Raw genomic sequence first — 144,179 nt, 5'->3', positions numbered from 1 at the left:
TAGTCCAATACACTTGGTCTTTGACCCGTGAGTAGAAGTAGACGACGCATAAACTCCGTGTCAACTAATGTTGTTGGAAAATCCTACAGTGGAGGCCGACACAGCCAAGGATGCACATCCAGGATCTAGGATGTCAAGAGGGACATGGCAGTAGACTGAGGAACCAGCAGTGAGCCAGTGGAGCTCATTGTCTCTGCAAGGCTTTAGTGTGAAGTGGAAACACACACAAGGTAATGATGTGGTTAGAGTTAATGACCGAGATCGTGATAAATAACCTTTTTGGACTGAGCTGGTGTGGTAGTCTGAAAGTGGACAAGGCTTAAAGGTCTCGGGTTTTGTTTCAGACTCAGACATTTTGACTCAATCTTTGTCTTGGATCCAATTATAGAGGATCCTGTATTTTAAAGCTTTTAAATATAAATAGGCATCTGTTGGCTTCAAACCGTTGTCAAACAAATTCCCACAAATGGTGATTAAGCCCATCAGCTCCACACGACGCTATCAATGTTTAAACGACAGAAGTTCTTTTCTGGAGCTTTAAATCGAGACCTGTCAAGATCACAACTGATTTATTTGTGTGAATCCTTAACTGGAAATCTTCAGATGTCACTGATAACTTCAAAGGGCATCGTTACGTCCATGGAGACAACACACTGAGGAGAAGCTGTGGGAGAAATGACTGTTGAGAACTTTGCTTCCCTCCATAAACCTCAAATAATTCATTTTCATGACAGCATTTAATGGACAACACAAAACAGACACACTACATACTGTCATACTTACTGTGATATGAGAGAGAGAGTACACATTTGATTTAGTTTTAGTCTAACCCTCATCATTTTTAGTCATATTTCAGTCTTCTGAGATGTTTTAATTTTAGTCTAGTTTTTATATTTATCTATTTTAGTCGACTAAAATAGATAAATATAAAAAAATCTAATGAGTATTTTTTTAAACGTGCAAATACAATATTTCTTATTGTTGCATGTTTGTTTAAATTTGAAGACAGTGAAACATTACGCACATTATTAGTTATTATCTTCTTGTTATTGTTATTTAAAAATCCAAAATTAGCACGGCATTATAACCAGATGCAAAACAAGAGTCCAATAAGAGTCCAGATCAGGTCATCAAACCTTTAAAATGGTTTTACAGGAAAAGAAAATACAGATTTAGATGTGAAAATAATAATAAAAAAAACCATTTCAACAGCAAGAGATGATGATGAACAAGAGAATATTGTTTGATTTTATAGGCCTTTTATGTTAAGTACAATTAAAACAAAGCTCAGTGTTACACAGTATAATTAAAGCCAGAGGCTGAGGGCATAATTAGAAATGTAGGAATGCTTGAAAATCACATCAGTAGAAATTGATTAAGATCCGTTATCCTGATGTCTTCATTGGTTTCTGGAAATATAATAATAGTAAAACTGTGAAACATTTTTGTGACAATGCAAATCCAATAGTATAAGTCATTTCTAAGTGTAACATTGTATTATTGATATTTATTATTTACACAATTATTGAAATATATTTTTAAACTTAACCTTACATTTATAGGCCTTAACAAAGCTTAGACGAGTCAGGATCAGTGGATTGGTTTGGAGTCAAAATGCTTTGAGACACAAAAGCTGGGGACACAAAGACATTTCTCAGAGGACAAAAAAACTAAACAAGTAAAGAAAAGTTTGAACCCCAGGTTCAAAAATGACCAAACGAATAAATTAATACTTTTGCATGTGAAGTCCTTAGAAACGCAAAGGGTTTAATCAACAAAATCTATTTTTTGAATATTAAAAAAAAGGTTTGATGTTTGAATGACAACATGAAATGTATAAGCTTTCATGTATAACACACTGGCTCAAAAATAACGCCAACAACAGCCAAATCTATTTAATGGTTCTACTCATTTAAACAACCCGTGCAGATGTATTAGCTTTGTGCTTTGTGCGGAAATCAATTGCCATCTAAATGCTGCTCTTTAATGAATGAAATAAAACAATTACCATCTCAAAATGTTGAGTGTGTAATCTCAATGATGAGATTCAAAAATAGACCCAAACATTTAACATTAAATAGGATTTGAAGGTGGAAAATGATATAAATAATATTCCTCATGTCCTCATCTGCCTCCCTCTGTCTCGCTCTCTCTCTCTCTCTCTCTCGCTCTCTCTCTCCCTCTTTCCCCAATTGCTGTCCTCAGATGCCTTTTGGCCTACTTTTAGCTGCAGAGCGCTCCAAAGTGTGTGAGCCAAATTTCAGCATGGATTTACAGGCAGCGCGGGCGAGAGATGGAGGGATAGAGAGAGTGAGAGAGAGACTCAGCTTTATGCTGTCAAAATGCTCTGCTTTAACATCTTTATTCCAACACCCGCGGGAAACACATCATGAACTACATTTGGAGCCTTTTGTGGTTGATCTAAAAATAAACTGAATATAACACCCATATTTAAAACAAAACGTCAAACATGTACACTACTGCAATACGACCTGTTTAGGTTGTGATTCAGCTTTATTTTCACAGTTCCACAGTGACCACACATAGATAAGTGTTAATGAAGTCATGTTGTAGGTGAGAATGCTGGGAAATCAAACATGCTGAAGTTTAGCTCAGACTCAACTAATGTGGAAAGCCTCTAGATGTATTAATCTATGTCTTCTTTAATCTTTTGTATCCGAGGATGTCCTTGAGCCGTTTGATCTCGATCATAGAATAGTGTACTTGCTTTCAGCTAAACTCAAATAATCCTAAAGAATGCACAAACATTTGTTGGATCTGGATCACCTTGATGTCATTTTAAAACCAAATGAATAGAGTAGATTAATAAGTAGAAGGGTTACATGTGCTTTATGCTTAATGTTAAAAAAAACAGCATATTATTGTTATTATCATTATCATTATTATTACTATTATTATGAGTATATTATTTTAGTTCAAAAACAAAACAAAATAAACCATTTAATTTGTACCACCTTTGACCAAGTTGCTTAAACTCATTTTAACACAATACATTTAATACAGAAAATTTTAATGAACATGTAAACATTTTATTTGATTACACAGTAACATTAACAAACTAACCAGTACACAGAGTGTTTCAGCACCTTTAATAAATTGTATTGGTAAACCCAGTGTGTTAACATATACTTAAATGTCCATTTTAAATAGATTAAATTATTTCCATCCTATTCTTGGTGTATTTCACTTATTATAGTTAAGTTTGACTAACAAATAATAGATGCATAACATGAATTATATTATTAGGTTATGGTAAAACTGAAATCTGAATAAATGAAAAACGTGAATGCAGTTAAAATAAATATGTCTCTATCTATCCATTTTATCATTTCATTTTATTTTATTCGTTAACAGGTACAGTGTACAGCTTTCTGGCTGCCCTGGAATTAGCTATAAGCTAATTTATATATAGCTCCTGTGCAGGAAAACAGAGAGAGATATCTTGGTAAAGAGAATTAACATTTAAATTAAAAGAGAATTTTACATAAAGAAGACATAATTAACAACATGTAAAACATCAATATTAAAAATAACAGGATATCACATAGTTAAAAATCCAACAGCTTTAATCAAAAAAAATCATATTAAGTCATATTATGATAAAAACATTAAGATATATAAGAAACCTCTGCCAAGGTCAGTCTGGTTCTCACAGTTTCAGCATGGATCAAGATCAGGGTTTGGCCCAAGCTACAGCTTCAACATAGACCTACAGTATGTTGATAAGATATTGTTATGTTTTTACATTTTTATTAGAATTATTAATGAAAATGTTCCCTTTCTCACGATGATGACAATTACATACAGACGTCCTGCATTCATGTCCATCCTGTTCTGGATGTTATACGTCTTCAACATGGATATGAGCTCCTTTAAAAAAAGATCACAAGTCAAGCTTTTTCATCTGTAAATGCATTAGCTGTTCTAAACACTCGATTATTATATGCAGCATGTGAAATGTGATATCGGCCTATTATTTTTCACTCCCCTGCACGTAAATGCAGCTCACCTGCAGAGGAGCCACCTCACACTAAAGCCTGCAGAGGTTCCCTCCTGCTGGACTGTTGACAGCACTGTCAGCATGAACACTCAGTCATGGCCGACAGCTGTTGAGAAGGTTGTAACAACATCTGGTTAAAGAGAAACATATTTCATCCTGAATCAAAGAGTGTTGGCGCAAACAACAGGCAACATTTATCTTTTTCAGTCACTGTTATTTTTGTGTTGATGTCCTCCAGAAGTTAATATCCATCAGTGTTTACTTCTTTGCTTTGTGTGCAACCACAAAGTCAAAAAACAAAAAAGATGATGTTTGTCCAGACGAAATTTGAGCTTCGCAAACTATGCTACAAAAGCGTTAACGGTGAATTTCACAACGCAACTAAAATGTTAGCCTGTGCTAAAATATCCTGGAATACTCAAATATTAATAGACTAGAACAAAACATTGTTTAATAGAATTGTATGACGCCTGTGTTGAGCATACTTTGTGCTAATATGTTAACATGTGGTAATATTTCCCAGCATACTAAAATAGTCGACTAGCACATTGTGTTTGCTTGCTTGGGGCAACATTTCCAAGAATATAAAAATAATAGTGAACACATGTTTCGTATAATGCGTAGTTTTAAGCACATTAAGTGCTAAAATGTTAGCATGTAGCAATATTTCCTAGAATACTATTAGCTGACTAGCGCTGCTGAGTATCAAGTACTTTCTCTGCTAAAATGTTAGCCTTGAGCTTTATACTTATGCTAAAGTGGTTAAAAACTATCAACTCTCATTAAGCAGTGTACAGTGTATGTCTACATGTCAAAAAGGCAGTGTTTGCTGGAGCATTAGCATATCATTCAGCCTAATATGACTAATATGCCAAATAGCATACAGCACACTGTTAGCCTGTGTGTTGATCTAAATCAAATCGTCACAGCTACTGGTGTTATGATATTTACAAACACATGTTTTTCATTAACTGTGGATGCCTGTCACATGTATCTGTAGTACAGATGTACGTTTTAGTTGATATGTGTGATAAATGTGTGTGTGTGTGTGTGAGCGAGAGCGGGCAGATGACATGACCACAGTGTGTCGTATCTTTCTCATGTTCTTGGACCATTCTGACATGTCTCAACCTGTTTCATGAAGCTGCAAGTGAGACAAAGACAAAGGTGCTGGAGCAGAATCAGGACACATCTTACATCATAAAGTGCATGAGGAGAGGGGTTAAATGTGCATTTGCTTTTATTTGCTGACAGGGAAAGCATTAATGAATATTTCAATACTTAAAATTAAATGTACATTTGCATAACTAATTCATTATTTACAGTGTTTATGCAGGTAATTACCATGACACACATTAATTAATCATGTAAGTGGGAATAATGCATAGTTGTGGCATTGTTTAACAAATAAACATATAAAATGCTTACATCCATTTATGTGAGCATACTCACTTCTGAGGCGCTGCTTGTCAGCTGTCTTTTTGGATGCCTGTATTTCTGTCCATTTACTGCTTAATGTATATTGTTAGCAGAGGAGAGGTTGTAAAACGTCTTGGCAGTTGTGCAGAAACACACGTCATGCCAAGGAATTAATCTTGTTGAAACAGATTTAAGCTCTTAAAAAGGCATAAAAGATACCTCCAAAGATAAAATGCAAAACACGTCAGACAGCAAAATCTCACCATTCATTTAGAGCCTCTATTAATAAGCACGACTGTGGAAAGAAGTGATAATCATGTGAAATGACAGCAGCAGGACTTTATTTAGATACAACTGTCTCACACTGCACTCACTGTTCGTCTCCCATATCACCGCCACGTTTATCATGAGATATTGGGAAACTGTCATAAATAATCTTTCCTGTTCTTAAAGCACACAAAAAAATCAGTATTTATTAGACATGGTTGTGTTTGATGAGTTTATTTCAGAGTTCCAGTTCCAGTCACATCACAGAGGTTTTACTTAACATTATCTCAAATATAAAACGTACTGTATGAACAAGACTTTACAAAGTATAAACTTTACAGACCGCACATGAAATTCACTGTGACTGAGCTGAACAGTATGTTGTCACTTTAGATGGAATGACACACTAGATGCACGAAACAAAGTTGACAAATAATAATAATAATAATAACATTTGAAACATTCACAGGTCAGACAGACGTAAAATACGAGACACGGGAGCTGAACATAAAGTAAGCAAAGACTGTTGTGAGAGGAAGATGGTGGTGATTTTCCTGACCTTAGGTTATAGACAGGTCACAACAGGGCATGGATAAATGACCACCTATAATACAAAGCACAAAAGCAAATTAGTATGGCTATGTATTTGTTTGTTTGATTTTAATCAGATATCATCCACATCACATAATGAACATAGTGATTTTGTAAGACAGACAAATGCTTAACAAATTATCATTCAATGAGTGGGAGGAGGATTTAATCAAATGTGCAAGTATAAAAATAATAAACTACAAAAAAAAACTTTATTAACCAAGTATGACTGGACACACAACGACACTGACCTGGGAGTCCTGGATTGTACGTTGATAGAAATATAACAGCAGACATAAAAAAACAACAGGATGCTAACAAAGAAACATGTGGCTATACAGAAACTACAAAATAAGGTTAGCAATAATAAATAACTACTTCATTTAATTGAATAGAATTGAACAAGAAGCAGCACATTGGGGAAACTTAATGAGAATTAGATTATCATAACTGGCTAATTATTATTGTTCAGTGATCAGATACGTTTCATGCAGTAAACTACCTGTAGACTATTGTTGATTGTTAAATTGATAGTTTTCTCTATTAATCCAACAAATATTTTGTCATAAAATGTTTAGAAAAAAGCTATAATAAGATAAGATATAACTATATTTTCCATTTTCTTCATCTGACCAGCACTCTTAAATCCATAGTTATGCAGTTTACAGCTGCAGCATCAAGTGTTTGGCATTTTCCTTTAATAAAAATAAGTGTTGCAGCTCTAAACCAGAGACCAGTTTGTCATGAAAAAGTAAATTCCACAAAGATTATTATTTATCTTCCCACAAAAGAAACATTCAAACATCTTGCCATCTCAGTTTAAAAGGACACAAACTGGCACAACTTCCAGGCTGTTCAGGCAAATAAATAACAACAATAATAATAATAATAATAATAATAATAATAATGATAAAAAAAAGAAAATCCAAAATGGTAAAGGCAGCCAACAGGATTAAACCATTCCTTTAAATGCCCAAAACACTGCAGCTATTGGATGAGGCAGCAAAGTGTTATGTTGATTCATCAGGGGATTTCCAGTCTGTCTTTACAACAGTGATACTGAGGCCCGCTGAGGAAGAGGAGTGGACAGGCTCTGCCTTGGCCTCCAGTCATCAATACCTGGCTCTCTGGTTGATAAAGACAAAGAACAGCTTTGTGTGTGTCTGTGCATGTGCGTGTGTGTGTTGCGCCTGCTGACACATTGTCGGTGACATTAGTCTCTCTCAGATTAATGAGGTTAGTGTGTAGTCTGGTTAATCTGCTGGTGTGATGTGCCTGCGCAAAAAGTCCTTTAAACTGGCTTGAGCCAGCGTAAGGAAGGACAGATACACAAGCACACACGGTGTTCTCGTTCGCCACACCAGCACATTTGAAACCGCTCAGACTGCACACGAAACAGCACAGACTTTGGCAGCTAATACACAGACTAAGAAGAAAAAACAAGTAAATATGATGAAAGTACAGGAGCTGCCCCAAATTCTAAATCTGGTAAAGTCGGCCAAGCTACAGTACTGAGAAATGCCTCAGCAATTTCAGCTATGCGGTGAGTAAATAGGCCACAGGTGTGCAACTATTCTAAAAATGACCTCCTCGGCTTTCCTCGACCATACGTAGTGGCTTGTAGCCAGCGTGGGAGGGGGCACAGGCAGTGCTGCAACGCCATCTTCACCGACAGATTGGAAGAAAGGCGTAGTAAACCCCTCTGCAGTGTTCAGCACTGCTACACACACAGCTACTGCTGGAAGAGCACACACACACACACACACATACCCTGACCTGCTCTGATTACTGATGCAAGTGTTTATCTCGCCTGCAGCTGAGAGCAGGCTGTACATTGAAGGGAGTGGCAGAAAAGAAAAGCTGCAGAATGCTTGGTGAAACCAGTCCTGCTGCAGTCTGTCACTCTCTCACTACATTGCATTTCAAAATGTACCGATTGATCTTTTTGATCGATAATTCAACTTCTACTTTGAGCCAACATTGCTACCATTGTCCTGACGTGGTTTGGGGCGTAACCGTGCTCCAAGTCAATACATTTACAGCACCTTTGCCTTCACCTGAACTGCCCTGGTGACCACACTCATCCTCTGCATGCTCACTGCACCTAACGCAGTCTTTCTTAACAAAGGTTCATCCACTAAACAGCTGCCTGCCAGAATATTCAGATTAAACCCATGAACCAGGAAAGGCCAATATTTCAAACCACAAAAGCAGTTTTTACTGACTGTCGTGTTAAAAGCAGCTGCACAAATCCGAATCAAAGACGGAAACATTTCCAACCACGTTTTGGTCAAATACGTTTGAAATGTTAGATCCGCTCAGAGTAACGCTCACAGGTTCTCCAGATACAAACTGCATCATCTGTACTTTGTCAAGAGGACAGTGAACGGCCCATATTCTTTTAATGCAAAGAGAAGAAGAAAATAAATTCAGACTGGTCGCTCTTTCTCGCTCTGTGTGTGTGTGTCTGTCTGTCTGTCTGTCTATCCTCCACGTCTGCCTCTGCCATGGGGACACAGTGTACAGACAGTGCGCAGAGCAGCCAAACAATGGAGAGCAAGCCTGCAGCCCTTTTTGAGCTCACCGGCTAGACACTGAGTTGCTCCAGGTCAGTGTTTGTTCACCAAGTTGAACAAATAAAAACAGAAAAAATTTGAGGCAGAAAGATATGTAGAAAAAGAGTGAGTAAGAGACAGCGAGCGAGGGCTCGAGCTCATAGTGGCATTACATAAGGGAATTGCAAAAGCAGCAGCTTACCAGTGAAAAAAGGGAGAGGGGCTTTGGGGGCGCAGTTCAAGCTTAAATCCATTTAAATTCATTAACAGCTGGATGGATAAAAAACAAACTTTAGGGTCGTACGTCCTCTCCAGCGTCCGTCATTTCAGTGAGGGAAGGAGCATTTTCAGCATAAAGGTCAAACATTGAAATAAAGAAAAAATCACACAAATATATATGAGAACACTGACGGAGACATCAGCAATAATCTTGATTAAATAAAAACAGAGAGAAGCAGTTTTATATGGAAGCAAAGCACATACACAGATCTCAGGCAATTACCCTTTAATATACAACATACTGTAAGAAATCATATAATAAAGAACATTTCAATCCAGCTGAAAGGCCATTAACATGATTAAAGTTTATCACCTAAATCTTCAATATGCAAGAGATTAGTGTCCATTTAAATTAAACTAAACATCCACAAGTGATGAATTATCACATTGCGCCCCATTAAAATCAAATCTCGGCCACTAAATATCGATGAATCTCGCTGTCAGAGCTGTAGCTGCTAAAAAATGACTGCAAATGGCTCTCAGGAGAGCGACGGCCTCCTCGGGCCAAAGTGCAACATGCATGGGAGGATGACATGGCAAACTATCACTGCAACAAGCAGTCGTAGGCGAAAAGAACATCGCGGCTCAGCCAACATGGACGCTTGTCCTAAGGAGCCACCATGTGCAGCTCTGAATAACAATTTGGTCGGTTGTAGTAGCAAAGTCAGCGAGTGGGATTTCTTGTTACTACTGATGACAAAGTGTGCCCTTGCTCTGGCTGCGGCTCTGTCGCGACGCAGTCACAGACGCACCTTCGGTTATGAATCACGGGGCCCACAGCCATGTCACACAGTGGCACAAAGCCACTGCAGGTTATTCTCAGTGGACTCCACTTACCACCACCTTCAGGTTTGTGTCAGCACGCGTGACTGAGCATTAACGTCGCCGAGGGTTCACTGAGGTCAAGCACATAATGTACAGAGCTGTCAACGTCACGCTCAACATTACACTGTGCTGCTCTCAAGCCATAAAGGTGCACACACACACACACACACACACACATGTGTTGGTTGAAACATCACACCAACAGATGCTTCTTTATTGAACTGTGTCCACTGGCGTGTGAAGACTTTATGCTATCACCGCTGCATTAGCATTACCTCCCATGAGCCACTTGTGCTAACCACCTGTTTCTTCACCAGCTAACAAGCAGTTAGAATTCCCACTCGCTACCAGCCAGCCAAATGATTAGCATCGATGCTTAAAACTGCAGGTATTTGGCACTTAGCCCAGATGACCTTAACTCCACCGATGTGTGAAGTCATTTAAACGCAGCATTTAGGGTCTTAGCCTCCATTTGGATCAAAATGCTATGTTAGCATGAGGCTACAAAAAGTGATTTCTATATGGTAAGATGGACAACATCACATTAAAGCTGAACAGTCCTGTCCTGACATATAAGTTATCATCATAGACTAATAATATTAATGGTCACTACAGTCTGGCCTCCATTGCCAAAGGTTGACAGCTTCCTTAAGTCTCCCGCCCGAGATTTTACCACAGACCAGGCCGACTGTAGTTTCTGCTTAATCCACATTCCATCATGTGCACAATGCAGCAGTGATATACAAGAAAGGCCCAGGTGACATGCAGCCACAGCAGCGTGTGAGCCACACATAAAACACAGTGAACGCCTTAGCTCACTGCGCCATGGCCTTCCTCCTCTGATCGCCATTGTTCGAATCAGGAACGTGCGGCAGACAGTGCTGGCCATGCATCCCTCCCAGCTCCCGAGAGCCTAACCCGTGGACATGAAGGCACAACGTCACAAGTTAGGGTCTCAGGGACGGAGAGAGACACATCTTCTGCCTGTGCACAGCTGAACTCAGCCACTTCTGGATGTCTTTGTTTTCTGTTTCAGCGTCACAAGCAATCGTGCTTGTTCCTAAAAAAAAAAAAAAAAAAAAAAAGAAAAGCTCCCGTGTGCTGAACTTGTCTTACGAGGACTCGGATCATCTGAGGATATCTTGCAAGAGCAGAGCAAACCATGCCGGTGACACACATGCAGCAACACACCGAGCACACACTCAGAAATCACATACATTAACTGAGCACGCTCACTGCATCCTCCTCTGCCCTCATGTATAGCTGTGAACATACAAGTGCAAGCCTCAGCCAGACACAACACTGGCCAGGCTCCCCAACTCTCTCTCCCTCTCTCTATCACTCTCTCTTTCTGTTTCTCCCCTGCCCCCTCCCCCATCTTAGCTGAACAATACGGCACTTTGAAAAATGCCTCCTGCTATCAGGTACAGAGCCTGCTGCTGTACAGTGAGCCCAAAGATCTCCCGCCATCTCGGGGAGAAGCTAAATCAGCAGATGATATGTAATTATCATCACGGTGAAAGCCCGCGCGCGGATGCATCGATTACACGTTCAGAATCTGAGGCTGCAGGGACCGCACAGCGTCACACAATCCATCTGACACGATGACTTGCATGCCTTTCTTACTGTCACATCCTGCACCGTTAATGAAATCATGCAGTGCCTGCTCGATTGCTACTAGCGCAGATCCCCATTCAGCGTTGGTTCTGAATCCTCCGGAGAGGCTGCACAGAGAAAAAGACGAGCAAGATAACAAAGCTCTGCAGCTTCTTCGTGCTTCCACGGTGGTCTAAAGATTAGGAAACAGATGGGGAGCTTAGAGGGGAGCAGAGAGGAATAATATTTGCTGGTACCGACTCACCCTCCCCTTTGGATCCGGGATGTTCCCCATGTCGTTCTTCTAGCCCGCTGCCTGCTCAGGAGGAAAAGAAATAGGAGACAGAGAGAGAGAGAGAGAGAGAGAAGCAAAGCTCAGATTTAAACTTACAGCACACCAACAAGGTTTCCAGGAAAGCTTACAACACGAGAATGAGGTTGGCCCGTGTGACGAGCCGCTCAGAGTCAGAGAGTCAGAAATAAATGGCGAGAGAGAGACGGACAGAGAGGAGAAAAAGGCGGCATGAGGATGGGTGGTAGGACCAAGCTGTAATGAAGCATTTGCGTGCTTTCTTTCCCTCTATGTCTTTGCTCTCTCCCTCTCTCTCTCTTTCACACACACACACACACACACACACAGCACAGAGCGGGAGTGAGCAGGCTGGGGAGGAGAGTCGCACAAGAGAGAAAGAAAGTCAGCGAGACGATTCCTCTTCCGAGAAAACGAAATGCCGAGAGGCTGGAGAGAACAGGTAGGTGGCAAGAGAGTGGACGAGAGACATCAGAGAGAGTGCTAAACGAAGAGAGCGAGCATCGCACCACAGAAGCGGTGGCTGCAGCCTGGTCCTCAGTGCCAGAAGCATACCAGTTTGCTGCCATACTGAAAAGAGAGAGAGGGTGTCCAGGAGCTGGAGGAGGGGTGTAAACCCACACACACACACACACACACGCACGCACACGAGCGCACACGCACTCACACGCACACACCTTTCCTTAGCCACTACTTGCATTGTAACCAAACCTACAGGTCCGAAGCAGGTTGGTGTGAGGGGAAAAAATGCACGCACACACAAATCCAAGTTAAAACGAATGCGCCTGCTGATCTCTTGTCTTGCTCCGCTTTCTCTCGTCTTTGCCCTTTTCCCTTTCATTGTTTTCTCCCTCTTTCAATCACATGCAGAGCTGGAAAGGAGGGAATGCAGTTAAAAAAAAAAAAAATCCCCCCTCAACACCCCCCCCACACACACACACACATCCCTTTCTCCCCTCTTCTTCTCACCCCTCTCCTTCTCTCCAATATTAGTACTCTTCCCCTTTTCTTTCAGTCCTTCCTGTACTTTCTTTTCCCCCCTCTGGCTCATTGTCCTTGCCTTGTTGATAGGCAGGAGAAAAAGAAAAAAAAAAAGAAGAGAAAAGAAAAACCAGGAGAAGGGGGGAGAGAAATATCATCCATTAATTTGCCTCACAGCTGTATTCGCTTACAGCCAGAGGCCCTCTCTTCGTCTGTATCAGGCAAGAGAGAAAGAGAGAGTTCGGGGGGGCGGGGGGGTGTCGAGAGAAAGTAGTCCTCCTTGTTTTTTTCCACCTTGCCAGTGTCCGTTTTCCACCATAAAACAAATCCTCTGTTCTCCCTGTGTCTTTCTCCCTCTCGTCGCATGCATGCAAAAACAAAAATCCACTTTTCCAGTCTTTCTTTCTGTCTTTCACCTTATTCTGCGTCTCACACACATACTATCCCTTCAGAAAGACCAGGAGAGACAGACGGCGAGCGGGAGAGGAAGAGGGAGAGAGAGGGAGGCAGAGAGAGAGAGAAGGGCCTATAGAAACATTGCTATATGATGTGATTTGGCTTATAGAGGCTACATTTAATCTCCACCGCTCCCCCAGGCTTTGGTGTGGAGAGACGGAGAGAGCGAGCGAGAGAGAGACTGAGAGACAGGGAGGGAGGAAGGAGAGAAAGAGGAGAGATGATGGGGGGAGGAACAGATGGAGTAGTGAAGGAGAGTGACGACGTACAACCAACTGTAGGCTCAAATCAGCGACGGGCCCCAGAGAGATGGGGAAGAAGGGAAAAAAAGAAAGAGAATTCTATGAGACCACACTGCCCTCTTGCTTTTCTTCTGCTCCCTCCCTCCTTGACTGACTGATCGACCAACTGTGTCTGCAGTCGGGCTAATCTCCAATTCTTTTGGACTGCTGTCTGGCAGACGGAGCATTGTGCTGGGTTTCTATCTGGATACAGCTGCAGTAGCTGGAGAAAACCATGCAGCTGGATCTAAAGCATGCTCCCATGAAAAGCATGTATATGAATATGTACACACACACACACACACACACACATACACCCTCATGTATCACCTGCTTTGTGTGTCCAGATAGAGACAGCCTGCTCTGAGGCGCTAATATTAGCCTGCTTTGCGAGAGTCTGCAGAAGGCAGACAAAGGCTCACACTCGCCTGCACACACGTGTGCGTGCTCTGCACACGCATGAACATGCAGAGACAGGTGCAGCGGCGGGAGTACGACATCCATGCAAATACACGCTAACCTATATCACAGCAGACGAGGGGTTTTATAGGAAATTCAAACACTTTTATTGTTCATTTTAGCACAAATGAGAAGAAACTAAACTCCTCCCACGCGGTGAATGACAAACTTTGTATTATATTAGTTGACGGCTCGTTGCGATTGATTCACTGATTTAATTTCACTCACACTTTGAGTACTATGTGCTGATAATGGCGAGGAATTAGCCCCAGCTTGCTATGCAGTTGATCAGGAGAGACCTAGATCTGTGGATGCTGTGTGTCTGTACACTCAGCAGGGCATGGTGGCGGGCAGTGGGATGCACCCGCCTTGGACGGCTGCAGCAGCTGCACAGGTTGCCTCAGGGAATGACTGGCAGTTAGTCATATCTGATTGATGGTTTACTGAGGTCATTGCCATGGCAACAGTAAAGTGAAAAAAAAAAAAAAGAAAAAGTGATGAGCTTACGTGACAATGAGTATCGGTAATCGTCTGAGTATCGGATGTCCGAAAAAGTCCAACTTAAAAATCCTGATCACATAAATGCTTCACTAAGCACAGACTGAGAAATTAAAATAAATATCAGCAGCAGCATTTTAGCTGAGTCATGCTGTGGGATGTTTATTTCTTCTTCTTTTTAATGGAGCAGCATATTTGTGACAATTGGAGAATTATGTTTTTGAAATGGCTATGATGGCTGGATGGTAATATATCAGCAACATGTGTTGTTGACATATTAGTAGGTTAGAAGATAAAATGACTGCACTTTAATATTTAATATTTTAATATTGGTATTGGACAAAAATTGGTATTGAGCATCCCCAATGCAGCAGTCATTATACATATTATTGTTACTATTAATTTATTACATACTATTGATAATATTCTGCTAAGAGAAGCTGTGACATTTGGATGAGATATCCCAAATTACGAGATAAATCTGAATTGAAATAGCCAAAGAAAAGTGCAGGGAAGAGGCAACAAGACGTCACAAAATCATCGTCAAAGCGTCAAATGCAGAACTTTGAAATCATAATAATTCCACCTCATACAACAAACAATATTTAACAGCAGAAAGACGAGAACACAGACAGCATGAGACCTCACAAAGCTCTTACTCTTCTCCGGTGTGGATTGATTCATTCTGCCACACACACACACACACACACACACACACACACACACACACACACACACACACACACCTCACTTCAAGACAGCCATTTGTTCCCGAAAATCACTGCATTTAATTTTCCACCATTTGCAAAGTCACCAAATCAGTGTCCAACAGCTGGGCACTTCCTCGAGACAACCAACAGGGGGCAGTCTTTTGCTCCTCTATCTATTACCTCCGCTGTACACAAATGCACATACTGGTAAATGTGGAGGCAGACAATTGCCCCGGCCTCACTGTGTTCTTACTATATCATACGCCATGTCAAGGCTAATGTTAGAGGTTACAAATCTCCCTTTTTCTTTCTTTTTTTACTCCTGCTGGAACATGTGCAACAAAACGGTGAAGTCTGGTGCACATTTTGATACTGGAGCGAGTAGAGTGAAGCAGAGGGTTTGCTTTGGTTGTAAAATGTCAGGTGGTAACGGAGGAGAGGCTGCAGAGGGAAGGGACTGAGGTGTCGATGCCCACGAGCAGCAGCGCGAGTACAAACTCGGAGGACAGTTTTTCATTTTCAGTAGAAACCTAATTCCTCACTGGGTTTCTCAGTATGTCTGATATTTTGACAGCAGTCTGCATCTGCTGACTGGAAACATTATGACAATAACTGTTCACTGTGACAGTTGATTTTAAAGCCTGTAAACGGACTGCGATGCTGTTGTCTGAGGCTCAACTCCTGCTTCTTTTTTTTTTCCTTTTTTCTTTTGTGTCTGATATCCTTACAACCTCTATCTGTCATCGCACTCGCAGCACGACTGAAGCAGTGGGACTTCCACCACACAGCCACCAGCATTAATGAGGTTATCACTGAGTGAATCATAAAATGTCACCTCAGAAAGGAAGAAAACTGATGCTTCCAACATGCAGAGTGGTTTCAAAAGCTGCCACGTCATATCCAACCGCTCCTCTATGGCGTTAACGCCCGCTCTACCTGCCTGCTGCATATACACCTACGTTCCTGACCGCAAAACAGCCAAAACACACAAATTACAAAGTCAAATACAAAGAGATGAGTGGGAAGATACTGGGCTTTTAGTAATAATCAGAGGTGGACGTCGTATTAAATTATTCTACTCAAGTTAAAATACTATCACCTTGATTATAGTTTGCCTGAGTTAAAGTAGAATTGCTGCTAAAAAAAAACGAACTCAAGTAAAAAGTTGAAAATAGCTCATTTACAATGTCTACAGAGCAGCAGGAGAAAGGGGCGTCTCCCCTGTGTAGTGCAAAAAGGACGAATGGATACACAACATGATGTTTTTTTAATGTAAGGCCCACTTTTACAAATTAAAGCGCACTAACAAAATGAAACATGTCCATTTAGGGAGGTATAATGTCGGTGCAGAGCATCCCGTCAAACATTTTCAAATAATACAACCGTTCAATGTCACATAAATCGTGGATTGTGTTTTACAAAGAAACACGAAAAACTGCCATATTGCACATCTGTAAATCAAAACAATCATATGTGTCAAAGGTCATAGGCGTTTTCTCTATGTAACAGGGAGATTCAACATGTTTTAAGACAAAATTGCGTGTTTTTTTTCAGCCTGTTGAATAACAACCCATCATCCACTGCAGTAGTTTCCAGGGTGCTGCGCAGTAGATGGGCGGTGGCTATTTTTTTTAACGTGTTTTTTTTTTTTTACACAGTAACGGATGTGATTTAAAATGTAGAAAATTACAGAACACGGTTATGCAAAAGTAAAATTTAAGATTTTTAAAAAAATTACAAGGCCACAAACAAAACGATGATTAAATGTCATTTTTTTTTACTTCCAACTCTGAAAATAATCAAACATAGTTGATACGTGTTGGCACTTGATAAACAACATATTAATTCAAACACAACTTTTACTCAATTTGTCACAAAATAAAAAAAATAACCTCCAGCTCCAGTCAAACTCGTCAAATGTGAATATTGCAGCTTTTTCTTTTCCCAAAACAAATTTTTCAAAGATGTCGCCATGGGTAACAGGGATAGGCATTTTTCATGACCCGGACCAAAACGTACAAATTATTATTGACAAACAATAATCAAAAGGAATGATAATGGCTGTAAGCTGCAGCCAGTAACAATAATAATTATAATAATAAATAAAAAAGGGGCTTTTAAGATCCGAAAGCCAATCTTGAAATGGCATGTAAAAATGTAATTTGTGCCATTCTGCAAGATCCTCACAGATCAATGTTTTACCCTACTTTACAAAAGCACACACACACACACACACGCACATATTCTGGGGTTGCAAACCCAGTAGAAGTAGAAAATGTGGCGTTTCCTCTCCTGCTCCATCACTAAACAGCCTGGAATGTTAATGAGCATGTGGACAGTATGGTATCAAGTAGACAGCTTGATTTTTTTCTTCTTTTGTGTGGTGTAACTTGTACAGCAAACACATTTGGACTGTATTGATCCAGCTGCGTAGAGTGCCATGCATACCTCAGGGAAAGCTAGGAGGTTGTACAGTTATCTCCTGCGGTGTAATTCTCAACTATACAACCTACTACCTCAGCCTGGGAGCAAGCAGACCTGGACACCAGGGCCTCATGGGTCAGAATAAGAACAGAATCAGGCTGCAAACATCTGAACCAGAACACTATACACGACAGAGGTGTTAAAGTTGTGTGTGTGGCAAACTTTAATCCAATCTCCCAGGCGATTGCGACATTTTAAAACAGTGTCTCGCGGATACGGAGCAAATAAACACATCTCACTCGCCCAGATAGATTTTCAATCCCATTTTCTCCATTAATGAAAAGGCTTTCTAACTGTAAAGGCTTCATGTGTGGGAGGCAGTGGCCATTTGTGAGAAAACAGGCGCCACCAAGCGTCATTAGTTCCTTTGCTGTCTCTCGTTGGGTCAATGCCATCAACACTATAGAGGCCAAGTTGTCTACAAACTACACAATGGATGCAGCAACTAAATTGTCAAAAATATTTAGAAAAACAAACTCACTTTGTTCATTTCTGACGTATACCCTATATCTTTATACGTCTTATACACTGTAGGTTTAAAGAGTTTCACACGCTCCACTAGTTGGATTGTGAATCCTTAACTGTAGAATGAAGCCGTACAACTTGTGGCTTTGTATCAGTGGTTGATAAAGTTGGAAGGAGCTGGTGGAGCGGCCCCCTGCTGTATTCTGCTGATGCTGCTCAGGCTGTTAGAGCTGCACAGACGCAGACCTGTAGATACAAGCTTGTGGTGAGTGTTAACACAAGTTCGGATCTACGGGTTCGGGGCTGTGAGCAGATGACATCACACATCCATCAGCATGATGAGATGCAGGAGAAATACGCCTCTTTTTTCAGTCAAGCCTTTTATACTTAAAGTACCTGTCTTTGTATCTTTGTATGTGTGGCTGTGTGCGTGAGTGTTACCAAGGACAACAGGAATCATTTCAAATGCCAGGGAAAAGGGTCATAGTTGTATATCGATATAAATTACTTATATAGACTAAAAACATCATTTTTTTATAGAACAAAATACATTTTAATTATTTAACGTAGTGATAGAAAACATTTTACATTTCAGTAACATATCTGAAAGAAAAGATTGCCGTGTTGCCATTTTGACATATTAAATAAAACCTAAAGAAATAAAAATGAGGTGGAAGGGAAAAAAAATCATACCACGTTATTCACGAAAATAAAATTATATTTTCGCAGTGCGTGGAAAATCGCTTCGTCTTCTTCGCCACAAATAAATAAGACAAGTCCAGCTCCCACAACTCCTCAACTCTTGTTTGTTTCCAGATTTCCTAGTCTTTCAGCGAAATGCAGGCACGAAGATTCAAGGTATTTTTAAAAAAACGAGGCAAATGTTTAAAATAAACCGCAGAAAAGGTGTTACAGTGAAAACCAGGCGAAGGTGTCCGCCTCTTTAAAAATACCTGCAAATATTTAACATGACTTTGTCTGGTCAGAAAAACACTGCAAGAATAATGTTTACTCAAATCAATTATTTTTTTAAAAATTTCAAATTAAATTACAGGCTAAAATAAAAATGGAAATAACATTAACATTTTCGTCAAATTGAAATTGTGCACATTTGTAGAATGGATCTAATATTATAACGTCGTATTACTGAAATGAAGTTCATTCACAAATTCTCATAATGTTAACACATCAATTCAAATCATGACAAAATAGTGCGATTACGTTTTTAATGTCCAAAAGAATAAAGTAAATGTTACAAATTGTGTAGTGAAACAATTCTATATTTGCACCTTTTACATTGCAGGCCTTTCGTTGAGGGTTAAAGTCATCAATCCGCACTATTTATTTATTTTTAAAGATATTTTTCCTAACAAAAAGTTCAAACGTAAATTTCAACACATTCCTGTTTAATATGAATGGAGTTGCTCTGCTCGTACGAAGAAAATAAGTGAGTGGTCCAGTTTCAACTTTCAGACTGCATCTGAACTTCTCTTTCTCCTTCTCTTCTCTCTGCCTGAATTTAAATGAGATGTCTGACTTTGAAGCTGTTGCCAAGTTTCTTTAAGTATGTCAGTGGGTCTTTGCCAGTTAGCTGAAAGACACCTTGAGATGTGCTGAACAAAGAGGTCAGTGGGGTCCACAGCACCCTGCCAGCCAATGCTGCCACCGCTGCACCAGTGTGTGTGTGTGTGTGTGACTGAGTGAGTGTGTGCATGTGTGTGTGTGTGTGTGTCAATGAGGATGACTTAGAAAGCACCGACAAAGCTAAGACCAGCTAAAGGCCACCAGCCTGCATAGTTCGGCACTGAACAGCGCCAGAGGCTAAACCCAGCAGCGTTACCCGCCCTGCTCACCTAAATCTACCCAGCAACAGAGGTAGTGTGTGTGCGTGCGTGCGCGTGTGTGTTTTGGAAAGGAGGAGGGGTTCAACGAGTGTGAAGAAGTGAGAGTTGAGGAAGTGGCATGTCATTAGCACTTCATAATATCACGCAGTGTAAACAGATAGTCACGGCTAGCCAACAGGTAGCGTTAAGTTTAGGCCCCGTCAGCACAGCTAATGCACAGCAGACGTCCGAAAAACTCCACTACAGAGAAACAACAACAACAACAACAACAACAACAACATAACAACCACAACCACAGTGTTGCAAACCAGGAGCCACGAACACAGAGGAGAAGTGGGAGAAATGACGAGAATCTCAGAGCACATTGTTAGTAAGATGACTTACCGATTTTGCCTTTATGTTTAGCTTCCAAATGTTTCTTTGCGCTACTCTGCAGGGCCTACGGAGCTTGGCAGAAGGTACAGCAGTCATGTCCACTGTGGCCCATCGGAAAAAGAAAAAAAAAAACCAGCTCAAACATGCAACTACAGTAACAAAATCACCCCAAAAGGCAGCTGGGGTGGGAAAGAGGGAGACAAAAAGGAAAAGCAAATGGAAGGAGCGAAAGTGGTGAGGGGAAGAGAAGGAGGGGGTAAAAGTAAATGATAACAGAAAAACAGGCTAGTTTTTGTGGTGTTTTTACAATTTCGGTTTACCGCGCGCTACTAGTAACAATAACTATAAAGAAGCGAGAGGTGATCTTTCAGCCTGTAAAACCTCTGCATTCTACAAGCTGCTTCCCTGCACTACGAGCAAATGACAAGCAACATCTGTTTGTAAGACACCCAAAATCCCAGCCTTAAAAAAAAAAAAAAAAAAAAAAAATTGGCTTGAGTTTCTCTCTTTTTCAGTCTTGAACTGCAAACTCTCCTTGTCTGTTTGACTCCCTCACTCGCTCAGCTGAATAAGGCAAAACAGAGAAAAGGAGAGTGAGGAAATTCGGCGAAGAGAAAATGCAGCCATGAAGCCGTCCTCCTGTCACCCCTGAATCTCTACCCCCAACCAACCCCCACTCCCAGCACACTCCCTGTTCCTCCTCTTCCACCCCACCCCCTTGAATGCAACAGGGACAGTCCACTTCAGGTATAGCTACTACTCACTGAGTCCTTCTCTTCCCAAAACGCCCCATTACTCCGACACATAAACACTTGGACCCACGCACTTGTATCCTCGTCTCACAGAGCGTCCCACACAGCCAGAAGCAGACTGACTGGCTTGCACGTACACACTCGTGGATACACTAACAAAAGTGCATATACAGAAATACACACACACACACGCACACATTTCTTGGAAAGCTTCCCTGCACCAAAACAAATACCAATCTTTAGTTAGCCTCAGCTGCGAATAGAAAAGGAGTCAGTTTGGGACTTGGCTTTGGTTTAGCGAGGAACAGATACAGACCATTTCCCCATATGCCTGCCTTTCACAGCTCCGGAGCAGCTCCAGATCTGACTGTATCACAATACAGTGTCATTTATACCTTCTGATAACATTCAAGTTCAACAATTATAACACCGTGACGGTGGCTGATATTAGGCAAACCAGAAATGCTGGGCTGGCATTTCTTTTTTTTTTCTCCTTTTTTTCACGTGCAGAATTGTCACAGACTCGTGTGGTTTTCAAATGCTAGTGACAGGACGGGAGTCCTGTTCCACTACAGGACATAAGTGGGTGCCAAGCGAATCAATAAAGCACTCAGACACAAAGGGACATTTTTAGTGAAAGATGATAGATAAACATACTCCAATAAATTTACCAGGAAGAAGGCAGAGATTGATACCCGACACAGAAAGTTAAAAATCTAAAATGAGCTCTTTAGCATGCTTTGGTAGAGGGATTTTGAAGACTGGCTGGTTTGGGAAACAGGGACATGCTGCATGCTGACATCACTTTGCAGGAATTTTGGGCATTCACGTCTGAGGAATGGATTGCCCGAAAATAAAATGCATCTACAGTACTCATCTGGATAATTATGGATGCCACGCCAGATATAGCTAGTGACCACAGACAAGCCTGCATTCTCAACCTAATTTTAACCTCTTCAAACCTTTACCAAACCATACCCAACATGTCCAACCGTACTATATTCACTTTTATTTTTAAACCTACTTCTATTTTAACCAAACTTTCACTGGAAAATCACAACATTTCTCCTATAATTATTTAATATAATTAAAATGCTATCATTTTCATTATTATAGTATATTTTCTGGAATTTTGATGATACAAATAGATTATATCCTTCAAAAGGTTTTATATTTGTAAATATCTAACGTGGTATAAGCTCAGTTTTGTTAAATCTATCGAGGAAAACAGGTGTGAAAGTGTTTATCCGTTTTGTGGCATTTTTTATTATTATTTTTTTAAATCAGAGTTTGGTCACACTCGGCGACATTTGTCGTATTTAGGAAGAGCTGCTTATCCAGCTGTGAGTGATCATGTGACCACCAGCCTTGAATGATAAACTCAGCTGACACATGGTTTAAACAACAATCAGACAATATTATAATCATCAGGTAATATATTACAAAGACGGGCCAAGTAATAGCAAAAGAAGATGCAACCAGTGGTGTCTGTGACTGTGATACGGGCTTTTTTGAAAGTACTGAGCAGAAGGTAACAGCACAAAAAGCTTCTCCTCCATTTAGTTCCATTCATAAAATTCCCCATGTGTGCTCTTTGTCTTGTGAAGTGCAGAATGTAGCAGCTTCCCATAGGATCCACTGTGTGAATGCATGTACTGTATGCGTTGGTGAGTGTGAATAATTAAGCCTGAATGAGCAAGTGTCAAATTCATGCTTTATGGAGCACAAAAAGGAACCATGAGAAGAAAGTGTGATCATTGCTTTTTGATGGAAGGAAAGGAAAGTTTGCATTTTTGTAAATGCATTACAACATTTTTCTTTTCACTGATGAATGTGTTTGACAACCAGCTGTGCTGTATGTGCTCTATATGGGGCCACTAGTGAAGCTATTGTGGAAGTTCCTCAAACCCGTGTTCTGTTGGATTATACTGGATATGTTCCTTATTTGATTTATGATTTCAGTGAACAAGTTGCTCCAGGTCTCCTTTATCACAGTGTTATGTCTATTAGCCCCAAACGGCTCACTGGTAGTTCATAAATCCAAGTTGTGATTATTTTTATTTATTTGTTTTTAAATCAAACATAGTGGGAATGTATGTATCATAATAACATTTACTGTTTGTTAGAACAATGGCAGTGTATTGTGAATTGTGTTGTGATGGTTTTTCCATCTCATTTAAAAGGTATACAGGAAACACTGAAATAGCGCGTGACATAAAGCGTGACGTACCGGGGCTTGGACACGGTGTGATGGACAGCTAGTACAAGTGTAGGTGGACATGCAGTGGACAAGCTCTCTGTCCCACCAGCCATGTTCCAAATATGGTTTCTTCTTGTTTAAAAAAAAACCGAGACAAATACAACAAGATGTCCACAGACAAAATGCAAACCATCATGTTTTTATGGGTTGACTCTTGGCTGGATGTAACTATACAACCTATGTCTCCACTGAAGGTGGGCAGTCATTTAATGAGGTTAACAGAGGTCTGTTTGTGGTAATCTGTGGTAATCTAATGGTCCTTTGCTTGAGGCACTGTCTACAGGATGACTTCTTGCATGGAATGAAATAACTTAAAGGTCCAGGGTGTCAGATGTGAGTGAAATTATTTTCATTTGCCAAAATTGAGGATAGTGTACAGAATCACCTGCTCGTATGAATGATTGTTTTTATTATCCGGAGCTCCCCTCCCCTCCTTGGAGGTCGTAATTTTGGACGTCTGTGTTTTTACAATAGTCCACAGTGGAAAACTAAATCTCTTTCGAGTTCTGTTGCTAACTGAAGGCTACATAGTTTCCCCAAGGTAGTTGGAGAGGAAGGGTGAGGTCAGGGATATTCAGCAGCCTCACCAATAAATGTTGCTAAACTTTACACTTCCGTACCTTTAAAGTTTCTGTCCGGGAATAAAAAAATGAAAACATGCAATAAAAATTTAGTGTTTGAGATTTTACAGGCAGTCGGGGGTTCTCTGCATATTCACTTTATTGACACAATCAAAGCTTTATCGTGTCATTTCTTAGTTGATGGATTGCAGGTTGTGCCTCAAACACACCTGATGATCCTGAACTTGAGTTTGTTGGACTGCAGGGAAGTCTGCCTGTAGCAGCTCTCTGAAGGCTCCCCACTTTTAATTAGGTGAAATATTATAGAATAATTAATCAAGGCCGCCTCGCCCTGTGTGTTGTCCTCCTACTTTAGGACATGATTAATTTAACTTTTCATTTAAACAACTCCTCAAACAGTTCCCCACAACTCAACGGCGTATTTTGTTGAAGTTTACTAGCACTTTCTCTGCGGGAGCATGAGCCACTTGTCTTTTCGTATCTTCAGGCACAGAATATCACCCCTTTCCAAATTTCAGCCTCTGTACTCTTTCCATCTTCTCTTCTCTTTTCTCTCTCTTCTCCTTCTGTGTGATATTCTGGTCACGCACAACTGCGGCAGCCCTCCTCCAATCGCTGGCATTAATCCACACCTCAGACCCCCCAGACACACAGTCTGGTCTCCTACAATGTACCTCAGCTCCAAAACTTTCCCAGACACATTTGGCCTTCTCTCTATCGCTTACCTCTCCCTCCCTCTTCAGCCCCTTTTCTTTCACTCGGTCTCCCCACCGCTCTTCATCGTCCAGTTTCATTTGCTCTGCCCCTTTCTTTCTCTCTATTCAGCCATGGCCTGTCTGACAAAAGTATCTCCTAATCTTCCTCAGAGCCCATTTGACATAAAATGGCGGCAGCACAACGACCAATGATGGCTGTTCCTCTAACATTAGCGAGGAGAGCGACACTCAAGCAACAGCGCTAAGGTTTTAGTTTAGAATTGCTCCATGTTTCCGAACACCAAGTAGACCCACACTGTAGAAGCCCATGAATTCTAAAAGTCTCTCATTCTGATCATGTTCAGTTTCTGACTCCATTTATTGTTTTCACCTTCTTTTCCTGAAAGATAATTAGTCAAATGTTGACATGATGACATTACTTTAAGAGTTTCTCCGCACAACCGACAGAGTGTTTTTGTTTTGCACGAGCTAACACAGAAATGGCAATTGTTGATGTTTGTATTGTCTTGGAAGGAACAAAGGATTTTTCACTTTGCCCTTTCAAAGTGACACAAAGTAAACAAACCAATCTCTTCACCATAGCTTCAATAGACCAGACTGTGATGCAGCCACAGGACATGTGAGGGTCGTTCTTTTAAAGGTTCATTTGGAAACACTTGATTTCAAGTTAGGGTTTAGTGACCTTGATAAAATTGACAATACACTACAATGCAATTCACAGCATGTAAACACACAAAGTTCCTCATTTATGAACCTGCTAATTCATGCAATTATTCAGTCAAATGCTTCAGGTAATGTTCACATCAGAATGGAGACATGTGATGATTGTTGGTTTACTCACAGTGGTGCCAAAAGCAAGCCTTCGTTAATGACAGATTTGAAGAAACCTTTGATAGACAGACTGTTTTGATAACCACTCCTAAGCATCACAATGTTACACATGCAACCTTGAGGAGGACGGCTGGCTCCAGTCTTGTCAGCCAAGAAGAGGAAAACGAGGCGGTCCATTTCCAGACTGAAGTAACATTCCAAGTTCAATAACATACTACCTGGAATCTCTATAACCGTATGGAGAAGTTACCAGTTGGTCCAGCAAACGGCGCTGTGATCCACTAACGCCCTCTATTGCACCATCAGAAAAAAGAAAACAAGGACACTATATTGTGTATTACTGTGAAATTTGAGGAACCACACAAGCTAAAGAAACACACGCTAAAGCATACCATGATGGATAAGTAACATACAAAATCTACTAGCTTAACTATTAGCTCCAACAAAGGAATATTGTGTCATGTCATTTTAGATTTTTTTGGAAAAAGTGGCACAAACGACGACTTGAGTGACCGCTCCTGTCACCAGAAGCTGTCGAACTTAAACAGTGGTGTGGTGTCCCTAATAAAATGCATTCAATGATGTGTGTCTGCTATGCACTCCTGAGAGTCAAAAGTATTCATAAATCCAAAACAACAACCGTAGACTATCACTATCACTTAAGTTAGTAAGTTCTAAAAGCTGAAGGGCACCTGCTGGGGACCCCCACTTAATGAACATTATCAATTGTTTACCTAATTGTGACTGGGATGCCAAAGCTCTTCTTAACATTCTTCAGAATCAGAATCAGAATCAGAAGAGCTTTATTGCCAAGTACGATTTGCACATACAAGGAATTTGTTCTGGTGTCATTGGCGCATAACAAGCATACAAAATTTTCTAAAGTGAAAGTGCACTGCACTGCACAGTCGCTAATAAATGGCATGCTCGCTAATTTATTCTTTGGCAGCTGCTTCCAACAAAAGAAAGGACCCTCTGCAAAAGCCACTAATCAGTATCTGTTGGCTTGGACTTGTAGTCTCCCCTCTGACAGTGTTTTCCTCATAAGGGTTTTAACGTTTATCTGTGATCTTGTTTGGCTCCGGTCTTGGGAATCTTTCTGTTGTGCTGGGAAAGGACAAAGCTAAGAGGATTGAATTCAGAGCTGCAGGCAGACATGATGGGAAGTGTAGATAGAATGCAGAATGAGAGTCCTTGTGGTAAATAAAAGTTCATCCAGGACACAGTTATTAAAGTGAGAGCTCAGCTTTTTTTTTTTTTTAAGTGGGGAGTTGAGGTACTGACACAGTGTCAGCATTGACTTCTTTGACATTACCCAGAGACACCGAAAACATGGCTGCCAACAGGGACACAAGGAAAAGCAGATTCTAACTGAAGGCTCACAGAATAAGTCTACGATATCTTAAGAACGTTGGTGTTTGAAAGCATTAGTTCACATTTACCTGTGACACAAAAAAACTGTCATTTTCTCTTTGGACTTTGGTGCATAACAGTGACTTATTTATAAATGTACGTTTCCACTCAGAAAAAGAGTCATGTTGAGATAAAGCAGGTGTATTTTTTATTAGATGAACCTTTTTAAGCATCATACCTCATACAACCAAAACTGAACTAGCTCTTTAAGGAATGCTGATGATGATGATGATGATTTTCTTTTAATTGAAATGTGATGAGGGACATGCATCTCCTCACTGTTCATATTTACTTTTCCTCACTATAACTTGCCTTAATTTCATACAGTATATTGTGTTTAAATGCTGGAAGAGGGCCCGTGCATGAATGTTTAAACCACATTAATGTTTTCATCAAGTGTCCACTGTGTTCTTGTTTTGTGATCGGGTTGGAAAAATGTATTAGTGAGCTGTCTTTTTATGTTAATAAAGGTATTAACATTCTACTTTTCCTCAGGCTTCTCGGTCTGGGTAATGAACCTCAATCCTTAAAAGGTCCATATGTCACAATTGTACAGTTATATTACACCAGTGACAGAAAAGTCATTACAGGCAAACAAATCCATCCGTCTGATGCAACGCCCAATCTTTTGTTTGCTTTTCTTGCCATCCTTTTGTTTCTACCACTGGGCAAAAAATGCTCCCTCGTTCTCTCGTCTCCTCCAAAATCCCTCCCCCATCCTTACTCACAATCTCTTTCTGCGTTCCTTTCCTGTCTTTCTCCTCTTTCCATCTCTCTGCACGCCCCACCACTCTCCGCTCGCCTCTCCCCACCACCACAGCCCCCTCCCCCCTGTGTGCGTGTCCTCGTCTGACCCTGCTAAGCCTGAATCACCGTTGGTGCCCATTTGAATCGGGCACAGCTGGTGCTGCTGCTGAAAGCCGAATGCCATTACCGCCGCTGTCTCCTGTCCGCTCTGTCTGCCTGTGTGTCTGAGAGACATGTCTTTATAATGATATTAGTCCTATTTCCAAGATTTTCCCCTCTCTGTATGCTCTATTTTTTTACTTCCCTGTCCCACAGGGATAATTACGAGCTTTATCTTATTTGTGCTACGATTCAGGAAACGGGACGAAATGACACATATAAAATGATAGGATAAATAAACATGTCAGCCATTTCATGAAAGGACAATACAAAGTGAGGACGGTAGGGCAGGGGACATTTGTGTTCTGCACAGTCCAATCACAGGTCAATAAAAGCAGGAAATGGAGAGAGTGTCTCTGCAGTGGACTGGACAGTGCTGCAGCAGCAGCGGCGGCGGCTCACTTTGTGCCCACTGCAGATAAATAAAGGGAAGGCGAAAGGGGCAAATTCAAAGGCTGCAGCGGAGAAGGAACACTCCCATAACACTTGTTCAAAGCAATGCACGATAAGAGCGATAAGTATAGACTAATTGTTATAATCAAATGTGATATTTAATGGGCCACGTGTAGTTAATGACCTTTTTGCACATAGATACTGGTGATTATAATGTAAAACATTAATCTGTGCCTCTAATGGGATTGTAATGTTAGAAGATTGCTTTTATTCTCAAAGGAAGTGGTAAATTTGTGATGAAAATAAAAGCTGCTGCTGAACTAAACCCTCACCAGGCTCCATTTGGTGCTCAGCCATGCCTGTCAGGGAGCATCAATAGCTCCAGCCTGTGGATCTTTTTTATAACGTGTCATAAAAGGATGATTTTAAATCACAATGACTTGCTTTATTATGACAATGAAAGGAGCTGTGGGGCTTGGAGATGTGTGGAGGTGAAAAATTATGATTTTTGCAACACTGCGTGGGGAATAATGATACACTGAGCGCACTGTTTGCACCAAACAGGGATCAAGGCTTTCATATCATAAAATGGATAGCCACATTTTAAATTTGACCCCCTCCACAATGCAGTAACAAAAAGAGAAGAAAACAAAAAGGGAAAAGGAGAAATAGGAATAATTAGAGGGGCGACAGCAGGAAGTTACTTCTATTTTTGTTGCACTAATTTAGCCTTTTCTATCTATCTATCTATCTATCTAATCTACATATACTGTAAATAATAAAGATAAAAAAGTATAAAACATTTGTGTACACTGGTTTTGTAACTTTATTGGCCCACTATCAAGTTTTATGCTGAGTTCCAACTGTGGCATGCAATTAACTTTCCATGTAAAGTGATAACACTGAAGCAATTAATGCTGATTAGATGATTTTCTCATTAAAGCTCCAGTGTGTAACTTCTGTTGCCAAAACACTGCTAGTGTTGCTACCTTCCAAGACTTCCCCCACACCTCTCAAGTCTGCAGCGCTTTGAACATTCATGTTGACATGTTTCAGAGAAGAAGTGAGGATCATTTCTTCACCTAAAGTTTGCCGTCATCTTGCCTTATTAGTCTAACTGTCGCCACAGTTACACTGAGAAACAGAGAGCGTTGTGTGAGCTGATAGACTCAATCAGAATGTAACGTACATTTGTTCATATTGAAAAGACGCACACTACCGCTTTAAGATATTTTGGTGAGTGAAAACCTCTGGAGTTGGTTTTACAACAACGCAGACAGGAATGGGAAAGCCACCAAAAGCTTAAAAGATAAATAGAATCGTTTTCCACTGGTTTTTCACATTTCTGAGCAGATGCGAGGGTTACAACAAAAACGTCGTGCTGCAGCAGAACTGTTCTGTGAAACATGTCATTTCTTTTAAAAATGTTAGTGAACAGCTCAAGGCAGTATGAATCGCCTCATTTCACTAATTAAAAAAACCCTTTTTTTTATGACAGAATTAAGAAAATGAGTCCAGTTGTATGTTTTAGTTTTTATCCCTGCAGAGCTGCAGACTCGTGCAGATGAAAACAGCAAACACAATCTTTTCTAATCAGACACTCGGCCCATATTAGTATGCATAAGGCACACATTTCAGGTAGATTGCAAACTAGTGACTCATAAAAAGTGATATTTTGTTTCATTTTCTGTTTTAGTTACTTTTTTAGACTGTGATTGGCCTGTGCTTTGATTTGTATGTGAGCAGAGTCATGCAGACCCGGTTTTCAGGCAGACGACCGCACATATCCAATCAAATTCGAGGCAGGATGTTCGGCGCTGCCCAATCACACGCAGGGATTTCAATCAAGTTTGGGAGCTTGAAGTACTCTGGGAGGCAGTTTAACACATTGTGGTCCCAAATGCAGCGTAGCAGTGTGCGTGTGATGGATGTGCCGAGCCGTCACAGTCATAGAATGTTCACGTGCTGCTTCACAAAGTCTGACATTTAAATTCCATTCCAAAACTCTGCCCCCTTCCAAATGTTATTTTAACTGAAACTTACACACAAGTCCGACGCTGCTTCATCCACCAAACCCACTGTTGCTATTGTTCACCTGTAACCACAGCCAACAGTGACATCAGACTGTGCTGACCTCCTTCCTCCCAACAACACTTCTACGTCTACTTCAGACATTGGAGCCATTCAATTCACGACTCCATTCACTACTCCCATTTTTTGGACTCATTTTATTTTATTTCATTATACACTACCTCAGTACAGTTATTCAAATTCAAATTATATTATTCTATTCATTTTAACTCTTTTATAATCACACAGCACCTCACTTCCAGAGGTTTATTTTATTTTTTTTAATATATTTTTAAGTTTAAACTGTTGGTTATTTTTTTCTTTTTATTGTTTTGGGCTGACTGGGTTCTGCAGAGACTGAAATTGCATTCGACCTCATATCTTAATGTGTGTTGGAATGACAATAAAGGAATCTTGAATCTTGAATGTTGAATCTTGGAGGTCAGGAGAAATGAGATTTGAGCCAGTGTTTGTTACAATTGAAACTCTTAAACTTTTTTGTTGAGCAGCAACAGTTTTCATCTGTACGTTGTGGCTTAGAATAAACACAATAAGACCTTGTCAGAACTCATGTCACAGTACAATTAAGTAAACGTAAGAATGAATTATAGAAAAAGACCTTTAGAAAAAAGATCAGGGAGAAAAACTGACAACTGATTTTTCCCCAGTGTCTCAACCACCAACATCTCCATCATTTCTTCCCTGAGCAACAACCTACACCCCAGAAAAATTGAAAATCCAAATCTGTCCTTCGCTTTTTGAGTTATGTGGCTCATAGACAAACAACCAGACAGACAGACAGAGAAACTGGAGTGAAAACATGAAAACATAGTGCCTCCTGTTGGCTGTTCTACTAAGCAGCAACATATACACATTTGGTTGCTCTTCTAGCTTTTTAGCTACAACTGACTACATAGAAAATCAACCTGTCTAAAGAGAGTGAGACTATAAACACAGTTTAATGCATGTGAATATGGGCGGAGCCTTCCAGAGACGCCTCGGTTCTGTCTGTTCTCATGAACTGTAGGAGGAGGAGCATATCACTGAGAGCCTTTTTACCAGCTGATTAATTTTCGGAGTAAAAGGGAGCGATTAATCAATTAAAATACCAAGAGTGTCTGTTTGATGATAAAATGACAATTAGGGGCAGCTTCTGTGGTTTGGCCTTGACGTTTGAAAAGAATATGACTTTATGACCAAGTTTCTGGGCTGGGGGCTGTGCAGATGATGAATGAATGAATGACTGAATGAATCATAAGCAACCGTCATGTTGTTGCCACTTAAGCCACAGTGTGCCGAACCTTGTAGTAGACTTGATAAAGCGGCTCAAAAGTCCATTCAGCCAACGATGAACACTTTATTGAATCTTTTTTAAACAAAACTCGGGTCAAAAGTCATCAGTCAAATCCAATTAAAAGTTAACAGAAACAGAGCATTTTCTATAGAAGAAAACACCTTGAAAGCAGTTTGACATTTTGCCTACAAACTTCCAAGGACAAATTAATTTCCATGTATCTGACCTGGTTGCAGGATTGTTTTCCCCCTACACTTGAAGTAACCCTGCCCTTTTGCTGTCCTTCCCTTGCCTCCCCTCTCTCTCTCTCTCTCTGCCTCTCTGTTGTTTTCATGTACCAGTCCCCCCATGAAGGACAGCTGCTGCGAGCTGACAACCTGGCTGTCCGCCATTCATTACTCTGCCAGTCGATTTTTCTGTGCCATCCCCCACACTAGTGCCCATCATGCATTTGTCAGACACTGTCTGGGTGTTGCTGCTGCTGCTGCTGCTGCTGCTGCTGCTGCTGCTGCTGCTGCAGAGCTCTGACGTGAAATCAAGAGAGCGAAAAATGCACTTGTGTTCATTGTTATGTTTTAAGACCAAATTTGTCTCTAGCTTTGTAGCCTTCTGCTAAAGGAACTGCACGGACCTTAAATTAGCTCAAAAGCAGACTTTGGCAATAAATGTGACTTACTGCTACACACAGTAAAAATCATCTTAAATCCATTTCATGGTGGAAAATAGTGTAGAATAAAATATGGTCAACTATCAGTGGCATTCACAGTTCTCTGAAAATACAATGTGACATTTGCCCTACAAGTATATGCTGACAAAAAAAATCCACAGAGCCAGCAGCGAGGGAGTCTGGCATTGACCCACAGACAAAAACACAAAGAGAAATGTCTGATCGTCACTCGGGTTATTTCGAGGTCAGAATAAAGCAAGTCCGAGTGGAGTCTCGCAGAGAAGGAGGCGATTCTTGCATGAAATCACCACAAACAATCAGAATGATGAAGGTCAAGGATCTTTTCCCAGTGTTGAAAATCTTAACTGCTATTCCTCATACCTGGACATGGTTGTGCGTGTGATGGGCAAGTCCTGTGTGTTTCTATGGCCTCTCAGGACTGCTATTTAATATTAAAGAAATACTTCTGCATTAAATTGCTCTAAATTCCAACAGCTATGACTGATCTAGTCCTCAGTGACATAGGTCTCTCGGTTTTTGGGATCTGACAGTAGATCTATAACTCCACAAAGAGGCGTTCCTCTCTGCTGGTGAAGTTAGGCTGTTTGTAGGTGAATAAATGCCCTCTAAACAAACATGTTTATGAGATAATGTAGGTAGGAGGGAGAGGAAGTTAGTCATTAGACGACAACAGTCAGTACATTAACGTGACATTCGAAAAACCAAATTGTGTTAGTCCGACTAAAACCAGACTTTTAAAATACATGTATACATGTTAGTTTAACTGAAATTTTACTATGTCAAGCTAACACACCCAAATTACTATTGCATGTATAGACTTTATTTTGAATGTGGGAATGACTGAGTCTGACTTCCTGTTAATGTGTGGCACTTCCGGTGTTTCCTCCACATACAGTATGTGTGAACGGAGTGAGTCCTATAGTTGTGATGGAACAAAGACACTATAGGGAATGATCAGGATCCAAATGGAGTTAATTAATCAAAAATAAACGCTCTGTGCAGAACATGTGTGAAGGCTCAATTAATAAGTGTTTGGAATGGCCGTTCTTCATGACAGGGTGCAAAACCTGCCGTCACACTGACACAATGTTTTGTTAAAAATGGGAATAACCTCTGGAAAGTTTCCCCCTCTCAGTATTTCATAGTGTATACACAACAGTGGCAGAAGAAGGTCCATGGAGAATTTATACATGGAGATACAATATAAATCATACTTTATGGGAATGAAAATGGTCTTTGTGGTCAGGTGGTTGCTTGATGTGCCCATTGATGTGTGTGAATGGGCCCTTTGCTTAGGAGCCATTTTGACACATTTTAGCAGGAGGCTAAATGGAAGTCAGCTTTCCTTGATGGATTATTTACACCTTGTGGTTTTTTCCTGTGTGACCTTCAAAATGGCTGCTGTGCACAGGGCCCATGGGACGCAAGTAAGATGTAAAGATAAATTAAGCTATTTACCACCCGACTCGCGTAACAATGCATTTGTCAGCTTGGCTTTAAAAATAGCTGACACTGCACACGTTGGTTACGTTGCTGATTTTCTGAAAGTATTTCTGTCTATGGCTTATTTGTTTCTGAAACATTGAGTAAGGATGTGAAGAACTTTAATCTACTGAAAATGTGTTTGAAAATAAATTTGCATGGGCCAGATGAAGATAGGTTTATTGGGGTCATCAAGCAGAATTATTTCTCCGCTTGCTGAGCTAGTAAACCAGCTGGACATTCTGCAGTGTGTCGTGAATTTCACTGACACTAATGTTTGGAAATTCAGATTGCACATATATCTTTAGAACTAGTGAGGCCTCTTTGTTGAGAGGTGAAATGTTTACATCTAAACTCGAGTCCAGATGCCTTCACACTCTTGAAGACGAGTGATACACCTTCACAGGTTGGTGTATCATTTGATCTCAGGTGCTACTCTAGATTGTTTCCCCTACTTTAATTTACTTTGAAGGTGAATGTTGGGGAAATGGGAAAATGCAAGTTCTGAGGAGGTTTAAATGTCGTTCCCTGTGTAAGGGAAGGATTCTGGTGCATTGCAAAGGGCTCTCCAAGTGAAGACATGATCACTGAAGCTGTTAAATCAGATTTTGACTGGTAATGCTGCATAGTTAATGCTGTGGAACCCCTCATAATAAGCGTAGTCTCTGTGAATGGCCTCATTGGTGTAACCAGATCAGGTCTGCTTTGATCTAACAGCTCAATACAGTCAGAGACTTGACTCAAGTCTTGCCAGGGAGCTCAGTTCCTGCAGAAGTGAATGGCAGACGGCCACAGGATGTGCTAGCAAGCTGTCATTACAGCAAAAGGGTGGCCTTTGCTAAACAGAACAAAGTAGGAGCGGAGAAATTAAAATAAATAACACATGAATGGCCGCTATGTAGTATACTTTGCATGTCGGCCTGTGCAGTGTCACTAACTATGGATTACATCTGCGCGGGACAATAAAAGAGATATAGTTGTCCTTTAAAGGTCCGATATGCAACATTCTGCTTTACAAGATGTCAGGAAACAAATGTTATCAGTGTTCAGCAATGATGCACTGATGGTGACAGTAGATATAACTAATGGCTTGAGTAGAGAGTGTACTGTTCTCTTTATGCGTTTTGCTCCCAAGCATCAACATAAATAAACAGCCAAACTCCTATTCAAGAGCCAGGAAGTGAGCGCCATGTTTACGATTATGTTTTCTGAAAACTCAGAGTTCCGAATGTCCTTTAGACAATTTCCAGTCCAAGGCCGTGTCATGTATGGTGTTGTTCAAAAGCCATATTACATAAACTACAATATACTGCTTAGTCTTTACATATTAATGTCATGACACACGACGCAGGGTCCACAGCATTTCATCTTTACAACAACACAAGCACGGGTGAATGCCACAGTGGCTCATGGGAAACATCAGGAATTGTTGCCTGCGAGAGTTTGAGTAAATCCAAACAAAGGACCTCAAACACCATAGTCACAAAATGGCACATTTGAACCTACTGGTGGAGGCAGCAATGGATCAACAATTCCAAAAAACATACTGTAGCACTGCTACATAATATGTGGAGGCTGACAAACAGGGAAGGATTAGCAGTTATATTCAAACAGGCAGAGTTAACGTAGGTGACGACAGAGTTTCAAGGAACAGCTATGTGATGCATTCAAGGAACCCTGTAACTCTCATCATTCTCATCAACAAACTCACATGCACTCCACCAACCAAATGCCGCCACCTTGTGGTAATTGATCTATTGTTTATTAGGTAGTCATCAGCTCAGTGGGAAATGCACATGTGTTTTATTTTCATCTATAAAGCCTTTTTCAGTGTAGCATTTCAATGAAATTATGCACACCATTATTACAAATTTCACTGATATATCATGATAGAATTTGAACCCTATACCTTCCGATCTCACAACTATGAATTCATGACTTCCACTTGCATGCAGCACTAGAAACAGTGAGGAGTGAGCCACTTAATATTGGCAGAGAGTATAGTTCCAAGCTGAAGGCGACCCTCTGGTTTCATTTCCAAGAAAGCCCTTTTCCTCCTGCACTGGCAAGTAATTTGACGCATCCCCTGTGTCCAGTCATGATCATGTTTGTTTTGATCTCAAACTGATCTTTTGCTTTCCACCTTAAATAGAATGTTGCTGGTTATTGTTAAAAAAGTGTGATTATTGTAGAAATACATGTATGATATATCATTTGTCTGCCAAAACCTCTTCAGCTTTCCATTTGCAGTTATAATGTCATACATAAATGGCAGCTGTTCTGGGAAACATGAGGCCATCAGTCCTCCAGCTCCTTATAAACCTGCACTTAACACAATAAAGCTGGCACATCATAAAGTGCTCTTTTTGTTCTTCGTGGAACACAGGGGGAATAGTAAAATGTGGTTTGCAGACTTGACGACGGGAGGAGAAAATAAATGCAGAGCCATTGCAGGGAGGGATTACAGCAGGGATGGAGACTCCCTGGGAAATGTATATTTTTTGAAAGCTTGCAGCAGTGGTTTGGATGTTCTCTATAAGGTATTTTCTGAAAATCTTTACGTCTAATAATTCCAGGAAATGTTTTCCTAAGCAAATCTTGCAATATGGCAAGTTAACCTGGTTAACCTTTCTGCATGGAGTTTGCATCTTCTGTGTGTGTGTGTGTGTTTTCTACAGGTACTTCAGTTTCCTCCCACAGCTCAAAAACATGCAGAGGTTAATTAGACACTCTAAAATATCTGTAGGTTTGAATGTGAGAGTGAATAGTTGTTTGTCTTTGTGTGATGACCCTGTAATGGACTGCCGACCTGTCCAGGATGTGCCCCGCCTTTTGGCCTGTGTCAGCTGGGATTGGCTCCAGCGACATGTGACCATCATGTGGAGGATAAAACAAGAGACAATGATCCTCCTGATTATTCAGTCTATTCTACACATCCATCACACCAGTATAACCTCACTCATCATCATTCACACACTGATTTTCGTGTTCAGCTGAGATTTATGCTCGTTCCACACTTTCTACACTATATTGTTGTGTTTATTTTCTGCCAGCTGTAACTTTCATGCTGTTTCAAAGGCAAACACTCCCTGTTTTCCCATCTGATCACACCCTTGTCTCCGCTTCCTGAATTTGTCCCATCCACATACTGAACATAACTGTTTCTCTCACCATTTTTTGCATCATCTCTGTATGTTCAGCCAAGCTTTTCTATCCCATTCTTCCTGATTTATGACCAAGCTATTTTTCCTCCTCGTTTTGTAACCGTTTTACCTGGTTTGATATCTGCCTCATCACTCACCCACTTGTGCTTTTAGGTCCTGCGATATTCTGAGAAGTGATAATGCAACTACACACAGGAGAGAATATCAGTGCATCAGGTTTGCTTTTCTTGCAAACAAAGAGGTTTCAATAATTTGCTAACACTGTCTCGTTTCATTGGCCAAATCCTCTCAACTCCAGGCCATCTAATTGCCTTACTATATCACAAAATTCAAAAAGCAACAGCTTCTATGGCTTTAGTTTTGGAAACTTAGAGTGCTAAAGAACACCCATAACAGTCCCCAGTTACAAGACGTCAAGACAGTTGGGTGAGAATTCTTTATGCCCCCAATTAAAGCAGCGTGGATTCGAGGCATGCAAAGACCCTTATTATGAAATGTGTTAATATTGGGTGATTTTGCACCTACAGTTAATTCCCTGTGTCAACGTTAAGTGCAGGAAGCAGTATGTAACAATTGTACAGTTAGGCATGCAACTAAAATGAATATGAATGCTCACCTTATGGTATCAATAGTCACTGCATCTACTGACTGAGACTGAAGGTATAGTGCTCTGACATGACTGAGTGTTCTCTCGACGTCATGTGTGGGACAGATTGAACAATGTATGTTTGAATTCCAACAATTTTCTTGTCATTCTGAAATCACCACAGACACAGTGCATAACGAAAACTCAAACCCTGTGTATCCTAGGCAACCAAATATCATACAGAATTGTCATTAGGTGGAAATGTTGGGATGTTACATGTGCCTATCTAATTTTGTTGCTGAAGTTTTTGCCAAATTCATGCACAAGAACAAGCATTTTCACCACATTTAACACAGTCACCCATAATCTTGAATACATTATTTTTTATGTTGCTTTTAATATTTCTAGTTGAAGCCCCTCAGAGATGTTAATAATTTATCTGGAGTTCGAATTGAATTTCAAAAAGATCCTTGCACAGGCCAGTGCTTGGGCCCTAAGTAACAGAACTGATGGCTAGAGTTACAAAAACCAGTGGAAGATTTGATTAAGTTTTCCTCAGCACTTCTCCTGAAACTATTTGAGACATACAGTATATGTTGTCATTCTTGCCGCTGATACTGCCAAAGTATATTCTTGCATATTAGCTTTAACTTTCCTCAAACAACTTGTACGGTTCCTGCCAAAGGTTTTCAATTATACACTGGCAAAATGTTACAGTTCGGTTTTAATTTAATAAAAACCAAACCTTTATTCCTGACAGTCAGTGTCTGTACACAAGCTGCTCGGACTATTGTTTCTACTTACAGCTGCAAAGAGTGTGAGCCAGGGGAAAGTGTGAAAGTATGTAAGCCAAGGGAATCTGGCTGAAATGATGCATCAGCTCGGGCTCAAACAGACAAAACCCAATACATCATTCTGATCTTATAGACAAAGAGTAATCAGTTCTGCAAAACAGCAAATATGTAATCAATGGAGCTGAATCACACCTATCATTTCAAAAAGTGCACTTTTGAGAAAAGGCCCATCTCAGCCCTTTATAACAGAAACCAAATTTATCACTGGAGAGCGCTCTACAACAGCACTTGTTCTCCAACTGTGAATCATTTATCGAGCAGACTGGAGTTCCCTGGTGTATCTGAACATATGGGGACATTGGGATGCACTTATTTCACAGAGAGATGATAACAGTGAGGGAAGAAAGAAGGAGACAGGAAGGAGGGGGAAGAACACCGCTGTCCATGACTTCCTCAAACTCTTTAAGCCCTCAAGAAGAACAATGATTCCTTCCTCTGCAACTGCTGCAGCACACACAGTACCACTGAGCGGTGTTTGGCAAGGAAAGATGGAGGAAGTGTACCCCCAGTGTGTTTCCATTAACATTCAGAGAAAGTGCTGTGCAGAACGACAGCTATCTGCTCCAGCACTTTAGAACCTTCCATTGAAGGATGATAACGGCTAAGACAACGCTGACAATAAGTAACACGTTTAAAAAAATAAATATTGATTACCGGAGCGTGATTTGTTGTGGAATGTTATTGTAAAAGGCAACAGGAACAGTGCTGAGCGTTCAGCAACACTGTACTTGTTCTTTTCAAGACACTTCCTTGGAGACACAAAGTTGGACATAGTTCTCAAATATGGTTTCTGTGAGAGAAGACAGACAAAATAAAGAGTATCAATAATGTATAACACATCTGTCATCCTGTTGCAGCAGCTTCCCTAATTTTCCCTGAAAAATATTAGAGCCACTGTCCTCGGCAGTGTAGATAATGGACTTCTGGACTCGCTTTAGTTTTGTCATTTCTCAAATGTCTTCATGAAAACTCTAAAAGAAGAAAAGAGTAATCTATTGAAGACCATCTGTGGGACCATCTGTCCCAATAACTCATTCATTCAAATGACTTTGTACCTCATTTTCCCCAGTAAATAACAACAAAAGTTCATCCACTCTATAATTTGTTTAAATCAATTCACAATCTACTAAAATAAGACATAATTATAAACTATAACTAAACTTCCACATTTCTCTGGGCACATACATTTGGTCAAGTTTATTCTAAAAAGAACTGTCTGATTAAGTCTGCCCCACTCTAGAGGATAATTGAACAGATTTCTGTCCCGATCTGAACCCTCCAAAAATCATGAGCGTTTTCAGATTTTAGGCTGATTTATCAGATTTACAGATTATCTGGCCAAATGATCCTGTGAGAGATATACGGACACATGTTTGATATTTACGACTGAACAGGGCGTGAGCAGAACCTCGGAATAACCAATGAGAGCGAGCTGACTGGGAAACGGATGTTGCGTACTTTTGTTTAGCACCGTAAATTATACAAACACAACATCGCACACACAACAGCTATTAAGTGACGACGTGTTTATATTCTGAAGTCACGTTAAATCGCACCAGTTTCTGTGAGATCCCAAATCCCTGCAATCTCCTCTGTGAAATTGTTTGATTAAACACCAAATGAGTGTAATCTGTGCTTTATCATGAATAAAACATTGAAAATGGGTTCATTGTGTCTGTGATCTCCCACGTCAGATTTGAAAATCCTCTAGTGTAGGGCAGGCTTGAGTCAATATATGGATTTCTGAATATTGAGATAATTAATCTGGTGTCATGACTCATCTCAAACTGCTATTTCAACAGATCTGATTTCATCTTCATTTTAGAATAATCCTGAACACAAAACTGGCTTAATTTGAAAACTGTTTGCGCTGTACTTGTGCTACATATCTGGTATGAATGACTTAAGATCATATTAACATTTGCACATGTGACACCAATAAGGTTAAAACCAGGTTTATTTTACACATACAAAAGTAATCGGTTAAGGTTTGGCTGTCATTAGGTGAAAAGACACACAATGTTGGTGCCAAATAAGCCGTGGTGTCCCGTGTCAAAGTCACACACTTGTCTGACCTGTCCATTCATTCAGCCTGCACCACAACAATGTCACACTACCTTGCCTTTGTTCCTGCCAGACAAGAGTCATAATTCACATGGCTGCGCCAGGTCCTTGACGGGTAAACACAGACTTTCAAATGGAGGACAAATTTCACTTTCCTGAAAGGACAGTCGAAGCAACCAAACCAAAACTTTGGAGTGAATTAATTATAAACAGGATTGAGACATTAACTGATGCTTAACATATGGTTTTGGTCCAGCAACCCAGGATTAAGACTTCATATTCTCAGATTACTAAATCCATTTGCAATACAGTAATTATATTCTGTGTGTCAAAACCAAAGGAGGAAATCCAGTAGTGATGTTGCTGTGGTGGTGGTGGTGGATTGATTAATGTCCCGTTTCATACAGTAGTTACGCAACATTAAAGGTGGTGTAAGTGATTTTATTCTGACACACTTTTTGTCAAATGTTGTTAATAAAAATCTGGTTTTCATACACATCCCTGGCTCTTTATTTAGGAAACAAAGTAAGCTGTACTACCAGAACACAGGGACCTGGGGCAGTGGGAGCGAGATGAAAGAGATCCCCATGGTAACGGTCATAAATGGTATGTGCAACAGTACTCTAATCCTCTTTCTAGGAGCAATTTATAAATAAAATATGTGGGAGCATCACCTGTTGCATCTCAAATGGGCTAATGTAGTAATTCTTCTCCCTTCTACCATTGACTGACTGACCTGAACATGTGTCCTCATATAACAGAGCCGGGTAATCACAGATAATCGAAAAGGCAGCATGCAGAAAAGTTGTAGTTTATTCATATAAATGAACTAGTGAGGATTGATGTACCCTACTGCTGGGGAAATTATGAATTTAAATGATTGCACAGTAATTTAAACATCTAAATAAGTTATACGAGTACATGATGGTACACTGTAATAAATGACTCTGTGCACATGTAGATTTGAATTAATTTATCAGGTAAAATATATTCAATTTAATTGTGTTTTTGGTTTTGAGGCAAATATTTAATTAAATTTCAAATAAAAATGTTTGGAATAAAATCCACCCATTGTAGTTAATTAAAACATAAGCATTATTTTTACCTAATCCCAAACAGACGGAATATTGAGTGAATTCAAATTAATGTAATCAGGCAAATTTTAAATGAAAAGCACTTCCTGTCAAAGTGTGCCTTTTTTTTTGTGAATGCAGCAGGCTATCATTTAGCCACAAGACATTTGAAGAGAGTACAGAGACTTCTGGAGGATTTTTCTTTAAGATCATTATTAATCCCATTTAGTAGCTTAGTGAGGTGAGAAAGCATGGAAACACATGTTTATGGATACATCATCACTGTGTAAAATGGAATTCATTTTTGTTTTTACAAAAACGTTTGGAGTCAGTATTCTGTCATATTCAAATTTCTGGTTTGAAAATGTAAGATCTTACTTCTGGCCTGAAATGAGACTGTGGTTGCAGTGTACACTGATGTGCTAGTGAATTATTAATAAATATGTTATTTGAGTATTTGTTTTGTTCTGTACTTTCTGGGCCATAGACTAGTTATTCATAAGAAAGAAGAATATTTAGATTTAATTCATTGCATTGAATAAATTAAAATTAATTCACACATAAATGTAGTTGATTATTACTCAGCTATATTTCATTGATATGTAGAATTAAATCAATTTTTATTAGTAGAATTTACACATTAGGGAGTTTATGTTTTTCAAATCAACTCAATATTTTTGTTTATGTTTTAATTAATTCTGTACTGTTTTCTATTCGGATCTACTCATATTAAATGGGTAACTATTAAGGGTCTCATTTAATTAAAATTTACTCACTAACAAACATTGTGAAATTCAATTAATAATATTGCTTGTAATCTGTTGCCTCATTTTTATTGAGTAGATATGGTGTATCTTTTCTTACAGTGTATAAGTTCCTTATTTAACTTGGATATGTGGATTGGAACTACCACACAAAGTCACTGTGCTATCAGCCACATGAGCAGCCTTAGTATTTAAGCATACAAGCCGGATATTTCCCTTTTTTAATGACGAATACAGACTACCACTGTCTGCAGGTAAGGAAAGTAGTTTTTTCTCATGCAGGGGCAGAACGTACATGCTGGTTGCTTGTCATTGCTTGTTATCAGTAGTCGATGCAGTGCATGAGTGCAATTTCTCCTCCCGACAAATGCCAACCGAGGCAGTGTCGCAGCTGGGCGTCTTACTTTGCCGTCAGCCAACTGTTGGTGGGGTTTGTACCAGGGGTTTGTACCAGGCTTTAGTGATAATTGTGTGAAACCGCTCCGGTCCAGTGCAGAGTTTTGTTGGTATAAGTTTGCAAACATTTTTAACCAGGCAGTATTTTGACATACATTATTTGCCTGAGTTTGGCAGGTGGTGATTCTGAGGGAGCAACTGAAGGTCGTTTTGTTGTTGAGTAACAAATATCAATATTATATTATATATATATATATATATTATGCACAAGAAAAGTTTCCCACAGAAAAGTATGAGAAAATATTATGCTGCCTCGCTCCAGCCTCTACGTGGATGGTTTAATCAGTTGAATATGTCTGATGCTCCCAAACAGGGCGTGGGCTCTTAATGCCCTCCACTGTTCACTCCTGCTCCTGTGCTTTCTCTCAGGGAATGCCACTGACATGAGGTAAAAAGAATCTTTGAGCTGTACACCACCAGTGGGCACAAAGACATAAAAACCAGCGCACATAAAGCACATGGCATCAATGTGCTGTGAATATTTTCTACCTCTTGAGAGCAAATTACAGAGGAGAGGAGTTCCACTGGTACACAAAAATTGTAGGGATGTGTCAGAAAGATTACCATACCTTTAATTTAACAAACTGCATATACAAGTTCAGCCAAGTCTTTGACTATTTGTGTCTATGACTAATTTGCTACTAATTCATGCTAAACCGGGAATTTTCGGTGTAAAAATATGGACAAACGAGCTGTAGAGCGGCAGCTGGAACTATGTGCTCTGTGGAAGAGTTTAACATTTACAAGGATGTTTTATTGGGTACATTTTCAGTAACATACTAAAAAAAAGTGCCTACAGTTGTCTCTTTAAAATGTATCCTATTATTGCTTTAAACGCATTTTTAGCAAACCGCAAATTGGGCAGTTTCCTCTGGTGTGTGGAATGTCAGCAGGTGTTACACACTGGGACTCATAAACAGGTTTGACTGTCGAAGTTGGTCATTCATTACCAACCACCTCACATTACGTCGTACTTGAAGCTAAAGTTAAGGCTGGTTTAAACAGATACATTTTGTTGCCCTGTCAGAAAAGCACTGCTCCTTTGTATCGCATAATAATAAGAGAAAAACAAACTAAGACATATAATAGATCAAAATAAACACAAATGGTGTAATTTTACTATTGCCATTACACTGTCATGATCACAGGGGAAGCCAATAAAGTGGACAATTGCAGCTTTAATTGGATAGTTACAGTAAATAGTCTTATATAACTGTGATTGGAAAGATGTGTGGTTGCTTCAACTGAAGTGGAAAAAAAAATACGGTTGTGTGAATACGGTTCTTTCAAAGTTGAACGCCTACATGTTGGTAGATCGTGGGCAAACTATCAAGGCTGTATCTCTGTATCTGACGCGTCACATCTTTATCAAAAGGCAAAGAAAAAAGAAAGAAAGAAAGAAAGAAAGAAAGAGAGAGAGTCACAACTTAGGTGACAGTCATTGCCTTACCTGCTGCATATCACATCATGGGCCTTCAAGACTTCAGCAGCAGTCTTCCATGATCTCTACTGTGAGCATAAAGAAAAGAGTTGTGGTTAGACCTTAATATGACAATTACTACACATGAAACTTCGGAACAAGCAATATTCGATTATCTGTTTTCGCCCTATGGCAGTTGAGATTGGCACAGCCCCCCCCGTGACCCTCCAGTAGAGGATAAAGCGGTAGATAGTGGATGGATGGATGGATGGATGGAAATGAAGTTTCCCTACTGACAGATTGACATCACAGAAGTAGACAGAGATGTTCTGATGGTTACATAGATTCAAAGCCTTTTAAACTGTTAAAAAATACTTGACCTTCATTCTTTCACTCGGCACTGTTGGCTTAATCATTGCTCAACAGATTTAATAGACGTGCAGTTACTCTTTCATCAAAGCTTGGTGCTTCAGCCGCCACCTTTTATGACACCAAAAAACTTCATCGCTTAGAGAACCTGAGAAAGTACGTAAGAAATCTTCTTTTTGCACTTGTACGTGTCAGGCCGCGTGGCCCATTATTAAGAATTGATTGCATTCATGGCGAGTGGAATTGTTGGAACGGGTGACGTGGTAACTCAAAAAGAAGAACTGTTATTGCATTGTGATGCCAAAACTTGACATAGACGGACATCATGTGTAACCCAACCAGTATTGAACAAGTGGTGCTGATACAAAGAGAGTAATATTTTAAAATAAAGTACTCATAAAGTAATGAAATCACGAGGTAAATAATCAATAGTTAATGGATCAATCAAATGTCATCAGTAGGTAATCATTAGTGACTGATTACACTACCATTTTTGTTTCTGCCAATGGTGGAGGAGTGATTTATAGTCAAGCACTTTCTAATGATTAATCATTAGACAACAAATCTAATGATTTCCTTCTTATGACGTTTGATTATTATGTATCAAACATCAATCAATAACATTATCATTCCATAACGATTAGTTCATTATTGGATTATTGGTTAGGCATTAGTAACAAGTCCTCAATGGCTTCTATGTATAATTTGCCTGGGTGTTGTGCCAAAACATGGAAGAAGAAATTGCATTTTGTAAACAAAGAAAAGGGTTGTACAAAACCTTTTAGCAACACCTCGATACCTCGGTTTCATATATGCAGGATAATGGCGAATAAAGGATCAGGTGTGATCAGGTGTGACAAGCAAATAAGTTATTTTAATGTGTGCACCTTAATTATAAAAACATCGGAACTCATTGCACATATTCTGACCATCCATATATTCATCATGGTTCTGCCAAACTTGAACGATTGAATGTGTTGCCAAGTGTTTAAAAATGAAGTTTCACGCCTGTTCTTCTTCTCTAGCTCAGTTCCTCATCATCAAAGTGGATTGAGGGGTTTTATATTATATTATATATTATATTATAAGGAGGAGTTACGGTATTTGTGGCCCTGGTGTGTCATCGAGTCACGTTTTAAACACACCTTAACAATCCTGCATGGTTTTCAGTATATTCTCAGCCACTCTAACATATATAACGTATGAAGAGGACAGCGCTTAAATAACTCACTGGCAAACATAATAACATGTGCACAACTGTCATTATAACCATAATAGTCATAGCATAAGAACAGCAAGAAGAATACTTATAAAAAGCTTCACCCAGTGACCGTCAGTGTTGATTTTGACGCATGAGACTAAATATATTTGTCAACAACCTTTAACTTTCATGACTAAAGCCTGCCCCTCATAAGAGGATTTTAAACTCTGACTTGATTTGAGATTGTAGGGATTTGGGAGGAGGACTGTCGGCGTCATCAGTTAATAAATGTTGTGTTGTGTGTGCGATGTTTTGTACTGAGAAACGGATGAAGTGAGAAGACAACTTGGGCTGTACAAGTTACCGTTCTAATCAAAAGTTACCGTTCTAACAAAACGCTCTCATTGCAGCGATCTGTTTCGCGCCCCAATCACTGTTCAGTTGTAAAAATGTTTAATACTTACGATTTTGAAATCAGGAAGACTCTGATGCATCCGATATGCCGGTAGTAAGAGTTATACCGGTATATTTTTAAAAGAGACATGTAGTTGAGACAATATCGCCATACCGGTATATTATATATTATTTTTATGTTGCCTTGCGAACACTATTTAATAGTTCAGCTGCTCAATCACGCCCCTTATATGTACGTACTACATGGTGTTCAAACCGGCGTGATATTGTAAGGCGCCTACGATTGTCAGAAGGACCAGACTACTACTGACACGAGACGATGACAAGACTGTACCAATGTCCTAAAACACTGACTAAGTCAAAAAAGACGAGGCTAACATGTTGTAAGTGTTGTTGCTTCAACCTGAAACTACATGGAGCAAGAACAGCGGAGATTTCTGGGGAAAGTGTTGGTTCAAAGTAAAATACTAAAGTCAGAACAAGCATTAAAGCATTCAACAAGTGTTACGTTGTGTTATGGGATGGCATTTAATAAACCTTTTGATCAGAATCCAAAATAATCTCAGGAATAATTGAATGTTTTTTGTTATTCAGAGAAGCATTTGAAACGAGACTAAGACGAAATCAAAGCAAAGTAAGTGAAACGTGTTTCTTTATAAATAAACACTTAAATAAAAACAATCTTAAATTAAAAAATCAACGCACGGGCCAGTGGAGACGTTGCTTAAGGCAACTCAGTGACATTATTGCGACAAACACACACAGTACACCTGGAGTTGATTTCTTTTGAATGTTGATTTCTTCATTTGTGACGTCTGAGATCGCCGACCTCGCTGAACAAACTAACATTTAGAAACTTGTTAGCTAACAATTATTTGACACAAGATGATGCTGCTGCCATGACAGCGACGTTATTTTACTTTAGCTCAAGGTTAAAACGAGTCGTATGTGTATTTGTTTGTCTTTGAGTCCTGCTTTACAAATCCCAAGGCTCAAGCACCTACACACAATTCCCTCCCACTTCTCTGTCAGATGCAGTTATGTTGCCTGTTATTCATTCAAAGCCTCACTACTACACGTGACTTCTTCTTTTTTTTTCCCCAATAATTTCTGCCAGACTATTTTGGGGCCAAGTTCTGGACACCACTGTGAGGGTTATGTCCACACTGATTGAAACTGAAAACCCTTATTTTCTGTTTTTCACTGCTAATGCTGCTCAGGGTCACATCACAGCTGGGCATACTTATATTTTGCATTCTTGATGTATTTTTCTCACTGTCATGTCATTTCGAGGCAGTGACTTTCAAGATTTGAAAACCCATGCAAACACAGAGCGGCTGCACTTGGCAGCCACTTTATTGGGTACGCCTGTTCTGCTTGTTAATTCAAATCTAATCAGCCAATCACACAACAGCAGCATGTAGGCACTGGGTTAGACATGTTCAAGATGACCGGCTGAAGTTCAAACCAAGCATTCGAAGGTGGAAGGCATTAGATGTAAGTGACTTGGAATGTGGTCTTAGTGTTTCAGAAACTGATCGACTGAGATGTTCACGCACAACCGTCTCTTTTGTGGGTTTACAGAGAACTTTCTTTGCCTTGTTGATGCCGGAGGTCATAGGAAAAAAGGGGCAGGATAGTTCAAGATAATTAAAGGCAACGGTAACTTCAATGACGATGTGTTCGTTTCAACCAAAGTACGCAGAAGAACTCATCTCTGAACACACAACGCACTGAAAACTGAAAGGTAGAGGGGTTAGAGTAGCAGCGGACCACACTAGGTGCCACGATGACCACTTTATTAGGTATCATGTGTACTTAATAAAGAGGCTGGTGAGTGTATGGCGTATGAATGGCGTTTGTGTTCTAAGGTCAAGGCCTGTAACTGTATGAGAGAGTTACAGCCCAAACCATTCAACAACAATAATATCAGCAAATCTACAAAGCAGTGACGATGATATTAAAGTGGATTTAATGAGGACAAGTTGCAGTGCAAGTCTTTTTTTTTAATAAGCAACAGCAGTATTTTTAGCTGCGATGATAAAAGCACGAACAGGAAACAGTCCTTTTAAGCCTCTCTACAACCTATCATCTATTTTCTATTACAGAAGGACAAAATTAACTTTGCTGACTTTGTATTCTTTAAGACAGAGAAAAAGAAAGGCAAACGAGTGGAGGTCAGCAGTGGTCTGCTTTTTATAGGCCCCGGTCCCTTTAAAGACAATGACCTGACCAACAAGGCACTTTGGCTGGAGATGAGAAAGCAGTTATTTCCAGCACCCTCCTCATTTATTTGTGTACGTGTTTTAAGAGACCTAAAGTAGCAGGCTGGATGCCTGGGAGCCATGCTGATAAAGCAAGAAGGGGACTGTACGCACTTTACCCAGGGCCCCAGAGTGAATTGGGGGGCAGCATGGGGGGCACAGACAGGTGATCAGAGCCAGGCGGATACACTCGGGTGGATAACATGTCTTTAATGCTACTGATGGACTGCCCAACTGGCGCCCTGACCGGCTGGCTGGCTCCGTGCCCAGCGTTCTTCCACTGGCTGTGCGGTGGTATAGCTCGGACGACTGCGAGTCAGAGAGAGAAAGTCAGGGGTGACTGACGGACAGACCGCAGACAGACAGACAGAAAGACAGACAGACAGAGGCAACATGAAACACTGGAGATAAACAGAGGCCGAATGCACACAGCACACTGCAGACAAGAATTGGTGTCACACTAACGGTGTGGAACGTTGATGTAGATACAATAGAGAAGAGAAAGCATACTATACTGTAGCTCAGCCAATTAAAATGAGCCTACTTCTCACTCAATTTATAACATCAGTAAACATTTTTCTGAGGTGTAAATGGTCTCAGTCACTAGTTCCTGGTCTCCTTCAGAAGGAAATGATTTATTTTGTAACTTATATTGCCTTTTAGAGGAAAATAGACAAGAAAGTATGACAAATAAGAGTGAATATGACAGCTGATATCTTCCAAAGGGGGCCTGGTTGCAGGTGACATCTTCAAAACCTCAACATGGTTCCTGGTTAAACTGCGAATCTCACAGTTTTGAAAAGGGAGTCCAGATTCTTATGGGTAACATTATTATTGGTTACCACTTGGTCCTTTCATGAGTGTGTTTTCTAAAGTGTAAATACAAAATAACTGCAGGCTTCGACCAAAACAGAGTGTTTCAACCCAAACTTGACGAATGAAATGAGAGTCACAGTGAACCGTGTCAGGTGTGGGCGGTACACTGTCATTATTATTTTTTCGAGCAGGTGAATTCACTTGTGAAACTTTCCGTGGGCGCTTCTTTGTGTTTTCAGTTTTACTCCAACCTGTTTGCAGTCGCCTCCTTTTATGAGCGTGATGTTGCAGACAAACAGACATTTGTTCATATTTCAAAGATAAGCTCTGAAGCTTGTAGTAAATAAACTACAGTGATATACTGTATCTATGATCAGATGAAATGTGTTGCAGATTGTTTACCACATAATGATTCAGCCTTTGTGAATAAAAGAAAGTTTATATGTCAGAATACAAGTAAAACAAAAAAAAAAAGAGTGTGCAGCAAAAATATGTTGCTTGTTATTCAGAGAATTTAAGTGTTGGTGTGTATTCGTCTTCGTAGCACACCTTCTACTTTACCATTCGACCCAACAGCAAATGAGCTGCAATCTGTTTTCTCGATTTTCAATTAAGATCATGTGAACAACTATTGAAGAAGAGGCTGATGGTTCAGAGAGAAGCTAAAATACTCATTCCCGGGAAGATCTCACTCGAAATGTGTTCCGTGAGCCTTGGGCTGCACTTCAAAAACAAAACGTGTAAGGGAGCTGCACACTCTAGGGCTTATGATGCCATGTATCAATGGGCTCACAAAAAAGGGAGAGCAGAACCAGGACTGTTATGGCTGCAGCAACATCAAGAGCAGTTCACTTCTTGTCTAACACTGACAGGAAGGTTTGCCATCGTCCAGTCAGTCAGTCATCATCATTTACCGCTTTATCCTCCACCAGAGGGTCACTGGGGGTGCTGTGCCAATCTCAGCTACATCGGGCGATAGGCGGGGTACACCCTGGACAGTTCGCCAGTCCATCGCAGGGCCACACACAGATAGAGACAAACAAACATTCACTCTCACACTCAATCCTACGGTCAATTGTGTCCAATTTACCTAATCACAACATTGCATGTTTTTGGACTGTGGGAGGAAGCCAGAGAACCCGGAGAGAACCCACGCACACATGGGGAGAACATGCAAACTCCATGCAGAAAGATGAGAGTGCTAACCACTACCCCACCGTGTGGCCCCCATGGTCCAGTACTTGTGTTAATTAGTAAAAGGTAATCTCTCTCTTTCTCTCTCAGCACTACTTTGTTTAAAATCACCCTGATAGTGTTCAAGTGAGCTTTGTCCATACAGTCAGATATGAAGACACATATTCAATATGATTCAAATGTTCTGAATGAATCTGAACTTTTGTTTTGAAGCCTGATATGTTGAGGTTTTGCAAGGCGTCACCTGCAACCAGGCTCCTATGCTGGATGTTTTATCGTCTATTTTATTCAAAATAGAATCTGAAAATGGTCATTTACAAAATAGACGTAGAGAATTAGGCAAACGTTGTCTGCTAAATGTCGGAGATTAACTCAGCGTTGTTTGCATCGATTCTTGTGTCGGACGTGGCGCTCATATGACTCTTCCAGTGACAACACTCTCTGGCCAATAAGTGGCTGACAGTTTTTCTAAGTCAGATTTTAGTATAAACTAAGCTCGCTTGGAACCTTGCCAAAGCAGGTACCAAAAAAAGCACCAGGTACCAGGTACTATCACTAATGGAAAAGCAAAAAAAAAAGAACTGAGTCGAGAGTTGAGCCGAGTAGTACTAGAACTGTGTAATGGAATAGTGCCATAAGTGAATGTGCTTTGAGTGGTCATCAAAACTAGAGAAGCTCTATACTGTATAAGTACAGACGAGTCAACATCAAGTTGAATATAACACCATCTCTGACTCCTTTCACATCACCACTGATCTGAAGCAGGGCTGCGTTCTGGCCCCCACCCTCTTCTCCCTCTACCTTGGGGCCATAAACCACCTGCTTCCTGACATGGCCTCTGGCATCCAACTTTGCTGCCGAATGGATGGAGGTCTTTTCAAGATTACCAGACGCCTCCACGCCCGCCAACTCACCACCCCGGTCACAATACTGGAGCTGCAGTACGCCAACGACAACGTGACCCCTGTGGACACAGTTGCCGCCCTCGATCTCTTTACTGCCTATTCCCGCTTCAGTCTCACCTCCAACACTGGGAAGACTAAGATCCTTGCGCAGGGGGCCCCAGGGCCATCCCCCTCCAGACACCAGCAACGCACGACTCGGTTGTGAAGTCCTTGAGACTGTGGAAGCTTTCCCCTACCTGGGAAGCTACTTGTCCAGCGAATGCACTGTGCAGAAAGACATTGACAACACGTGCACATGCAGCATTTAAGAGGCTCTCCAAATGTGTCTTCCTAAACCACGACCTCAATCTCCATTCCAAAATCATGGTGTTCTGAGCCATCGTTCTTCCCTTCCTCCTTTACGGCTATGAGGTGTGGGTTCTGTATAGGCATGATGTACCAACAGTAAATCCTGAAGATCAAATGGTTTGACCTTGTCTCCAATGTCTCCAATGAATCAGTCCTCCTCTGAGCCAATCTCAGCAGTATCGAGACCACAATGGCATGACATCGCCTCCGCTGGACAGGACATGTCAGAAGAATGTCTACAACCCAATTCCCTCGCCGAGGACCGCACTGAGTGGAGGTGTACCGTCATTCAGGGGACAGACCGCATGGAGAATGAATGACGTTGCGAGGCGGAGGCCAAGAGACAACAACGCAAAGAGCAGCTTTGGCCTGCACAAAGTGTCCCCGACTCTTCCACTCTGCCCTGGCCTTGAACAGCCACATCAGACACCGTCACCCCCCCGAACAGCAACAATTCAGGCCCAAAGGATCTGATATGGAACTACTGCTCGGACACAAGCGACTGCCTAGATTATACAAAATAGTGTTCAGCGCAGCTTGAGTACAATATGAATAACAGTCTTTGAAAGAAAATGTCTAAAAGGTTATGAACCAGCATTTATTGCTAAGATTTGTCATCAGTCCGTATTATAATAATAATAATAATAATAGCAACAATGTTATTTGTCATCCATATTTTGATACTGAGCAGCTGAATATTGTGGTCAGATTTATTCATGCGTGTGATCCAAGTGAGATGATTGTAGCCACAGCAACACAGAGCTACAATCCAATAACTATCCTTGTCTTCTCTGTGTAAACACAGTGTGCTTACATAACCCTGAATGAATCCTGTCTGACCTGCTGCTAAAAATACCAAGACACAACTTTATTTCCAATCATTTTCTAATGACAGGACACTTGATTTAAAAGTGCACAACTGAAGACAGTGTATACAGTGAGCTCTTGGCAGACAGGCCTGTTTATTTCAAGTTGTGTTTAGATTATCAGACATTTCAACTACTGTGGGGTAGTTAATAAATAAACAAGCACACATTCTGGGTCTCAGATTGTGTTTAGTGTTGACAAATTGTTTAAGTGCTGAGGTCAAGCGTTTAGCGCCTGTTACTATAAACCCTAATTTTGAGAGTCTGCTTACTACAGGAATGCTGCAGTGTGATGTTGCGTTCAACTGCATAGCAGGGGCGTTTACAACCTGGGGGGGGGGTCACTTCTTGATTACGTGATCATGTTATAACATGTGATCATTTGCACAGCATTCTCATGGTTCTGGTGCATAATTTGTGCTTGTACGCGACAATAAAATCTGCCGTCTATTTTCAGACTTGTGAAATTGTTAGTTACCTTGTCATGGTATTTGTCTAGAGTATGGTGAGTATTTCTAATCTGGCCACAGTCACACTAATTGTAATGAAACGTCAGACAACTGCATGACAAAAAAAAAAGATTTCATCCAATTAACTTGAAACGAAACTGCTCCGGAAAATTAGCCACAAATGACAGATTGTATAATTAAGTCTGCAGCAGAGTGAGAGTGTCTGGTCTGGTGTTATAATTTAAGCAAGACAGTCAGATGTGAAGCATGCTCTGATATGCATATCTATTTTTGATCAAATACAATTCAACAAATGAGGTCCCAGATGGATGAAGCATTCTATCTTCACAACAGACTATACTATAAAGATAATCACCATGAGTGACAACAGACAAGGCAGCATTTAGGTGGCAGGGTTCTATATTTATATTATATTATATTATATTATATTATATTATATTATATTATATTATGTTATATTATATTATATTATATCATAGTATATTATATTATACTATATTATATCATATTATATTATATTATATTATATTATATTATATTATAGTATATTATATTATATTATATCATAGTATATTATATTATATTATATTATATTATATTATATTATGTTATATTATATCATAGTATATTATATTATATTATATTATATTATGTTATATTATATTATATCATAGTATATTATATTATATCATATTATATTATATTATATTATATTATATTATATTATATTTTATTATAGTATATTATATTATATTGTATTATATCATAGTATGTTAAATTATATTATATTATATTATATTATGTTATATTATATCATAGCATATTATATTATATGATATTTCTTGTCATTTTGGACATTTACCATGAAAAAGCATGTAATGTTTTTGTAGTGGTCAGTATTTACTGTTTGTAGAGCTTTTCTAACCTTGATGATCACTCAAAGCTGCTTTACACTACATTATTGCCATTCAGCCATTTACATCCACTCACTCACAGTCCATCTATGTGCAGCATATTTTCTGTCACTTACTGTATCAAGAGTGCCAACCACTATATCAAGAGTGTGGCCCACACTCTTGATTTGATGTAGTGGTTGGCACTCTTGCCTTTGCAGCTAGAAGAACTGTGTTCAAGCCCCGGTTGGAACAAGGGCCTTTCTGCGTGGAGTTTGCATGTTCTCCCCGTGTGTGCATGGGTTTTCTCTGGGTTCTCCGGCTTCCTCCCACAATCCGAAAAACATGCAGTTTGGGGATTAGGTAAATTGGTCACTAAATTGACCGTAGGTGTGAATATGAGAGGACTGGTGATCTGTCCAGGGTTTCCCCCGCCTATCGCCCTATGTCAGCTGAGATTGGTACAAAGCGACCCTCCTGTGGAGGATTAAGCAGTAGAAGATGGATGGATGGATATCTATTATGTGCCATCAGTGGTAACCTGGGGTTAAGTATTGCCCTTCAACACATCACATTTAGCTGCTCCTTCATCAAAGTTTTCATTAACAACATTAATGGTGCACAGTGAGGAGAGAAACCAACTAAAACACAGTGAGACATTAAAGCCATTATCTGTAAAATTCAGTGTCAAATTGTCCGGATAATGGGTTTGAAGAAAAATGACCCCGTTAGTGTAGCCTATTTGTGTGTTTGTTTTTCTTATGGACGACACAATGAATTATCAAAGCGATATCCGTCTACACTTTGAAAACTGGAGCGTGAAAAAGATATTTAATCTTTTAAGTCCTGGTATTATATGAATAAAGTTGTAATTATTTTTATGAGAATAAAGTCATAATATTATGAGAATAAAGTCATCATTTTCTGAGAGGAAAGACAAAATTTTATGAAATTCTTGTATGTGTTATTATTAAATAGCAACAGAAGGCAGATGTAACCAGCGGTAGCCTGCAGCTGCACTACCAGCCATTTCCTCCTCCAGTATTTCTTTATTTGTAAAGTTCCACTCAAAATGTAACATCACAAAATGATCTGCGTTTGTCATCTTGACGCAGGTTCCAACTGATCATCTGAGATTTGCTTGAATAATAATGCATTCTCTATTTATTCTTTAGTCTCAAAAGATTCCAACTTTATTCTCATAATACTGTGAATATTCTCGAAAGATTAAAACATTTTTAATTTTTTTTTTATTTCTTCAGATTGGCCCTTATTCTCCGTCGTAATACGGTTCTTGTCAACGATAAAAATCAAAACTCTAGACACAAGAAGCAAACACTAGACTCTCTCAAGAACCGATGAACATCACGTCACATAGTGAACCCTTCGGAATGCTAAACACCATCATCTTGTGAGAAGTGCCAGTACCCAAGTGCTGGTATTCCAAATAGTAAAATTATTGCTGGCTATTTGAAGGTTGAGAGAAATACTCACATTTTAATGTTGTTGGACTTGATTTGCTGCCTAAGGTAGAGCTGCACATTTTTAACAAACCCTCTCCCTTGTGGTTTATCTACTGGAAATATAGTGAGTTCCAAGTGAAATTGTATTATTCAATATTTAAATAAAGAACTGCTACTAATATGTAACATTGGTGTATCATGATGGGAAATCTTCCAGCGAGCATTAATACTCCAGGCTGTACTAATACTCAGATTGCTCCTCCAATTAGAAGTTGTAGGCGACAGATATGACGACAGGGTCATGGTGGGATTCAGATCTGCCGGTCCTGGTGAAGGAGGCCAAAATATGTCTCCCCCAGAGATGAATAAATATGCTACATTTTGGCTGGACTTCAACTGGCTCTCCTCCACCGCGCTAGAGTGACAGCGGCATCTCCTGTAGGGAGAATCATGTGGGCTTAACGGGGCAATTGGGCCGGGATGGAGTTGTAGTTGTTGTTACAGACATGGGTTAATAGCGTGTAGCTGGGGCCAGTGAGCCCGTCTGCTGGTCGGTTAGGACAGTGGAGAGGTGGCCTTGGAGTTGTGGGAGTGGCCCGGCCCAGATGGCCGTCCTATACAGCCCAGGGACTTAATATCTTTTTTTTTTTCCTCCTCTCAAACCAGATGGAGACTATTACAGTGGCCTGAAAGACCTGGGAGAGAGAGAGGGAGGGAGAGAGAGAGAGAGAAGTAGTGGGCGAAGGGTGTGTATGGGGGTATCTAATTACGACAATTGTTTTTTTTTTTCTTTTCAGTCTGCCTTTTCTTGCTTTTGTGACACAAAATGCTCCACTGCGATCCCTCCAGAGAGTTTCTATAAGAGACAAGACTGTGTTACCGAAAACAGAAGGACAGACAGAGAAAAAGAAGAAATGCAGAAAAGGGCAGGAGAGAGGAGGGGAAAAAAAAAGCACATTAAAGATATGCAAATCCAGCTGTCTGGGGTGAGCAGCATTAACTCGTGTTAGCAGGATAGCTTCCTCTATTTTTAGTGTGTGTGTGTGTGTGTGTGTGTCGCTCTTTTCGTCGAGGTGTGTGATGACTTCCTTAAGTCTGTGCTTTCATGTTCTAGTCAGACAGTCTGGGTGTCGAGATATGCCAGCAGAAATATTCTTCCTAATTGAGACACTTCACAAATGAAGCTGTCAAGCTTCAGCTTCAAACAGAATCCACAACAGCAGTCGGAGGGAAATTTCTAGGACAGCAGTGAGAGGCTGTGTCGGCTTTTTTTTCCCCACCATAAATTCCAAACAAGTGCAGTGTGTTAAATCATTACAGGCTGGTTTCAGGACAATCTTCACAACTTACAGTTATATTTAAAGGGAATTTTTCGGAAAGATTCATGACAATTCACTACAGAGAGCTGAAAAGAGTCATGAAGAGCAGCCACGCCGGACGTCTGACAACGAAAAGTCAAGAACTTCATTCTGGTGGTGCACAAAGACAATGTCCCAATCACAATCATCCAACATAGAGAGTAGTAGGTAGGTAGGTGGGCAGGTAGGAATAGGCCGTGTTCACACATGGTATTAACATCCGTCCTGAGCACTAAGTACGTCTGTTCACATCTTGCAGTAAAATGCATCCTGATGTACTCGTCTGTGATCCTGACCTAGTCTCCGGCAAAGACTGATATCTGACAATGAAAACAACTCACATTTAAGAAGCTGCAAACGTCAGGCGTCTGATGATCGACTGGTCACGTACCAAGCACTTTCACTCGTGGATTATTCTATTGTTCTTCTCAAAGATGTCTTTTTTTTTAGAGTCTTTCGCCATCTTCCATTATGTGATTAGAAAAGCGATTAAAAGTGAGCGTAGCATACAGTACGTCAGCAGTCGGCTGACGGAGGAAGGAGGAGGTTAAATGTTGTTCAGTGGCTCAACAGAACCTGGCACCATAGACACTTGAGTGTAGAAGAGCAACGGCACTTCCATGTGTGGAACTATTCCACCTTTAAAAGAGGATGCTGCACAGCAACAGGTATTCTGCCTGGTTACTACTGCTACCACACTATTACCATTAGTGTGTGTGAGAGAGAGTGTTTGTGTGTAAGTGAGTGAGATGGAATATGAAAGTGTGAGTGGGGATAGCCTTGTACCACACAACTCACGTTGTATGAATTCAATTTGATGTGTGTGTTGTTAATATGTTAACGTGTGTGTGTGTTTGTGTCAGTAACAGAACGACAGAGAAAAGCTGAGTAAATCACTGCACTCCTCGTGCTGCTGGAACATGAAATAACATTCCAGGATGAAAGCGTGTTCTGGTCAGTGGTAACATCGTGTCGGTGGCTACAGATAAATCACTCTCTGAGGCCTGATAAGTGCTTTGTCCCCAAATCACCTCCAAATGTGGTTTTTGTAGTCAGCTCTGAAGATGCCGTCACGATGCACTGGCTGTGTTCAGACTCGGTGCAGTCACCTTGAGATCACATTACTCAGGACAGACGTTAATACCAGGTCTAAATGGGTTCATTAATAGATACTCAACGCATTTTAGATGCATTTTGCCCACTTGATCACCCACGATGAGTAATGATGCAAGTTATGAATATAACATGGCCTGAGGCTCGAGCTTTCTTTACTCTGGCAAATGTCCATGAAATATTCAAATAATGCAGTCCTAGTTTTATTAATAAGGGGAAATGCCGCAACAGAGAAGCGTCAGTTCGCGTTTCACGTCTGGACACTTCATTTGACGCTAACCGCCACATTCACGTGTCACGAGTGGCGCGTGAAATGTGTCCATTACAGTCACTCTGGTGTGTATCACGTCTGTCTGACACTGACACTGACACTGACTGCATTCCTTTTATAAAACATAATCAATACACCGACGTGGTATGTGCTGCTGAAAACTGAGCTGCACGCGCACATACCATAGTGTACAGATATGTACACCTACATCCACGCAGTATCAGGGGTGCGCACACACACACACACACACACGCACACAGTATACAGCCTATGTAATCTCATCGTCCCTGTCTGCTCATCCCCGTGTCCCGTGTTTGTTTGTGTTGTATCTAGTTGCCGGTGCCATATGGTATCCGAAGCCATCGGTATCACACTCTGCAGCAGGCCCTAATAGCCTGCTGTTCTCAGGGCTCAGCTCTCCCTGTCTAAACAAAGACTGCACTGACAAACACAGGCAAGTACCGGAGTTCATGATGAAAGTTTCAGAGCGGGGACTCACGTGTTGTTTTACTGGAGCTTTGCACCTCGTGTGTCGTGTGTATAATTAGGAGCATCACTGAGTTCACTGAGTGTGTCCAGCATATTTCCAGCTGCATTGGAGCCTAACGGGAGATGTTGCCATGTTGCTTTTGTATGTATTCATGTCACGCCAGTGATTTACACTTAAAGATCCAGTGTGTAACATTTGGGAAGGTTTATTGGCAGAAATGGAATATACTCAGACTTTTATAGACTTCCCAGTTGAAAAAAGTCACACACACACTTGGATATTTTGTTGGAGTTGGAGCACTTTGTTAAATCTTCTCTAAATCTTCTTTCACAAATTAAGCCCAATGATCAGTGTTGTTTTTGGCAGCAATTGTAGATTTAGTTTAATGCTAGTTCTAATGCTTATTAGTTTTAGTCCCATTTCAGTCATTTCTATATGTGATAGTTTTAGTACAGTTTTAGTCAGTTTTAGTTAAAAAAAGAACTAAAACTAACAAATTCATTTAGGTCAATAAGTATTGGAGATTTCTCTTGGGCAGAAACCTTTAATCTACAGTTTTTCTTTTTCATAAACTGATGCCGACTTCATCATACAAGAGTCTCACACACAAGTTGTGAAAATGACATTTTCTCCGCCGGTGGTCAATTTAGGTTTTAATTGGCAGATTACGCGCACAATAAGTAGAAATGTCATGCATTTTGATGGTCTGACAAACCACCCACTAACATTTACATCAATTTTCGTCTTGTCATGTTTTCATCATCAAAGATCCATGTTCATTGCGTCACCGTCTCGCTATCGTCATGGAAAAAAGGGGCGTCAACGAAATAATATTGTCATTGTTGACGAAAACAACACTGCCAATGACTCTGGGTATTATCATCTTGGATTATGTATGAAAAACTTTTTATATATTATATTATTTATATTATATTATATATTTTGGTAGTCAGCTGAATCTTGTATATATACATTTTAATGTTAAATAAACATCAAACAAACTTCAAACCAAGAAAGAGTCCACTGTTTCTATGGGCCCTTGCTTAGCTTTACCAATATATTATTGTTATACTTTTTTTTGGATGAAAATGTGTGTCGAACCTCTTCTAACGGCATCATATTGTGTGCACTGCTCTAAATTCAGTCCTAGCAGGCAAATCATCAGCCTCATCTCCCGTACAGTTCACCCGCGTGTTAACTTGGTTATCTTCAGTAAAACTGTTGAGGTCACTCGCTTGTCTGACACATTCAAATCTCCAGAGTCACTTTTCCAAATCCTGGGGCTTACTGATGTCAAAGGTCACCAGAGGTTTAATTATGAACACCATCACTGGATGTGCAGCACTTTACTGCCAGAATGCCTCAGGTCTCGTCGGTAAACTATCAGTACTCGCACTTCTTTTTCGTCTTTTCTGCAATCAAAGCGCTTATTCTGGCACCATATCGCATTTTACTTGATTCAGGTTCCTGCACAAGGAAACACAGAGACGCGCTAAGCACTGTTCTTATGTCTGGACGTGTTTTTGTGTACAGTAACAGCACTGTAACGCCTGCCAGAAGAAGAAGAAGTGAACATACGCATGTTTGTTGTGTTTAGTCACTACGGTTTTACAACAAACGTGACATAGCAACGCGCTCAGGTTAAATGGTTCGGTTTGAATCATGGCTGAGAAGACGGGAACTTGACTTGTACAAGTTACAGTTCTAAACAAAAGTATGAAACATCCATTTCACTTATTCCGGGGTTCTGCTCACACCCCCAGTCAATGTTTAACACTCACGATTTAAGATTGGGAAGACTCTGTTGCATCCGATGACATGAAAATCGCGTCTGTTAACCCAGCACACTTGAGGATCATTTGGCCAGATAATCTGTTCACATCAGCTTAAAATTGGAAGACACCCTTGATTGTGGGAAGGACCAGATTGGGACCAAAATCTGATAAATGATCCTCTCGTGTGGGGCGGGCTTTAGTTTCTCTATGCAGTCTCACCATAGAGGTCACTAATTTTTACACATTTGGCCTTTAACGCTCTGATAAATCTGAGGTTTGTGACAGACTGTTTGCAGAAAAGGCTTTTTATTTTATTTGTACAATGCTACAAAAGACTTAATTTTTCAAGTCCATGAGACAATTCTTGAAAACACGCCGGCACGGTTTGTAGTTTGAAGACAATTGACAGTTTAGTTGGACTGATTTGCTTCCTTATTGTTTCTTTTAGGCCTCAACATGACAACCTTGTTGTCAGTGAGGAATCCCTGGCTACGCTGTCAGTGTTTCTTGTTCACAGTATTGTTTTTTAAACTAAGCAAACCGTACATTTTCAGGCGTGTCACTAAGGAAGCAGATTATTTCTGAAATAGAGATAAAACTTCACTCAGTGAAAGTGAAAATCACAGATTCATTAAACTTAAGATTTAAATGGACTCAACTGTTAATTCACACTGTACTTTATTTGCTTTTGCTCTGTTTTAAGTCATTTGACACGACAACTGCAGCCGTTTTACACCACAGTCCAAGAACAACATGTGATCCTGCTCCCATAGATGTATGAGGCTAATGCATCACTCACATTGTCGTGGAAAATAAAAACAAGGAAGAAGAAACATGGCTTGATTAACGATACACTAGAGACACAGCATGTTTACATTATGTCTGCTAGTTATGGATTAACGCTCACACATAGTAATAGTTGTTTGTGTTGACTAAAGGATGACCATGTTCATGAGAAGCTAAATTGTGATTGTGCTAAAAGAAATATGACAGTAAAGTCAACCAGTATAATATACTTCTTCAGCCATAGAGCTGCTGAAAAAACTGAACTTGAAAAGAATCCTTAGGTGTTTTAAATCTTATTTTCTTTTTTACTGTGTTTTTGTTTCTGTTATTTTGTGCCACAAAAACTAAAGCTAATTACTTACAAACAAAAGAGTTTTCATTCTCAAACAATGCATGCTCAAACCATGATTACATGCTTGGAAATCTGAAAAGCAAACAAACATTTGTTTTGTTTCCTTACAAACTGCATATCACAAGTACTGTAGATTCTCAAGTCAAGTCCAAATACTCATATGTTCCGAGGCATATCAGTTTGAAACTTGATGTTTCATGTTGAATTTAACTGGGAAATAAAAGTAAATATAAGAGGCAAGGCCAAAATTCCAGCATGTATTCCAATTTTGAAATTCAGCTTTTAATGGAATTTTTTTTTCCATGCTTGTGGTTAATGAATCTGATAAAAGGAAACAGCACTGCTGCTTGAAATGGATCTAATCAATTTATGCTGCCGGAATCGAATCAAGTCAAAGTCTTTGTTGACCGAGACACGGTCTATATTTTTACAACAAACTTTTGATGCGTCGGACCGTAACAATGTTTTCTTTGTGTATCCTTGACTGAAAAAATGTTGCCTTCCTATGACAACACTGGTGAAGTATCTGTTTTGAGGAGCTGGCAGGATAAGGATTAGCAGTAGCTACAGCAAAAGTCTGTAGCAGATCATAGCCAGAGGAGAGGAAGGCGAGTGTGGTCTGACAAAAAGGCCTAAAGTCAGCTCAGCCCAGGGCAAGAGCTGTGCTCCACTCCCCGGAGACACAAACACACTGAGCTTCTCGCTCACATGATAAAAGTCAGCGGGAACATACATGAACATACATGAAAATAGATGCAGCACACAACTTATGTGGAGGAGACAGTGAAGCCATGGGCTTGGTACAGAAAGGATCCTTTGTTCTATTAGTAAAACACACACACACACACACACAAACAAGTGTTCCATACAAAGCAGGCAGAGCAGAACGAAGCTGCGGGTTCATGGCGGTTGCCGAATGTTAAAGTATGAAGTTTGCATCTGTATCAAACATCAGTGTTGTATTGAGTACAGTTACACTGCATATCATCTTACACAGGAATCTAGTGTGTGTGTGTGTGTGTGTGCGCGCGCATGAAATATGAGACAAAACCTTGTGATGTTTTTCATTACATTTTCATGTTTTACAGTGGAAGCGTGGGTTTGGGGGACGATTATGCAAGTAGTTAATGTAAATGTCAAATATAGGTCAGCAGAATACACATAATTAATACAACTTTACGTTGTTTGTTCACTATTTACCTGATTATTTCAACTGCAGTTGCAACTGACATTTGAAATAATGAAGCAGAGAAATGGTAACCTGTTTCAGTCAATGCCAGTCCTCCTGTTTTAGTTGCATTCTTTTTTTACATGCACGTTGAAAAGGAATAGTGGCTAGAATAGTAGACAGCGTATCAACAATCGTACCTCATCTTCTACCTACACAAACACAAGGTAATTGAATGTAACTGTAATGTGTTAACAGGGAAACAATAATAGGAAATATTTGTTTAAATGTGAGTCAAATAACTCTCAGTGACAGATCTTATATAAAGGCCAGTGTGATTTGCAGAGTTAACAGCTGGGGATTGGAAACAGTCCAACAGAAACAGTCCAGTTCACCAAAGCTGGTCCCCGGGGTTTTTCTGCTCCGTGGCCTCATTAAGGCTGAAGCACAGAGTGAAATGACATGTCAAATTAAGAAGTAAGTGGACCATTGTTTTATGTTTACAATATTCATGTGTAGCTGATATGATATTACTATAATATTATTATATCTATAATATGAGTGAATTGGTATAAGCAAAGCGCAGTAATATCTGATTTGCAACAATATGACAAAGGGAAAAACAAAAGATATGAACAAATGTCCTGATCTTTCATTCATTAAACTGTGGAACACATTAAAATGTCACAACTTTATAGTTGAATTGTATTTTTTACAAATGTAAACATTCTCTTTGTCTTTGTATGCTACATTTACCTTTAATAATAAACCTTAATAAATAGACATGTTAGCATAAGTTACAAATATCAGTTTAAAAAGTGATTACAACATATCATCTAAACAGCTCTAAATAGCAATGAACCTTGTTTCACACCATAAGAGACGTTTCCAGGACATGGATGTAAGTCAGTGTAATGTCCTCCAAACTGTGTGTGTGTGTGTGTGTGTGTGTGTGTGGTGAGAAAGAGAGACTGTGGGTGCCTGCTGTATGTGGGTCAGGTCATCTGCACCAGCAGGTTCTGTCAGGAGGTGAAGATGAACTGTGAGGAGAGAAGTGTCTCTCTGTGTCAGTGTATCAGTCTGGCAGCTCTAACCCCCACCTTCACACGGCTCACATCGCTGTGCAAACACATCACACAGAGCGTTCACACACATGTGCAGACATTTACACACCATCAAAATGGAAACACACACCCGGTTGTTTTCCTTCTTTAAATGAGAATCACTTGTGTGACGTTTGCAAAAATCTTGCCTTCCAGCTCAATCATCAATATGAACACTCGCCTGTCACATTATTAGGTACAGACGACCCCTGATAAAGTGGCAGCACGAGTGTGGTCTTCTTCTACTGTAGCTCATCTGCTTGAAGGCTTGACGTGTTGTGGGTCCAGTGCTGTTTGGATATTTGAGTTACTGTTTCCTTTCTATCCTTTCAAACCAGTCTTGTCATTCTCCTCTGACCTCGGTGATGGTGATCAGAGACATAATCTTTTGCCCAAATAAATGCTGCACACTGGATATTTCCTCTTTTACTGACCATACTCTGTAAACCTTAGATATGGTTGTGAGTTAAAATGAAATAACCTATCCTCTCCATTCTGACGCTGGGTTTAAAATTCAGCAGACTGTCTTTACCATGTTGATATGACTATGACATGGGCATCCACACAGCGCTGCATGCACAGGTGTTTACAGTGTGTTCCCTGCTTTGTCAAATGCCTTGAAGGTAGACCTTCTTTTTTCTGCACTGCTGTTTGCTGCTACTCTACATCAATCCAGGCCCTTGGCCAGCTTCACCAGGACTTAAGCAAAAAGACGTCCTGAAGGCTTTCCGAACTGTTGCCAAAAAGCAGGCAACCTACCTTGCCCCCAAACAGGCTGAGGTTCCTGGAGAAGGGGAGCGTTGAGTCGAGATGATGCTGTTCTCCAATGCTGTGTTGCCATCATGGTACGGTTCGGTTTAGTACAGTGCGGCTTTGAACGGTGAAGCCGTGACTGAGAACAGTACCTTTACTTGGTACCTGTGTCAGCGAGACAGGTATCGCGATGTCGTACCAGTGTGACGACAATGAATGACGACATCGAACCTTCGGACCAACTGTCGGCCAATCAGCCTGACGGCAACGATCCATTTTACTCTGGCACCCCAAGGGAACGCTGCCAAAGAATGGAATAGTTGAGGCTGGATATTTTGGTACTATTATTAATTGAAATACAATAAAATTACGTACTGCCGCTCTTTACCAAAACAAGCACCTGAAATAGCCTGTTGTATTAGTAGCATATGTTAAGATCATACAAAAAAAACTAATTTTAATTCATTTTAAGATTGTGATAAAGTGAGAATAAAGACAATATTGTGGCCACTTGTTTGTTTTTTTTAAATTTAAGAGTACAGGTACTATTATGACTGAAAAGGAATGACATGCTGCATTCACTTAGTGTCAGCAACCTTTGGCATCTGCGTCGCAGCATAATCTGTTCACCAGGGACCATGACTAAGACCAGTAACACACACACACACACACACCAGTTGCAGCCATAATCAAGTTCTTTGGCACCACCACCACCAAGAATTTTAAAGGTCCAGTGTGCAACATTTAGCAGGATTTATTGGCAGAAATTGAACATACAACCCATAAATATGTTTATATAATATAAGCACATTAAAATAGAAATATTTTGCACTTTGTAGCTTTAGAGTAAGACCCACCATGTTTCTACAGCAGCCAGCACATTTTGAAGCAGATGTTTACTCCACAATAAAGACGAATGACATCCTTTGTCGCATGCTATGGTAGTTTGCTAAGCCATTTGGAAAGGGAGGGGTGAGTGGAGGCGTCCTCCATTTGTTACAGTCCCACCATTAGATGTCACTAATCCTTACACACTGGACCTTTAAAAAAGACATCAGCATAAGGTGCATAACACACAGGAAGTTCTTCCCGAGGCAGGTGAAGATGCTCAAACAGCCACAGGCACTGTTGATCCACATCGGCACTTCTACCACTGACTCCATCCTCATATCAATCATCCCTGTAAACAAACAGGACACTGAGAAGCTGCAGCATTATTCACTCAGCAGAGGAGACCATTAGCCTCAAGCTGCTCCCCAAGACTCAGCTGCACCCTAACCCAGCGCCAAGCAGGATGCACGCATGATCATCTCTGACCCATCCCTCCCTGGACACAAACTCTTTCAACTTCTTCCCCCAGGCAGAAGACTGAGATCCATAAAAACTAGTGTGAGCTGACGCAGGAGTAGCTTCTTCCCAGAGGCTGTTGTCATGCTAAATAGCTGTACTGTACTGTTCCTACACTGTACATTTCTTTCCACCTCCACTGTTGTGTTACTGACACTGTAACTGCCTCACACTGACAGTCCAATCTATAGTTGTTGAGCCCTTGCAACCTACTTTTTTTCTCCGACAATAACGGTGGCTTGGAGGCGGAAAATCTCTGTGACACTCGTGTTTCGAAACATAATTAAATAAAAACAACACCTGATTAGCAAAGCAGCAAGAACGCATTCATTCACTCTAAAAAGGACATTAAAATAAACTTCAATCCTAAAGAATGAAGACAAGATTGAATTTAATTGATTGAATCCCTCTCCACTAATAAGCAGCTAACACCTTGGGGCAAAAAAAGAGTTAATTTTATACAGTTAAGAAATATAAGGAACTAATAAAGGTTGACAGTGAGAGAAGTGAATATTATTGTGTTAAATAACCTTCAGATGAAACTTGTCAACTATTTCCCCAGCAATCCTGTCTATTATGCCTTTAAAACTGTAGTACGTAACTCTTAAATGAGCGAGTGAGAGTAAATGAGGAATGCATTCTCAATAATAAAAGAGTATGAATCAAAGACACTGGACTAATGGTAGGCCATTATTAACAATATGCTAATAAAATCAGTCAATTACAACTTTTTTGTTTGTGAAAATGAATTCTAATTAAAAAATGTTACTTATCTTTCCTCACTGTGTACACATGACACTCGAAAATAATGAAGGCATTGATGCCAAGCGGATTTTCTTCCCCCATTTAATTACATGAAAGAAAGCATTCTGTTTCATCTCAGTGTATTTTGCAACGTCACTTCCCTGCATATCAGTCAGTGATTCATTTGGTCAGTTGTGCAAACTGCTGCAGTTCTCAGCAGACGTGTCAGTAAAGACAACAAATCAACTGACGCTGTGCTGAACCCTTTCATATTTCCAGCGCACGGAGGCCGTACAGTCGGTGCTTCAGCTCTGGATAAATATCTCACATCCCCTGTGTTCGTACTCATCAACACTTCCCTCCGCAGCTCTGCATGAGAAGTTTGCCTCTTAACTTCTCATGTTATTAGATTTGACTAGCTCATTTTTCATCTTGACAGCTTCACTAAGGCAGCCAGAGAAGGCACGAAATGTGTGTGTGTGTAAATGAGTACAGTCTCCTCGCCTATTTCCCTCAAGTCTGCTCATCCTTGTCGCCATTTCAAAAGCTGTCCTTCCTTTTTTCTCCCTCAGACTTCTCGAATCCCCCCCCCACACACACACACACACACACACACCCAAACCCTCCATCTTATTACTCTGTCTTCTCTACTCCTCCTCCATGATATTTTCTCTGCTTTTTTTTTTCACGAGAGGAAAGAAAAAAAAAAAATCACAACACTTGTCTTCTGGCTGCCAGTTTGTCTCCAGCCTTTCCAAAGCTTTCCCTGCCTCAGTATTGGCTGCTGGGGCTGCTGCTGGATTGGTATTGGCTGTTTCCAGCAGGTGAGGCAAAGCTGTGCCACTTAATCAATGCCCTGCAGTGAGGGAAGCAAGTGCCAGACTCAGTGCAGCACCAGTAGCTGCAGCCGTCAGCATTGGCAGCTCTCCATGAAGCTGAGGATGGGGATGGCATGACCTTCAGACGGCTGGGACCAGCAGGGGAAAGACAAACAAACACACACACACACACACACACACGTCATACATGTTTTCACTGCAAATCACATTCCCTCTCAAAGTGTCCACCTTCCCTCTGCAGAGGACGTCACTCGGCTTTTCACAATGGGACCGTACGGGAAGCATGTAGGCACTGACTGAAGGTCAAATAAAACGTGTACATACAGGCTGCAGAGGCTGTCCAACCCCTGTCAACAGGATTATATGTTTCTACAAATCACAGATGAGCAGGAGCTCACATTTCTCAACCAAAATGATCACTATCACTTTCACTGTGGTCATGTTTTTAAATGCTTGTGGCACATTTGGCTGAGATGAAGAAGTGAGGGTGATGAAAACCATTTCCTGGCTATAAATGTGGTTAGGTTTAGGCACAGACAATAACATGTGGGTAGGCTTTGGCATGTAAAGCACCTGGTTAGGCAGCAGGAAAAGATCATAGTATTTCTAATAACTTCAACATCCTTCCCATTAAAAAGAAAGCTTACCATGTCACAATGTGTCACAGCATGTAAGGAAAGGTGAAAACCAGTATATAAGTGATTTTATTTACTGATCCAGGTGTACAGTTTAATGTGAAGTATTCAAACTTCAATGTTATGATAATAATGTACATATGTACTGCCTTTCTTAGTCCACGCCTGCGTTACTGGTACACGCTTTCATCACCGTCTTGCCCAATCAGCGTGAGGCTCATTGTCACAGACTCCACCCCTTTTTATGAACCCACTGGCAGTGCATATACTGTAGATGCTCAGAGCAGAGAAGGGGTACGATTAAAGACAGAGATTGAGGGTTAGGGGCAAGGCTAGGACTGAGGACTTACAGTAAGGGTAGTATAAATATCCGGGTTAGGCTTAGTGGACATTTACTGTGGATATTCACAATCTGGTCTTAGCATCTAAATCCGCTGTTCAGCAGGTCTCAGACGCGAGAGAACATGTCGCGCCTTGCATCTGATCGATTGAGAGGCTCGTCTCGGGGAGCATCGCATTAGCAGTGGGGACTTTCCACACAGCTGCAACTCGTGTGAGAATTAATATCAAACCACACCCCCTGCACTGCTCTCAGTTCTCCTTCCCTCCTGTCATTCACTCAGCCCACTTCTTGGGTATTGGGCGGAGGTGTTTAAAAACACACCAGGATGCTATGACATTCTAGGTCTTGACCTAGTCAAGTCTTGTCAATTTACTGTATATAGCCCAACATCACAAATGCATTAGCCGACATCAAAGTCACAAATACGTCACGTTACAAATACTAATAAGAGTGAAATAGCACCGAGGCTGCCATGTGCATTAAACAACAACTACAAAAACTGCACATCACTGCACAACACATTTATATCAAGATTAATGACACAACGTTTAGGATGCAAGTAAAACAGACGTTGTCTGAAAAAATAAATATAAAAACACTTTCTTTACTTTGTTACGGCAAAAGGCCATGTCACAGTATGGCATATCTTTTGTCTGTACAGTTGCCAAACAGCACTGATAATGAAAAATAATATGATTATGTACCACCTACCACATCTGTCAAAATGATCTGTGTCTCTCATTTCATCCATGTCATTCTGGGCTTAAACACTTTGTTCAGGCTCATTGAGAATCCTGACGATCTACTGTATTTGCTCTTTAAAAAACAAATCTCAAGAGGTAACCGGACTCTTATGTACCCATATGAGTCTGAACTCCCTTTCCAAAACCACATGGTTTGCAATTTGGCCAGCTCTATATTGAGGTTTTGCAACTGGAAATCAACTATTGGACGATAACAGCTGTCAATTGAGTGTCTACTATGTGTCGGGCTTTATCTTCTACTTTCCTCTAAATGGGAACATCATTTATAAAACTGACATCTTGTGCTAGATAGATAGATAAGACTCCTTATCTTCAACAATTTTCAACAGACAAAATAAATAACATTTGGTCACGTGACTTTTTGTTTGGGATTAGCAAAGACTGACTCTTGCAGCACAGTTTATGTGGGATTAGCTCAAAATAAACTACAGTTCCCAATTGTTCCCTCAGTTCCTGGTAATCAAACGGCCCCTGACCCCAACAAGTCTGGCAGCTCTGTATTATATTCACTCAAACTGAGCCTCGATGTATTACTGCAGGTCTCAGATCACCAAGAGGATCAGGATGAACCTGTTCATGTGGTGCGTTGTAATAATCACAGGACATAATTGTGGGTTTTCACATGCGAGTGTGAACTTTGGTGATGTATTCCTCCTCATGGAGGATCACTGTGCCGCCAGTGCCACTGTTCTCCATGTGAGACCTTCTTTAGCTGGCCACACTTTGGTGGTTTTAAAAATTCAACAGTTTGTTTTTCATTTTAATATGAAGACTAATCAAATAAGCAGTTTAATTTGAATATTGTTCCACGTTTATTTTATATCCATGAAGGAAAATCCACTTCAATAACGTGGCTCATCGATGGTTTTGGTTCCAGTCATATTGTGATTTAAAGCCTGTCCACAATTATGATCTGCCAAAGACCACTCGTCCATGTGGTAAAAGAAATAGTACTATGAAGTATTTCATTTTTCATTCTGAGTGGAAGAGAAGCTTATTTAATACTTCTATATACTTATATGAAACTTTACGGCTTTAAGAAAGAGTCAAGGTGATGTATAGAAGAAGATGGGATGTGTACATATCAGTCATGACATTAATGCTTTTCCCATGGTCAAGTGTGAAAAATGTAAACCAAAGAAAGCACTACAGAAGAATATTGTACACAAATAAAATCAAAGTGCTTATCAAATGGCTGACTCAAGTATGTTGACAGAAGAGTTGAAGCTCATTGTCTACTACATTCCAATCTTCACCACCTGCCTTGACACGCAAACTGCAGGACATGGATATACTCTATGTGTATGTGTATATGCAATAATGGGATAACATTAGATTAAAGCACATATACTAATGTAAAAAAGAACAAAGTTCTTTGATCAGGCTCTGGTGGCAGCTCTGAACAGATTTTTATTTTGATCCTGCACTTTTTCTACAAATCCTGTGCTTTCATTCAGGATAATTATGAAAAATTAAATATATGTATATATACAGTACTGTGCAAAAGTGTCAGGCACCACCAGCTCTGTTGTTTTTTTTCTGTCAGTCAGTCAGAGCTGTGTTATTGTTCAAGTGTAAAGGTAGATCCTGCTAAATACTTGACACCTGTAGAGGATGTTTTTTAAACAACAAAAAACTGCATGCATATTTTCTGGATGTGAGTTTCTAAGTAAAATAGAAATAATTATCCTCTATTATGTATATATATACGTATATACATATATATATATGTGTATACTGTATGCATACATGAACAAACTCACATCTACTCCCTCTCCCTCCCGTCTTACTCCTCTTGTCTCTAACACTCGTTCCACATACCGCTCTCCTCTCTGACCCCCGACCTCGTCTTCTCGTGAGCCCTGAGCAGAACCACCACACCCCCTGTGTCGTGGGCCTATTAACAGGCCTCACTTCACTGCAATGATGCGTCTCCTTGTCCATGCTGCTGCTGCTGCTGCTGCTGCTGCTGCTGCTGCTGCTGCTGCTGCTGCTGCGGCACTGAACACAGAGGAAACCTGGGATACTCAGCATCCACCTCATTGTTTCACTGTCACTCTGCCGTGTGTTCCGGACACAGAGGGGAAATGCTCGTGGGTTGACCTCTTCATCCATCACCGCTCCCTTTCAGAAGAGCTGACTCAAGAGGTGGTGCGATATGAAGGCGGAATATATATTATTTATTTATGACTTCCACCAGGGAGGTTGTGCTTTCAACTGTCTGCGAGCAGCATCATTCAAAAAGAAACGGATCAGACTGGATGAAATGTTCTGGGGATGTTCTTATTGTATGTTCACTCCAAACTCACCATGTAGTGTGGATGGTTGTGTCACTGTTTGGCTCTGACAACTTTCTCCAACTCGTATCTTGATTTCTAATACGCTCGGAATAATGTATTATTATAATAATTATAATAATAATCATTATTTAAGACAGTCTTTCGACTGCTCTGCATGTTGTAGAAGTTGCCTCGCTCCGACACACCTGCTTTAAATAAACAGGTCGTTATCGGGCTTCTGCAGAGCTTGCTGACGAGCTGGCCATTTGAATTCAATTAGCATGTAATCCTTATTTAGTGTAAGGTTATGAACGACTGCTTCCACTCATTTTAGAGGATTTGTATAGCCCCCCCGCCCCATGATGATGTTTTATGAGATGTTGTATGGCTGGAAATAAAAGAAGAATTCTTCAATTTGCCATGTATTGTTTTACTTGATGAGAAGTATTTTTTTTTTCAGGGATATTATAACCTGGTAAAATCTACCCAGTGTTAGTGATGGTGTTACCAAACTGAACATTAGTGTAATGGCATTTTGGAATGAAACCACCCTGTCAAATGATACATTATTAGATAAATGACATCATATTAATTTGAGGACATTTAACAGACACGCAACCAAACGTCTTTTCGGCCATTTGTATGTGTGTGAAAACGGCATGTCCATGTATTGTGGGACAGCAGACAGCTGCTGCAGGATCCATCAGTCAGCTGCTGTATTTATAGGGCGATGACCATAGAACGCTAACAGCTGCATGACACGGGGAGGAGACAGAGCGGGAGACGGACAGGACACAGGGACCTGACATGTTCAGTACTTACCTCTTCCATTGCACCAATTTCACATGAATTGTGTTTGTTTTTATATTATGCTTACATACATGCCAGGAATCATCTTCCCAACCAGTGTGTTAGTGTTCTACAGCACAGGAGTGTGAGTCCACTGCTGACCCTATGAAGTTGGCCATATTCTGGTCATATTCTGCCATTTAAACTAAATGTATTTTAGACCCATGAGAAAATTACAAGGGCCTTTCTGCATGGCGTTTGCATGTTCTCCCCGTGTGTGCGTGGGTTTTCTCCGGCTTCCTCCCACAGTCCAAAAACAAGCAATATGGGGATAAGGTAAATAGGTCACTCTAAATTGACTGTATGTGTGTGAGGTGGGTGGTTGTTTGTCTATGTATGACCCTGTGATGAACTGTCCAGGATGTCAGCTGACCCTCATCAGGTAGAAGATGGATGGATTTCAGAATAAAGGTTTTTTCATCATCAGTTTGGTCCGACTCTCCTCACATGCTATGCAACTGTCTTACAGGGGCAGAATGAAGTAATATAGCTTTTACTTGTGAATCACTTACAGCGTACGCGGTGTCAGCACTTACAGATGAATGCCAGGTGTCATCGGGAGCTTCTAGCCTGCAGTCCTGGCAGCTCCTGAGGAAGGAAAAGATAAAGCAAGTTTATATCTAAATGTCTGCAGAGATTATATGGAGTCGTCAAGCAGGCAAGTCTCTGAAGGATCGTCATTAAACGGATCAGAGCAGAAAATAAACATTTGCCGCTGTGTAGATCTTGTGTTGCCGGGCAACATTCCTGCGCTGCATACAGGAAGTGATTTGTTTTGTGTCAAAGACGGGAAAACGACCTTGTTGCCACCCACCACTGCTCTGCTGCTGCATACACGCAGATGTTCCCTCGGTCAGCTCTGATTGTATTTCTTGATGGAGCCCGTTTTCAGCATATGTATAATGTTAAATCATTTCTGTTCAGAAAAGAAAAACCTACACAGCAGCTTTAAAACCTTTATTTAAATGTTGAAAGTTCATTGTGCTTGAACCAAATGACCAGACAGTGAATGAGAAGTTTTCCAAAAGATAATGGGGGATAAAATGGAACTGAGAGTCCTGAGAGTTAAGTGACCTTTCAACTCACAGCTTGTTGTAACAGGGAGTCCTGGGAGCACGGATCACATTTACACCTGGCAACACTACGATCTGATCTCAGTGATCCGACTGAGATCACCTCCGGATGTTGTCCAGCCAGTCCGATAGCATTTAGATCGCAATACATCGTGTGTGCGTTCACACCTGCACTAATGTTTCCTGATCTAGAAAACAGGTCCAGATTCAGACTCGATACTATAATACAAATGAACCGCGGTGAAACTGTCTGTCTGTCTGTCTGTCAATCTGACTTTTGCCCCAGAGACATTGGGATGCCTTGATGCCATATGTGACCAATCTACGACTGAATACATACGCATTTAAATAAAATCTTGTGTTTCTGCTGAAATGAATCTTCAGTAAACCATGAAAAACATTTTCCTGGCCTCATTGTAACTCACATAAAAGATAGAAGATTACACTGATTTCAAATCTGGGGGAAAACGTGGGCTGTTCATCGGATCTGAACTCCAACATGAACCAAGAGTTAAACCGAGATAGTGGACTTGGTATCTTGTGCATCCTTTCATTGATGGCAGAGCCAGAGATAGACATTTTTCCTTAGAGATTTAAGAGGAGATAGCCAACCAGCTGCAGGGAAATGATGTTTCAAGTGGAATCATTTGAAGATTACACATAAAGCGAGGCGACTTAGTCAGGTTATTGCTTCAAATCCTCATGAAAAAAGCACATAAGAGCCACAGAGGTAGGTTCTTAGCCTATATACATTGGCATATGCTTTCAAGGTGCCCTTCATTTGTGCTGTAAACCCTGACAGAGCAGTGTGGCCGCTCACTGTGTGAGTGAGTGAGTGAAGGTTGTGCGGCTGGACAAAAAAATGGAGCATTCAGCCTGATATTATAGTTTTAATTATGCTATAAATCTACAAAGAAAAAAGTAAAATACACATATTGTTGTTGAGTCACAGATCCTTAGTCGCTGCGTGGCTATATCATGTAAGACTGAGTTACTTTGTGTGCAGCAGTTTGACAATTTGGCCTTCGAGAAATACAGGAGCCTCGACGAGGCTGATTCCGACCATGTCACCGACGGCTGCGCAGAAAAACAAAGAGGCAGACGGTCTGCAGTAACCCCTTATATACATCCCCTCACACACACACACACACACACACTCCGTCTCTGCTGCTGTAAGTCTGCTGTGAACCACTTTACGATGGGGTGGTGGGTGGTGGGGGGGAGGGAGGGAGGGAGGGAGGGAGTTCATCCTGAGTTTGAGCTCAGCTGTGATGTAACTGTGGACGATGCCTGTGCCGCAGTCAATTTAGGATTCAGTGTCCTCAAACGACCTCAAAACTCCCCCCTCCCTCCTTTCTCTCCCTCACTCACCCGCCCTCCCTCTCTCCTCTATTTTTTTTTTTCCTCTCTCCTCATCTCCTCACGCTGATGCCATTTATCTCCTCCCCGCCCTATCCGTATCGCCTCTTTCTGTGTGCTACCAAAATCTGCAACTGCCCTCCCGTATACTCACATGCAGACTCTAATATTATCCCCTGGCCTCGTCTTCCCCTTCTCTTGCTGTCGGCTCGTCCATGCATCAGTGCCTCTGTGCTCTCCTCATGCCCAGCATCATCCCTCACTCTCTGTGGCTGCAGCGCTAACCTTCACACACACACACACACACACACACACAGTGGTATCTCGGTGTCGTGGGGCTGTGGAAGTGTGAAACGTGCTCGTGTCCGACTCCACATGACTGAAGCTGCTCCTGCTTTTAATAAAGGCATATCCCCTCGATGCATTTAGCTCTGCTATACATTTATGGGCCCCTCCACACATCTCAACCTCTCCCTGCACCATCACACCATTATTTGCCTCCCTCCTCCTCCTCCTCCTCCTCCTCTTTCTCTACACCACTCTGTACTTACATGTCGAGTCAGGGCTTCTCGTGTTTACTGCTGCGGGTGCAGACAATATAGCTCGAGTGAAAAAAAAACAGGGGACATTTTGAAATGTAATCATCTGACATGTAACGGCTTTCAAAGCAAATACATTATTTTAAATATGAAATGTGTGTTTGCTTGTATGTGTGTGTGTGTGTGTGTGTGTGCCCATCTCTCCTCTCCTCTCCGACTGATGGAGGGTGGGGTAATCTGCACCGGTTGCCATGACACCAGACAGCCCTTGCTTGGCGAAGGCACGTAGTTTCCTCTCTGCTCTATTTCCCTGGAGCCCTCCGCTTAGGACTATATGTGCATCTGTGTATGTGTGTCGGTGACTCTGAGAGTCAAACATGATGCACTCAGCTACATGGAAAAAACAGAACATGTAGATATTTCATATTTATTATTTACTGATATTTACACACTGTGGGATACAGTGCGGAAAAACAGCAAACAATAACGTACCTCGGGGCAGAGTAAAGGGTTTCAATGCAAATATTTCCGTGGAAGTGTATGTGGAAATGATTGTAGGAAGATTTTAAAATGAATCAGGCCGTTCAGGTGAACAATAGTGAACTTGATTTATTTCTAAGGATGCTCGGAGATCCTGGAACACATTCAAGGACCACAGGTCGCCCGACAACAGTCCTTCAGCACACATTCCTTACACAGATGAAATTTTATTCGCTTTTATTCAAGCTCACTGTGAAGAGAACCTAAATTGCTGATGGCAAACATCCTCCTGCATTGTCAGTACTAATCAAAATTGGTGTGAGTTTTCTTTTTTTTTATTATTACTATTATTGTTGTTAAACTCGACAGACGCGTAGTATTAGGAGAGGAAAAACACACTGCATGTAAAGTGAGTGAAAGTTGGTACATGCAGAGGTGTGTCCTCGTTTCACACTTTAATTTGGGACATAGATTTAATTCCTCCAGCAAATAGCTGTTCCCAGACCTGATGCAATTACTTTTCTTATTCTCAAAAGGCAATGACGGTGTTTTGAAGCACTCTCCTCACAGCTCTCAGAATCCTAATAAAAGTATCCACGCCAGCTTCTATCCATCTATCTATCTCCAGACTCCAGCCCAGCTGAATAATTTAGCAGGCTATATTTCCAGCCATCTGCTTCCCTCCCTCTCATTCACACACTCTCTCTCTCTCTCTCTCTCCATCATTCCTCTCCACATCAGTTTCTGCTATTTCTCCTGCAGGCGAATGGAAAGATTTGTATCTAAATGTGGCTTCCTAGTGAAATAAAGGTTAAAACAATGTTAATATTTTTGTGACGGAGCTACATAACATATTTCTTAGGGGTTAAGGATTTCTCCTCTGGTGTCACCATTATTTTTCACGGCTCAAGCTGTTACACACTGAGCGTCAACCAAACTATGTCATTCAGGGTGGAAATACTGTAGTATTCATTTACATAGGAGTTTGTAATGTGAGAATATTTACACACGTCTTTGTTTAATCACACAAAGTGACACTGTTACAGCTGCTAAGTGTTTGCTGCACAAACAGCAGGATGCAGCAGTGACTCTCCTACAGACACCGTGACAGAGGAAGACTTATGTTCATATATATATATATATATATATACATCCTGGATTGAATCATTAACCGATCAACATCTGCCACAGTGCTTGTCGGGGCCCAGCAGAGGTCAGCCAAGTGCCTCTTCCCTGTCAGCATAATGAGCTGAGCGACCACATGTTCCTGCAGCAGCACGACTCGCATCATCTGAGTGAAGAATCGACGCTGCCCCGAGTCAGCCTCGGTTCCCCTGCGCGCACTCGCGGTCTAGGTTGAAAAATGAACGCTTAATTACGTGAAATGGAGCTGCTTGATTACACTGAGCGTTGGATTCATGCGAACAAATAAATACAGCTGCGGCCGAACGTGTGAGGACGGTTTCCAATCAGTGAGGAGAGGGCAAGATGGAGGCGGACAAAAAGACACACAGATGAACAGACAGACAGGGGGACAGACAGAGAGACTGACAAGGAAAAGTAATGGCAATCACAAAACAGTCAGGTTGATGATGCAGAGGAAGAGGAGGCTGATGGAAAAGTAGTTGTTTCCACTGATATGCAAAGTATACCACGACTGGTTAAAGCGGGCATTCCTACCCATTTTAGCAGAAGCATTATAGCGCTGATTACATTATAAAAAATGTATACGTGCGCCATAATTCACTGACCTCAGTTCACCCGGTGGTGCAGCTGTGAAATCCTAACCTCTCTCAGCGAACGCGTCTGTGAATAATGTTTGATATTAAATGTTTTATTCATATCACTAAAAATAAACGGTTTGAAGTGAAACGCTGGCTGTTTTGTTTTAGCAAAATAAAAATAAAACATTAAAACAGAGTTTGAAAAAAAAACCTTTGACCAAATGATATTAAACACAACCATCCCTCAAGACTTTTATTAAGAAAAGAGCAAATAGAATTTACCAAAGTCATTTCCAAAGACTATGTCAATTTCCCAGTCTTTTACTTGGGATTTATGAAATAACACGGCTCAAATGTAGTTGTGATTGATTAAACCAACAGAACTAGTTACACTATTGGAGAAATGGCAGCACAAATTCACTCCTGTCGTGATTCATACTGTCGTGATAAGTTTGTCCTCTTAAAAAAAAAGATAATAAAACCCTGACCGGGCCAACTCTAAAACTACACCAAACGGCTTTAAGTCTGAATCTTTGTCTCACAAACTCACATTTATTTAACCAGCATGTTTTGATCCTGAGGAGGAACTCCTCTGAATCTCTCCCGTGTCTCTGCCACACATATCTTTTCAATTCCCTGCACACTAAACACACTCTGCATGATCCATTCTCATGAAACGTGCTGCAACTCACTGGATACATACAGTCTTAATGGACTCACTACATGTTCTGCTGGACTCAGTGGAAGTGAATAACGCATGACACACTCCTATGTTGCTTGAATATTTTCCCGCATCTACGCAGAGAGTTAGAGCTGCTTGTGTTCTAAGTATTTCCACTACAGCGTTCAGCAGTAAAATATGTCATTCATTATCAGATTATATAATATACGGCGAGCGTTACATTGCTGTCATTTCACAAATGTTTAATTCAAGACGTCTTTGTGTTGTGTTGCTAATTTTAGTTCAGTAGAAGACCTGAATGCAACTGTCACCTCTGCTTATACTGAGTATCAGTAGAAGTGGTTGTAGTCTTACTCTGTGTGTGTGTGTGTGTGTGTTCTTGAAGTTATAGTTCATATAACGATAACTGTGAAGAAATAAAGGAGGTCGTGATGAGGTACAGAGAAAACAGGGACAAGGGAGAGCACAAGGGGAAGGGGAAAAGAGGGGGAGAGGGAAGTACAGGAGAGAAAAAAGAGGTAAGGGAAAAAAAGGGAAGAGGAAAAAGGGGAGGAGAGGTTGCACGAGGAAAAGGAGTGAGGCGAGGCGGGGGGAAAGAGTGAGTGGAGTGAAGGGGCTCTGGAGGGGAGGTGGAAGAGAGGAGAGGGGAGGAGAGGGGAGGGGAGGGGTTGGTGGTGCTGCTGATGCCGGAGCACAGCGCGGCCAGGGTGAACCGAGTGAACTGCAGCGGAGGTCAGGGAGTCCAACATTCCTCTGGAACACTGTGTTTACACGGCGTAGCAGTGAGGGGGCCGGGGTGGGGGTGAGGGGGACGACACAGAGGGAAGGAAATCATCTCCCACAGACACTCCTCCTCCTCCTCCTCCTCCTGCTGCTGCTGCTACTCCTCCTCCTCCCAGCAGCATGTATGTGTGAGTGAGTGAGTGAGTGAGTGAGTGACAGGGAAAGAGACCCAGAGAAAGAGTGTGTGTGTCTGTATGCATGTGTGTGTGTGTGTGTGTGTGTGTGTGTGTGTGTGTGTGTGTGTGTGTGTGTGTGTGCATGTATGCATGTGTGTGTATGTGTGTGTGTGTGTGTGTGCGTGTGCGTGTGTGTGCGTGTGTGTGTGCATGTATGGAGTACTAGTAACTGGGTTCTCTCTCACCCTGCACCTCACTTTGATTTAAAATCAACCCAAAATCGTCGTTAAACACCAAGTTCACGACACAGTCGTTCATCAGTCACATCAGTTTTCAACCTGAAATCACGCCACATGCTACTTGAACCTGCATGAAGTATTTATGCATGAACTATTATATTTTTTTTTTTACTGCATATCGATTTAAATTCAGACTGACATTAAACAATTTACATACTCAAAATGTGGTTTTAATTTATAAAAGGACCGTTTGAAATATGTGAAATAGTAAACGTAACATTTGGAATTTGTTTTTAATTTTGTTTTTTTGTTGTTCAATTTTTACTGTAAAAACTTGAATGTGTGTCACTCAATAAAAGTACTGTTCTAATAATTTGAATGATTCCAGGTGCATGATGAACAAGTTTATATTACTTATTGATGTATAGAGGTCAAGAAGACATTTAAAAAAATCATATAAATCTTTATATGATATGATATTTAGACTTTTACTGCTTACAGTGAAACAGCATTGCCTGATTATTCTCTGACTTTGTTTTTCCTTCTTTAAAAACTTGAGCGTAACTGCACTATAGTGTATGCACTCATGAGTGTTTCGATTGTTTGGAAGTGTGAGTTTTGTGTCTTTTGTTATTTCTCATTGATGATCCCGAGGGAAACGCTCTCTCTTGTGAGTACAACATAATGACAGTAAATCTGATTTGGTTTTTTTTTTATCTGAAAACAGAAAACATATTTCTGAAAGATTTGCATATCCACTTTGTTGACACGAACCAACCCGATGAATAATTTGATTCAACAAATAAGAGCAAAGCTGTGAGTGGATGTCAGCAGAGACACGGAGCCCTGCAGCGCTCGCCTCGTCCTCTACGTCTTCCCTCAAAGACGTTTCTCTTCTCCATCTGCTGGTGCAGCAGAGAAACTGCAGGGCGTTCAGTTTCTCTGTGCAGACTGCAGACGCCTGAACTGTGAACACTACTAATTAACACTAAAACAAAAGAAATGTAATTATATCAAATGAAAAGGTGTCATCTCACAATAACCAGTTTGTACTGAAATTTCTGATTAACTGCAAATTTTATTAGAGGGTAGTACATTTGTAACCGTGCAGAAAACAGTGTGGTGCTGTGTTTTAACCATTTATATGCCACAATGCAGAATACTTTGATCTCTATCTGATTTACTGCAACGATACTGTGTGTGTCTGAGTGTTTACTGTGCCACTGAGGAACTTATCAACAGTGGCATCAGTCAGAGTGACATTTCGGTGAATCAAAGCAGAGCAGGAGACAATTGGCTGTCTGAGCTCCAGACTGAATAATCAATTTGTCCCCAGACTGCTGCATAGCAACACTCGATAGAAGAGAGCAAAAAAATACAGGGGACGGAGAAAAGGGAGGTGAGAATCTTTAAGTTGATTAAAATCTGAAACCTTTGCTCCGCGCCCTGAAAAACAGCTCAAATCTCATTTCTGAAAACTGTCATTGTGTGGCAAAAGTTTCACATCGGATATGCTGCTAATCGTTCACACAGCGAGCAGGTGGACTGCAGTCTGACACCAGTCGTCAGCGCTGGTGCGTGGTCTTCAGTCAAATCACAGACAGACGGAGTCATGGCTTGAACTGTGAGCCTCAGCCTCTGAGAGCATTTGACGACATTTGAGAAGGATTGACCAAAAAGCAGAAAGTCATGTTTCCACATAACCTTGCTACACACACACACACACACACACATATATACATGTTTTTATTTATTTATCAATAAACAGTTGTCTTTAAAAATGGCCCCAGCTGTTTATTAGCAAAACTCTATTTCTGGTTTCCTTCAGGTATTTGGTGTTACCGTATATAAAGGTAAGTACTTTGAGCCACACTAACAGTTGAGTGGGTCATAAGATAAATAGGACACAAGAGAAGTTAAACAAAGTTCAAATATGACTCAAACCTTTTCACAATTTGAGGTTTTGTTAAAAAAAACAAGTTTAAAAAATGCCATGAACGTTCACTCCATCTAAATAAATGTGTGTGGGGGGCGGGGTTCTTTTCTAATACCAGAAGATTAACAGCTGGTTCAGAGTAGAATATTCTGTATTTCTTTCAACATGTCAGATAAATGTGGTATTGACTTATTTCTGCTTCTTAGGACACTGCATTGACTTCCATTCATTTAGACAGCTGAAACAAGGAGTTACAGTAACCATAACCAGTTGATGCCTAACTCTGACTCTAACCATAACCACAATTCAAACCGTAGCCCTAAACTTAACCACTTCCTCAGAGATGAGGTTCTGCAAGGTTAACAGCAGCAAATGAACTACCTGTAACTGTAAATATCTCACTGCTACCAGGAGCTACTTCTTCTGATGAGAAAAGGAAAGAGCAATTGTGCTGCGATGTGCAGAAATTGCATGTAAATCATGTCTATGGACTCATGAGACGGCTGGATTTGTCTTTTCTACGCTGTAATAAGAGTGAGGAAATGTCCCTGCTTTGTCTGCGTGAGACAGTCCAGTGTGTTGTCTGCTGTTTGCTAAATGAATTCCTGGAGATTTATCCAGATGTAGCAGCACAGATGCTGTCCATCACATGCAGTATGACGACACTCATTTGAACACCACTGGTAGCTATTCATTGTAAGTGGAATGGACTGTAAATGTGGCAGCACCCCACCCCCCCCGTGCCTCGCTCTTTGCACTCCTTTCTCCCACTTCTCCCCCTGTGAGCTTATAGCATATTTATGTTGCACTGCAGAGAGGCTGAGTTTATTCTGACATCTTAGTTGTTAGTTTTATTTTGTTTGTGTAGTTTGTTGTACTGTATATTGACTTGGTATTGATATTTATTTTGGTTATTTTGATTGAATTAACCTTTGAATTTGTTTAGAGCAGGCAGTATTTCATTCCTTTATGTAATGTAAAATAGAGTTATGTTATTTTCTTTCTAATTACTTACATTCTGGGCAATTATATGTAGTTTAGTTTGAGTATAATTTGCCCCGTCTTCATTGCAATCCTGAGTTTATTTGTGGCATCTTGTTTTAGTTGCTGCTGACCTGGGTGCTCTGTTCTCCTGGGATTTGGGTATTCACTGAGTGTAGCTTCATCTCACCAACGAGCCTCAGCCCTGAGCAGGTTTACCTTTAACACTTTATTGGTGTGAATGGGTTGATTGAAGATTGACACAATAAAGTGCACCCATTGTTTTAAACTTTTTAACCTGCCTCTTGAGTAGAGTTTACATGCGTGGCCTTGAAACAGTGCTTGAGTGATGAACTAACCACAGATCCTTCTGTCTCCCTTTGCCTGGGAGAGACCTTGCTGATGACTAACACAGTTGTAGACCTCCCACACGTGAGTGTGGTGGTTAATCATACACATGACAATAATCCTACAAAATAAGTGTACAGAGTTTTCCTCTCACTTTAGCTCTTTTGTAAAGTGGTTTAAAAAACAACAGTTGAAATTCATTTTTGTGTACGCATTCTTACTTTACAGCAAAACATAGCCACTAGCTAAAGTTACCAACGTGTGTATAGTCAACCAGGACATGGCCGATACCAACAAGATGAGAGGGAACACATCGCCACCTAGAGGAGTGGAGGCAGCTACACCTCATTCAATAAATCAATTTCTTGTTAGTGCCTGAATCCTGGGACAAGGAAACTATGGAAACGTATTCACTGAACTGTTCCAATGCTGTGAGGTGGTGCAGGCAGACAGACAGGCAGGCTGGCAGACAGGCAGACAGACAGTGTGGTGTACCACCTTGCCTGAAGCAGCCATGTTGATGAAAACAGCATCAGGTCAGACATCTGTTGCATTTCCACCTTTTCCTACATTCCATGTACTCTCACTGTCATCTACAACACCAGCACTGGAGAAAATGAAATGAGGGTAGAGAGGGAGAAGGAAATCAGAGACAGCGGAGATGGGTGAGGTCGGTGTCGGATCAGGAGTGAGCCCAGAAAACAACAATGGATGGCCACAGCTTTGAACAATGCCTATCCAACCCTGAGATCCCTCCACTCCTCCACCCCCGACCCCTCCACGTCTCCCCCAGAAAGCCAAAACCTGTGCTCTATCTCCATGACAGGCGGCATTCTTTTGTCTGTGTCCAACAGACTCTGGCCGGACGCAGACAAAGACAAGTGCACAGAGGGGACAGAGCATGACAGAGCCAGCAGATGAATGGAAAGGGTAAAATCTGCAAACCACGCTCACCTTTTGTCCTCAAACAGTCTCCTTCTCCAAGTGTGTGTGTGTGTGTGCCATTAATTTTCAATATTTTTGCACAATAATGCAGCCAAGTTTGTTTTTTTTCTTTTTAATTGAGGGCTGTGAACGCCCACAGCATGATAATTAGTCAGTTTGCATTTTCATTATTCCCGCGACTTTTCACCACAACTGCAAGGTGTTTTTGTTTCCTTCCCTTCCTCCTGAATGCCATCTGCTGTGTCCAGAGCAGTTCAGCGGAGGGAGGAGGAGAGGAGACGAGACAAGAGGTGAGGAAAGGAAACGAGAGAAGGAGTCAGGTGGTGTTTCTCTCAGTTTTACGACCGAGTTGCATCATCCAAAGTTTCCCCGCTCCTTTCTAACCTCCCTATGCCTCCACAAGTACGACATTGTGAGGTCGATGGGTCAGTTCAGGAAAGTACAGTACGAACATATTATTCAAAGAAACAAACAGCAGAGGGAAGTGGAGAAAATAAATAGTAGTAAAAAGTAGACCAATAACGGCGCACAGTTCAGCAGCATACTAGGTACAGGTTTCACAATTTCCAGTAGTGTAATCTGTTTTTATGTATTTTTATGTATAAAACCAACATCACTACTGGTGGATTCTGCAGTGAGCAACATGGGATGCTTTTCTGAAGTGTGAAATTAGTATTATTTATTTATTTTTTTTAAATATTGCCACACCTGGTCAAAGATACAAATGTGACTCACCAACTCTAGTGTGTGTTCCTGTGTTCACAAACATCCATGGCTTTATAATGGAAGACTTGAAACATTGTACATTTAGTGGCACATACTGTAAGTTATGTGAGGCTCTCACCTGAAAAAGTGCGTGTGTGTGCTGTTAAGAGGCATTAGAAAATTGCTGCACTGACGTCTGCCTGAATCACGGCAGTATGACTTGGCAAAGGTGCAGCTCAAGGGCTTCTAGCGTCACATTAGGTTCCATGTTTCTTGGATTCCTGTAATTACAACAGTGCTTTGTTTGATGTGCATCAGTTATGACACACAATTGGTTAAATTCTTAATTGCGTCATGGAATGTTTGTGTTAATCTTTTACACCAAAGTCTACAGAGAATCAATTTCTGTCATTGTCACAGTGATGCAGGAATGGTTCACTGAGAACTTGCTTTTTTGTTTGTTTACAAAAAAGATTTTTTTACGATTAATACGAATACGATTCTGTCTCTTTACTGCAATGGATTTCGGAGCGGGAGGTGATAATATTTTGTCTAGTGACTGGATATGACACTATGACTACGCTTTTATAGGTATTTCAAATGAGTTTATCCTTGTGACTCGCACGTATAAATTAAAAGATCAATCTTGCATTTTTATGAACCAGTTTTGGATCATTCAAATGAAAAATCAAATACTGATCTTTTTTTTTAAACCCAGCCAAAGTGACCACTTTATTTTATCACCAACATTGTGATGATTGATTTTGGATTGTAAAATGACAATCTTGTCACTATGAAATTAGTAAAGACACCATGTGTATATATATATATATATATATATATATATATATATATATATATATATACACATATATATATATACACATATATATATACACACATATATATATACACATATATATATATATATATATACATACATATACATATGTATATAACACAACATCCTATATGATAAGAAAATGACCTGAACCATCTCACATGAATGATTACTGCCTAATAGGACATGGGAAACACATGAATGGGGACGTATAGTGTAGAGTTACATCCTGTACCTATACACACTCGCACAGTGCAGCTTCCCCTCCTCTCTGGTGCACCACTGACACTCCCTCCGCCCCCCCACTGTCCTTCCTTTGACTGTGTGCCAGCTCCAGGCTCCTTCGCACAGCCATAACTCATAAGTTGCTATAGTCACCACCACAGTATACTGCACCTTCTGCTGGGGCACATAATCAGCAGCGCAGTCTGTGTTTTTTAACGGCTCAGCAGAGAGAGGAAGCTGAGAGGAAGTGTGTGTGTGTGTGTGTGTGTGTGTGTGTGTGAACACAAGTAGCCGGACAGGAGTGGAGATTTTCCACTGAAAGAGGCTAAATAAATAGAGAGGAGAGAAAACTGAGTCCCATGCCACAGTGAACCCATTGAACTTTAGGTTGGAAATGGCTTTTTCCACTGCATGATTGAGAATGTGACGTCTATAATGCTAATAAAAATGTGTAGGTTGTATTAGACTCAAACGATAAAGGAGCTTAATCTCAATCCTTCATTCATTCATTGTTTTATCCTCCACATGAGGGTCCTGGGTCGCTGGAGCCGAAATGCAGGGTACACTCTGGACAGGTCGCCAGTCCATCACAGGGCAAACATATAGAGACAAACAACTATCCACTCTGCATGTTTTTGGACTGTGGGGGGGGAGTGCAGTACCTGGAGAAAACCTATGCACACAACTCCACACAGAAAGACCCAAACCACATGCTAGCTCCCCAGAATTCATCATTTTGGGGGAATTTCAATCAACATCAACATAAATGTTCATCAACATGTATTTGTTCTTTATATAATGTCTCCTTTTATTATGTTTATTCTTTCATTGTACTTTGTTACAGTGTTTGATAGTTCTCTTTGTTTGTATCATGACAGTGTGGTTAACGCTGCCTTCTTGGCCAGGTCTCACAACGGGACTTTAAAGGCCAAACGATGAGAATTTAACGATGAATGTTGTACTCACTGCCTGCAAAATTAAATATTACTACCTGATATATGATGCAGAATGAGAATGGGTTAGAGGCATGTGAAGCAAAGGTAACAGTGTGATTAGAGAAAGTTATTTGAAAGATGAAACACTGAGATGAAGAGAGAATAAATTGGTTTTCTAGTCCTAAGAGGGATGGAACCGTTTATTTGATATTTTAGAAGCCTTTACTTGCACAGTACACATATATATATATATATATATATATATATATATATATATATATATATATATATCATTTATGTGTTCCTCTGCTGCTGACTGGCAGACTGATGCACTTGCTGGCTGGAATGTGGACTTATTGACTGCTTGGGTAACTTGACAGACTGATGTGATGGACTAATGTGCCTCACGCTCGCTCACAATTTTGGCTTCTGAGGTTCTGCCAATCATAAAGACACAGGAGGTTAACAAACAACTCGGGGTTTGCTTATATTTTTGTTTCTACATTTCTTCGGACATTGTTTTCCATCATGTTTCTGTGACATCTTACTTTGCTTTATTTTCATTCCATTGTGACATGCCAGATTGCAGACCTATGCCAAGGAATATATTGGTAAAAATGCAGAAAATGAAAAAAAATGCATATTGAGGTAAATCATACCCAGTCAATGACATTTTTTACATTTTGATTTTGACAAATATATTGGCTTTTATTTATTTAATTTATCAGACATGTAGCTGAACGCTGTAGCTACTTTTAAATTATACTGACAGTACAAAATCAATGAACTTATGATCGATCATTTAGTAAAATCACTTAGGGTTTTCATTAGATACCACTTGTATGTAATCCACAGCTAATACTCCAGCAGATTAACATCATGTTTGTGGGGATTAGAAGGTTGCAACACCCAATAATGAAGAACTTGATGTATTTCAAAGTCTGCATGCTGTGGGAACATAATGGTGTCTTCAAATTGGGTTTTGGTGGCAGTGGTTATTTTAAGTCGTCAAATAAACTTGGACATCTTAAATAATGAAATAATAAATAGCTCAGCACTCAAATGTTGTGATGCTTTTGTAGACATTTTCAAAAAAGCGTCCATGGAGGTTCATTTTTCAGTGGATGGCGAATTAATTAATATATTAAAGTTTTTGTGATACAGAGCTTGGAATGGTTTCATTTGTCTTTGAAAAATGTTCCCAGTGGACTCTTATTGCCTTGCATTACGTCAACACTAGCCATCCATATTGCCATTGCCTAGCAACCGTGTTCTAATGACTTCAGCATTAGAATGGCAGAAAAAAATTCCCATTTGAAAGGACCATAACATTTCAACTGTACAGCCCAAAACTGGATAAGTCCACGTCTCTGACACTTATTAATATAATATAATAGAAATAAGAGGAAACTATTGTAGCGAAACAATATTTCTGTGCAGCAGAAAAGATCAGACACAAAAGAAAAACATATAACATACGTTACATATATGGCTTTGTTTTGTATATAAAGTCGAGATGGCTGAAGGTATGAGGCTTCTGCTGAAGTGGGTTTTACTGCAGTTCATACTTTTGAATTTGCTTCGTGATGGTAGGAGTTGGAGATGATGATTGAGTGGGTGTGTGGTGTCCTGTGATATTGCGTCCTTTGTTCGATTTAATCACTATCCCTCTTCTGCACGTGACCAAACCATCTCAACCTCGCCCCTCTGAGCTGTCCCTCAGCTCTGACACCTCTAGCTCTACCTCCTGTCTTTAAGACAGTGCCACGGTCTCCAAACTATACATCATAGCAGGTCTCACTTCCCTTTCACATTTGCTTCTCTCTTTCTGCCCCACATCAGCCCCGACACTCGTCTCCACTCACTCCACCCTGACTGCACTCTCTTCTTCACCTGTGTTGTGCACCGTCCATTGCTTTAGATGGTTGACCCCAGGCATTCAAACTCTTCCACTTTCTCTCCCCCCTCTTGCATCTTCACTGCACCACCTTCATTCATCTTCTCTCAAGCGCAGACCTCCACCTCTCCAGGCTCTCTTCCACCTGCCCTCTACTCTCACTTCAGATTACAATATCATCTGCAAACAATATAGTCCACAGAGACTCCTGCCTGACCTCATCTGTCAACCTGTCCATCACCATTGCAAAGAAGGCTCAGAGCTGATCCCTGATGTAATCCCACCTTCACCTTGAACCCATACGTCACTCCAGCTACACACCTCACCATTGTTTTCACAGTCCTCATACATGTCCTGCACCACCACCCCCGGCTTCCTCATACAGTACCACAGCTCCTCTCTTGGAACCTGATCAGAAGCTTTCTCTAGCTCCACAAAGACACTGCTTCGGGCCGTCTCTATAATTCCCCATCAGCACTCAAAACAAAAATTGCATCAGTGGTGCTCTTTCTTGGTATGAATCCATACTGCTGCTGGCTGATCTTCACCTCTTTCCTTAAGCAAGCGTCAACAACGCTTTCCCATATCTTCATGGTGTGGTTGATCAATTTACAGTTACAGATACAGTTCTGCACATTACTACACTGCTTCTCCATTCCTTGGGCATTTTCTCACTCTCCAAGATTGTGTTAAACAATCTGGCCCACTGCTCTCTCCCCTAGACATCGCCATATCGCCACAGGTATGTCATCTGGACCAACTGCCTTTCCACTCTCCATTAGTAAATAGGAATTTCAAGTGAAAAAATGAACTGCTGACTTAAAGCTGAATGAATTTTTTTTTTTTAGATTCTTTATTAATCCCCTTAGGGAAATTATTCTCTGCATTTTGACCCATCCTAGAATTAGGAGCAGTGGGCTGCCACACTGAGTAGCACCCGGGGGGCAATGGGGGCCATTGTGACCTGGTGGGAACTTGAACCGGCAACCTTCCGGTTCAAGCCAAGTTCCCTTTCCACTTGCCCACAGGCTGACCAGATCATTGTTCCAACTGGGTCTTGAACCCAAGTCCTCTCGCTGCAAAGTCAAGAGCACTAACCACTACACCAACCATGTTAAAGATATAATAAGAAACAATTCTCCATTAAAATATCTAGAATTGACTGTACATTTGATGTAGTGTAGTTATCTAGCCAACACTCTTTAAACCCACAGTAAAACATATTTATTCATATTGAAAGTACAATTAAATATATTTTATATTGATGGTAATGGACCATTCCCGTCATATTGGCCACCTTTTAATGGTGTAATCTGCTTTGCTGTGCTACTACTATGTTTTACATCAGATTGCCATTGAAAATTTCCATAAATAATACATGTTTAAGCATCCTGCGAATATTTCAAAGTAAAAGCCTTGCTAAAACAAAAGAATGGAATAAGGGAACAAAAACACTAGACTGCTTCTCTGTTCAGCTGAGCTAAAAAAAAAAACAATTGTCCTGTCTGTTATTTCTGTTATTCCTGTTGCTCTTTTCCCCGAAATTGACTTGTTTCTTGTACATGATAAACTTAGAAGCCTTCCACTTTTCCGAGATTTCTTTCAAAATCCTCTATTGTTGTGAAAACTTTGGGACTTCTAGCTCTGATTCGATAAAGCATTAAGAGCTACTGGAAAACGTTCTCCTGGATTTACGTACAGAAAACTTGATAATACCACAGACCTCCACAGAGGGTGTGTGTCATACAAGCAGCCACAATGATGTTAACGGTGGGCACACAATGCCAATGTCAATATGCTCTGATCCGCTATGCATGTAGGAAAGGACAAGGAAATTGTCTGGATAAACAGGATACATGAGACTATACAGTGAATCACTTTTTTTCCAAGTTGTAGCCTGTCGTTTTACATGTTTAGACATCTGATAAGCTACATTAAAGCATTGAAAGAGAAAAAGAAAACTTCATCCCTGTGTTAACTTGTGAATTATGCCACAAAACAACTAATCCCCAAGACATGTGACCATCTCGCTTGTCTTTTAGCTGCTTATGAAGACAAATCTGCTCAGCCAGTTTTCCCACAGATGTATGCATGGCACAGAGGAGCATCACATAGTTCCCCCAGGAGCTTTTGTCCTTGCACCCAGCATGCTGGTGAAGATAACCTCAACTGGTCAGATAACCCAAGCTTGAGAGACTAGGGTCACTTAGCACAGTGGTTCACAACCTTTTTTCCTTGAAGCCCCCCTTGTTTGTGTCCGGGACAAAACAGGCCCCCCTGACCCAAACCCCAGTCCGGAGCAGTTAAACAGCAGTTTTTGGTTTTTGTTCCTATTCCCACGATGTATATAGATTAAAACAGTCCTGTGCTTCCATTCAATCAAAACCAAGGAAAGCCTTGTTTGTTTGTTTTTTACATTTCTCACACAACAGGAACGTGATCAGGTGTTGGGATGCACCAATATAATTATATCAACCTTACAAACTCAGAGCAGTCAAACACGCAAACACAGTGATGGCAGATTCTCAGAATGAAGAGCTTTTTAAAAATGTATTTGTAGTAGAAAGCTGCACTGAGAGAATCTTACATTTTAGCTACAGATTAAGATGTAATGTTCTCAATAGGCATCTCTTTTTTGCCCTTTATCTAAAATGCCCTATTTAAGCTTTGACTCTGCCTCCCAAAAGTTCAGTCTACTCACTCTGTTGTGATTTCATCAACCACTCGGAGTGTGAGTCAGATTCTCGATCAACTGTAAACACCTCTGTAACCACAGTAACGACGGCGTTGCTGATGCTGAACATACCTTGTAGTCAGACAGTTACATGTTATATGATGATGTGGAAGCGTTAGATAAAAACGGACAGGTTCACTTCTATAGTGGACTTTGAATTTGTAACTTAGTCAAAACGTGTATACAGTACATGCAAAAAAGCTCACCAAGATAAAGAATGAAAAATACCATATTGGCACATAACATTGGCTTCTGTCAGGTGAGGCTTTTGTTGTAGATCAATATAATCTTTTTCAAAAATCTGCTGCTTAGTTCGTACATAACCCAAGCTGTATTGAAAGAACACTCACTGACCACCTGCATCTAACTTCTTCAAGAAAAAAACCTCCTGCTGTCGGCCACGCCCTTCTAAACCCTTCTCGCTCCATTGTGCCATTATGCACAAAGTCCGGGTGGAGCCCCAGCCTCCAGGATCTAAGCTCGAGGCAAGTCTCTCACATCACAGCATGGCGGCCCGACATTCCTCTCACTTATCTGGGGTAGCTGAACACAGACGGCCCCCTGAGAGAAACAGAGATATTGGGTTGGCAGCAAAGCGTTGGGGAGGCTTTCTGGCTGCCAAAATAATTACCTGTCACACAGGGGGAAATAGTTTGTGGTGAGATGTAGAAAGTTTTACACCATGAAATAAAGTAGTCTTGGGGATATTCTAGGTAACCCCACCCCTGGGTCCGCTTTCATTCTCTCATTCACTGGACCCACGTTCACCTATCTTCCCTCATTTCACTTCCTCCTGCTGTGGTCTCTCACTTTTCGGCACAATTCATTACCAACTGTCAGTCATATCTGCCGAAGCCAGGAGGGCTTATACATAAAACACTCAAGCAACTACAGTATGAAGAATAAGAACCTAAACAGGACGCAGAGTGAAATGCTTTGCCTCGTGTTATCCTGTTACACTGTCACTGCATTTGACAGCTGCATTTTATATGTATAAGTATAATATAACTATATGACTGAATAATTCAAAGTGATTAAAAATAAATTAACCAACGACACAGAAGAGGATGAGTGGTGTATCTGTGGGATAATACACCGCAGCACCTAGCTGTGCTACTAATTACCTATGCAGAGTTTTCCCCCCCGACTACATCTGTTGACTTTGTTTGTTTGTTATCAAAATTAGGCTTTGACTACAACATAGATTTTCAAAAAACCCACAAGAACCCATTCAATGTTTATGTAAAACCAGATAAGGAGCAGGAGTTAGCTTAGCTTTAAGACTTGACTGAATTGTCAAGGGGACAATTGAACCTTGAAATGATGGGAAAATTTTACTTAAACAAAGTTTAAACTTAAACTTAAAGAAAGTTAAGGTAATTGTAGCATGTGTTCTGGTTTTACAGGGATCTATTCATTTATTCATTCATTGTCTACCACTTTATCGTCCACATGAGGGTCTCGGGGGCACTGATGCCAATCCCAGCTGACACAGGGCAAAAGGAGACTTTGGACAGGTCACCAGGGTCACATAATTATAGAGAACAACCACCATCCATTACAGGGATCTATTTCAAAATAATACGTTTGTCTCTTTTAAAGTTGCAGTGCATTACTTTGTCAATTACATTCAAACTATGTCAAATGAGTTCACACAGTGCTGATTAAATGTCAGCTCTGTGTTTCTCTGTGTGAGTGGTGTTGAGATGTCGCCCTCGCTCGCCCAGCAACAGTGTTGATTTGTTTAATGTCGAGACAGACAGAGACAACAGTAACACACAGTCTCTCAAGCAGGTCTGATAGTTTTGCTTGACAGAGCCCATTTTTAGATGATGGATATAAATAGTATTACATTCTTTTTGTATTTTCCGAATTTCCTTTACTTGTCTCACAAATGTACTTAATTGTGCTTATAATGGCAGTGATTTCATTCCATCGTGTGGAAGTGTAATGTTCTATATTAATGCACAGAGCTACTTTTTCATCAAAAACCAGTAGCCAGAAACAAAATATGAATGAATATGAATGGGATGCGTTGGTTGTTGTTCTATCAGGAGAAGCACACAGTTTTTGACCATAATAATAAAATGATTTGTAATATTATGTTCGGACCGAATAAGAACGTTGTTTAAGTTGTGGAACTTTGGAGAATCTTCTTTTTCTTTTCTTTTTTTTTTAACTTGCCACTACACCACTGAAAGTGAAATGTTCCATCCCCAACAACAAACCCAATGCTTCTGATGTCGAGATGCTGTTTCTAATAAGTGGAAAATCAACAAGCAACGTTGAAAAACTGCAAGAATTTACATTTTGCACTGTTGGATCTTAAGAAGGTAAGAAGTAGTGCTTCAAAATGCAAAAAGAAGAAATGTGAGTAAGCAATTTTTTGCAAACAACTTATTAAACTGAAATAGGCTGCTCATCAGCTAGTCAAGATTTTAAGAGCACAGCCTTTAAAAGCCTAAATCTTCGCAAAAATGTGGATTCAGTGCCATTTTCTGTCAGGTATCCACACTGTCATGACCTCCTGATGGCAAAGGCAAAAAAGTTTTCTCTCTTTGAACGCGGTTGGATTGTTGAGCTGCATCAGCAAGGCCTCTCGCAGCGTGCCATTGCTGCTGAGGCTGGACGCAGTAAGACAGTCATTTTAAACTTCTTGAAAGATGCTGAGGGTTATGGAACAAAAAAGTCAAGTGCTTTTTGTCTCACTCCCATTTCCTCTTTTTGCATTTTGAAGCACGACTTAGAACCTTCTTAAGATCCAACAGTGCAAAATGTAAATTCTTGCCATTTTTTAACTGGTCATAAATGTTGATCAGGAGTGTACATCACCTGTAGTGCTGCTTGGCCCCGTAGCAGCATTCAAGGTCAAACTGTGAGGAAAGATAAATAAAGATAAACACATCTTTTCCTCATAAATTCTCCCTCTGTACACTCAGGTATCACTCAGCACTAAAACTTCAAATAAACACAGACATAGGGGAAGAGAGTCACCTTATCTCCGATGATTATTATGTATTTCTGACAGAAGTGACCAGGGGTTAGGGCTGATCTCAGCCATTCATATCACACATACAGTGAGCAGCAATATTCATTATGATCTTTCTGTCCTTTTGTGTGGAAGGTTCACCCTGACAATGTGTACAACTGAATACATGCCATGTTTGGGGTTTTGTTGTCATGGCAATGTAGGAATAAAAGCAGTGTGGTATAAAATACGATACAATTTGATGAGGTTTAGGATTTTTAATGAATAAGAGAATACAGGGTGTTTTCCTTTAGGTTGGACTCATTTTTACATGGGTCTGATTTAAAACACTAATGTTCAGAGTGAAACAGTGAGTGCCCACTTTTAGGGTAAGTCTGGTTCTGGAGATTAATTTCCAATAATTGATTTTCTCTGTGAACATTTTAGCTGTTCAAACAAATACATAAAAATCAAGCCTGTAACCTGATGGCCAACCAGCTATAAGACATGATCAGAGACACAGTTACAACTTTAAAGAGTGGTCAAATGCATCATGTGCAGAGCAGATAAAAGTCTGCATTTTAAATGCATCTCTCCACAACTAGAGTCAGTCAAAGGCTCTGGATCAAAATGTTAATAAAACCAAATAAATAATATGCAGTGAACGCAACAAATGAATGCAAATAATTAACAATCATAGAGTGCCCTATTGATAAAGTCATATGAATTAATATCCAGGTACATGACAGTATATCGAGAAGTCATTACAATTTACAGACAACACAGTTAATGTTTTTAAAAAGGTAAATCAGAGGTAGAAACCTTAATGACTTAGCGGTGATGCAGCACAATTTTGAAAATGTCGTTCTTTCAGATTCTATGGGGTACACAAATTGTACACAAGGTGGCTCGGTATGGACAGTGTTGTCATGTACAAATACTTTGTGACTTTACTCACGTATTTGTACTTTACTTTTTTATTTCTTTACTAATTTTATTGCACTACATTTCCAAAATAAATGATATGCTTTTACTCCAAGAAAGACGACTCGCTCAGATAGATAGAGAGATAGAGAGATAGAGAGATAGATAGATAGATAGATAGAGAGATAGAGAGACAGACACTTATACATCAGAACCATGCTTCCAGGGTTGATGCTACACCCTTGGGCCTCCCTCTTCGGGCTGATTTAATCATATTCAACAACAGTGACAGTTTGCTTTTCTTTCCACCAGGAACCAAATGTTACCGCCCAGTAATTGCTTCCATAATCCTTCTGCACTGTACAATTGTAAATACAGGGGATGGCAGGTAGCTCAGGCTCCGCCTATAGAAAACACAGGCTTCTATTGAAAACAGGAGAGTGCATGGAGTTCAAACAAAAATCCTCTCTCCACTCTCCCTTCCTGACACCATACATATAAACATGCACATGTGTCTGTGTCTCTGAGGAATGCTTTGAGAGGCTTGATGGATTCTGCCCAGGCCATAACTCCCTTTCCTAAGAAATAAACAAATGGGATTGAATTATGATGCAAGGCACCGATTAGTTCTGCAACACACTTTGGTTCCTTGTTTTCTTCTATTTTTAATCAGTCTAGGCGTTGCTTTATTCTCGCTCAGGGCTTTAACAGCATTATCTTTGCTGGAAATAGGCGCCTATTCTTTCCCAGAAACACCGCCATGGGTGTACACTGTAAGAAAAGAACCACACTTGACACTCAACAGTGAAGTGTAACACGGTTTAAAGGGATAGTTCAGGGTGTTTCAAAGTGTGCTTGTATGTATACAAATGTATATGAGGTCAATTCCACAAACCTAGAAAAAGGACACATGCACACACTGTGAACATGGCTGTGCTATATGTTAACATCTCATACAATCACCTGGACTATTCCTTTACAGAAAGTGTATTAAAAGTGTACAATTTAGTCAGAGTACGAAAGGTGCTCTACTATAGACATTGGTGATTTTATTTAACAAATAAATAAATGTGACTCATTCTTATGGAGGATGTTTCAGAGAGAGGGTGGCAGCGTTGAACTCACATCTCTATGAAGAGAAAATACTCTCACAGCTACTCAAGTTTAGAGACACAGAAAAGAGTCTATTCATAAAAACCCACCGTTGGCTGAACAAGGCCATTCCCAAAATTACCGCTAAATTATCGACCCGCAAACCTTCAGTATCTGACCACTCCCTGCACAGATGCTCAACTTAAAATTCCATATGCAATTTGTCTTTTTCAGGAATTGGCGAAAAGAATAACAAACTACATGCAATAGAGATGCATAATTATGAGATAATTCATGAAAATTGCCTTTGACTGCATGACATAAAAACAGGGTTTAACCACATTTACCACGTCATGCTGGACAAAGGTGGAGGTCTGACTATGTGCTGACAAGCACTTTAAAGCTCTAGATTGCAAGCATGTAAACCAAAGACATACTGTATAACTTCAAATTGCAACCATTTTGTAATTTTGATTTTGGACATTTCTGGAAGCAAGCACCGACGAAGAGGAAAAGAGGTTCCACGGTGAGAGCGGTAGTCTACTCTTTACAGGACGAGTTATTTGATCTAAAAACGATTCCATTTCAAACTCAAACATACAGTAAGTGCAGTCTTAAACGCTGTCATTATTATATGATAACACAACATGTTCTAACCCCAGAGCCTGTGATTATACTCATGTGACCTGAAGTGAGAACAGAGGATTCAGCTACAATCAAAGAGGCGATGTGACCTCAGGCACCGTGGACAGTGTCAAAGAGCCACAGTATGTTGGTTGTGTCGAACTATTGTCCAACTACTAAGTGGATGCTGCACAGTTCCAGGCACCTGAATCTGCCTGACTACCATAGCTACCACATGGCCTTATTATCATTAGTGTAGTCTGTGTATGAGTGTGCCAAAACCTGGTCCTAATGAGGCAGAACCTCTATTTCTGAGGAAGTGGTTAAGTTTAGGGCTCTGTTTGTATTGTTGTGAGGTTAAGGTCGGGATTAGGCATTAAATGGTTAACGTTAACACTTTGTTTGGAGGTCACTGCAGAGACCTTGAAAGGATAGCTGCGTGAACCTGTGTGTGTGAAAGTGTGTGCTCATTCAGTGCCACAGCAATGCATGATGGTCTTTATCACTTGGTAGTGATCATTTGTTGTGCTTTCACTATTCATTGTGGCACACCAATCGAATCACATGAGCACCTTTCATTAAAAAGGTAACACGATGTAAAATTAGCAGTGAAATACAATAGAAGGATAAAACAAGTAGCTTAACATTAAAATATAAAATACATAAGACAATTCAAGGGCAGGTCTTCAAATTTAAATAAATAATTGCATTCACACATTACTGCGTGACAAACTCCTTATACAGTCTAGTAAATGGTAAATAGTGGGCGATTTCATTCCAAGCTTTAGTCTTCTTCAAATTATAACCATGATTCTTGTTCTGACCCTTGACCAGTCTTATAGTTGACTAGTATCAAACCGTTTACTGACCATAACAACAACAATAACCAAAGTTTGTCCTGTTTTCAGATACAGAAATGCTAATTAAGAAGTCCTGGTTGGTCTTAAAAGCTTGAGTCAATAATTTAATTAGTTAATAAGTTATAATTTAATTTGCCTCTGCTACTTGTTGAAATCCTCCTGATCTCTTACCAAAGTTCCATCAACTGTACAAAAGCCCCTTAACACTATCATGAACTATCACTCAGAGGCAAGTCAGTTTATGAAGGTCATACCAGTCGAATCAAATTATCGGCAGTGTTAATTTCAGTATTGTTTCTTTATATTGATGTCCATCAGGATGTCAAGATTTTGACATATTAATAAGTAAATCAAATTTATTTAAAAAGTGTTCAGGAAACCAAAGGGCATTTTGCACAGCAGCCGTTTTGACATGTTTTAGCTTTCTCACTAAATGGAACTCCGCCAAGGATAATTTAATCATTTACACTCTGTGGGCCCATTATGGACGACAGCTTTAAACATAATTTGTGACTTGCTCAATCTCACATTTTCCAAAACCAGCATCTTCCGTGAACTCCAGCTAAACAGAGAGCAGTGGTTTGCTCCTTGCAGCAAAACCACTCTGGTCCAGTTTGGCTGAGTCCAGCCTGAGGGCCAGACTCACTGGGGAATTTCTGCTGAATTCAATTTCACCTCTGGCCTCTGTCGCAGCAGCTTGAGCCACAGACTCACAAAGGGCTAAGTTTCACATTGAACGTGAGAATCTCCTCATCTTCTGACCCCTATTACCATAACAATTGACCAGAAAATGGAACTCTGAGTGAAGAGGATGAGACAGGAGAGAGTGAGTCGAGGCGAAAAGGCTCATTCTGAAGCGCTTGGTTTACATTTCTCGCTCACGGAGAAGAAATTAGTCTCTTTGTTTGGCTCTAAGACAAAACACATGTACTACTGCACTGTAGCTGTTCATATGTTTGATATGATATTCGCAGTTTTATAATTGATACGTGGTAATGTATGAGTGTATGAATGTATATGTGAATTTTTCACATAGAATTACCATCCTAATAATTAGCAATTTTAGTTGCTGTTAGTAATCCTTATCTACCTTTAACATGGATAAAAAAGGTAATGAAAGGATTCAGTGCTGACTAAATAAAAGAGAAGTAAAGAGAAGTCACGGTTGCAGAAGCTGAAAAAGTACAAGAGGACAAAGTTTAAAAGACTGTAGCGATAAAATAAGATTTCAGCCCACAGAGTACAGCTCTGCAAAGGACCATGTCAACATTATTAATATAAAAACATTTTTTTAACAGACGTCTGGAGCAAATATGTTAAACTGAGCAGAATAAAAAGCAGCCAGAGGACCTATAAGTGTGATAAAAGATAAGTGACAGACAGCAAACAGTTCCGCCAACACTCAACACACCATATGCTATTTTCGCTGATCTGCATCATCAGCGGCTTTCATTTCTTCCCTGCTGTTTTGCTGAGACAGAAACAGTCAAGATTCAGTCACGTTGCACACTCTATCATTAAATCTCATTTACGACGCAAAACACTTTCCACTGTTTCTCCAGAATGCAGTTGATAGGGTGTGATACATAGTTTCAGACTATAAACCAGGACCCAGAACACAGGGCTCTGTGACGGAAAAAAACTTTATCATTCCTAAAGTAAAAAAATTTAAGTTAATGTCCAAAAACAGAAGTCAGGAAAATACCTGAAAGGTACATGTAGGAAAAGGCCGTGTACATCAGTAGAAACATGGGGACAAAAAAACAACAGTTAACGAGACTCAAGTGAAACTAACGAGTGGTTATCAAAATTGGAGGGAAACTGGACAAAGACAGGAAGTAAAGCAAGACATAACACGCAAGGAGGAAGATGTAAAAATAAAACAGGAAGTAACAGTTCACAAGATACACGGGGGGGGGGAGAAAGACAACATAAGACAACCAGAAGGTAATGAATGTCCAACGACTAAATAAAAAGCTAATGCTAACATTGTCCTTCTGTTCCATAACTAATGCAACAATGACATAATGACGTCAAGCGTTAACTTTTGTTAGTTGCCACTATAGCCTCAATTTCTCTAATTCTCATGTTATTTTAGGACAGTGTGTCTCAATGCCGGTCCTGGGGACCCACTGCCCCAGGTGTGTTGGGGCAAGGGAACATCTAAAACATGCAGGGCAGTGGGTCCCCAGCACCAGGATTCAGAAACAACTACTTTAGGACATCTCCTCCAGTGACACCTGTAAATCACCTGTAAATACTGTGTTTGAGCATTCTTGAAAATGAATGTAAGTACTTGAAAAAACAAGAGAGTAAATTGATTTTCCACCATCATCCACTGGACCCATGATAGCACCAAAGTGCTGTGAAAAGGAAAAACAGACACTGATCTGATGTCCAAGAGCTTTGATCCCACAAGGTGGAATTTGAGGCAGTCATTCTATGTCAGGAAGACAAACGTGATGTTTTCATGATGTCACATTCATCACTTTCCTCATTCCAGAGGACATAAGTGAGTGAATGCAGGGCAGGAGAAACATGATGCTCTTCCTGATACGTCTCATGGTTTTTCAGTGAACTTGTCACATGATGGGCTCCGGTGATTTATGTGGATCTGTATTTAACGACAGGATGAAAACATCACTTTCTGGTTTTCACTCTTATGTCGTTAGTTAGTTGAACTGACATTTGTCCTAAGCAACTTTCAAAGTCGCAGCATTGCACACTGGACTATACAATCTTCCATCAGGACGAGGTCCTGGTTGGTCTAATCTCCAAACCAAATCAAATTCTGAAGCAGTACCGTCTGTGTTCTCTGTCATAGTTTTTGAAGTTGCATCGCTCCTCCTTCTCAGTGTTTCATTACTGTTTGGATTTCGCCGTCACTCCATCCTCGCCTCTGATTTTCCGGAGTTGGCTTAAGTTGTTACAGATTCACTAGATATCCATCAGGCTGGAAATGTGATCAGAATCTGCGACACATGAGGAAGTCGTTAAGACTTAAGCTTCATATGTACTATGTTTTCAGTCATTTGTTTGAAAAAGATCTACATCCAGACAAGCGTTGTGGTTTCATATTTGAAGTAATCTGCATCCACAACAACATGCATACACTCCTCTGCAGTTGTTAAGGCAGCCCGTGGCCAAGTTGAAAGGGAACTTGGCTTGTAACTGAAGGTCGCCGGTTCAAGTCCCCACCAGGTCAAAAGGCCTGGGGTACCCCTGAGCAAGGTACCCAACCCAAATCTCCTTAAGGGGATTAATAAAGTCTAAATCTATTTCCATCAACACAGAAATTCTAAATCTTCAGAAAGGTTGCTGTATCAGTAAACTGTAAATCAAGTTGCACCGTGTTATCCCTCTGAGGTGACAGCCTTCTGCCACTCCCACTGTTTATTTATTTTCTTTGTGAAAACATAGCTATTGTTACGACAGCTTTTCATTCCCATGTAACAGGTAAGTGAGAAATAATCCGGGATGGAGGCGGCAAAGCTTTACCAGCAGAAGTGGTGTGAGGCAGCATTGGTGTAGCAAGAAATGAGTGAGGCACGAGTCTTGTTTAAATGCACCACGTTTGTGAGAGAGCGGCTTCAACTCCCTTCAACTTCACACACCTGTCAGGCCAAAGTCAATCACATGATCCAATAGAGGGACAGAGGGACAGAGATTTCTGGTTTTAGGCTAAATGTAAACAAAATAATTAGCACCGTGTTTACACCAAGCAGGACAGAAGGGATGTATTTGACAATAAGATGCTGGTAAGAAGCCTGGAATAAAAAAGAAATATTTATATATATATAGAACTAAATACAGTGAATACTGTATATTGAACGGTTTCATTTGATATGAGTGACCAGACAGAGCCTTGGCTCCCCTTTCCCTCCTACTGCATTAGAGCCTGTGGTCATTACTTTCCTCCAGACTGCTTTTATCATCTCTATAAATCTGTGCCGGCTCAGACGCAGGATAATGAGAAGAACTGCGAGGCTGTCAACCTGCACCAGCTCCCCTGTTAAGAGAGAACAGAGGGGTGGAGGGAAGCTGCAGAGAAGCAGACAGAGCTATAGAGATAACAGAGACATTATACCCCCATCGCCCGCACTCCACCCCACAATGTCCAAGATACTCGTCTCCATAATTTAATAACTTGTACCTTAAAATATTTGATTTGTTCCATTGAGATAAATTATTTAAATGACATAATTTCTTTCCTCACTCGGCTTTTAACAGTTTTATTTTGATCTTAGAATGACAGTGTTCAGTGGATCTACCTCAGATTTTCCCTATTAAACTCAACTGGCTTCATTCTTAAGACATTTCCTCTTAAAACTCACATAACCTTAAAAGTACGAGATAGAAACACTCACATACTACCACTTAGATGCTTGAGCAAAATAATCAGTTATTCAACTCCACACCTAGACAATTGCAGTATTTGAACATTATCACTATATATTTCATAATGATTCCATCATTTTAAAAAGCCTTATGAAAAAGATATCCTATGGCAGATGTTAATATACTTATATCATCACCACTGAATAGTTAGGCCATAAATACGTTATGTTTCTTTCTATTTTACTGATTTTCAACATTTCAGGTTTTAAACCCTCAACATAAAATATTCATGACCACATAAACAACAACAACTCAAAATTAAGTCTGGTTAAAAATGTGTGTGAGACATCACCTTTATCTGCAGCTCTCATTATAAACCAAAGAGCAAAGAGGAAAACACGCCAACACAAAGATGAAAGAGCCATACAGCAATATCACAATAACGTTGAAGTCAACTTTAGTCATAAATCAGCATTACAATTTACTACTGGTCCTACTACATTGAATAAGGACATAACAGAAGATCCTTTACAGTAGTAAAGTGTATCAGTGGTAAAGTCGTTGGATTGTTTGTCCACACTGATAAAAAAAAAAACTACTTAATGGATTTTCACTGAACTTTGGGAAATGGATAAAGGAAGAAGCCATTACAGTTTGGTGCAAAGGGGAAAGATCCCAGAGAAGGCTCAGCTAAAAGCTTTGGTTGAGTATTAGGGGGCTGTTGTACTGATTGACGTTCTACTTTTCTTGCAAATTCTACTTTTAATTTGCAATCAAAACAGACTTTTTGCCTCCCTATAAAGTTGCTGGCAGTGAAAGGGGCTGCACCTGTGTCAACAGGGTGGTGCTAGCAAGGAAAAACAAATGAATTCAAATAGTTTATTGTGATATATTTATCTACACATTTTATTATTATTTTTGATATTTATTGCTTTACTACTCTTGTGGGTATTACTATTACTTTCATAGTGCAATGATGTTCACTTGGTTGCTTAGAAACAATGGATAAGAGAAGTGGAACCCAACAAGGGCCTTGGTTAAAGAAAACAGTGGCCTCTTCCATGTGTTTTTCAAGCGTTCTTAGACGCTGCTTGTGAACGACCCCTAAGGCCTTTTTAGGGAGTCTTTGTTTTTTCCTACTCGTTGCAGAGGCCCATTTCAACTTATCTAAACCTCTGTACAAAAACGTGTCCTAAAGAGTGATTGCATGACGTGTAGCCTGTCTCTCTTATCTAAATACGTTTAAGGATGTAATAAAACTGTCCTTTCATTCTGCATATGTGTTTTTTCTTTGCTAAGAACTGCACATCCTGAGCAGCTGGCTGCTACTACCGCTTAGTGGAGAAGTGACAAACAGCTGTGGAGAGACAGCCCAGCACTGACCTCACTGACACAAGCTTTATGGATGTTTATGTAAGACAGGTAGAGGCAGAGAGACAGCTGAACCCCTCTACCGCTCCACTCTCGAGTGCCATTTCTGATCTCGCACAGAACAGGCTTGCATCAACCGCTGTTGACAGTGCAGCCAGTAAATGGAACGCACTCCCTGACAGCTGATACATAGCACGAACTCTGGCCGGCACTGAACCTTGCAAACAACAGCCCTGTCATCGAGCGGCTGCACGGTACTTCCGCCGGTCCAGTCTCATGCCCTCCCACACAGTCAGGAACTGTCTCCAAACCGCCCACACTGGGTTATGTAAGGGGATAATCTTCTGTAGTCATTAAAATGATGCACAAGACTGGAGGTACACAGGCATCTAAGTATTTGATGCCTTTGGTGAAATCCGTTCATTAATGTTTGATAATCATAATACCTCGCAGCAGACTCTTTGGCTCTATATGGGTTATTCCTCCTTGATCATAACCCCTCTGGACAATTTCTGAAATACAGAGGAATATTCGAGGAGCTGCAGCTTCTTCTTCTGACACTTTAATGACCCCAGCTTCTCCAGACTCCCTGGCTCTTTCTCAGACATCTCAATCACCTTCCCCTCTGCTAAAAGAAAAAAGAAAAAAAATCTCATTTCACATGAACACTTGCTGTGTGGCTCCTCTGACAGAAAGAAAATGGCAGCCTCTCCATCATCCAGCAAACCATAAGCCTTCCTTTATTTCCCTTCCTCATTAAACTCTGAATAACTCAGTAGAAAGGAGAGAGAGAGAGAAAGAAAAGTGATTGAATTCTGGTGGAGGAATAAAAGCCCCTTGAGGTTGCCATTTTGAATGTGTGCCATGTTGAACAGGCTTGATCCACAGATGCCAGAGACAATAGAGCAGGGAAGAATAGTATACACAGAGCTCCAGACCAGCAAACCCACTGTAGATAATGTACCACGGATGTCACGTCATTGTACCGAGAAGGCTGGAGTCATGATGACGACCCATCACGACCTCCGAGGGAAGTGTCCAGAGGAAGGAGTGAATGGGAGGTCAGAGGGAAATGGCGGCACCTTACTTGATATCTCTATTGGAAAGGTGCAGTGACAGCCTACTGCACTGAATGCAGCCCAATTATTTCAATACAGCAGCAATCCTGGGAAAGCTGGGACGCAGGAGAAGAAAAATGGGTTCGACATTCAGTCGGGCAGGCTGAGGGAGGTAACAAGTTCACAGCCCTTTCACAAAAAATGGCCTCCTGCTGTGTGATGGATCACAGAGACTCAGATGGGCCGTCGGGGGTTGGACTCGGGGAGTGTCGCAGTCCCCCAGGAAAAAGAAGGGAGTCATCCTGACAATTAAACAAATGGAACTCCTGATGGTTGTGATATAAGCAGCTCCCACGGCTTTCTGATTTGCTCTGTATGGAGCCACAGAACTGCTGCTATGAAACGACAAGACTGATGCTTGGGGCAACACCGCTACACCCACCTCAAGGCCTAATTCATTGTATTTCATGCATCTGATCTACAAGATGTATGTGTGAAACAAATGAATTCTGCTGAGCCGAGAAGGTCATTACAGAGGAAAAACATGGAGTTCTCACAACAGTGAATCTCAACTATAGCTGATAGATCCTTTCATTATAGCCAAACCCTAAACCTAATATGGCTTTTTCTATGAAGGTGCACTCATGCAATTTAGTAGTAGACTTTCACAATGCAAGGACAAAAGTCAAAGTAAAAGTCAATGTAAAAGATGAGAATTATGACACCATGTTGAACTGCGAGGCGTAAATCAACCTTCAGTTTATAAAACGCTGAGGGGTTTTTTTTTTCCCCACTGCTACTTACCATGCTTGCTTTCCAAAGCTTAAAACTACTTGAATAAAATCAGAAAATGTGTATTATATACTGAAATAAGCATGAATTATGTCTGTGCAGCCACACACCTAAAGAAATCTTTAGTCAAGGTGCCACCTACTGGTTCAGCTGCCTGAACAAAGCAAACTCTAATTTCGAAGGTAAAGAACGAATCCTTAATCTTCTCATCTGTGTGAAGTGCTCTGCCAACATAAAAGTATAAGGCATCAAACACACTTCTGCAAATTCTAAAGAACTTCTGACATTGACTTGACCAATTATACAAGTTTGACTTGTAAGGATTCTTCATCCAAAATACATTCAGTAACATAAGGAGACATTTTATCCAGTAGAAATAAAGAGTAGCACTGAAACAATCACACTGATCAAAAACAAGACGTGGCCGATTTGATTCCCACCTAAATCACCTAAATACTTTTGTTGCCACTGGAAACACCTTAAAAGTTATGGGGTGTGTAATTCTGGAACAGTTAGGGCTGTTGATGCAGTCCGCCCCCTCAGTTCTCTCATCAAAGCTCGGCCCTCAAAACACAGGAAGTCATTTGTAGTACAACTAAGAACTTTGGAGTCACTCCCAAATGTATGACTAAAGTCTCTGTGTCAGTGGTGTACACCTCTGCAGCTTGTTGTGAAGGCACGTCCAGTCATGATATGCGCGGACAATTCCTGGTTTTCAATAAGCCAGCCCATCTATAAGGTAAGCAGTCAGCCAAAGCTACAGAGATGTTCTACACACTGTGTCTAAAGAAGTCACCGAGAGTATTCAACGACAAATTATCAAATGACTAAAACAACTGCGATATGTGAAAGTTCTCAATCTATATTTATACAAAGTCCAAGTTTCCCCTCAGCGACAACTGACCATAGAGACAATTAGCAGCAAACATGTGCTCCAACCACTTAGCGCATGTAGTCTGAAGGGAATGATTAGTCAGACAACTTTATGGTTGCAATGGTGATTTCATTCTACATGCCTACATTAATTAATCAATATCAAACTTCTTTGGGAATCTTTATTACACCCCGTGTAAGTCAAGTGTTGCTCTGCTAAACAAAGTGGAAAGTATCAAGATGAAGTTTTAGATTTACACATATGTACTGTTGGCAAATACTGCTTTTAAACTTTCTGTCACTGCCCTTTGCTGATGTTGTTATACGTATTGCACTGAAGTGTCATTTTAATGGTTTTATAGTTATTCTCATTTATTAGTTTAGCTTTCTTTTTAGCAGATTATGCATTTACTGAGACACACATACATATACATATATATATATATACACACACACACACACACACACACACACACACACACACGAAACTATAGGAAAGTGAAAGAGTGCAGCAGACACGTGTTGTAGCTATGACAAGAATGAGAGGGTCAGCTACAGTATGCCTGGTATGCCTCAGGTGAAGACAACAGCCGATTCGACTGTAAGCATTTAGGACTGAAAAAGAAAATCACAGGAGGCAGTGAGGGAGTAACGGATGCTTACATTCATCATTCTTATCTGTTCACATTCAACAGGTGAACTATTTGCTAAGAGCTGCTCAACATTAGAGCACCATTTTATGTGTTAACACACATGTCAAAATTTGACATTTTTTTCTTTCTATAGTAGTGAAAACTATTCTCACACTCATCAGTTCAGATCAGTTGCTGCTCTTAATAATCTATCTTTTATTATTATTATTGTTATTAGCAGTAGTATTAGAAAGACATAGTTTTTTTTTTACAATGAAATGGCATTTTTTAAAATGATAAATTGAGAAAAGAATCAGCTGATTAAGTAGTTCAAAACTAGCATGTAATTTATCAATATAATAATGTAAAGTTTCTATAAATAATACATTAAACTGTAGCTCACAGTGAAACAGTAAATTAAAGAACATCATAGGGAGCACACACACACACAAATGAAATATACTTTGAGCCTAACAACAACAACAACATGTGATGCACAACCCATTCTTCTTTTCCTGTATTGTCGGTGGTGTCCCTCACACAGCTCAGGAATAATAAACCTGTCAAAAACACAGTCTTCTGGGAGGACACTGCTGACACTTCATTGACAGTGGCGAAGCAAGCTGGGACGGCTAATGGGACGAGCCCTCGGGGGGGCCAGACACAGACAGGTGAGCTGTATGACAGGTTTTATATAAAATTGTCATCAATAACAACCGTTCTGCCATTGTCTGCTTAAAAACAACAAACAAAAGAATAACTATAAACCATTTGGAAATAGTAGTATTAGATTGCCAATTGACTTTATGAGAATAAATGACATAAGATTATGGATTCAGTGCATTTAAAAAAACTCTATATTGACTCATAGGTTTGTGACTCTGTCACATTCCTTAAACCACACACACACACACACACACACACACGAGTAAAAGTGAACAACCAGAGTGTCTCCATGATTTCTCACTCATCGTAACCACGTGTCAGCATTCGCCGAGCTCCTTCTGCCTCACACACACACACACACACACACACACACACACACACACACACACGTGAACAGCTGATCAACAGAACACTTTCCATATGATGGGAGCAGCTGGAGTTTCAGCGCTTTCCCTTCTATTGTGGGTGCCAACAGTCGGCTGGCGCTCAGAGGAGATGATGTACAGCGTCTCATTCACTCTCGGTCAGTGTTGTTACACAATTCTACGCCAGCAAACGCATGCACACACACAACACAACACTTTTTTTCCCTGTTTGGTCACAGAACAAGCAGATGTAAAAGGATCATATCCACTCACAAAACCAGAGTTTAGAGGCAGACAAAAGTGAAAGACAGAAAAGTGATTTGTTTGGTGTTTCCTGGCCACTGACCTGCTCAGAACAGCAAACAGAGCGCCGGTCAGCCTCTCATCTTGCTGTTGCTCTCAGATTTCACACTCCAGTTCCCTCCTGACCGCCTTTTGAAGTTGGTCCCGCCGCTGTTTCTGAGGTAAAAGTCATTGGCAGAGAAGGGGATGAGGGTGAGGAAGAGGGAGATGGGGGAGAAGTCTTTCTCTCTTGCCTTTTCCCTCTCCTCCTTCTTTTCTTCTTCTCTTTACTTCATCTTGTATTTTTCACTAGCTGAAATCTGCACCTCCTCTTGCTCTTCCATTTGCCAGAAAAAAAAAAAAGAAGAAAAACAAAACACACACACACGAACAGGAAGAGGAGGAGAAAAAAAGAACATTATGGAGAGAGAGAGAGCAGCAACAGTCACCTTGTCTCCCTCCTGTTCAAATTTAGAGGCTGGATTTCAGGCTGCAAGGCAAACTCTACTGGGCATGCCCACAACCCAGACGCACACTTTGTAATGAAGACTCACTTCCTCTCTTGTTCTGTGTTCCCCCTCCCTCCCCTGTTCTCCCTTCACCCCCCTCATTACAGGTCTCAGTACAGCAGGGACTAGAAAAGCTGCTCGGACCTAAATCCAACAGCAATGAGGGGGGGAAAAAAAAAAAACATACACTGCAATGCAGTTTTTTTAAAAGTATGAAATATTCTGCTGACAAACTTTCAAAAAATAAAAATAGCTGGTTTGCTGCAAACACTCAACCAAGTAAGTGTGCAATTTAGATTGATGTCAGTGGAGTCAAATTTATGATTTGTTCCTAAATTATGTCAGTGTAAAAAAACAAGGCAATCAGTTTTTCATGTGAACAATTCCCTGCATTAATTCTGCTTGAGCAAGATAGAATATTTGATTACATATTACACGGATGACACTATGTAAAGTACGTCTGAGCTGGACTCCGTTGTGTCGTATTACTCATTCCACCGTTCCACACAGTGACAGAGTGAAAGCTAAAGCGGTACATCTAAGCTTTGTTCCTCTGGCTTGTGTGACGTCACCCTCGTCAGCCTCATGTCTGTGCTATCTCAGGCTCCCAGCGCTGACCCAGATTCTCCCCAGCACACTATCAGGACACTGTGTATCAAACCCAGGCTCTGCAATCACGGCAACAGGTTCAGATGGTGACAGACAGAGGTACAGGCACAGTCAGTTACCCTGACAGTGGTACTGTCCCCCGTCAGTGAAAGGAAACATCATAAATGGCATCTAAAATGAAATGGTGCTTTGAAATAACAAAAAGCCTTTCTAAATTTAAAAATGATTATAACAAACAAAAATAATTCTGCAGGCAGAGCAGCTGCTTAGACCTGGAGCGTCTTGGATGCTGTGTGTTAAGACAACAATGTAAATGTGTAGCCACCCTGAGCACACAGCAATCCATCTGGGCCGTCCAAAGAACGGCCATCGGGTCTAGGTCAAGGAGGAAGAGGTCCAGACGGCTGGAGGCTCGACCCTGAGAGGGCAGAGGTCATGGGAAACAGCGGGTCAATATGAAAATGAGAAGTCAAAGTCAGCAGTGGATAAGCCAGAGCCGCATTTGTCTCGGTCGCAGGGTTTGATGAGAGTGATGGCGAGTGGCAAGAGATCAAAATTGGAAGCTGCTAAGTCAAACAAAAGGGCAGACAGAGCGGTCAAGCTTGACGGAGTCACAGTCAAGCGTCCTTCAGAGATAATGTCAGTACTGATTTGAAGCTGTATAACCTTTAAATACAAATGTCTATTATATTCAAACCATTGTCAAATGAGTTTGCACAATAATAATTAAGGCCATTAGCTCCACATGACTCTTTCTATGTTTCTCAGTATAGCTGTGTTCAGATCCTGTGTCACCTGGTGCCGTTACATGTACCACACTGTGCACAAGAACTTTGTTCTGTCTTGTTTTATGTCAAGACAGATGGAGGCAACAGTAAAATTGGAGTATGACTAAAAACAAAGTGCCCACGAAAAGTTTCATAAATTACACTGCTAGCCCAATCCTGTTCCTGTGCTGCTGTTACTGTATACGCACGAATGCTCCCTCACTCAGGTCCAATAGTTTTGCTTTACAGAGTTTTCAGACAAAATAATACAGTGTATAAAGAATCTTCTGTTCACACAAACAGAGGCAGAATAACAACATTAACTATGACAAAAATGTCCACCGAGGTATCATCTGTGCAGTTGTCTGACAACATCTGAAGGTCGATCCGTTTGTACCTCCACACTTGAGGTAGAAAATTAGGCTTCAAGGCTGCTACCATCTCTTACCAGAACTCTGCATCTTTGTGTCTCATGTTAGAGAAATGGGCAAATATTTGAGCAATAGGGGAACACAGTCCTCAAACGTGAAAATCAAGTGCGACGTATGTACAAAACTGAACCATCCATCAATCGATCCAAGCCTGTCCCTTGTCATGTCAGTGCTTCTGTATCGATACTACTTCTGAGCCTTTAAATGCAAAAGACTAAAAAACATTTAAAAACAAAACTGAGAACACTGTCACCCCTCCTCCCATATTCACTGCAAGAGACTGAAATAATCATAATCACATATGCGATGCTCTTCTTTTTTTTTTACATTTGTGTGTCTTTTAAGTAGTCTATTTATGGAAGAGCTGCTAAATTATTTTGACAGCCAAAGATCTAAACTATCCTAACACTGAGGTTAAATTAGGCAACATTTACAAAAAAGGAAAACAGTCACATCAATCAGACGGAATGACATCTAAGTCTAAGGTCTTCATGGGTCCACTTACTTCTGAGAAATCATGTGACCCAGGACCCCAGGCTAAGTTATATTCCTATCCAGCTGTGTGTGGTCCCACTGTATCACCAAGGTAATCAATTCTGTTAAATGTTTAATACCTAAGGGTGGACATGTTATCAGATTCAATTATGTGTTCCATCCAACTCTTACAAGATTCCTGCTCTTTTGGACCAAGAATGCTGTTTAATGTAACGCTTGTTTTTTTGTTGTTTGTTCCCAGTGCTGATGTAAATACTGGAAAAGGTCTGACTGCCCTTTGATCCCTCTTTCTAAATGGACCCACATTGACTTTGGCTGGGTTTACCAAAGGTCTCTTAAGATCAGGCCCTTCTTGGCCTTGAAAGTACCTCTAGTTCCAGCCTCCTGGTGAGAAACAGCTCTCTGGCCATCCAGTTAACTCTTGGAAACTTGTGTCAGGAGGCTGCAACATCAGGAACAAAACAGACAAATTGGCCTTGGCCATGTCAGAACCATCTGAGGCTGTGGCTGCAGACCACACATGCCCGCTGCTCCCAGCTCATTAGCCCTCTCATCCTGGCATCTGAGGACCTGTGACCTCAGCTATTGTTTGGTGCGGGCCTATCCTGGTGGGAGCCCCGGCTCTCAACAAAGACTTGTCATTATATCTGGCTTGGCTGCCCCCCGTCCCAACCACATTGTGCAGCCCCCAGCAGCCAGCCTTGGATGAAATGAAATGGGTCAGGCAAACACGACGCACCACCATCAACCCTAACCCTGCTGACAACCACCGCCCCTCTGACCAGCCAGCGTCCCTCCACCTGCTCGTGTGCAAACACAGATGTGTGACGTGTCACGGTGAACTGCAGCAAGCCAACACTAAGTGCATGCGAGTGTGATGGAAAGCAATAATGGTGGCAGGGCAGTTGTTTCCTTTTCTCATTCTCACAATCAATAAACTGATAAGACACTACTGGCACTAGCTAAGCAATGTGGTTATTTTATGCTCGCATAATTCTGCTTCCTGCGTCCTAGTGATCATAACTCACAGATGTGAAATAAGCAATTTATATTGACAATGAGCTCAATCTAAATTATGGAAATATAACCAGAATCAGGATTAGTTGCCCAGCAATAACTATATTTTATTCTCACCTAGCAACTGAGAGCTGTAGTGTTCTGTACTCTTTTGTGTCATTTCAATGTATTCTGTGCGTCCTTAGATGCTCCTCGAGTCATGGCTAGAAAATCACTAACTATATAAGAGACAAAGTAGGATATCCCTTCAAATGACAGTATCGCACCTGTAACAACGAGTTAGCTCAGGACTACAATTATGGAGACATCTCCTGGATAATCTGCAAAAAGCCAAGCAGGGAGTAATGACATCATCCAGATTGCACTAATTGTGAGTGGAAGAAAAATGTTGTTGTTATAATCCCTCTTCCACACACGTTCACCCATTGATAAAGCAATTAAATGATTTCACAATCAAAAGCATTGATTCGGCGATGCCAATATTTGTAGCTAAAGTAATAACAAAGCAGACGCCTGTAATCAGGATGCAATACTGCAACTCGGGTTGATTCTCGGGACGTGTGATACGGGCTTATCAGCAGAGGCAGCGTAAAGGACAGAATCCGCTGAGTGAGTCCAGGGACTTGAGGCAAACTACTAGAGATTAAACACGCTGCAGGCTGTGAAACGAGACTGCAGACAGTGCCTCCCTCTGATGCTTTGCAGTGGCTGTAAAACAGCCGGCGCATGTGGAGTAAATTCATAGACGCAGCAATAGCACCACCCTCTGGACAAAAATCAGCATACATGCAGTCTATTGAGAGAATGACTATGGAAAATGCAGTTCCTGTGTGGTAGTGATAGTTGGTATGTCCCGAATCCATATCAAGCACAAATCCTTAGTGGTGTGATCACACGTAGTCAGTAAAATAAATAAATACAATCACTGACTGAGTGTTATGTGCTGTTGCAAAGCACCAGTGCTCACAGAAACAGCTTGAGGGAGACATTTTCAAGTAAATTGTCATCTACATTTTGAAAAAAAAAAAAATTTTGTTGATTTTTAACAATGAAAAGTATATTGCGACATAAAGTATAAAGAAATGAGTAAATCAAATGGAGCAGAGAACAGCGTTTGAAACAAAGTAGTAAAGGTGTGACAGTTGATTTTGCCACAAGACACTGCAGCGAGGCAGCTTTGACACAGCTCAGGTGTGTTAACTCTGTTAGTTTTGAACACAACAGGATAAACAAGCAACCTTGCAAGGTCGGCACTGAACTGACTACATGCTTCAAGGCTGGAGATACACTTGCTGTTTATGATGCAGTCACATATGCATCATATGAACATATGTCCTCAGAAATGAATGTCATGTCCACAGGATGCAGTACACACAGGAACAGTGTACTCCCAGGTTTTTGATGTGTGGACACATTATGAACACTGACTGGAGAGTGTCCTGCTGAGATCCCTGGAATCTACCCTCACTCTCTGATAATTTAGCCGCTTAACAAATGGCTCAATTAATAAAATGAATGCCTGCTGAAGTGTACACCATCTTAAGAACATGTTGTAGTTTGTAAATTGAGCACTCTCCACAAAGAAAATCAGCCTTTTTTTGCTCATGGAGACACAGGATCAGTCAGTCTGCTACTGCCTTGTTTGGTAAGGTTGTGCCAAACAGAGAATTTCAAACACCAAAGTCACAAAAATAACACTTTTGAAGTGATGAAGGCAGCAGTGGATCAACACCTCCTGTGTGCTGTGATTTAAAATCATGTTTTATGACAAATGCCTACAAATCCTAAGATTTGGAATGAAAATACAATAACAAATCTTATTATCCTACAGTATAATTTCATAATATAGCTGAGGGGCTTTCATTTCTTTCCAAAGGACCCTCATTCTAGCCTCTGCAGCCCAATAATTGTTATTGATGGCATGTCATGGTCTACGACTAACATTTGTTTTCATCATCATGCTTTTTTCAGTTTGGGGGATTGATTTTACTACTTTTAAGAGGATAGAACACGTAAATATATGGATAATTTACATATATAAACTAACTTGGCACATCTGTCAGCGACTAATCTAATGACAGGTCTGCAAATTGTCCTGTAGCTTTCTAATCATAAATGCACTGTGAGGTCCAAATGTCTGAGGGCATGCTACATGATCTGAGAACTACAGTGTTTTCTTATTCTCATCAGCCTAAGTACAGTTATTAGTTGGAGTGGTGAGGACCTACCTGCTCGTTTCCATGTCGTCTAACAGGAAGTGCTGAAGGCCTCCGGATTCCTCCTGTTCAAGCGGGACAGCAGCTCTGAGCAGCAAAACCACACCAGCTCCACTTTATAGTCTGGATCCTGCAGCAGAGCGAGAATCGAGTGAATAGATTTCCAAGACAAAACCCACACTTCAATTGATCCAACCTTGGAAAAAAATAAATACATTGTCACTGATGATGCTCTTTGTTAATGCTTTTGTTGGCGAGGCCGGAGAGCGATTCACATACAAACGGCCGACATCAATCAGTGCTCTATTAAGAGACACTTCTGTCATTACAGCGAGAAGGTTATCAGACCATTTTGACTTCACCTGAGTCAATAACATGAGACAGTGCAGCTGGGGTTAGTTGATGTTGGCCATGAGGATTAAGGTATAATATGGACTTTTGCTTTAAAATTATGATGACAAGGTTTATTTATGTCATCAGAGTGTTAGCTTTATGTCCAGGGGATAATATTGGGTTTCAAGTGCTTTATTGTTGGAAAGTGCCAACTTCTGTATTGAAAAAAAGCCACGATGATTATTCAAATGTCTCGAGGCCTATTGAGCTGTCAGAACAAGCACACAGTCTGCAGTTTGAAATTATAGCTGTGTTCACTCTGCAAAAAAGAGAGAAGGGGCGTCTGTCATTGATAATTAGTGATCAATCACAAATTAGTTTAAAAGCTTGAAAAGCTGAACCCTATTACACTCCAATGATTAACTGCTCTCCAATAATTGCTTTGATTTTTTTTTTCCCCTGGAAACCAATGCTCTCCTGTTTGTTTCCAATCATTCCCATAAACTAGGCGTGAGGAGGCTCCTGAGTGTTCTGCACTCACTTGTACTCTTATTGGACGGATGAATCTGTGCATGTTATAAACACACATAATGACTGCAGCTCATATGTGCGCCAAGAGACAATAATAAAGACAGTATAGTAGTGGTAGCCGTGATGTCACCGGAAAAGTTACTGTATGCCCAAACAGTATCAAGGCTAGCCGACCTCGAGTTGTGCCTTCATTTTATTTTGCACTATCACAAAAATGTTAGAAATGTTGCTACAAGCTACAAAGTTCATTAAAAGTTGAATGAACTATCATCTCAATTGTCTTTAATTATCTTTAGTTAGCACATACCTTATACACTTAAAGCTGGAAGCTAATGATGGTTATATAAGTGCAGCTGTATGCTGGTGCGATAAGCTGCAATTTACACATGATCCGACTACTGATTCGTCAACTAATAGCAAAAATAATCGGTGACTAGTCGATTATAGAAATAATCTTGTGGCAGCCCTAGTGCACACACATGGACTGCTATAGTGACGTTGACACTCATGTTGGTATGAATTTATTCATGCAGTCATGCAGCATTCACAGCTCCTCCTCTCTTCCCTTCCAGCAAAGGTATTCAGGCTTCTTGAAATTATACATACAGACACAACTTCCAATGGAAAATGTGAAAGGGCCCTTAATCGTCCACACACAACTGCAACAGTACATGCAGACTCTATGCTGCTGTCCACGCGTAGCCCAAACATTTGTAAGCGTACGTGTCAACTGTGCTTGGTTCAGGTAGGACAAACGAGGGAATGGAATGTGGGGAGGCCTCATTTCAGGTTGAATAGAATCGGAATGCACGCCAGCTCTCTGTGGACACAGAACACAAAGTATAAAAGAGACCTTGAGCCTGCTAAAGGTATGTCCTTAGCCCTTCAGTATCAGGAGTAATAATCTAAAATTCAGGAGTGATAAAAAGTTTTCATTGCAGATCAAAAATAATGTGATACTCGACCTGCTTTTTTGTCCACAAATCTCTCAACATCCTACGCTCATAGGCAGTGGACAACACTTTGGGGCTTGTGTCTTCCATTTTACTAGTTTGACCAATCACATGTGAGCAGGCTTTAGTTGCTTGACGGTAAATGGTCCACATGGAGGGCTTTTACAAACGTGCATCATATATCAGCTCGTTGGACTGTAAATGGCAAATGCAGAAGTCCTGGCCCCGATATTCACTGTCCACACAGAAAGCCTCAAATATTGGCCCCTTGCCTTCTGAGGCTAATTTGTCAGAGACACAACACTGCAATGTTGTGAAATGATGACAAAGTGTGTTCTTTTCCAAATAGATGTTGTAGGATAATATGCAGGAGACGTGTGAAGTCACTGTAATATGGTGAAGATATATATATATATATATATATATATATATATATATATATATATATATATCAAACCTTTGAATCTTTCCAACTTCACTGAAGTGTCAATCATGCAAATCACATAACCCATCTTGTTTTTCACTTTCTTCAACTTCCAAGGCTGCTCTCTCACCAGGAAAACACTGTGTGTCATATGAATTGGTGATTGTTTCACTAAACTGTAAATGTTGTGTGTCACCAGTTCATATCTGTGACACAGGCTGTGTTTGTACATGTACTCTGTGTACAGTACATGTATTACCTCCTGCAGGGACTACAGAAGAAAATTCGCCTTTCTGACTAATTCTGGCATATTTTTTTCCTGACAGAAAGTAACAGTTAAATCAAAAATATAATACTCACGGCTTCAGATCCAGCTGAAGGGAGCCAGCAGAATGACCAGGTGTGTAAATAATCACGTAAATGACGTTTGAGCTCAATTTAACGCGTGTTGGCTCAGCTGTCGTGACTCACACGAGCCCAGCAGAGTCCTAATTAATAATTAATTAGTAACACCTGCGCTCCTCCTGCTAACACACGTCAAAATGGCTGCTGTGCGTGAAGCCAATTAAGATTACGTCATCAAGGTAGAGAGCCAATCAGAGGAGACTGACTGAGACTAACTAACTTTAAAAATAAGAACAAATAAAGGCGGGTTCAGAGTTCTGGGTGTGTTTAAAGGAGAGTTCAGTGAGGATGTTACTTTTTCCTTTTTTTATTGATAAATCAGCAGGTACAAGACATCTTATAAATGACAAACTTTTGCTTCTCTTTCCATTCACAATCACATAGAAGTTAATTGAAAGACTGTTAATTAAGATTATATGGTCAGTAAAATTAAACACAGATGCATGTGCTTTAATTGTTGTCATGTTATCGTCCAGCGTTGGTTCTCATCAACTGCTGATGTCGTCACCACTTTGTGAAATTCAGAATGACTTTCTCATTTTTGCTTGGAATGTAACAACCAATACCTGCAGACAAGATACATTTAGTGAATTACAATCTCATTTAATTGATGATGTGAAAGATTGACAGATGTTTTACAGCCTACATCCACGTGAATGGGTTTGACAAGCATTTCAGCTTTTTCTTCACCCATGCGAACACACACCTGGATACACAGTGTAAACAGGCAAGGTGGAGGTGGAATCTTATTGACTGTAAGTGTTGACAGTGCTTTTGCAAACCACTGGTAGTCAGGTTATGACTGATGATCAAATGTCTCCAGGTCTCCACATCTAGACTAAAATACAGCTCCAAAATTAAACATAAATGGAGCCATCAGGATTTCCCCAAGTTTCCAGTTTAAGGATAAAATGTGCTTTAACATGTGGTATTAACAGCATTTTAGAATATAATCTATCTATGCAATCATGAACTTACCAACTTCAGGTCTTATGGTTTTGCCATCTGGAGTCTCCACCAACAGCTCCCAGTATGTGCGCTGTTTGTCATCGCCAGCCAAACCATTCACACTCTCCAGGTATGGACCGTAGTCTGGATCGTCCCTGTATGTGAACCTGCAGGAGCAAGCACATGTTTGAGCCTTTCCTTCAAATTCAGAGGTAACTGGGAAAATCTACTTAAATCAGGTTCAAATGAAAAACACCTGTAAACAGATGATAAGTGAGACCAAGTCTGGTCTCACTTATCATCCCCTGTGCCACTTCTCTCATGTGACAAGATATATCAGTCTGAGTTGTAAAGTGTTGTTCATTCTTTCATTGTGTGGACTCACAGAACACATTTTCACCTCATACTGGGACATTTCTGCTGTTCACCCCAGCATCAAACAGGTCCTCGAATTATGATCAGCTTTATTTGCACACACAAATTGCAATTTTAACTTAAATTAGTGCAATCTGACCTCTGCACCCACCTCAGTGAACATATTCAAATCGGGCACAGGCAGCACTGATCTGCAGCCAGTGTGGTGGGTGCCTTGCTCAGGGGCACCTCGGCCCGTGACCTGTCCTGGAATTTGAACTAGCAGCTCTCCGCTTACGAGAACAATTCCCTTCCACTCAGCCATGGGTTGCCATGTCTAGTCCTACTCTACAGGTGGTGAAGTCACACCTATACCTTTACACTCACTGGCAGCTGAGATATTATGACCTTACTTGAAGTCTGTGTTGGAGTCCATGAGTTTCTTCAGTGCACCAATGAGGATCCCTCTGGAAGCCACATGAGTGGAGAAGGTCAACGGAACAGCATTTTCAATGCTGTTCCTCACCTCCACGGCAATGGGTGCTAGTTCTGCACCTGAAGAAGAAATAACAAGAAAAGTGATATTTACGTCATCAGAAAAGAATATTTTAGAAATGATTCTGAAGCTTACTTTCAGTCAGTGTCCCCAGAGACAGCAGCAGCAGCAGCAGCATTGGCAGAGCTGCAGAGAGAACAGCAAGCTTCATCACCATCGTGGCTGTTGTGCAGAAGACTGAGGTGACCAACGGCTCACAGTCACCGTTTTATCTCAGTGTTGTTTACATAAAGAGGGCCGGACTGTTTCCTGATAATGTTTTCCATAGACCAAACGTCACCATGAGGAATTGATAAAAATAAGAATGTGATGCAATAATATTTGCTCTTCGAAGTTTGTGTTTGAGACTGTTTAATGAACAATGACTCAGCGTACTTTTCCATTGCATTGATGGATGGCCACCGTGACTGTGACTGATGATCTGGATTTTAATTCTAATCTCAGTTCACTCAGTGTTGATCAAGTCTATCAGCTGTTTCTCAGCATAGTGTTTGGATCTCATGTCGCTCGGCGACATTCCCACGCCGCAAACAGGAAGTGGTTTGTTTTATTTCAAGACAGGTCAAGGCAACAGTGACATGTGCTGGTAATGTGAGACAGCTTTAAACAGGATATGGCTGAAAACACAAAGGTCAAGTGCACCTTTGGACAGCTATACAATTAACACATTGACAGACAGAAGTGACAGACTTTCCTTGAATTGATAAGAAGTCAATAGTCTGTATTGTATCTGCTCTGTTTATTCTTTTTCATCATCTTTTTCTTTCACTTACCTTGTGAAAGCCAGTCATTCTGCCCCTCTACTGGCAACAGGTATGAAGCTTTCGTGACCTCTCTCTGCAGCCACACAATGGTCATTGCTGTCGCTCCACACCCTGACATGCATGGGTGGGTGTGTGGGCCCATTCACTGCTGCTTGCAGCCCTCGTTCCATTTTGTTATCATTGAATGGGTTCAAATGCTCTATGGATATTTACTCCCAACAAAAACAATAGTAACCTTATTTCCTGAAGTCATAAAATATTGCTTTAAAGGTATAACAGACAACATTTTGGCTTAGAATAGTCACTATGATGTCATGAATATTTGCACAGTGCAATGCACTAAATGATACCGTCTTCATTCATGCATGCACATGCACTTGTAATGATTGATAGACCTTGAAAATGCTACACGATTATCAGTGAAATCTGATTAAAACAAATTGCTTACATAAATAAATAAATCATGATCACTTTGCCCTGATGTGAAGTCTTAAGCCTACATCCCGTACAAGGTTTTGAAAGAGTTGATATCATCTTTACGTTCTGTTGTTGACAGCTCTCTGTTTGTAAAGATGAGAACTTTCAACAGTTCCTCTACACCGCTGAGAAAAGAGCTGCAAATGCAACTGATGCAAAAAGGAGTGGTAGTTTTAAAGTTTCCCTTGAAACTGATTGACTAAACACACACTTGAGGTTTTCCTCTGTAAATAGAGCCTTTTTCAAACAGCATTTTTTTTTTCATCCTCATCCATTGACCACATCATACAGGTGTGTTCAGTGGAGAATTCCCCTCCTTTGTCTCGTTGGTGGGACAGTCAGGGATGACAGACAAACACGGGGGTCCAAACTTGTCAGCTTTGCATTGTTCTGTGGATTCAGTCTCTGGGATATGCATCTCCTGTTGTCACAGCTCGGTCGTGTAGTCGTCACATCCACAAAAACTCAAAGGAATTCACCCTTTTCCACAGCATCATGTTTGTCAAGGATTTGGTTTGGTTACAAGACTGGACTAAATATTTAAATGTATACTGTAGATGTTGTGAACATCACTCACATTTTCTGGTCTCTTTTATTGACTGAAAAATGTATCATTTAGTGTTTAATGATTTAGACATACACGCCTCATATGGATAAGGGGAGTAGTGGCATTTTTCCCACTTTTCAATTCAAGATTAATTCAAGACTTTTGGACGGTTATTAAAGTAAAGGCTATTAAACTAAACCGTGCTTGTTTTTGCCACAGGTTTCAGCCAACATGAAGCTGGAGGAAACTTCCGATGTGAAGAAAGAACAGGTGAGTTTATTTAACATAGACAAAGGCGGACACTGTCAGCACGCTGCCATCACACAGGAGCTGCCTGACACACGGATATTTTCGATAGTTGCTCTAACACTTGTGTCTCTTTCATTGTAGACAACAAAATGGCTCATCTCATCAAATCTATGCTCACTTTTGTCTACAATATTTTAAGAATATGAGATAATATTATTATATATATTATTTTGTGGCTTTGGTGTTTGAAATACTTTAGAGTTACCCATAAATGATCAAACCAGGCAGCACGAGGCCAGAATCTCTCTTGTCTCTGTGGCCTCTGGTGAAGGAGAGTGAGCAGTTAAGTCAAGGAAAGGCTTTCCAACAGTGAGATAAAGTGACAAACGTTTTCTTAAGATATTTCAGGTGTCCCCACTGTCGTGTTTTCAGTGAGAGTGTGCGTCCATGTCTCAGTGAAGTCAGTGCTGATGATTCGTCAATACTGAATACACAAAAGTAATACTTTCCATACACAAGTAAATGCTGACTTTAATCACACCAAACACACGTCCTATCAGTTGATTTGGAGTAAATCCTAGTTTCTTTGGACATTCTCCAACCTGGGAACACACCTGTTTACCTTGTGGACATGCGTTTCTGCTCCACAGGTTCCCAGGTGTTTGGTCTTTAGTCAAACAAACACAGTTGTGTGACTTAACAGGTAATAACAAACTTAACCAGGATGTTAATAATCCAAACGCTTTAGTTAGAAATGAAAGATTTCGCTTGGTTTTAAAGAAAACAATGTGAACAATGAAGCATATTAACGTCAAGTGAGTTTTATCATTATAATTTACCGTAGATACAATGACTTTGTCGCCCCACAGAAAAACGTGTTAACAACCACCATGCCAAATTGGAAAATAAGGCGTTAAATCATGTAAAAGTCATTCAAAAAGGAGCCAAGCCCACACACACATTTGAAAATAAAAATGAAACATACAGGTACAAGCCACATGTTTAACAAACCTTTAGAGAACTGATGTCCTCACTAAATCTCACTAAATGAGTTATACCCATAACAAGTGCTTGTTTTCTGCAATAAATGGCTCGTACACCAAGGGTTGTAGGTTTGGTTACAACACTGATGGGTTGTCAGAAGAGCACATCACCTGTGCTCTCTGTGTCTCTCTCGTCTCCTCTGCAAGTCGCAGCGATTTTAAACATAAAATCCGCTTGTTCACTCTCACGCTCCTCTCACTCACAGGTATACTCAAGGGCGTGGGTTTGCATCATGGTGTCTGGTGATGTGCTGCTCTGACAACACAGTGTCACAGGTCCTGTAACCAAACCTACGCCCTTGGTAAATACATAACATTGTTATGTACTGTAAAATAATCTGTTCCTTCTAATAAATCTCATCTTATAAATAAAAGTTTGATACAAATGGATGATCAATTTATTTGATTCATTTATGGTCGCGCTCTCTCTCTCTGTGTGTGTGTGTGTGTGTGTGTGTGTGTGTGTGTGTGTGTTTAATGGCTTAGACAGTGCTTCATGCTATCAGGTGGTCTCACTAATGCATTCTCTGGCACTGGGAGGACGGACCATCATCTGCATCATCCACCGACCAAGTGCAAACTGTTTGAGATGTTTGACAAGGTCAGGATCTGCCTCGCAGAGAGGACAATAATGGAAGTTTGGAAGTTTCCGTTTCTAGTTACACAGAGTTGTTTTGTTTTTTTATCACTATTGGAAACTTTTTGAATTGTATCTTGAATTGAATCCTGAATGATCTTGTCGATTGATTTTTATTTGGGCTCAAAAATGACATTGTAAGACACACATCACATTTGTACATACATACATATCCCCATCTTATTTCTAATGCAGTTCCCTTTTAACAGTGATAAGAGTGTTATTTTCATAGTGATATATATAGGCAATAGCTCAGTGATGATAATTACTATCAGCTAGATCAGTGTAATACTGACATGAAAATATTATACACATGTTTTCAATTATTATTACTACTAGTGCAGAAATCAGTTTTAGTGTATGTTTTTAGTAATTGTTGGTTTGGTGTGTTTGAGTGCTCACGTTCCTGGAATTTATAGATAGATGTTTTACTAATAATTTACTATAGAAACAAGGCAATCAGAGATGGCAGACTTCATCCCATTCACGCAACAATCCTCTGGCGCCCTCTCTTGGTCATAGAGGCAAGTGCTAGCAAGTGCGGAAGCACACACAGACAGAAGTGAAGTAATTACATTGTATTACCATAAGATTTATTTTTATTTCAAAAATGTTTACTCTATACAGTAAAAAATATGCAGTACGTAATGTCACTTTACTGTAATGTTAAGTGTTATTTAGCCACTCAACAAAAAGCTCACCTAATAAAATCAACTAAATCTGTCCAAGGGCACAATACCTTACAATATGATACCTTACACTATGATGGACTGGTGACCTATCACCCTATGTCAGCTGAGATTGGCACAGCGCCCCCTGCCACCCTTGTGTGGAGGATAAAGCAGTAGAAAATGGATGGATGGATCACAATGAGTACAAAGAGACAAACTCACAAACTTTTTGGATGGACATGGTGAACGTATTCTTTACCCTTTACAGGTAACTCATTGAAATACCGTCGTTATTGGAGGATATAACGAGACTTTTTTTTCCATCTGTTACATTTTTCAGATTTTTACCCACCTTAGTCTGGTGACTCACAAGCTGATGGGTCTATTAATTGGCTTACTCTATTCTATTACTTTGTTCCTCTCCTTCTCCCTGTTCTTCCTCCTGTTTGGTGAGGGAAGGACCTGACTCTTATTAATGGTACAACATTTGTTACAGATTTCCAGAGGACTATATTATTTTCATCATTTTGTTTGGAACAATTGTGAAAAGGGAAAAATGAGAACCATACAAATGTTTCAGCAAACCCAATAGACTAGACTTGAGCTCTATTTTTTCTGTCTCAGATCGCAATTAGTTTTCTATAACTATGACTTATTCATTGTTATTCTTAGAGGAGACTGGACTTTATATTTACTCTGACTCCGTCAAAACTTCTTCCTATAATCAGCAGCTGTCGGCTTCTGCTGCCTGACATTCTAAAAATTTGAATTATTAATGCAGGACAAAGCTGGAGAAGACAGTAAACTGTTTTCATACAGACATTCCCTCAGTTCGTAATGTAAGGTAGCAGTTCACAGAAATGGTGGAGTCAAGCTGAGTACTGAAAGATCCAAGAAATTGAAGTCCTGGTATGGTGTGTCAGTGAATTTAAACTTTTTTTTGTTCCTCTGGAGATTTCTGAGGGAGCATCGTAACTACTGGTACAGCCTGAATGCCTTCTACCTTGCTAAGACCATGGCTGATATGCCATTCCAGGTGAGCTGGCAGTGATGAGGTGGTCTCAATGTGCCTCAGTGACACTGACAACTAAAAACCTAATAGTACACCACTGCACTCTAGTGATTGTTGGTGGCATTAGTTGTTTGTTACAGTGCATCCAGCTCTAGCATTTGTCTTGTCATGTAATCTAGACTTATCTTACTGCCAGTGCCAGCTATAAATTGCAGTTTACAGTTAACACTTAAATCATTAATTCAGTTGCTTGTGATTCAGGTGTGAATTGAATTTATTTTGTTGTGACAGCTGAATGAATAAAGTCTGGCTTTTTTCCACAGTGGAAAGTCTACATAAGATCAGATGCACCCTGGAGGCCACATGTATTTGTCAGACTGAGTTTGTTCATAAAAACATGGTTAATTGTTTTGTGCCATGAAGCACACCTACACCTCACATGCCCAACACAGTGTTGACAAACCAGAAACACAGCACAGTTTATGTGCCACACACTCTGTGGCACAGCTTTGCAAATCTTTGTAAACGGGGTTGCTTCAATGAAAACAGGTAAAACTTGTAAAATACAGGTGGAACCAGTCAGAAGAAACACGGGAGCAGGAAGTACATCTGGGGGAAGGTCACCTTAGAAAGGATGTTTAAAAGAAAACAGAAAGTAAACTACATATGAAGAAAAGGGTGGGGTAGCTCAGTGATTAAGACCACACCCGTCATTATGGCCCGTCCAGGCCCGCCACCAAGAGTGCTTGCGCCCCCCCACTTGAGGCACAGATTTCTTAAAAGGAGCGGCAAGAGAGAAGTGAAATGATTTTATATACATATGTTAATGCATTCATTAATTAAACAGTTTAAAGTTTAAAGAAATAATTAATTTCTATTGAGTTATAAATTAAAAAAAAAAAGGGCTTTTATCTGTAATTTCAAGAGCGGATTCAGTTTCTGTTCGTCAATAAACACATTTTCTCAATTCACATTTTGCTTCCTCATCACCTGCGTTCACATTGCACATCTATTTATTTTCACTTTGTACTTTGATTATAGAAATTATATGTAAATGAATTATGAACGGTCAAATGACCACTATGGTATTTAGTATTTCTCTACATTATTTCTGCTGGTTTGAGTGTTAATGATACATTTTAGAAGTGGTGAGGACAAAATTGTTGATCATAAATATTGCTGGGGAAATGTCCCCATCTGATGTCGTAAATTAATATTTCAAACATAAACCAACTTTCTCTTCAGACTGAGAAAAGTGTGCTTTGATGATGGATTTCTTATTTTATTTTTTGACCTTCCTGTGGTGGGGTAATTTGCTCTGCATAGTCCCTCTTTTGAGGAGGAGGCTGTTTAACATGCAGACTTTCATATAATATCTGTCATCTGCAATGATGTGATTCATGCAGTCTGTTTTGACACAGCTCCTGTAGTTCTGTCAGTTAATTTTTCTTTAATTTAACTGATTAGCAGCGATCACATTTTTGCACTGAAACAATTTGTGCTTTGTAAAATTTTTCAAAGCCGTACATAGATCCAGTGATCCTCCATTTCTGATTTTATTGTTTACACAAAAGCCAGTTCTAATGCTGCAGTGCTGTATTTTTTTGAATTCAAGATATATTATATACTCCACTGGGCAAGCTAGTATTAATCATGCAGAAGAGGGTGATACATTTTGACCCGAATAGCAAACCAGAGGCATTCATTAATTAAACAGTTTTAAGTTTAAAGAAGTAATTCATTTCTATTGAGTTATAAATTTAAAAAAAATAAAAGGGCTTTTACCTGTAATTTCAAGAGCGGATTCAGTTTATGTTCGTCAATAAACACATTTTCTCAATTCACATTTTGCTTCCTCATCACCTACGTTAAATCACCAGCGTCATCACCTGCGTCATCACCTGCGTTCACATTGCACATCTATTTATTTTCACTTTGTACTTTGATTATAGGGCCACACGGTGGTCTAGTGGTTAGCACTCTCGCCTTGCAGCGAGAAGACCCGGGTTCGAGCCCCGGTTGGAACAAGGGCCTTTCTGCATGGAGTTTGCATGTTCTCCCCGTGTGTGTGTGGGTTCTCTCCGGGTTCTCCGGCTTCCTCCCACAGTCCAAAAACATGCAATGTGGGGATTAGGTAAATTGGACACTCTAAATTGACCGTAGGAGTGAGTGTGAGAGTGAATGGTTGTTTGTCTCTATGTGTGTGGCCCTGCGATGGACTGGCGAACTGTCCAGGGTGTACCCCGCCTATCGCCCGATGTAGCTGAGATTGGCACAGCACCCCCCCGCGACCCTCTGGTGGAGGATAAAGCGGTTAGATGATGATGATGACTGACTTTGATTATAGAAATTATATGTAAATGAATTGTCAAAATGACCACTATGGTATTTAGTATTTCTCTACATTATTTCTGCTGGTTCGAGTGTTAATGATAAATTTTAGAAGTGGTGAGGACAAAATTGTTGATCATAAATATTTCTGAGGAAATGTCCCCATCTGATGTCTATGGTCCCACCTGTGATGATGTGGGCCTTTAATAATTGTAAATTATGGTCATAACATTTATACCATGGATATTATTTTAAAGAGAGGTTTGTAAGTTCCACAGCATTGTTGGCATTTGCATGTTGTTATTCAGCATCGTTTTGCTGTATGCGTTCCGGGACCTGTGTCCGTCTCGTCATCCCTGCGCTGTCATATGTGTACTTTGCGTTCCGGCACCTTATGATTTACAAATTACGCACTGGTTGTAGGCTATACCTGGTCATATTGCTGTTGGTTGGTTATGATCCATCTCTTTATGAGAACATTTGAAAAGTAAAAGATTGAGAGGATAAATCAGAAGAAGCATTTTGAGTTCTTATTTCCTCATTAAATAAACTGTTTATGAAAGTGTTATTTTAGGTTGTCTGCCCCATCATGTACTGCACCATAGTGTACTGGATGACAAACCAGCCTCCTGAAGCCAGACGCTACCTGCTCTTCATTGCCCTGTCCATCTGCGTTTCCCTGGTAGCACAATCCATGAGAATGCTGATTGGAGCTGCAGGTACCTCAGGTTTGCATTGTTAAATGTAGGATTTATTGGCAGCGTCTGTTACATTTACTCTTGTCTGCATCCTCCTATAGGTACCCACATTTATTGGACCTGTCACATCTATCCCAGTCCTGCTCTTCTCTGGATTCTGTGTGAACTCTGAGACGATCCCCATGTATCTGCAGTGGTGCTCCTATATTACCTATTCCAGGTGTGTCTCAAAAGTAGAAACTCAGTTACTAAGAGTGCATGTTTTTGTTTTATATGTACAGTTTAAAAGTGGACTTTTAGTCTGTTTGTAAACAGCATAACTCAAAAATAAAGGACAGGTTTTGATTACATTTTCTGGTGAAGTACATTATGCACAAAAGAAGACGTGATTTCATTTTGGTGGTGATCTAGAGACAGATTCAGGATTTAAAACTTTATACTTGCAAGATAAATGTGTGTATTGACACTGTAGGAAGTAGAGTGGCCTTGGCACAACAAGCTGGGTGCAGGAGCAGTGGAGTGCCTTGCTCAGTAGAAATGTTTTTTGTTTTTTTCTATTTATTATAAGGTTTTAACAAAACCACATTACAGATATCCAGTGTTTCTTATTTCAGAATTCTAATAAACTGAAACCTTGAAAACCTGAAATTGTCTTTCACCTTTCACCTCAGGAAATAAACACAACTGTGAATACACGATAACATGGCAGATAGACATGCAAATGGCCAGACAGAGATGTGTTTGTAAGGATCTAAAATATTTTGCTAAAACATCATTGTGTTGTTTGTCTGGAAAAAGCTACTGCGTTACGTGTGGTTATGACTTTGCCTCATTGCTTGTACTGTATTCGCATTCCTGCAGGTATGGGTATGAAGGATTGATCCTATCCATCTATTGCATGAACCACACAGAGCTGGAGTGTCCCCAGGCGGTGTGCAATTTCTAACAGCCTGAAGCAGTTCTGGAAGATGCAAAGCTCTACGTGGATTTCATTGTTCTAGACATTTTCTTCCTCATCTGGCCACCTACCCTGTCCTCCTCATTCAACAGAATACATGCTCGGGTAAACTTCATATTCTATAATACAGAAAGGTGATGACAGTGTTTATAATCCTTTATTTCCCCCCAAAAAAATGTTATTTATTACGGTGGCCTTGAAGGTCAAAACACAACAACATTTCAGAAAACACAACGACATTTCAGATTCAGGGACATGTTAACAGTATGTCATGAGTTATCAGGGAACTCATGTGCCTTTACTGCACTCTCAATTATCGCGAGACCACAGAGGGCCTCACCGTCTCACTATCGCGAGATTTGACCAGCTGTTTGGACTTTTTTTTTTTTAGAGTGATGCTAGTCGGTCAACACGTGGGGAGGAGAGATTGACTTTCCAAGGGGACACGTCCGAAAAGGCACATTGTCAGTGGAGTTCTCATCGTGGCGGCACAGAGGAACCTAAAACACTGTGAGTAAACGAACAACTACTACATAGGAAAGGGCGCACCATATAGCGGCTAAGGTGGAAGAGCATGCTAGTCAGTAGCCGTCTGCATAATGTGCACTCTGTGTGACTTAGTTCAAATCCACTCACGGGGGTGTAACAGTGGCACATCTTTCCAAAAACACACATTTATTGATATTACCCCGCCTCTCTGTGGGATGTCTACAGTTTAACGTGTCTTAAAACTGGCGCAATGAGCCCTTGTCATTGAACAACTAGCCAACACAATTCTCCAACATTACAGTCAGCGCACTCCGACTAGCCTCTGTCCAGGTTGTGTAACTGGAGCTAAGCTAATTCCCTATCTCCTTTGCTCCGAGTGCACTAACAAAAGGACCGTATGTCGCTAATGGTGAAAATGCTTGTAGGTTGCCAGGGGAAATTCACCTGGCTATGTTTTGCCCCAGGCCCGGCTAGCGAGGCTAACGTGGAGGTCTGAGGCCCAGGCAGGACATAAGTGCTCTTTGGCTTAAAATGTCCTTTAACCCTGCTTCAGTGTGACACTTGCCCTCGGTGGTGCATTACGTTACGTTTAAAGTTGTCACACAGTGGCTGTATATTGTGGCCTTACACGTTGGTCAGACTGTGAATGAAAACTCGTGAAGTCGAGTAAAACACGAGGCTTTAACCGTGGGACCATCCATTCAACGGTCACAGTCACTGATCCAAAAATAATGCAGTGTGGGGAGTATGCGCTCAGATACGTGCTCATACACACACGTTAGACCGTAATAGAAAGTAAACCAGGGTCACCCTCTATCCCAATGAAGAAATACTTTGTATTATGCTCAGTGGCCTCCCAACCTGCCATGCCTTGTCTCTTGTGAAAGTAGTAAAACGTTAGCGTGAGGTCACAGCCACCCTTTGTACCGGATTTGATCCCAGACAACACTACGCCAAACACCCTGCATATATCGGTCATTTTGTAATTAACTACAATTATAGTATAAAGTATTGCATTTTATCACTCCACACAGGCGTCTCTCTGAACTGTTGAAGTTGTCTGATAAATTCGGCGTTCAATTTAGGCAACCAAATGAACACATTAAGCTATAATTTATATAAAATGTTGTCGCTGCATGCTAAACCTTCCGCCCACCCGTTTTGTTTATATCCTCTCAAACATGGGGTGCACCGTGTCAGCAAATAATGTACAGTTGTGCAGCGAGGTTGATTTAAAGAGATTTGGTATGCGTAGCCTAGCTTCCTCTACCTCACTGTATGGATAACACTGAACGGTATGAATTTTAGACGCAGTCCCCCGTCGTGGTCACCCACAAAGCCGGCTAGCTAGTTCTATTAGCGTGTTGTTTTAAAATTGGCGCACACGACATAGGTTGTTTTTTAAAGAGCATAGTTTGGAGCTACACGAGACGACGCAAGTGGGATTATATGTGACAAACGTAGTCCGCAGTAACACGTTGAAACGGTCCAAATCGTTGCTAAGAGTTGCTATCGGGACCCCCGCATACACTATCAGTAAAGTGAATGTAGAGTTTCCTGGTGGTGTCATGCTATTGCTAATTACATGAATGTGGCTTTCGTTGTATTTCTGTCGGCTAAATTCGCGGGATTAGCCTGGTATAGCTAAGATAAATGCGAGATAGGTTGAAAGTTTGCTGTAGCAGTGAATACAGCCAGTGTTGCTGTTGTGTCATACCTTTGACAGAGGCATGCATGCAGCACATACATTGTGGAACTCCAACGTTTATGTTTATTGTAACGTCACCCCTCAGCGTTTTGTTTTCGGTACAGAGGAAAAAGCATGAGCCTTCTTATCAGCAATCAATGTGAAGTGGTAACAGTGAACTGGTTTTTAGCACAGTGCCATGGTTTGCCCATGTGTCACATTTACCAGTGATTGACCTTTTAACTGATAGGGTACACTAAGGTCATGTTGCATGATGAGGGACCTGTGTGTTGAGTGCAGGGTAATCAGATAGAAATGCATTCAGATTAGAAGATAAAAGTTGTATATCTCTCTCATCACTGTTTTTTGTTTGTTGGGACAGTAGACCACGACTGCTGAGCAGGCAAGTCAGGTTAAGTTGTCTTTACTTAATGTGTTGTAAGGTTTTTAACATGTAAATGCCCCCAACCACTCCTGTCTGGGATCTCAGGCCCCTGTATCTTGACTTGAGGGTGTCAAGAAAAGCACCAGGGAACACCCACTGTGTCCTGGGAAGACTGCTCAACATTTGTTTGACTGTTGCTAACTTTTGCTTTAACCTTGTTCAAGGTGAATGTAGTGTGGGCCACCATTGCATGGGCAGATAGACAGTGATCGAAGCTACAGGTTTTGGTGTGTGATCACAAGCAGGATCATGTGATCTCACACATAACACACAGATATTTTGAAACTTTTTTAATTAATAAAACTAAATCTTGGACTACTTAATTTATTTAACTGATAATAAATAATCTCAAAATGAAATAAAACATGCCGTCAACAATAAATTGTACTGTGTCATAAATTAATATTTCAAACATAAACCAACTTTCTCTTCAGACTGAGAAGTGTGCTTTGATGATGGATTTCTTATTTTATTTTTTGACCTTCCTGTGGTGGGGTAATTTGCTCTGCATAGTCCCTCTTTTGAGGAGGAGGCTGTTTAACATGTAGACTTTCATATAATATCTGTCATCAGTCTGTTTTGACAGAGCTCCTGTAGTTCTGTCAGTTAATTTTTCTTTAATTTAACTGATTAGCAGCAGCACTGAAACAATTTGTGCTTTGTAAAATTTTTCAAAGCCGTACATAGATCCAGTGATTCTCCATTTCTGATTTTATTGTTTACACAAAAGCCAGTTCTAATGCTGCAGTGCTGTATTTTTTTGAATTCAAGATATATTATTATATATTCCACTGGGGAAGCTAGTATTAATCATGCAGAAGAGGGTGATACATTTTGACCCGAATAGCAAACCTGAGGCATTCACCTCCATGTTAAGACCTAATTCACTTAATGTTCATCAGCAAAACTTTTGAATTTGTCTATCATGTTTACATTTTGACTGGGGAAAAAAGCTGCCTGAATTTAATAAAGCAAAAATAAACTAATTAAGCAAACCTAACAGTGTTTCAAAGTGTATGTGGCACTGTATAGAGCTGTACTTGAAATGTAAGTAAAGTATCAATTCACAAAAGCAGCACAGTGTGCCATCATACTGTAATCAACTGTAATTAGAGGTTACGATCTAAATGATTTTTCATTTGTTGGGACTGGCATGGCCAGACAGCTACTGTTTACTTGAAGGATTATATGCTGGAGGTTTTCAGTTTCAGCCCTCAGCTCTTCGTTTTACCAATTCATTGAGGATTAATTTGTCAAACTGAACTGCCTGCTTATTATGACCCAAGAATCACAGTTTGTCTGTCATATTTCTTTGGTATACACCTGGTGGCATGCAGCAGCAACAGTTTGTAAAACTATTTTGCTGATGTCTTCAGGGATGCACATCCTTGTAATTCATAATACAACTGGATCAATGTCGTCACTGTATGCGCTTTATTTTAACAATAGAGCTCATTGGCACAGTGCTTTTATTGCCTTTTTTTTATTTGTCTTTAATGTCTGAGCAGCATTAAATGTACCACCAAGAACTTGGATGAGAAAAGTACATTTCTTTCAGTACACACAACATGATGGGCAGCCCAAGTCATGCAAAACCCCTTTTCAGTGCTTTTTTTTTTCATGCATTACTAAACAGTCTCTAAGCTCCATTACCATTATTTCATCATAGAAATATGCATTTGGAGATGGGGTTTTTTCCCCCTCACAAAGTGAGGCAAGGTGTACAGCAATAGATACGTCTGGTACCACACAAACACATTCCAATAAGGTAGTTGTATATGTTTTATTGGTATGTTCAAAATTGATCCAGTAACTGCAACTCCCATCCTGCAGGGGGTGAACAGTTTATTTAGTTGAGCAGAGGTTAGAAGTCAAGTCTCACTGGTGTGCTCTCTTTCTCTCTACACAGATATTATATTAATACTGCATATTAAAATTTTATATTGGCTTCAAACATCTCTACTCTTGAGTATTCTGTTTAGGTTGGTTAAACAATGCGTTTTTTTGTCAGTGTGTCTGTCTTATCACATTTAGGTTCTAAAATTTCCATCACCTCACCAGTTAAGAGCTGTCAATTTATGTTAATCTACAAATGGAATGTATTAAAATGATCACAACTGATATTATTGATAACATAACACCTTTTTTTTGTTTTTTCCTGAAACGTTATGGGGATGCACTGTCTTCCTTGAAAATTAAGTTTAAACCTTGAATCAGCATAGAGTCAATCAGTAAATCTACTATGATTTTTCTGCAACCTTTTGAAAGCAAAAGGTGATCAGGCTTTTGAAGTGGTGCCCACCAGAATATGGAGTACTCTTTTTCTTGATTTATGTTCTCCAGTGTCTGTTACTCGTTTTAAAAAAAACTAATACAAACTTTTTTTCTTTGCAACTTTCAGGTGTAGCTGCTAGTGTCCTGAGGAAATGCCGCTGAGGTTTCGCTCTGTTGTACCTTACACACTACCCGGAGTACTTGCACTAATCGGCTGGTGGTGGTACATCTCACGGAAGAAAGAACGACTCATCAGTCATGGCAGCCCAGAGGGGGCTCCAACTGATACAGCCATTATAAAATCTCCAGCAGAGGGTAGCAATGGTTTGGTAGAAAAAGGCGCCATATCCCCCACAAATGACACTGAATGCCACACCAACACATCTCCAAATGTCACCAGCCAGAAAACGGATAATGAAAACATTTCCCATATCCATGTTCAGGACACTGAAGCAGCACCTTTATTAAGACAAGGTTCTGATGAAGGTGCTGCTCATCCTGGCAGAATAAGAGAAGAAGTCCTTAAGCCTTCTGTCTTGACTCAGCCATCATCTGGCAAAGAAGAAACCCTGCTGGTGTCATTGAAAGACAATAAAGATGCAGAGGAAAGCTTGTCATTTGATGTGGTCATAGAGCCAGAGAAACAGCAGCTCAAAGATTCAGCCTCTGCTTTATCATCATCGGTAGAGGAGGTCATCCTGCCTTGCCAGTCTAATGAAGTCACCATCTCCCCCTCCACAACAACCTACCTTTCTGATGCAGAGAGGCCTGAGCCAGAGGGAGAGGTAGCAAAGCACCACAGCACTATTAATACGCAAGATGAGGTCATTGTTTGTGCAGTCACCCCAGCCAAATTGCAGAGAGTGGTCCCATCAGAGGCCGTCTCTCAAGATACACCACCTTCGTCGCAGGATTTCCACCAACACATTCTAACGAGCACACCAGCCACTGCAGACCCAACTGTCATTGCTTTGACCACGGCGCCAGACTCCCTCACCTTATCCGTGACCCCAGAGGACATCCAAATGCAGAGCAACAGTGGAGGTGAGCAGGATCTGGAGCTTCTGGCAGCTGGACTCATTTATGGGGTCATCTCGGCAGCCACCCAGGAGGTCCTTGGTGTCACCAGGTGCCAGATCACAGACAACAGCCAGCCCAGCTGCAGCAGCGGCAACAATAGCAGTCCACCATTGGCTAGCAGCAGACAATGCTCCAAACAGGAGCCAATAACAACACAGCAACAACATCACCTGCTGACAAGTTCCATGCCAATCAACGGCGAGTCTAGAGAGACACCAGAAAAAGAACAGCAGGGGATGACCAATGGATGCTCCTCAGCACCTGTATGGGAGCCTGTTGAGATCAGTCATAGGGATCATGAGACAGACAATGATCAGGCAGGCCACTGGCCTACAGCAACACAGGACGCAGCACAGGACGCAGCACAGAGCATGCCTCTGCTAAACATGAAACTGAAAGGTGACGAAGCAGCCGTGCTGGCCGAGGACTCAGCTTGCAGCACATGTCACTCTGAGGACGGCATCAGCAGCGAGGACCTCCACAACAGCACGTTGGACAACCAAATAGATGTGATCCAAGTTACAGACTTGTCAGAAAAGGAAGCAGAACAGACTCAGTCACTAGCTGAGACCTCCACAGAGGCAGCCGGTTTGCCCGTAACAGACGAAAACTCATTGGATTCTGTATGTGAGATAAAGAGGCTCAACGGAGTGGGTCTGAGGAATGGAGCTCATGGGACATGTGACATGGAGACGGACCAGGACCAGTCTGGAGGTGAGGCATCAATCTGTAAATGAATGAAGAATGAAAATGTAATTTCTAATACCATAATCACACCTATTTCTGAACCAGATGCTTTGAACAGCTCTTTTTATTTTAAGTCCCCCTGTAGTCAACAAGTACCAAAAAGCTTTCATGTGCTTAAATAGGCAGTGCCATCTCCTCATGTCTGAGGATAGAGACATTTGTAAACAAGTAAAAGCAAAATGCCTTGGCCAATCACGGGAATGCATTGACCATTTCTTCAAAGCTGTTGTCTAGGTAGTGGGTTGGAAAACATGCAGATAAGAAAAATCAAGAAAGCATACAAGATGGTATCAACTGTTATCACAACATATCTTTCCTTTTAATCGACCCCCTTTTATTGTGTAGGGCCTATCCATGCAATCCATCTATAACTAACAGTCTTCACCGGGTCATTTGCACAGCAGCCATTTTGACTGGTCACAGTTGGAAAACAGGTGTAGTTAAGTGTATTTAGCTTCTGCAGTTTCAGTGTACATGCTGGTTCACTGTTGCACACTTGTGACACTTGGCACAGCCCCCCCCCCCGGTGGAGGATACAGCTGTAGATGGATGGTGATGGATGCTCTAGATTAGTCTCTGATGGGTTTGGAACCATTGCTACTCACCATTTAATCTTCATTTGGTCACTTTTTTCAGTGTACTTGCTGAGCCTGGCTTCAAGGCCCAGTAGTTTTAGCTTGACCTGGTATTTAGCAAATACATCTTTACCATGGTCTACTACTTGTTGCATCACAGCTCCATATGACCTGTGGAGTCACACTGTGAATATTGTGAAATGCCTGACATCCCCTAAAGATGTGTTTTAGAATTGTGCTGCTTACTGGCAAACAGTCAAACATATTTTAAAATCATAAGCAGAGGTGATTAGTAGACAAATGCATTCTTCATGGTGGCACGCTCTGGACAAAATTGTCACAATCCCAACCCACACCTGTGAGACTTGTGCAAAGACTTAGTTTTGCTCATGACTGACTGATAGAATAGTTCTAGTTATTGCAGTTGAACGGTTATTGGCTGTGTATTCAGAAAATGTATCAGGCTTGGAAGGATGCTGTAAAAAGTGAAACGGCTTTGGAAAGGAAAAAAAGTTTCCTCATTGCTGCTGCTGCTTTGTCAACATATTGCTTCGGAAGTGCACTGGAGCTTTAAATATTAATGTTGTTGGAAATTTGGAAATTGCTTGTAATGTTGACATTAATTTTGTGTGCCTGTGTCTGTCCTCAGGCTCTGATGTGAATAGTATGGACTCCGTTGACAGCGGCTGCACTATGGGCACAGGGGAAAGCCAGAGCAACCATGCTGCTTCCTTGAGCTCTGAGCTTGCTATTTGGGAGATAGAGGTGCCAAAGGTGAGTGCAAATACATAAGGTAAAACATACCATGTTTGTGGGAAATCTTTGATCACCTCCCTTTATACCTGACACACAAGTTTGTTCTTCCTTCATATGCACTAATGCCATGTTTACACTAGCACGACTCAACTCAGCACAGCCATTTTGCGTTTCAACTAGCAAAAGTACCTGGTAACAAGTGAGCTGAGGCAATACTATGCGATATGTCGCCAGACTGCCGCCCACTGATTGGTCAGATTGAGTCACAGGAAGAGGCATGAGCAAGATGTCCGACACAAGAATCAAGCCGAACAATGCCAAACTGTAGATGAGTTAAAAAGACTTAACAATCCTAAAAACGTGGGTTAATCTCCAACAATTACCAGGGAAATGTCTAAAATTTCAATATTTAAGGTGTCTTTAGGATACGGGACTTAACTGTTCAAGATTAAAATATAGATTTGCTGATTTCTCATTATCTTTTCGTATGCAATATGAGAATCGATACTCCAACTCACATATCGATATTTAAATAATAGTCCCTGCAAATTTCACTTGCCTGCTTTGCTACTCGATGTTGGTGCTGCTCAAATGAAGGAAGGAAACTTTGGCGTGAGGTACTCTGTGATTCCCACCCCATCCAAGACATCTATTGTTGACATATCATTGTCTCTGCTGCCTGTCTTTCTGCTCCAGCATCTTGTCGGACGGTTAATCGGGAAGCAGGGGAGATTTGTGAGTTTCATCAAGCAGAACTCTGGTGCAAAGATCTACATCTCCACCCTGCCTTACACACAGGACTTCCAGATATGTCATATAGAGGGTGAGTTCTACCAACCACATCCACACTTCTTCCCTTCTTCTCCACACAGAAGAAGGGGTAGGGTGCAGGGAATCATGGAGGACTGAGGATTTTAGCAAAACTTGCTTTGGATAGCACCTGAAACGCTTGTGTGTGATCTCTCTACAGGTGCACAGCAGCAGGTTGACAAAGCCCTGTCGTTGATTGGGAAGAAGTTTAAAGATCTGGACATGACAAACCTATATGCACCTCCACCACCTGCACTCACATTGCCATCACTTCCCATGACTTCCTGGGTAAGGATGTGCTCTTTGGCTGCTGCTCTGAGCCTCCACTTATCAAAAAGCCACCATGTTCTCTCTATTTTTAATCCAAAGTTGGGGGAGATATGCTTTACTTTGTGACCTAAATGACCCATTCACACCTGCTAACATCTGAGTGATTTAATCACAGGTGGACAATCTATTTACATCTTAATCTACTTCCTGTTTCTACAGAAGCAAGTTCAACTTGTTTAGCCAAACCTTAAAATGAAGGCTTGTCCAATGAAGCAAGTTCAACAAACCCAGGATATGTTTTTGTATGTTGTTTGTCTTTCCCTAACATTGACATTGTTAATACCTTGGGCTACAAAGCTTGCTGCAAGCTGGCTCAGTTAACTCTTACTTGGCTACAAGAGAACTAGTGGTAGAGGTGAAGCCGTTAATTAATTAATCGAGGTGCTGACCAAAGCTGTTTTTAAGAACTTGATATAGTTCTTGGTATGTCGATATGAGAAGAAACATTGATAAGTAACCTCCAGCGTTGATGGGTTTTAGTAACCGACACAAATATAATATAATGATTTTGTTGCACTTAAAATATCAGAACTTATTTAAAGCTTTTCTAAAGATGAACTATGAATCATTTATTCATTCATTGCTGTGTACGTAAACATGAAGCTGCATCGTGTAAAAACTTGCTAATATCTAATATGTAGTAAAACGATGTTATAGCTTTTTCCATCTTCATTGTTGCCATTTTCTTGTGTTTGAAGTTTGTACACATGCTCCATTTCTTTTCCTTTCGGTGAATTTCTATAACAGCGCTACAGCACCAAATACAGGCCTGGCATATATACTTAGGGTTTTGTGTATTGTGCAAGAAATTATAATGCGTCTATACCTAAAACCTTTAAGGAAAAAAAAAGAAAAGGGTTCGTTAGGGGAAAGTTCTGATTCCGTGTTTTTAAGACCTTACTATCTTTCTGTAGTAAATCACTCGGATCACAAGCCAATGTCTTTTTTGACGAGTGGTTATTATTTCTGAGAGTTCAGAAACTTGGACTATCAATGCAGCATATGATGTACCATCACTCCCTCCTTGCACCTTACTAGCACTTTATGTCCAGTTTTCCTCCAGCTTGTCTCCTCGCTGTAGGTTTATTCTGAATTTAGGTTTGCACCATACAAACCTGGAAAGTAATAATTGTGGTTTTAGCCTCAATAATAGGCTAAAACATGTAATTTGTCCTCACAGCTCCTGCTTCCCAGTGGAGTGACCGTTGAGGTGATAGTGGTGAACATTGTGTCAGCCGGTCACGTCTTTGTCCAGCAGCACACTCACCCTACCTACCACGCCCTGCGAAGTCTCGACCAGCAGATGTTCCTCTGCTACTCCCAGCCCGGCACCCCGGCCTTGCCGTCACCTGTTGAAGGTAACCACGGTCACACAGTGCGGTTAAAGTCTCAGGGTTTCTGCAAAACTTGTTACTTCATATCTCTACCCAAAATATATTAAATCATTTCAGAGAAACGTAAGTACAAAAAATGTGCAAATAAATTCAGTTATTTTCTCCCCAGTTTGTCCAGTAGATGGAGCTGTTTAAACACTGTCGTCAGGAAGACTTTGCAACCATATGTCTGTGTCTTGCAGTTGGTGTGATCTGTGCAGCCCCAGCGGTGGAAGGTGCCTGGTGGAGAGCTCAGGTCATCACTTTTTACAAAGAAAGCAGTGAAGTGGAGATCAGATATGTTGATTACGGAGGCTACGACAGAGTAAAGATTGATTCATTACGGCAGATAAGGTGAGTGTCACTGTGATGGAAAACGGTGTTTAGTACATAGAACGGAGGATTTAAACATGCATAATGTACTGGCACAGGGGGGATAACTCATCTACCATACAGGGGCAGGTCAACTTTATAAGGTTCCAGTTGTTAGGACACAGTGTGAAACCAGACCAAGACTAAAGCAGTAACAGCCTGCCAGATGTGCTCCATGTATGTGTAAGATGACAGACCTAATTTGGAATTATTGAGCTTTGTTCACTTTTTGTCAAAATGTCCCGTTCTTGAAACTACTGTATGCAAACTTTTAAAAGAATTTTGAATGGAAATGTGCTTCAGACTTTTATTTTAGATTTTTTTTGTCTCCTTTTTTCCAGGTCTGATTTTGTAACACTACCATTTCAAGGTGCAGAAGTACTGCTTGACAACATTGCCCCTCTTCCAGGTACAAAACAGTTTATTTTGACATCAGCAAAACAGAATTCAACATCATGTGGAGTAAATCAAACTGTATTGAGATCAGTTTGGTCTTGTAACAGTCTGATGTGTGTAATCTGCAGATATTAGTGTTAAGTTTGAAATGTCTCTGTACAGGAGAGGATCGATTTTCACCAGAGGCAACATCGGCGTTGGAGGAGATGACCAGAGGAGTGCCACTGCTTGCACAGGTTACTCCAGCTTCATCACAGTAGATCCACTGTAGAAAGACTGTAGCGTGTCCTCTAATCTGGCTGTTTGTCTGATTCTGTTTTTGTGAAGGTATCAAACTATGACAACAACACAGGTCTCCCACTGGTCCACCTGTGGAACATGGTTGGAGATGAGGTATGATGCTCTGCCAGTCGCACACTATATGAGAAACATTCATTTAAAGGGCAACCAAACCTCCTCTCGTGAGGCTAACTGAGAGAGACAGGCACATGGTCAGGTCGAGAATCTGGCTCTGAGTTACAGCTGTGTTGAGGGTCTTCCAGCGGTTTGGGCCATGTCCACACGGAAACCGAACATAACGCAAACAATCTTTTTCTTCGCCGTTTTGAGAACGTTTCCAGTGTCACTTCAGGCGCTTCTCCGTCTCCAAGCAGGCTCTCTGTAACAAACGCAGCCTGTATCAAGTGCAGGGGGTCCGAGTAGATCTTAGTAATACATGTAGATAGTAGACATTGTTTTCGCTCCGTGACCCGTCTCAAACTGTTTGTGTAGAAGACGCCTTAGTGCTGCAGTTAAGGGAATAACATCTGCCACAGATGCATCAGATGAGCTCATCTCTTTAGTTAGCTGCTCAAAGGGGGCGAGAAGAGAGAATGTTCTCTGGTGTGAAGTGAATGTCATGGGGAGTTCAAAGAGACTTTCCAGCATTTAATAAGTGCTGTTCCACCGTGTACTCGCATCTTGTTGGAAACGTTTTATTGCTGTTCCAAACTGATGTTGGGCAGAATCTAAGCAGGAATACACAGGCATCAGCACAACGTCCTGTTTTGGTCGTGCTGTTTCGGTGTTTAGTCTTTTTTGGCCATTTTCAGTGGCTGAATTTTCTGTGCATCTCTAATCTGTTCTGTTCATTCATGTAAAAATAGTGTCTGTTAAAACAGGTTTTGTTTTCTCCTGCCCTTATTTTACGATTCAGTTTCACTGTTAATCCTGACTTGAGTTACTTTTCATTGAATGTAGTTGGCAACACTGTCAAACAGAGTATGATGACGACAACAACATCAATAGCGACAATGCGAGACAGGTGGGACTATGACATAATCGCCTTCCCAAAGTAGCGCCTTCATTGTCTACAAAAAATACCTTGGCCAAAGAAAAATACAGTCTCAGATTTCCCAAAACACACATTCCGTGTGGACGCCTGCGATTAAAAAACCTCCGTGTGGACAGGCCCTTAGAGAGAAAGGCGACAAAAGAAAGAAGAGTTACATTTTGTTGTTGTTGTGGGTCCTTTTTGACTTGTATGCCTCATGTTGTCCTACTGTAGCCTGACACAATGGCTGCTGTGCCAAGGGCCTATCACTGGTTTTCTAGTTTTTCCAGAGTTGAAAACTACAGCGTTAACATCAATCAGAGGCAAAGAACAGCAAAGTCAAGATTGAAAATAATGTGAAAGCAAAATAATATATATATGAATATAACGACTCTGTGTATGATCGTGCTGTCTTTGTTCCAGGTGATCTCAGTGAACCGTACGCTGGCAGAGAGAAGCCTGGGTGTCTGGGTGGAAGGATTTTTGAACTAACACGCTCTGACTTTTACAACTTCATCCTCCCGCGTTATTCTGTCGTGGTCAGCGTTGTGGGAGCCACCCCCACCACTGGATCGAAGAAGATTTGTTTTTCTTTCTTTTTTCTTTTGTTATTGTCCTCTTTACCCTTCCCCATACCTTTTGAAAAGAAATTAAAAAAGTAATTGCAGGCATAATCCACAAGAACACGGCACTGCTTCGAAATGAGACGACCTCCCCCTCTGATACTTGTACACTAAATGAACTTGAAGAGGTACATGGAGTTTTTTTTTTTAAAAAAAGAATCTATATTATAACTAAATAAAGGTGCAGCAAATATTTTTTTTCCTCCACCCATCCTACCTTAATTTTTGCTCTGGGCCTTTGCACTTTGACTGTGGATCATCATGCTGTGTGGAGAAACTATGTTCTAAATTGTCACTGACACCACGGCGGGAGTCGCGTGCAGGTCTGGATAGAATGGTGGGGGACAGAAAGGCTTTGGAGACTGAAGGGTAAAGGGAGGATCCTGGTGGAGCACAGAGCACCAACTGCTCTGACACTGACTTTTCTGGTGTCTCCATCCAGAGCTGTAGCGGCACCTTCAACCAGGACAGGACCCCTCCGCTTTTCCTTTGCTCCAGTTTTTCTCCACCAACTTTCACTGCGTCACAGATTAACTTGTGGGAGTTTCATGTTACCACACCAGGGAAACTTAGGCAAGATCTCTCAAATTAATTCATTTCAAGGTACTTTTGGACAGAGAGCATTTTGTCGGTTTTTAATCCTCACAATGACGTTCTGTCAACTGTAAAGATCCAACATGAGAGCATGTTTGCACCGTCTAAACCCCGACCTTTAGACGTCAAAGTCCTGATGGTGAATGATACACACCCACGGAGCACTTTATTAGGAACACCAGCTTGTACATCAACTCCAGCAGGAGAGTGGCAGCAGAGCAAAACCTTGAATGATTTTGAGTTTAGAAGAGCAGGAGATTAATCAGCAGATGATATGCATGTCCAGATTTTATGCAGATTGGGTTTTGACAGCAAACATTTGCAGGTGGTTTGGTTTGATACATGATGCATCGCAGTCTGAACACTCTGGCAGCTCAAATCAGATTTTAAATTGTACTTTGCTTCACTCTAAACAACAATGATGTCAAAACCAATCCCAAATGCACAGCTGAGCTGGCTGGGGCTGAAACATTGCAAAATACGTTTATCTTCTCTTCACTGCGACATAACAGGCCAATTGTTTTGAGAGATTCACCTTTTCCACACCACACCTCTGGGTATGCATGCTGCGTTACCACGGCAACCCTTGCAGAAACACTGGATAGGACCGTCTGCCTGAAAATATCTGATCTCAAAAGAAAGTAGTTGGTGGAACTGAGATTTAAGATTCTTTGTCATTCCAACACACATTGCAGTCTCTCCAGAACCCGGTCTGCCCAAACAATAAAAAAACAAACAACAATTTAAACTTAAAGTATAGAATTAAAAACTTACATCTCTGGAGGTAAAGTGCTGAGAGACTATAAAATAATTAAAAAGAATAGAATAATACATTTTAAAATGTAAATAACTGCTGTGGTAGTGTATAATAAAATTAGTGCAAAGAGTGAGAGAAGTGAGGATGAACTGAGGCTGTCCGGAGAGAGGTCAACTGGTGATGTTCTAATAAAGTGCTCGCTGACGGTGTATTTGAACACTCTTTTGCTCCAAGTTAAGAACAGGAGCTGAATGATCATTTGGTGCATTTTTGTCTCTCAAAATACTATCAAAACGACAATTACAATTAAATTTTGAGGTGAAACGGCTGCTAGAGGTCAGAGGTGACGGTTCTACTCCCGCACGTCACTGTACGGTTTCATCCTCTGACCAAAGAAATCCAGACTTGGTGTGCTGGTTCACGGCATTAATACACTACGTTAGTGATTGATGTGATGTAATTATAATGTGCAGCAGACTGACCTCGACACACTTATACAAGGGAGACCACTGAAAAGGAGACGCCACTGTTGCCCTTCACTGTAGAACTATGACTGCGTCAAATGAACTCTGGTGTTAAAGCTGCACTAGGCAACATATTTATGACATAATCAATCAGTAAACCCATATTGATCTTTCAGCGTGAGGTTCATCAGGTGATCTGAGAGAGAGATTGCCCAATCATAGGTCAGTGCAGAGAGAAGGGACGCCCCTACAGCTGCAGCTTTAACTTCTCTTTATAGCGACAACAGTTGAGATGATTCCAGATGATTTAGAAACAGATGTAATGAAGTCCATTCTGGATCATTCTGGACATCATCATCGTCAGAGCCATGAATTTAAATAGTGATGCCTGCAGAGAGTGACGCAGGGAATTGGGATATTTATTGAAGGGAATTTGAACAATATGATGGGATGTATTATTGAAGTACATCACTAACATGAAACAGTAATGTCACAAAAGAATGCGTTGCTAATTTTATGGGGGAGAAGTAACGGCCGAATGTAGGACATGGAAAATGAAGGCAAAAATCAGCTGTTGTTGCCATGGTAATGAATCCCAGTTAGTTCTGATTGGCAGAAATGTCAATAACAATTAATTTTCACACATGAAGAACACAGCGGGAGGTTTTCATGATCGGTCGTGTCTTTGAGTCAAGGACGCGGGAAGTTACCACACAATTCCCTGCTGTCTTCTCTCATGGACGAGAGCCTCTCTGGACAGCTTCAGTGCATGTGTGAAAGCAGCTCTAAGTGAACTAAGTGTGCTGGATCAGAGTCAGCATCATTTCTGTTAGGCAGAACGATCAGGTGGTTTGATGTTTTAAGTTCACGTGCAATGATTAAGAAGCATAGACTGTATATAAAAATGGACGTGGTCTTCTGGTTGCAAAGCAAACTCGGTCAGTCTCACTGGTGTCCACTCGCGTGTCATTCTTTATCGTCTATTTTCCTCCAAATGGGAACATGATTTACAAAACTGACGTGTTCCATTGACGAAGACCTGAAACTCGTGATTGAGACCATAAACTCCTCAGGAAAACGTTTTAAATCTCTCATTTTCCTACAGACTTTCATTCTAATGGAGTTCTTTTGCAACCAGCAGAGTCGCCCTCTGGTGGCTAATTGCTACTTCTGCTACGTCTTTCTTCCTGGGCTCCACTTTTCAAACCGGAAGACCGCTTCAATTTTTATATACAAGCTATTCTACAAAAGCCAGGTTTAAAGGTCCAGTATGTAAGAATTAGTGACATCTAATGGTCTTTGTTTGTTTAATTTTGCTTCTGCTTCAAAATATGTGTGATTTGTCCTTTTGGGCTGCTGTAAAAACACTGCAGAGTTCATTTAGAAACAGACAAATGAGCTTTATTTTTAGTCTCCTC

General features: G+C 40.7%; 1 protein-coding gene and 2 long non-coding RNA genes across 3 annotated transcripts in view; 1 reads left to right on the top strand and 2 right to left on the bottom strand.

Annotated features, from left to right (window-relative positions):
* Positions 1–3,572: 3,572 nt before the first annotated feature.
* On the bottom strand, positions 3,573–10,614 carry LOC122773234. Its single transcript, XR_006360869.1, has 2 exons — positions 4,031–10,614; positions 3,573–3,891 (listed from the first exon to the last, which is right to left on the bottom strand). It is a non-coding gene; the product is annotated as an uncharacterized LOC122773234 (long non-coding RNA).
* A 33,599-nt stretch (positions 10,615–44,213) lies between these two features.
* Positions 44,214–108,114, bottom strand: LOC122773233. Its single transcript, XR_006360868.1, has 3 exons — positions 107,807–108,114; positions 72,868–72,943; positions 44,214–44,272 (listed from the first exon to the last, which is right to left on the bottom strand). It is a non-coding gene; the product is annotated as an uncharacterized LOC122773233 (long non-coding RNA).
* A 19,955-nt stretch (positions 108,115–128,069) lies between these two features.
* akap1b (A kinase (PRKA) anchor protein 1b) overlaps positions 128,070–144,179 on the top strand; it is a 17,058-nt gene continuing 948 nt past the window's right edge. Inside the window, exons 1-11 of the mRNA XM_044032165.1 lie at positions 128,070–128,187; positions 132,700–134,366; positions 135,624–135,748; positions 136,427–136,553; positions 136,701–136,828; positions 138,051–138,228; positions 138,447–138,597; positions 138,957–139,024; positions 139,174–139,247; positions 139,339–139,404; positions 140,747–144,179. The exon at positions 140,747–144,179 is cut by the window's right edge and continues 948 nt beyond it. Coding sequence (XP_043888100.1) covers positions 132,725–134,366; positions 135,624–135,748; positions 136,427–136,553; positions 136,701–136,828; positions 138,051–138,228; positions 138,447–138,597; positions 138,957–139,024; positions 139,174–139,247; positions 139,339–139,404; positions 140,747–140,815 — 2,628 coding nt within the window. The 5' untranslated portion in view covers positions 128,070–128,187; positions 132,700–132,724 and the 3' untranslated portion in view covers positions 140,816–144,179. The remainder of the gene's footprint in view (positions 128,188–132,699; positions 134,367–135,623; positions 135,749–136,426; positions 136,554–136,700; positions 136,829–138,050; positions 138,229–138,446; positions 138,598–138,956; positions 139,025–139,173; positions 139,248–139,338; positions 139,405–140,746) is intronic.

The sequence above is a fragment of the Solea senegalensis genome, linkage group LG8 (genome assembly GCF_019176455.1).
Source record: "Solea senegalensis isolate Sse05_10M linkage group LG8, IFAPA_SoseM_1, whole genome shotgun sequence".
NCBI classification, from domain to species: domain Eukaryota; kingdom Metazoa; phylum Chordata; class Actinopteri; order Pleuronectiformes; family Soleidae; genus Solea; species Solea senegalensis.
This window is presented reverse-complemented; position numbering and strand designations above follow the sequence as displayed.